This window comes from Daucus carota, chromosome 7 (assembly GCF_001625215.2).
Source record: "Daucus carota subsp. sativus chromosome 7, DH1 v3.0, whole genome shotgun sequence".
In the NCBI taxonomy this organism is placed as follows: Eukaryota; Viridiplantae; Streptophyta; class Magnoliopsida; order Apiales; family Apiaceae; genus Daucus; species Daucus carota.
In genome coordinates this window covers 2,650,006-2,794,184 of record NC_030387.2, presented here as the reverse complement: position 1 = coordinate 2,794,184, position 144,179 = coordinate 2,650,006, and the positions used below count along the sequence as shown (strand labels likewise).

The window sequence follows — 144,179 nt, the reverse complement described above, 5'->3', positions numbered from 1 at the left end:
AGCTCTTATCATACATAACTCCAGTGATTATTCAAAGGCTTCCCTCGAAACAATAGGATCGAGGAATATTAATCAAGACCGAAAATAATCAGAATACAGTTGGATAGTTCAGGTATTATTCGGATTCAGCTCTTGCTCACCTCGACCAAAATTATTATCAGAACATATAATTTGTTAGTTTATAAGCCAATTTGTTCAGAAAAAAGACCGAGACTGATGAAGAACGCTAGCAGAGATCGATCATAAAATAGAGATAAACATGTACTCACCCAACAACTAGGCGGCGGCCCATGCTGTATTTCTGCAAATGCCTTCCCGTGCGAGAAACTAAACACACCATTTTTCGTTAAAATTGAATTAAACTCAACGAGATCCCAGCCGATGGAATGATCCGTGTGTACGTGAACCTTGAACGAAGCTCACAGATTGAATCTGAAAAGATTAAACCGAACTGAAATAACCGAAAATCTAAAAACTCTCAGCTCTGCGAGATAGACTATTTCTCTATATATATGTAGAGTAAGTGTGTTAGATGATCTGTTTGACAAGTCCTGTATTATATAGACATGAAGGAAACAAAAAAGGTGGGCGTTAGAAAAGCGTACCGTTCGTGTGTTCGCGTGATGAACATGATATGTATGAGTACTCCCTCTATTTCAAAATAATAGTCGCTTTGACTTTGTGCACGTATTTTGAGGTGTAAAAAAATCATACTTCTACAAATTATATTTGAAATTTTCTTTTTCTGAATAAAAGTTTAATATCTCTACTTTTATTCAAAAAAAAAAAATTCAAAAATAACATGTGCAAGTATATTTTTTTTGTACTTCAAAATACGTGCACAAAGTCAAAGCGACTATTATTTTGGAATGGAGGGAGCAATATACACGTAGGAAATTAATTAATATTAAAGAGAAAGCTATCCAACAACTAACACGCAGCGTGGATGCTGCTCATATTTACATGGTAAGTTGAACAGACTAAAGAAATACGGACGAGTCCATGATGTGATATTCGTATTAGAATAAGCTGCTGCGATGGACTCTTGTCCGCGTTGGCCTCACGACTTTGGGTCGCTCGCGGGTTCATTAAATGTAATCTGAAGTCACCCTTCTCTTTCGATGTGGCTTCTCAGAAGTTCTTTTTCTTGCGGCATTCCATGTATTTTCACTGCTATTTATTAATTGGCCATATCATGTCCTCATGCATGTCTACGTAAGTTTACGTTGAAAATTTTTACTGGTGCGTTTAGTTATTTCGTCTCTTTTATATTTCGTCTCTACCCTATCTAAGCCCAACAGAGTAAGGTACGTGCACTTTTGGCGGGCTGTGACGAGTCCAAATATAAAATTATTAGTAATTTGTAGAATATAAATTTAACCAATAATTTTATATTCATTCTTATTTTTCTATAACAACAACCTAGTTGTAAAAAACCAACACACCTCTTTCTCTCTAAAAAATTAGGGTTCGGAACTTTCACAGGTTTATTTTTCGGTGAAAACAACTCCTTTATTTTCTTTCATCTTCGCTGCTTTTCTGGTTTTCTTTCAGTAAAACTTTTAATGAACTTTTTGAAAAATAAATTTTAAAACAACGTTGATAGCGTGAGTTTACTGATCGGTCAAAATTTATATATGTTCCACGCGGCAGATCTCTTTCGGCAAAGGCAAACAAACTTAACACTAAATAAGTCGGTTTAGAGCAAGTCCAACACCATGCTAAAAGGTTCCTTAAAAATATTATAAAATAATATGTCTTAGTGATTTAACACAAGATTTAGCACATGAGCTCCAATAGTACTCCATATATCTATTCCCTATTAATATAATAATATTAAATAGTGGAGGAGAGAGGGAAAAAAGGAGAGTGAAATGATGTGGAGGAGAGAGGGAAATGAATATTTTAATGATAAAAATAGTTTAGAAGTGGCTAGCATATTCTAAAAATAGGGAAGGGGAGGCTTGTGCTAGTGATTTAGCACATCACTAGCATAGTGTTGGAGTGCAATTTTATCCCATATTCCCTATTTTTGGATTTAAGACTTGATTTAGCACACCTATTGGGCTTGCTCTAAAGTCGTTAATTACTGCTTTCAGGTCTCGGACAAGTCAAATCATATTCAAAAATCATATATATACATGATGCAGCTTGGAAAAATTTGTTGAAATACACTGGGCTGTTCAAGCTTAAACCTTTTAGCATAAGATTAAGCTTACTAATCACTTCATCTAAAGACAATTAAATTTGTTTGATTTTTTGATATTTGACGCATAATGAGAGGCCTAGCTAGGGTAGGGGGACTGGGGAGGGGGCTACTAACATTGACCACTGCTCTGTTGCTAAATGGTGTACACTGCACATGGTTGGTTCTTTTCAAATTTAAATCGTGGAAGCTTGTCGAAATAAAAAAATAATTAGTAAAACGTGTGTGATTTTCTTAGAAGTAACTAGTAAAACATGTGTGATTTTTTAATAGTGTATTGGATAGATGTTCAAAACTTGCTTCTTTTTTCATGTTTTGACAGTGAAATTTTGGATTGTAGTTCCACTTCACTGGATGTGAAATTAACCTAAAGTTTCATAGAGAAAATGGAAATTTCATAAAATTTTCCGGTATCAACCATATCATATCATGTTATAGGATGTAGATTGTGAGAATACTGGGGGTGCTGGGGCTCGAACCCGAGACCTCTCGCAAACCTGGCTTTGATACCATGTAGCGAACTATTCCACCTAAAACCTTAAGATATCAGAGGAGACCACTTTATAGATTTTATAGTTTATATTTCAACACCGGATTTTCCTTCAATCGAACTTTAATTTTCTCTATGAAAATTCCATGATAAAATGGGAGCGATAACGACGATAGCAGTAGACTAGCAGTGCAGTGCTACGCTACACAGTGGGCGCATCTATCGTCTTGGACGACTGCTTTGTCAAAACAGTGTGCTTCTCTTTTCCTTTCCGCTGGATTTGACTTTTTCATACGCAACAATATAAATAAGTAATTTCGGTTAAATTATATATTCGATTCATTTTTATCCAAATTTTTGGTTTTATTGTATTTGATTGACGTACTCAATGGATTCAACTGATTTTTGTAAAGAATAACTCGCTTTGGAGTTTGGAGAGATGATTATAAACTTTGGATCTGGTAATTGTTTTTGCTGGACCAAATGGATAAATTGTTACACATGATCCACACCAGCAAACTGGGGTTTTGTTCCACTATATAAATAGCCTACGACTAAATATTGTGATCACTATTGGACTTGTCCAGAAACGGGTTGGGCTACTGGTGAACTGAAAGTATAATGCAGGTAATCTAGTAACCTTGTAAGTTTATAAGTAGACGAGAAGTTGGGCCAGTTTCACCTAACTTAAAAATGTTTATTAATTTTTTTTGTAAAAAAAAATGTTATTACTTTTTGGTTTATGTGTTGTATAAATTTATTAATAATTTATAATTTTTTAGATACTATTTCTTGTTATTCATAATGTCCATATTTATATATTTCTATGAATACAAATTCGATATATATAGATATATATATAATCAAAATGGGATTATTGAGAAAATGGGATTTTCCAATGTTAAAATTGTATTTTTTAAATTGAAAATTAAATTATAAATTCATTCCACGAATATTACACATAAGTTTATAATGTAAAAGATGTTTGAGAAACAAGTACCAAGTTTTTCAATATCAATGTTGTAAAAGTAAAAAATAAGTTGAACTCGATTTAAAAATGAAATTAGTGGATATTTCGAAAATTAATCAGATATTAATTTCATAATATTATTAAAAATATTAAATCGTATGTCATATTTTAGCATACAAATATTAAATACAATATATTCTTTACTATTTATCCATACTTTAATTAATTATGAATGTTTGTCTTAATACTTTAATATTAATTATGAATATTTCTTTTTTCTTTTCCTATTTGTAATGTCGGTACTCTTCATAACATGAGATTTACATCTAACATATAAAACTAAATATAGTCATTACTTTAATACAGTGAAGTTTTTGTATTTTATGCTAATACAAAATGAAAAATATTAACGATGTGTGTTGGCAAACGTTGAAAAACACAAACAGCAAAACTATTTAGAGACGGAGGGAATAGTATTTTTAACATTATGAAGAGTGATCCTGTCGGTACAAACAAGCATGGAGATCAGATTTTGAGTCTAATTACTCTGATTTTGACATGATTATGATCAAATTCTAAAGAAATCAAATTTTAACCAGAATTGATTCAATTTGCTGGAAAAAGACTCTTTCAATCATCTCTTATTCGTGTATATGCAAGCCAATTTATCTTGAACCAAAAGCATTCTTATATTAGTTATAAAAGTTGTGATAATTTATTAGTTGAATGCGGAGAATTTAAAAGTTTGTTATCCTGGTAACCTATTTGAGATCATGTTGTTATTTATGAAGATTGCAGACAAGTCTAAACTTGGAATATTTTTTAATATAGATAACTGGAGGAATCAATCAGAGGAATGCTTATTCTGCCTCTTCTCTTAGATCACTCTGAATACGGACTAAGAATTAATCGTAAATTCGTAATTTCTCCAGGAATGACCTGCAGAAAAGCCACTGTTCCGGCCTCTGCAAGGATGCTAATGGCTTAATGAATCAGTTTGGCATCTTAAAAACATTTGCTATGATGTCAAGTTAAAGAAATAAGTTTTGGAACTCGAATAGTCGAATGTTACAAGTTGAACTGGAGCTAGATAGTCGATTCAGTTGAGGATTCCTTGCGATGATGAAGTAAATTAGTAAATTTGATCTTCGGTAAGAGCAAATCAAGCAAATTTTCAGGTCTTCTTATATGTAACTGCGCTTATATTTTTAAGCTTGCTTTGAGTTATAACTGCTAGTAGGTGAACTAAACTGGTCAGCTTTCGTCGCAGATGCTGTGCTTAGGCTCAGGTTTGCCACTGGACTTCTGCCAAACGCGGAAAAATTGTCTTTGGTATTGATCATGCATATTTGATATTACCGTAGTCAAGCATAGCATTTGAATAAGTTTCTTATACTAGTGAAGCAAAATTCAAGTACCAGGAAACCACAAGTCTGTAACACATGGTGTCGGGCGATCAATATAGCGACTTCTATCAACTTTTAAAGGTTTTATGTAAAGGTTGGTCAATTAACCATCACTCAGATCGATTCCACAGTGTTAGAGTACTGGATTTTCAGCTGGTATCACCTAAGTTCCATCACTCAGTAGCTTTAAGTTTGCGGAATGAGCAATTTTCATGTACTGAGGCCACTATTCGTAGTTCTGCTCCTTTAGATTTATCTGATGAAGCGTAAGAGGATGGGCATCAATTTGTGTTTTTCCTGTAAACAGTGGTATGGGTTTTGTTTGAGAATTAGCGGTTAGCGGATTAAATTATATATTTTAACTAGCGGATTGAATTAAATGTTTTGACTAATGAATTGAATAAACAGTTCCTCGTAAAATTGTTTGATAAATATTCAAACATCTATTCCAATCCGCTAACTATCAAACACTAATATTAGCGGATTCTGGTGGTAAAAACTCTGAAACACCTCAAATCTCCAAGTTTGTCCAAAATCTCTAATTTCCGAATAGGGCGATGATGAATGCACAAATATTTATCTCTTTTATTACAAATTACAAATATACGGGAGAAAAAGATCAAACTTCTCTCATACTCTCGTAAACAGAATCTCAATATTGCCGTAAATGGTGATAATTTAAACAGTTATGTTACCGGCTTTTTTTAAGTCCTCAGAAGCCAAGTTACAATACTCTAATCTGCAATCATAGCTACGAAACATATGGTGCGGGGCTTGCTTGAGAATCCAATAAATTTTATACTTTCTTATTTTGAAAAATGCCATTATTGATTAAACTCTCTATAACAATTAGTGAACTTACAAATTTATCAGAACAACTAAAACGGCAAACTATGCCGTTGGAACTTTCCTTTTGGACGCTTCCCTGATACAATTAGGCATTTAAAAATAGTCAAAATGAGAAATTTCACAAAAGAATATTCACAAAATGTGCTCTAACAGTCCCCAATCAGCTTAATTATTTGAAGGTCCCAAGTGGAAGTTGCAACTAACGCAACGAACGTTACTTATGGGTTATTCTCGCTCACCTACCATGAATTTAAATCTAATAAAATTAATTAAATTTATGAAATGTCACCTTCTTTACGATCATTCTTTCTCATTAGGTTTGTCATTATATCAAGACGCTCCTTCGTTTGAATCGTAAAATGCTTAGGCTAAGCTCACCTCTTGTTTATAGAGGAGACTTTAATAAATCTTTTCCCTCGTTTGGACAAATACATGGAGATCGTAGGCAGAATTCTAAGCTCATGCAGATGAGACTGGTGACACTAATTTTTACGCTATCAAAAAAATATATCGACTTATCATATTATAAATAAATGTCACGAGTATTTCATCTCGATTTATCTTATTATAAATATTGAGATACTCTCTCCGTTTCAACGCTTTGACTTTTTACACGTAGTTTAAAATCCTTTGACCATGTACTTATAATTATTATTTTAAAATTTTATTTTTTTAAATAAAAGTATATAGTCAAAATTTTAAAATATAATTTTTTTTTTAAAAGAAATGATGATTTAGATGCTTGGTCAAAACACTTTAAAATGTGTGTAAAAAGTAAAACGTCATACCTTTTGAAACGGAGGGAGTATTAATCATTCTTAGCACTCGAACTTTAGAAATCAATGCAGAAAATAAACCTGAAATTCTGAATTTGTTTTTGGTTTATTTTGGACAGTGTGGACAAGGGAGCCAAGTCAAACTAAAGAATCCTGAAGCCTCGAGGACTGGCCGCCCACCAACGTCCTTTCCGTGGCAAATACTGCCACAACGCTACAATCTACAAGTCAAAGCTTCATGTCGATTCATCAACTAAACGGAATATTATACCTCGTCAATTTTTTAACCGCTTAAACGGACAGTTTTTCGAATTTCACCATGTCGATCGTCCGAAGTTGTCAGAATTAAGATACCTCGAAATTTTTTAAGTTATATCGTCTAATAAAATTTAATTTAATATCTTATTCCGAAATTTTTACATTCTCGTCAGCCAGATTAAAATCATATTTCCCTCCCTCAGCCTCTTGGCCGGTGGAAATTTTGTACATACGATATTGACCATAACGAGACACGGTGACGCGGTTCAAAAGAGTCGTCTCAATAAGCCTACTCAAACTACCTTGTCATCCATGAAAACATCCTGTCATATTCATCCACGTTATTTATCTACATCATCACCCTTTCTCGAGTATATATAAACACTTAAAATTGAACATACAGATACCAAGTAGTTGCGGTAATATTATTACAGTTGTGAGGTTCACAAGGTGTGATCAACAATACTCTCTCAATGAAAGCTAGGCAAAACATCATGGAGCAGAACAAGAGCAGCCAAGAAGAAAAATATTTAGGCGTTGCAGTACACAGCCAAGTTCGAAAAATAAAGCAAGAAATGGAAAAGATTGAGCAGCCATCGCTCGAAGAACCCGAGTTTTTAGTCGGGCCAGTTTTTGACGAGAACAGGAGGCAGCGGTCTAGGTCGCCTCTCGGGATAGCTCATAGACCGATTTCTGTTGGCAACTCTTAGAAGCTTTGGTTTATGTTATGTTGAGAACATGTAGATGTAGAGTTTTTATCTCTCGCTTTGTTCTTGATTCTGTGTGATCATTGATCAGCTTGCTTTTTGTACTAGTAGTTTGTATATATTTCTTGATCGTTGAATTTTGTAGCATCTTTCTCTTATTTATCTGGTTTGGAAAATGGTTTCTCCAGTAGCAAGTATCGTTTTACTTGGATTCAGGCTTTTTATGTTTTTAGCAAAAAGATTGCAGTCGTGAAAATAGTACTGAATAATCAAATTAAACACAAACTAACTTTAGCAATTGATGTTGGAACTCTTGGTGGATAATTTTTGTCATAATCAAGTATCATGATCAAGTGCAAGAGTATGTGAATGCTCTGTATTCATGAGAGTAGCGCCACTGACCTTGAATTGATTTCGGAATCATTCTCATATATTAAGTGACGTGATTTAATTTATGTATATGTAGAATCGATTCTTCTCCACTTTTAAGATACATGTTCAATCATTTTTTACTCAGCCACATATTTTGGAACAAATTTGAAAATTATTGTGAGTCTTCTGCAATAAACCGTTCAAATAAATACGTATGCGTGGGTATGCTCAGAAGTTGTAAGGTGTGAGTGAGCACAGGGGTTGTGTCGCATTTGTTGTGCGGGAGGAGAAAGATTCATTGCTACTGCTAGTTCCTTTTTCAATACATCATAAAATTCTTATTTTAATATGATACAGGCAGATAGCTTAGAGTTTTTGCGCCTCCTCCGGAGTCCTCCCTGGTTGTATTAAAATTTCAGCAACATTTGTGTTACTATCTGCATTAAAAGTAACTCTTCCGATTTATTTCCATTTGGATTGGCTTAAAAGAAGTGATTTCTTCCTTAAACTAAAGAAGTGGAGTGGAAGTGAGAAGTAAATAAGTTAATAAAGTGTTTGGAAAAAAGCATAAGCTGTGAGAGAAAAGTTAGCATTATCAGGTTCTTAAAATATTTATATACACAAACGGGTCAAGAGAAGTAGGAGTCAGTAGCAGGAGCTGCTTCTACGAAACAAACAGGCCCCATGTCAGGTGTTGTCCCGGAAAGGCAAAATATTAGAGAGTCGCTCATTTCGATAAAGAATGCGGAGCACATAATGTGACGGTAGAGACGGACTGTTATTGCACTTATCTGTACTTTGTAGTTAGCTTATATAGAAGTCTGTTATTTTAACTGCTTATAATAATAAACTCTTCATGATGTATATATATACAGAGAGCAAATTCTAAGAAATCTTTTAACTGTTGACTCTTCTTTCATAAGAAACGTATTGTTTAAAGAGTTTTTATCCTTTAGTTATCTGGTCTGAGATTTCTTTCATAACTCTTACTATTTTTTAGTTATTAATTCAGAATTGTCACAAAATTTGAAAAACAAAACCGATCTATTAGTATTCGACAGGCGATAATTCAAACTCCCTCACTTACCCTCCGTATCAAGTATATAGACCAGGAGGAACTACCAGGCTTGGCATATTTGAATTGTGAACTAGTTACATGAATAGAATCGAAAGACACAGCTGACAAATCTTCTCGGTATATCCTCTGATTTTACAGCTACGGAAAATCTCCTCTCTCGTAATCTCAACAAATCACTTTGATTTGCACAGCTACCACCGACCACCACCGTTACAAAGAAAAAAGTAGTGGCCAAAGATCAAGATAGGAAAGGCACAATGACTTTTTAGCTTATAATTTGAAAACACCAACAAAAATCTGACTTATTTCAAAGTGATTAGCGATTTGTGCCAATGAAAATTGTGGAAAAATAGTTCGGCAAAAAAATTATTCACGTATTCGGAAGAACAACGTTATAAAAATATACTTATTTTACCTCGAATTAACTAAGGCATATTCTTTTTTATATTTATAAAAGATTGTCTCAGCTAAATTATCATAACTGAAAACATATTTCAACGAGAATGTAATAACGATAAGTTTGGTGTTTATCCTGCAAATTCCAGATTTTATACCAATTTTTTGAATTCTAAGCGGATGGTTAACATGAGTCAGCCAGGAAAACCACTCAATTTTGGGTACCTATAAGTAATTATATAGATTTTACATTGATTTGAAAAAAATAAAAAATAAGAGCATCTTTGACTATTGAAAACCCTAACTAAAATGTGAGTTGACATATCAAAATTAAAAAATATAACCAACTTCCCGAAAAACCCACACTCCAACCTTATCTATCTGTTGTCTATAATTTTAGCCAACCTCTTATGGATGTCTATATTTGTCGAACATCCAGAGCCAATCTGTATGAAGATTGCCAATAATTAGTACCGTATTAAACTGATATATTCTATTTTAACAATATAAAATATTAATAACATACTATTTTTAATTATAGTCAACCAATATAGCTAATACCATTGAAGCACAATGTCCGTTCAACAAATTTTACATAATGTGTTGCATGTCAAATTTAGCCAAATTTTATGTGCTGCATGTTAAATTTAGCCAACGACAACACCGTGGGCGATGCTCTAATGATCTTTATCATAAAACGAATAATACAATAACCCAATAGTAATACAATTTTACAACGGAGTAAGGTTCTGAGTGCTGTTACAAATTTTTATGGAAAAAGTGCAGGTAAAAAGGTTTTGTTGTTAAAATCATGTAACTATTTGGTAATTTTTTATTTTTTATATGGGTTTATTTCGAGTTATAATATAAAAAAAAATATTTTTTGTGAGTTTTGATAATGAAATCCGTAACAGCTTCCTACAAAAGTTGAAAAAGAGTTTTTTACATAAATATGGGAGGAGCTATTTTTTCTAAATGCAGCTTTTCAACTAAAAACTACCGTTCGAAAAAATTGATTTGAAATTTACCAACCAATTTTTTTATCTGAATTCATCTATTTTTCAATAAAAAAACTACTGTTACCAACGCCAAACAGGCAACAGCTCAAACATTATGAATAAATGTGCGTATTAAGCAAACAAAACAATTTTCTCTGTATCCGATTCCCCTGTACTGCATAACTGCATTGCATATCCTACAGGACCTACACATTCATCAGATCATACCATTCAAAACCTCATAACAGAATAAATCAATATTTCCAAATATATATTTTCCATAAATGAAATTAATAATCAATAATAACATTTAAACCATGAGATAAACATCATGAACACGACACGAACATTCCGAGAACCCTCCTCCCCTCCCTCAATCTTGGATCTCGACTCCGTTCGATTGCGACCCGAGTCCATCGAACCGCGCGCCCCGCATCATCATAACCTTAAACTCATCGAAACTAATCATCCCATCACCATCAGCATCAACCCCATTGATCATCTTCCTACACTCAGCCAATGTACTCTCTTCGCCTAGGCTCGTCAACACGTTCTGCAGCTCCTCAGCCGTGATCGAACCGTTCTTATCGATATCGAACACCGAAAACGCCTCGCGTAAATTCTCCAACCCTTCCTCCGAATCAATGTCGGCCGTGTTCAGCTCGATAAATTCTTTCAAGTCGATAAATCCATCGCCATCCGCATCAACCTCCTTGATCATGCTTTCGAGCTCCTCATCCGAGGCATTATGGCCTAAGCTTCCCATGATCGATCCTAGCTCAGAAGCCGAGATCTTGCCATCACCATTCACATCAAATTTCTTAAACACGTGCTCGAGTTCCTCCTCAATTTGCGCACGTGTGTTCATCGAGGCTGTTCTCGACACCATTGGCGTCGGGCGGCGCGAGCTTCCGCGGGAGCTAGTTGTTTTTTTCTTGAGACTGAAGAGAGATTTGAGACCCATGTTTGTAACAAAACGAGACGATTATGTTTTTCAGATGATTTTCGATGATGTTGGGGATTTAAGGTTTTTTGATTCGGTAATGAAGGAAAATAAGAGAGGAAATGGAAAGTGTAAAAATAAAAAGGATTGAGATCTCAACTGCTTTGTTTCTGTTTATATTCCTGATTATGTGGAGTAAATATATGCAGTATATTTGGCTTCTTGTTATATTTAAAACAAGTGTGTATATTTAGTAGGAGTCCTGAAGGCGTGTTTGCACGATGCAGGGAGCGGTTCGCCCGTGTGGAGATTTCGTGTATATTTACTATTTACAAATCAATAAAGCTAATTATATTTGCGGTTTCAGCTGAATAAATATTTACTAATTAAAACAGGGAGGTATTTTTTAGAGTTATATATAGTGATTCGTTTTTGGGATGAAAAATATTTTAGCGGTGAAAGATTAAAATAGAGAGAGACTTGAGTAGCAAACAATGAAGGGTTAGAACCAAAAGGAAGAAAAGGAATTATCATTTTGAATTCTTCATTGCTCAAATAAGTAGAAATTTGTAATTTGAATAATACGAATTATTATTAAATCTTAGAATAATACATAGCATGTGATTAATTATTTTAATTTTGACCAAAATGCATTTTGCACAATATGGTGTGGTCTTAGAGCATCTCCAACCATGAAGACCCCTTAGCTAAAAGGTGAGTTGTCATGCCAAAAATAAAAAATTTAGCCAACCATTTCAAAAGTTCACACTCCAACCATAGTGACCTGTTGTCTATAAATTTGGCCAACCTCCTATGGATGGCTAAATTTGTCGAACCTCTACACGTCTGTAAGAAATCTGTAGGAATATTGCATATCATTTATTACCATATTGAACTGATATATTCTATTTTAACAATTTAAACTATTAATAACATACTATTTTTAATTTATAGCCAACCAATATAGCCAATACCATTGAAGCGAAATGTCTTACAGGTTCAGCAAATTTTACATAACGTCTTACAGGTCCAATTTAGCCAACGATTATAGCCAACACCGTTGGAGATGCTCTTATAACGGTGTTCTAAATATCCCCATTCAGTGAAAATCTTTGATATTTCTAAAAAGTATTTTATCACTTCACTAATTACACTCTAAATTTTACCTACAAATCCTAAAATAAAAAATTTATCGATAAATCAATTGAATAGTTTTTATTCATAATTTCTACTACCATATTATAGCTATACAGACATAAATCATCAATCATCTGATGAGTATCGTGAAAAAGAAAATCAACTTATTAATCTTATCTTGGCGATTATCACGCACATTGACCATGGGTGACTGGTCACTATGACTCTGCCATCCTAGCAAAAGTCGCGAAACCAGGTTTTACAAAATCTGTTTTTCTACAGTATCACGGTCGTACATGCTAAGCACCAAATTGGATCTATAAAAAGCCTGGGGACCATTATAGAAAGAGCTTTAACCTCAAATGCGCAACAGAATGCTCATGAAAAAGCTGGTCAGACTCCTGCTAGAAGGGGTGTTTGCGTTCGGCATTTCCTGGTTCTATAACACATGAAAAAATGTACTGCGACTCTGTGAGCCAGATGCTTAAACCCTTTATTACTTGGCCAAATATAAGTGAATGGGTCGGACTCAGATTATTCCTTTCTTTTCAACTCTACTTGTTATGGTCTAATGGAATAGTGGAATGAGAAAGAACGAGATGCCTTAGCATGTAATGTTCGTATTATTTTAAAGTGAGTAAGGCTCTGCTCTGCAATGGACATTTTTTATGTTGCAGCCACACACTTAACACCCCAATCAAACACTGAAGTGGACATTCTTTATGTTGCAGCCTGAAATATCTGAGCAAGTCATATTAGCGTAAAACCATGAGCATCATAATTCTCAAATAATATTGTGGGGTTTGTAGTGTGCTTCCAAAATCACCCTACCATCCATTTTTTCATTAAAAAAAAAAAAAATAAGAAGAGCTTTGGTGACTTTCTATTGTGTGCTTTAATAACCTGGCCACAACCTTATAAATATTTTAAAATGTTTGGCCGCTAGAACATCCACAATGGGTGTCCATTTGCTCCCTCACGCCACGCAAAGCGAGTGACTTGGCCATCTACTTTCTGAACCATTTTGCATTGGATGAGTTCTGACATAAGTTGTCAAGGCCACCGTAGTGGGCAGTGCCTAACTCATCTTTGGTTGATTATTTAACTTTTTTTAATCAAAATTCTCTATAATTTGCTTATTTTACAGTGTAGTTTTATTATTTTATAAACCATCAGTTGGCCCGTATTGGATGGTTTTGGTCGTTTCTTTTCAAAACCCATTTTTGTGTGATATGGCATAAAATGGAGCCCATTGAAGATAAAAAGATCGAGGTCGTGAGCATTGCACATGCTCTTATGTTGTGTTTGGTTGGGGTGAATGATTCCGGGAGGAATGGAATGAAAAATGAATTATATTATGGGCAATTGTTAACAAATTTCATTCCTTCTTCCATTCCATTCCTTACATTGTGTGCTAGAGATCATACCATCAATTTGAGATGGAATGCTCCATTCTCTCATACCCCCAATTTCTTCTCAAATCTCATCATAGCAATTTTGCCCTCACTTACATTTATTTCAAAACTTCCCTCCTATCACTATTAGTTCCAAGTAATTTTGCTGATTTCATTCCATTCCATTCCATTCTCCCTAACCAAACACAACATTATAGTTCAAGCGGTCAGAACATTTGTTGGCCATCAACAGAACTTTGCAGCATTAATAACATCCTGCAGTCCCTTCTATATATTTAGACAAATCATCACAAGTGACTCTAACACTGCCACTGAAGGCCGGCAAAGGGTTTTTAAGCAGCTGTATGGTACCATCTTATTAGTTAAAAAGGCTTGCAAGCATTGTTTTGTAGGCTAAAGCTGAGCAGTTGGCATGAAAGGTTATTGCAATATTTTTTGTGCCCATATCTATTGTGGCCTTTACATGTACTGGTGCGCAACATTGTTGATGGCATATACCGCGATTGTAAACTTAAAAATAGTTTTGAAGTCGTCTCTGTTCCTGTTGGCGTTGATCTCAGCTTGAATGGAGAAATGTGACTCTCTATTTCTCTTCTAGGATACTCACTGAAGTCTTCTGAAGATTTTTTATTTTTGCATACCACGGCCCTCAATCCCAATCTGTGATATAACATCCGGGAAGTGTACTCAAAGACGCTTTGGTGTTTCTGAAAACAATTTAACTGCCAGGTTTATTATTGATTCAACTGAAAGGGCTTTGCAAAATGATTGGTAAGTTTTGGATGAAAATAGAGCCTAGGCCTATCCTTTTAGTGACACAAAAGGGATAAAATTCCTGAACACATAAGATGAAGCAGTCGCTAAGCAGGTGTACTTGAATGCTGTCCTGGCATCCCCTCAATGTAATTATCTCATTTCAATTAAAGGACGGGAGGTATGATTTTACATGTGACTGCATAAAATAGTGATTATGATGTTAATCAGACTTCTTGATCTGAATTGGGGCAGATTTGTATGTTTAATTGCATTAAGTATATATATCACTTTTTTATAATCAAATGTTACAAGATTCATACTGAACTTTTCTGTGCTTATCAGCTTCTTAATTTGACATATTAGGTTCGTTTTTCTCAAATTTATGGGAAGCTAGTCGTGCTGATGGTTCTGGTAAAGTTATGTTCCTGCAGTATTTAATGAAAAAGTATCTCCAGAGGAAGGGTACTGATGATGAGTTTGAAGTGATACAAGCCTTGGAGAGGTTACACATTGTATGCATGGCTGAAACATGCGTCATAGTCATCCCTGTCGATTTGTTGGGGGAAAACAGGATATTTGCCAGTAAACACATCGAAGATCTTAGAAAACAAGTTGTTACCTGCTAATTTTGGTTTTATCTTTTCTTTAAAGATGAGGGGGGGTCGTGTCATTCTTTAATTTCTGTCTTTGATCAAGATGAAAAAATGGCCTAAGAAATCATATATCACACATTTGAGAATGCAAGTGACAGTGATTTAGAAGAGGATCGTTGACTCAATTAACTACATATTTTTTCTTGGTATTATTGTGACTACTTTCATGAATCTGCTCATAAAAATGTAAACGGACTCTTGATTTTCGTTAATCACCAAATTAGTCTCTTGGGACAGCAGAGTGCGTCATTCCCTTTGTAAGAGGTCGAAGGTTCTAATCTTGCCAAAGACAAGGTGGGTGTATGACTATGTGCGCAAGTTCAATTATCAGGGGGGCGGAAAAAGCTTTCTCTTGATGACCTTGACGTATAAAATATATGTGTGAAATTATGCATACAGTTTTAAGCTTCTGGAGCTTTGTTAAGAGAAAAAAATTACAAATTTATTCTTCTTCTTACATGAAGCAATCTGATAGAACACAATCTTATTCCATATATACTGCTACAACATGAAAATTGTTGTTGCCTTCGCTGATCGTGCCTCGCATGTTTCTGGTAGATTTCAGGACATAGGGAGCAAGATTAAAAGGAAAATGTGGATCCAAAACCTGGAGATATAAATCTATTCTTCTAAGTTCTAAATATTTTATATTTGTAAAAATTGTTTTATGCTAATGCTACTCAAACTACTTATATTATTTTGAGACATATGCACTATACTTGTGCAACTCCACTTAATTACATTTATTTTGACTGTATTATGCTTTCATATTCACCATTAACATTTTTTTTTTCTCTTATTGCAATGAGAAGTATGTATTTTGATACAAAGAGTATGTGTTTCTTGTCTCTAAGTAGACTGATATAGAATGACAGTAGTTACTATGGTACAAGTACAACTAATGAACATGCTTAGTTTAATGGTTAGTATGCTGTTGATTCCAGTAGTGGTTCTACGTGATCATACAGAAATTCATTGTCCGAGTAGATTTCTACCTATAATTAAAGGTGGAAAGACCATTGTTGCCTTTAAGACACAAGAATTTGTATACAAACTACTGTGCAGATATATGTAGTGTAACAGGAACACTGATCCCACTTATGAAGAAATAGTTACTCCCTCCCTCCCATGTAATTGTTTACGCATATTGTTTGTACGTATTTTGAGACTCTTATAAAATATATAGTTCTGTAACATTCTTTTAATATTTTTAAAAATAAAAGGTTAAATGTCAAACTTTTATTTAGGGTAAAAAAATATTATGGAACTATACGTTATAAGGTCCTCAAAAGATGTGCCAAAAAGTAACATAAACAACCTAATGGGATATATGGAGTATTTTTTACCATCAAAAACTCTTACAATATATGGAGGAGCTGCCATATAAACTAAAAATTATAAAGATTTTTCTCCAAAGATTATCGGTCCCCAGTCCCCATAGACAAATAATTTTGGGGCCATAACCAATGGGCACGCCTAGCAAGTATCCCGGAGGTTCCAAAATAGCATGTTGCATGTGTTATTGCCTTATTGGGATCTGCATGTTCTGAGAGAGCTTTCAAGTCAATTTAGACTTCTATATCTTAATCAAATGCTAATATTGTCTTGTAGGCTACAAATTTTGGACCATCAAAACCACTACCAAGTACCCAAATGCTATAATCAACTACTGTACTGTTTGCTTTCCTATACTGTGCATCAGAACATTCTCTGATATCGAGATTGATCCGAGAGTATGCGAAAGTATGGCTGATGTCTCCGGAAAGAAAAACCGCAGAAACTTTCAGATTAAGTGCTCGTTTGGTTGCCTCTCCAATACCCAGAAATTTCAACTTCCTAGGAAGTAACTATAGATGAAGTTGTTTGGTTGACAAAAGTAGGGCTGTTCACGAACCGAGCCGAGCCGAGTTTTGACCGAGCCGAGCTTTAATTTTTTTCCTGACGAGCCGGGCCGGGCCGAGCTTTTTTATCGAACAAAAATTGTGTTCAAGCTCGGCTCGTTAACTAACGAGCCGAACACGAGCTTGTTCGCGAACAAATACAAGCCGAGCCGAGTCGAATCGAGTCGAGTCGAGCCAGAAAAAAAATAAGGACAAACCGCTAGTTGATTCTTAAAATAGCTAACCAAATAATTTTAATTTTTTTTAAACTTTGTTTATATCACTAAAATGTATATATGTTAACATCCATACGGTTGGATCGGTAAAAAATATTTCTTAAAATATTGAAACACTAAATTAGGATTAAACACTAGTTAGCGGTACTAGTTAACCTTCTACTTGACTGTTAAAATAGCAAACCATATAAAATTATTATTTTCCGAAATTTTGGTTATATCACTAAAATATATATATATATATATATATATATATATATATATAATATATTACTCTATAGAATAGAGTTCTATGGAGACCATTTTTTTTGGAGACCGTGGAGACCGTTTATGTTCTGCAAATAAAATATGCATAAAAATATTGAAAAACTCATAATTTTGCAAATCATGTTGTATAAAGATCATTATATCATTTAAAATCTTGAATATCATGTATGTTTTGCATGTAGAATATAATATAATATTTTATCCTGCGGAATATGTTTAGTTTGCAGAACATTTGTTCAATTTGCAGAACATACACATTCTACTTATTAAACATAGACGTTCATCAATAGTTTTAATGAACTGGTGATATTTCTTCACAAAATAATGTATTCTGCAGTATTTTGATTTGCAAAATTATGAGTTTTGTAATGTTTTTATGCAATATTTTACTTGCAGAACATAAGTGGTCTCCACGGTCTCCAAATAAAGTGGTCTCCATAGAACTTTACTCATATATATATATATATATATATTAATTATATGTTGAATTCTGAGTTCAATAACATATATAAATTATAAAAAAAAACCCGAAAATATTACATTTTTTCGAGCTTTAACGAGCCGAGCTCGAGCCGAGCGAGCTCGAGTCGAGCTCGAGCCGAGCTCGAGTCGAGCTCGAGCCGAGCTCGAGCCGAACATACTAAAAGCTCGGCTCGAGCTCGTTTACTTAACGAACAATTTTTGGTGTTCGAGCTCGTTAACTTAACGAGCCGAGCCGAACGAGCTCTTAACGAGCCGAGCTCGAGCTTGTTCGCGAACAGCTCGGTTCGTTAAACAGCCCTAGACAAAAGTAAGAGAAAAGCAACTTCCATGCAAGTATGAATACCCATGATTTGTATTTTGTAGTAAGTTATTAACCCACCCCACCCTGGTCATTGGAAATTCCCATGATTTTAAATTCCACGTTAACAACCAAACAATTTTTTTCACTTCCTATATATTTTAATTACCAAGAAATTACTACTTCCCATAAGAAGTTAATTCCCGGATGCAACCAAAATAGCACTAACATCTCCTTTAAGTTGCTGTCAATTTTAATGTTGAAAAGAATAGCTGATCAAATTTATTTTTATTATGTATTTATTTAATAACTCATAAATGATTTGTAATAAAAAAATTTAAATAAATAACTTAAACTAAACACCTATCACATTAAGTTAAGTCGGTCCATACGGGGTCTGAACCAGGTGCAATAACAATTAAATTAGAACAGTCTACCTATTTTGCCTCAGAGTGTTAAGATGTCTCTTTAAACAAATAAAAGCGTGGTGTTTTCTACTTATGGATTTCTTAAAACAATAGTGCAGAACTATTAATGCTTGATTCTGTAGTTGGGGTTTGATATCCTACGTTTTATCAATTCGTTTGTTACCATCTCACCCGTCACCTGTCCTGCTATCCAACTCTTCTGTCTGAAATATTATTGTTTTCTTAGTGCTATTATCTAACGTGAACTGGTGATAAAATTTGCTACATTATCTTTTATTAGAGTTAATTACATTTTGTAATCTCTAAGTTTGCTCCAAACGCAGTTTAGTACCTGAATTTTAAAACGTGGCAATATGCACCTTACACTTAACATTCACGTGCAAGTTGTAACCCTGGTCACTATTCCGTTCAAATCTGCCGTTAACTTTAACTGTTTGAGAGGTAACAGTGTGTATATTAGTTTCTAACAGCTATTTACACCCTGTGACCCTTCAAAGTTTATGTATTATATTTTAAAATTATTTATGAACACACACAACGATATAAACAAAATTAAAATAATTTTAAAATAGGTTATATTGTTTATGTAAAAAAAATAAATTTTCGGATTCTAAATCTAAATAAATATTTTTAAAATTATTTTAAACTTTTTTACATCGTGTACAGAAATAATTTTAAATGTCTGCCTCTTTTCCTAATCCTCTGCCATCATTCTTGTACTTATTAATATACAGAAATTTGGCACGAGATTGCAGATTAAAACTGGACTCCATATTTAATATTGTTTGTTGTATGAACAACAGGGGTCATTACTTATAATCCAAGTTTTAAATGATGAACAAGACCGGTGCCTTCAATAAAATTGTAACACGAATTTTGTGGGGGCTGTGGCGGCAGGCAGTGTTGGATATTAAAAGAAAAACTAAATCGGAGTATGTTTTTTAATCTCAAAATGGGTCACTTTTAGAAGTTGAAGTTTCAATCTTTGTCACTGCGAGCTAATTAAAAGTATGAAGTTTGTTGAGGATATTAAAAAGTTGACAAATACTAGTAGGTATTATTAGATGCCGCCAATTAGACAATCAAGCAATTAGTACTTAATACTCCTCATATCTCAAAAAAATTAATAGATTTACTTTTTCTATATAATTTTAGAAAAAAGACATATTTTTATATGCTATTTTTTAACTTTTTTCTGAATAAAAATATAGATATTAGAATTTTATTCAAAAAAATTTAAAAATAATTCATAAAAAATGTTCGTTAACACCTCAAATTACCTACAAAAAATTAAAATGATTATTATTTTGAAACAGAAGGATAGTGAGTAAAACAAATACATAAATATTAACGATATCATTTTAGATGACTTGAATGTAAAAATAACAAATAAACTAAAAGAAAGGATTATTAATCTTATTTATTGAAATGTGATATTTTATCATAACATATCTACAAGCATACAGTCGCATGGTTACAGAGATCGGGGATTAAAACTAATCGATTGATATACAAGTTCAAGATTTATTGAGAATTTATCGAAATTTTTTTCGACAGACTTTAGTTAAATCGAAATATAATCAATAAATTGATAAAAATATTTTCAAAGATTAGTCATGATTTAATCAGAATCTTCTTGAAACACTACTCGTAACTAGGGCTGAGCATTCGGTCGGTTCGGTTCGGTTAACCGAACTGAACCGAAAAAACCGAAAACCGAACTAACTTTTTTTCTGAAACTGAACCGAACCGAATTATGATTCTGAACCGAACCGAACCGAACCAACCGAATTATTTCGGTTCGGTTTCGGTTTCTTTTTAAAAAACCGAAATTTTATCCTTAAAATCTTCGACAATGATAGCATTTCAATTCGATTCCCCATGTTACAAACACAAGACAGTAATGAGTAAAATGATACTAAGGTGCAGTAGTAGCATAGTTCAGGTCATCAGGTGGGGTGGGGATACACACGCTTTTCTTAATGACCTTCTATCTCTTAAACACGAATATCAAATCACATCTCTTAATCACCTCTTCTAAAAGTACCACTTTAGTTGGTCTAATCCTATGTTAACTCCTAACAGCGTTGTAATTACTACTAATTAGTAATTAATAACCCTCTAACTCAAAAATTAAAACCCGCTTGTCCGTAAGCCGGCTCCCTCCTCTCCTCTCATCTATTAGGGTTGTGCATTTTCAAGTAAATAAGGGCTTCCACCGGTTTCTCCAGTGGAAAGTTCCAACCTCTTCATTTATCGTTTACTCTCGTTAATTTCCTTTCAATAAAACCAATCTTTTGGGTGTTTGTGTGTCTCTCACATTGGAGTGTGTGTTTTGTCTCTTCTTTTGGAGTGTTTTGTTATGTTTTTGTCTATTTATGATTGGGTTTATTTGGTGTTGAATCTAGGGGTGGCAATTTCGGGTAACGGGTCGTGTTCGTGTCAGCAATCGGGTCGATTTCGGGTCAAGCTAAAATCACTCAAAATTGAATAAAACTGAAAATTGAATTTATTAGAAATGAAATTCTAATTTCGGGTCATTTCGGGTCCATTTCGGGTCAATCGGGTGATTTTCGGGTCACTTTCGGGTTTCTGTCTCAGTAAATCGGGTTTCGGGTTGGGTCGGGTTCGTGTCGGGTTTCGAGTCGTGTCTGATATTGCCACCCCTAGTTGAATCTGTTAAAAACGAGTTTATTGATATTTTTAGTGATCTGCAAAGACTGTATCGATTCTGGGACCGTGGTGATTATTGCAAGAGCTCACCTTTCACAATCAAAGATTGTTCATCCTTCACGGATTTACATTTTCGGCATATCTATAGCTGGTATCCGGCATCTGGTGTCCAGCATGTAGATAGTTGTGGTGCCGTTTCTCCAATCTCAATTTATGCGTTTGGTGTTTCTGAACATTAGGCTAACAATGGTTTTTACGTGATATAGTCAATTGCGATATTACTGTTTCCAGAGATGTTGGTGCAATTTGGATCGTTTGAGATATCTTTGATTTCTTTTTTAGCTACAAGAATTTTTAAATTCTATGTGTTAAACGATCAGGAAACAAATTATCTAATTGTTATTAGTATGTTATTTGTTTTACTACCTGGTTGTATCGACAGTTGGAGGTTTGTCCCGGCGGTATCATATTCAAGTTAATGAAATCTTCTTGCATTTTTTTTTAAAAAAACCCCGCTTTTCTAACTTTAAATCCGGATTTTAAGAAATTCGATTTTAATATGAAAAATGTAAGTTTGTGTAACAAATCAAAAGTTGGTTTAAATTCAAAAATAGGCGAGAAACTGACGTAAAATTAGACGTTATGAAATATTTTTTTCTACGACTTAATATTCAAAAGTTGATAACAATTACTCGGAGGACATAAGATAATTTTTTTTTAAATATTTTTGTTATTATATTTTTAATAACTCATAAGTCATTGATAAACTGAAATTATTTAAATAAATATTTTAAACTATCAACTTATCACAATAAACAATATTAAATTATAAATTATATTATAATAAACTCTTCAAACGGACTCACGTGTACAGTGAGATGCTACAGGCTCATAAATGAATTCCAGAGCAATATTTGCCTGAAGACCTGGATTAGATATATTTTATCGTTTCTGCCTTTCACTTTCCTTCACATACATTTTTGGAGTTGTCTGGCTTGAGCACATATCCATCCCGACCCAGAAAAGTTATTCTATAATAAATGATTATTCTTAGATACTGGAATTCAAAATTGGAATGCTAAGGTAGGGTGACGATAGGGTCTGGTTACAGGCAGGAAGTCAGGAACAACCGAATCTCATGTTTACAGAGAATTAGGGGGTGTTTGACCACCACTTACCCGATTTCTCAGTTTATAAGTTATAAATACTAGCCTATAACCCGTGCGAAGCACGGGCGGGTATATAATTCATAGTTTATTATTTAAATTTTAACATTATTTTATTAATATATTAATATTAATGAGTTGAATTTTAATTAAATTATATCAACCAACCGATTATACGCTCTCATGAAAATTTAACCTTTACATTTTATTATCTATTTATAAATATATCCTGTTATTAATATGTGATGATTATTTAATTAATCTTAAATCAAATTTTTCATATTTTTTGTATATTTTCATATGTATAGAATATATATATATATATATATATATATATATATATATATATATATATATATATATATATATATTGACTGAATGAGAAAAGATATTTATTATGTAACAGATTAGAGTTAGAAAGGAATTTTATTTTTAACATCATTATAATTTCTTATAAGATATTATATGATAATGTATTGTAATGAGTGTTTTTAGTAATTACTATTATTTAACAATGTAAGAGTAATAGATGTGGTAGAGATTATTTTATTAATATATTAATATTAATGAGTTGAATTTTAATTAAATTATATCAACCAACCGATTATACGCTCTCATGAAAATTTAACCTTTACATTTTATTATCTATTTATAAATATATCCTGTTATTAATATGTGATGATTATTTAATTAATCTTAAATCAAATTTTTCATATTTTTTGTATATTTTCATATGTATAGAATATATATATATATATATATATATATATATATATATATATATATATATTGACTGAATGAGAAAAGATATTTATTATGTAACAGATTAGAGTTAGAAAGGAATTTTATTTTTAACATCATTATAATTTCTTATAAGATATTATATGATAATGTATTGTAATGAGTGTTTTTAGTAATTACTATTATTTAACAATGTAAGAGTAATAGATGTGGTAGAGAGGGAGAGTAACAAACCAAAAAATATAACTAAAAAATTGGAGTACAAATTATATTCATGTGGCTTATTATAGTCTGTATAACGCATTGCTGCAGGAGGATCAGCATCCATTGAAACAAAGTTGTCATGCCCCCGAATGAGTTGGGACCTTAATGAAAAATCCTGGACAGCAAATAAACATATTTAAAAGAAAAAAAGAAATATATACATGAAACAGAACTAATTGCCATCAACAAAGATTATAAAAACATGTAAGATCTCAAAAATAAAACAAAGAAAGACAGAAGAGTCTTATTCAGGAACAATATGTACATGTAAAACCTATGCTTCCTTCACATTGGTAAAAAAACCTAAGAGAAAAAACTTCAAATTTCCTAACAGATATTCTACAATCTGGAGCTGAATCAACAATCTGTAATTACCCAGAACAACATTTATTTGGCATTGGCACACTTGTTTCTTACACAGTTACACATCAACAAAATTAGTTTCAAAATACAAGTCTAAGAATGATATTGGCTTAGTTGGAAGTGAAAAGACTTGATTCTCAATTAGGAAACATTAACAATCTCCTTCACTGAACGCATCACTTTATTTCCTCTCGCAGCACTCTTGCCAAACAAACACAAATTAAGACTTGGCGAAAAATTATAAAGATGAGAAGAACAGATTGAGATAAACACAAATATGACATTCAGAGGTACACAAGAAGTTGCCACCTTTATTATGAAGTTCATACTAATTGTTCTTATGTTGTATTACAGCGTCACAGAAAGATGCTAAGGATTACAAAGCTTAGTTTAAGTAGGACGCTACAGCCATATTGGGTTCTTCAAAGGAGTAACAACAGCCATAACTTGCAGGTAGTTATTTAAATTATATATTCCTTTTTCTCTTCCTTGTCCACTTTGCTTGTATCCACAATGCACGTGTCAAGGTGTTAGCAACGTCTATGTTCTGTGTAAAAACTCCAGCGGCTAGACCAAAAGATGTTCAATTTGCCCTTTTGATGACCTCATTCAGATCCCTGTAGACAGGGGCGGACCCATAGCTTTGGCTATGGGTTCCCGGGCACCCACTCAACTTCCCGCCGAAATGTAATTATAAGGTAAATTTCGGTTAAAAATTAATTTAAAATTAGCGGGAACCCACTAAAATATTTTACCAAATTCATAATTTACTTTAATAATTCAGAAATCTTATTAATTATTAGGCGATTGTTGTTCGAAATTATTTAACATCTCGTATTTATTAAGATATTTGTATAAATATATTCCTTTTAGTTTCCGTTGTTCTTTAAATTAACATTTAATATTAATATCAAAAATTTAAATATTAATATTTAATTAAATATTTATTATTTATATTAATAAAATAAAACAAGGAACCCACTGAGAAAAAATTCTGGGTCCGCCACTGCCTGTAGAGACATGGATGTACAAATATTGTGTATGAATGACTTTTGTACTCACTTGTACTTTAGAATGGATTGCACTGGGCCAGATATCTCATCTTGTGCAATAATCATGTTGTCCTAACAGCGACACAGTCAAGAATCTTACTATGTTCACTTTGTCTTTCATCCTGATTTCTGGTAAAATATGGTTTTAGCAATATAACCTGGACGCCTGAGAAAACAGTTGGTTGTACGTAGAAGCCTTTGGATCCGAATCTCTCTTTATGTTTTGGCTATAGATGACTATACCATCTAAAACCATGAAACAGAGTATACCATGCCATCATCAAATTGAGCCCGATAAAACACGTCCAGTGGATCCTTCACCAATAAGATCCTCAACGTTAAATCTATAATGTCCTATTACCATTACTATAACTTGTTACTGTCAAAGAGAACTGAGCTTGCGAGCACAACTTATATTTTAACAAAAAACTTTCTTACAGAAATCACAGGATTTTGCAATAGCAGTCGCCGATGTAAGAGGACATATTTCTTATATTGTGGTATGTGGTACAGTTCATGACACAGTTGAAAAGAAAAGATTAGGTTCAATTAAGTACATAAGTACCAGTCGAGGAAACTCTGGATACATAATGCAATATAAATTTAACTAAAATGGTATAAAACCTTAACTCTGGACATACATTGCAACAAAACTTTAAATAAAAAGGTATAAAACCTTCAGTGGCACCAAACTACAGCACACTTGTTTTGGCATATGAACTTCTCATTAGCCAATCTGTCATACGTATCAGTAGGCAGAGCATAAGATAGTCATCTATAGCCAAACATAAAGAGTAACTGATAATCTTGGCAAAAGCTTTTAATTTTTTGATAAAAGCTGGCTCTGTACCTAACCTGTACAGGCTTTGGCCGGTTGAACAACAGTCAGTATCTCCTAAACATGTTGAGATCTAAGAATTTGTTATCACTCCCATCTAACTAAGTTATTGTAATTGTAAAATCATTATACTCATAAACTTGTGGCATTTGTATTAACTAACATACATACAATGTAGAGTGAGATAGATTAAATTCAAATATCACATAAAACCCGAGTCCTATTGTCAATTTCGATATCATGGATACAATAAATTTACACTTGTGAATATTAATGTATGTCATCCGCTATGATTTGAGTGTTTCTGCATGATAGTATAAAATGACATTAGATGCAGTCAAGTAAACTTAAGTGAATACATTACCTGAGTAATAATTGCGATGGAAGTATCTTCCTATATTCTGGTAACCTACCAAATCCCTCATGCCTCCCCAATTTAGATGCTTGCAATACTGATTCATCCTCGTGAACCTTGAAAAAAGTAAGAAAACTGTTAGCACGCAATCAATTATTAATCGCAAAATAAAGATTTCATTGAGAGATCAGATATGCACATGAATTTCTTACTTAATGAAAGAATACACTCTATAATTTATTTCTTATCTAAACACATGCTGAAGGGGTTTTTCAAGATTTTCTACCCTGCCTAATTATAAACGGTATAAAATCTATTAATAAAAAAGTACAAAGATTCTAACCAATTAAAATATTACTGGAAAACAGGATATGTTAATACAAAATTATCTTGCTACTTAGCTATCTTTACTAAAACAAATTAGACCCAAGAGCCACATTGACAAAATACATTTACCCATATCATTAAAAACTAAAATTAGTTGCCTGGATATTTACTTACAATTTGAATCTCTATTTGAACACCTGTATCAAATGACATAGTTATGTTAATGCTGCTGGATGATGTATAGTTTTAAAATTTCTATTATATATGTCTGAAAAAATTGAGCCAAAAATTATATTTTGCAGACATAAATTATTACACTCGTCTAGTTAGTATTATATATTCGTTTGAGAATGTACCTTAACCTTAAGTTAATAACTGCAAGAGGCTTCATCATCAGAATTGATGCAAAGAATCGATATAACACAAAACGTCAAAACGACATATACACGTATTAGAATTAAAAAAGGGGAAAAAAGAAAAGAAAAGGAGAGTGTAATAGTACCTTTCTTCAGGCTGAAGCTCGATTAGCCTATATAATAGAAGAGAGCGATTAAATAATCTAGTTACAGAAAAATATATACATATGTGTTTCTGCATTCACGGAGAGAATTGGTACCTTTGCCTAAAGAACTCGAAGTCAGTACCTCTCATTTTCAGCCTTCACAAATATGTAACCGAAGTAGTAATTTCAGTAATGATTAATGAATAATGAGACCTTCGATTTCTGCAGGGCACCCTCTTTGAGTTCTCTTTTCTCTGCCGTCTTCATCCTTTAAAATTTGTTGAGCTTCATCTTGTGTAGTGTCTGATCCTCCAAAGTTTGGCAGGAAAAATGGGAGGTTAGTCCTCCACTCAACTCTTAGTCCCTACCCAATTGAAAAAAAAAGTGTATGTCCAAATTTCAAATTAGAAAGTAGACATTTAACTAAAAAGACGGCGGTGGTTCAAGGTGTCTGTTTTCTGTTTTCTGTAGTATTTGCTTTAGTTTGTAAAACCAATGTCCATTAGGAGAGAGAGTTGTAATAGCAGACGTTTTTTAAGTAATAGTCTAGTAACGAAAAAAAATGACCAAACCAAAAAACGTGAACAAAAAGTAGGACTACAAATTATACCTATGTTGGCTTATTATAGTATAGTATATAGTATAGTATAGTATAGAGAGATGCGTGATTTTATTTCCAGTGACATCAATAAGTTCCCAAAACCAATTTTTAATCAATACTCACGGACTTTGCCAACATAAAGATCAGGAATTATAAGGTAAAACTAATTTGTTAGGTCCAAAGTATCGTAGAAGGGGGGTTGAATACGATACTCACTACAATTTAAAATTCTTTCGAATCTTGCGGATAAATAAATTGCAGTCCTGTAATGGGTTTCGTGTTCCGGATATTTATTGGGTCGGTTTCTGAGGATATGAAAATATTAAACCAACACACAATATTTTCCAAGGTATATCTGTATATTGATAAATACCTCGAAGGTGCTATAAATCCAAACCCGAAGGTTGGCTACAATGGCTACTACTACTTACACTCACAAACCCTAGCTTCTAAATATATATATAATACAAAACTAAGCTAGAGTTTATTTGTGTGTAGTAGTGTGCAAGGCACAAAGCCATTCCACCATAAAGGTGGTGGAGAGTGTATAAATTATGAACCCACATCTCAAGTATTTATAGACTTCTCATTAACTAACCATGGTTAACTGAAGTTGCGCCAGTTGCTTCATGCATGCCAAGGAAGGAGGTTTCTTACTTAGATTATATACATATAAATCAAGTTGGCGCCTCAAGAGAGAGAGGATGGCGCCACTTGATTATACATATATATAATCTAGGGTTTGTATCACTAGTTGGCGCTTGGGAGGGAGTTTGCGCCTCCTGTACACTCATACAAGGGACTTAGAATTTCTAGGTTAAAAGAAACTTGCGCCTCACAGTGAAGTATATCACTGTTGTCTCTCTTTTGACTTCAACCTTGCGCCAAGACTTAAACTTGCGCCTTCTTGCACACTGGAGACAGAGCTATATACTTAGAGAAATTCTAGGTCTATGAACTTGCGCCTGTACAGTAGACAACTCCACTGTTATCTCTCCTCGGACTTCTTCCAGGTCAAACATTGCGCCATGTATGCTTCCAGTGTGTTCACAGTATAAATGACTTAGACAAAATCATTCACGTGAACTTGCGCCAGGTAATATCTTGTGTGAAACCCTACATGCACATGCAAACCCTAGGGTGCCCTAGACACCTGACATCATCATATGCATGCATAATATATATAATATAATATATTATGTTGTTATTATATTAATAAATAAAAGTATATATAAATATATACACATATATATATTTTATTTATATGAACATATAATAATATATGTACATATATTTAAATATATTCTCATATATTCAAATATATATAATATATAATTATATGTAAATACAAATACAAATATATATAAATATATATAGAGATATATATAGTTATTTATAAATATAAATATAAACATAAATATATAAAGAAAAGTATATATAAATATATACATATATATAATATTTATATAAACATATAGTAACATATATATACACATATATTTAAATATATTCTCATATATTTAAATATATATAATATACATATAACTATGTGTAAATATAAATATAAATATATATATAAAGATATATATAACTCTCTCTAAATATAGATATATTTATGCACATAATATAATATATATATACACTTAAATATATAAATGTTTATGTAAAATATAAATACATATATTATATACATATATATTTATTTAAATATACATACATATAAATATACATATACATATGTTTAAAAAACATATATACATATATATTATATATATTATATTTAATTAAATATACATATATACATATATATAAATATATTTGTACATATACAAATATATAAGTGCACACATATAAAAGATAGGTCACCTGATATGGCTTTCTGTGGAAGCTTTGACATATGGCATTTGAGCAGTAAGCTTTGGCATAGCTGGCATTTGGCTTGACTTGGCTTTGGAACAAATGACTTGATATGACTGGATCAATTCTTCGATCGATAAATACTTTGCAAAGCTCCGTACGTGCTGACGCTTAGTGCACTGGTCTGGTTCACAAGCGACTAACACTGAAGTTGAACATTGTACCGTCTTTGTCAGCAACCATTGATCAGTCGGTTCCGGGTTAGTTTATGCTTCAGTTTGTTGATTATAAATAACCAACCAAGATATATAGAAATATCTTGCTTCAGGGGTTGCACTGAAATCTTTCGAGTACTTGGACAACATCTTCATTGCTTCCACAATCTTGAATACTTCAATCTTTATTCTTCACTGAGGCATGAACATATTAATGAACTTCTTCCAGTGAACTTATTCCTTCAAGACTGTAGATGGCTTCTTCAACCTTTGTCTTCGTATCTTCCGATTCCGGTGCAGGCGTAGTGTTATTTACTTGTCCTGTTCTATTGTTGAGTTATCATCCCTATGTGACAGATAGGGTTGTCTTTACATTTAGACTTACAATCTCCCCCTATTTGTTTGTTAATCATAACAAGCAAATCCTCTGGAGGATAACTCAACTAACACTAGAAAAAGTAAAGTCCTGGACTAGTAAATAATGCTACAAAGTTTCTGGATCATATAATACATTTCCAGATTTCATGAATAGAAATAACAAATGTGCATATCACCTTTATTTCTCTTGTTCTTGCTTACCTGCCAGATAATCCTCATAGTCTGTCTTGAAGAGAATTCAAAACATTCCATTATGCAAAGAACAATCAGCAGCTTCATTGAATTCTTCAGTGGTAATGAATGAGTTCATGTCTACCACATACTGAAGAATAAATGTATCACCTTATACTTCTCCTCCCGTTACCTTGATCAGGTTCCCCTTAGTGATAAGTAGTTGTCTCCCCTTAGATGAAAGATCAATCCTCCTCCTTAGTTGAAAGAAGAATCTCCCCCTCAGTAGTACACAGCTAAAGAGTAGTTTAATCCCCCTTAGTTGTAGACAGCTAAAGAAAGCTAACTTACTTTTTCTTCCCCCTTTCATAAATTCTCCCCCTAAATATATTCTCCCCCTTAGTTGTGGAATCCTCCAAGGATATGTGGTATCAAATAGGTCAAGGAATGTGTACAATACTTCCTGTACCAAAAGATAATCTCCCCATAGAGAACTAAACAACGCTAAAGCTTGGGTCGAAGAAAGAGTTCAGAAGAAGGGTTTACTTTGATTGGGTTGGTCCCTATGCTGAAAGAATAGGTTCCAAACGGAAAAGTAATGAATAAGAACTGACATTCCAGTAACAACATCTACTCTGTCTTTAGGTATAAATTTGGTAATTAGTAGGAGTCTCACTAAAATGTTCTGCAGGTGTATCACTCAACACTCAATTTTCTCTCGGTTTTAGGGTAAGGGTGTCACTCACAAGTTCTGTAAGTGTATCCCTCCACACAAATACTGAGCTTCCAAAATGCTGAGTACCTGCAAGAAAATCACCTTAGCCACCCTTAAAGGGGGTCACCGGTGGTGCAATGGGAGTTCGTAATTCCCAGTCCCTGCAGACTCATCAAATAAATCCGAATCATGGTCCACAAGTTGCCAACCACTAAGTGGCTTATCCAATTAAGGATCCAGAGTTGTTTGCTCTGGGAGGTTAGACAAAGGCTTAATTATGGCAAAGGCCTAAGTCCTCCTCAATGTCTGTGAAGACATTTGATTCAAGAGAATCATCAACCATAAATTCACACCGTGAAATGGAATGAACCATAGTTGCTTCCGTCAATTCTTTCAACAACTTGTGAGCTTTCAATACCAATTATTATTATATGTACCTCACAAGTGTTTCACTCTTCTCAATTTCCTATGTGTTTGCACTCACTCATGCTCACATATTTCTCATTCAGATATCTAACTGGTTCTTCTCAGAATCTCACCAAGTGTTTAACTCTCAATGCTTGGCTCACAATGTTTCTCTCAGCACTCAAAGTATGGTCTTCTGTACCTGCATGAGAAAATCACCATAGCCCCTTCAAGAGAGGTCACTGGCGGTGCAATGGGGTTTCGTAAATCCCCGATCCTCAACCGACTCATCAATAAATTGACTCATAGTCAGAGAGTTGCCGATCTCCTATAAATAGGAAATCCATTCCGATTGGATCCAGATTTGTTCTTATCTGGGGAGGGAGACGAGAATCCTGAAGATTTGGCAATTGAGACCCTCGTTTCCTCCTTACACCTATAAAGGCATCAACCATCTTATCTACCGTAAAATGATAAATGAAGAAGTTGCTTCTGGAACAAAACCTTTAACCTTACTGTGCACTCTCTTGTATTGTGTCCATAAGATTTTTGTTTAGGCTCTTCATCAGAGTGATTACTGATGATGTGCTTGACTCAATACAAGATGCTCTGGCTGACGAGCGAATTTCAATGGACTCATCCTGTTGAGAGAATGATTCCAGAGACTGTTTTATTGCCTTTTCAGCTCTATATTCTTTTGAGAGAATACAGATGAGCAACAGTTACCTCAAGTTCAAAAACACCTTTTCTTCTTGAGAGGTAGAGCTGTGGGTACACTATCCCTCACATCCTTATTTGCTGCAACAAGTACAGTTTCTCCCTTATTGACCTCTAGTCTAATAAGTTATTCCTTATCACTCCAGGAGGAAAGTTGGGATGTGTTCTGAATTTGGTTTTATAGTCTGGGATAAAGATTGTTGGTTTTCAACCTTATGACTATTTAGGAAAGCCAAGAAGCTGATTAAGTTCCGAAGAACAGAAAGAGATATAAATGCATTTTAGAAAATCTATGATTTTGAATGAAAGCAATTGCATTTAATCTTTTGAGGAAAAATGAATCAGTTGTGATTGTAAAAATGATTTGCATAAAGAATGACAATCACAACCGATGAAAGAATCAAAGTTTTCCATTAAAAACTGGTTTGAGTACAAGAGTCTGAATCTATGCATAAAAGGTTTAAATGAACTTGTCTTTGAAAAAGACACAGACTGCTGTTTCTCACTACAATTTTAAAAAGGGAAAAAGAAAATTTATGCGCTACAGTGTATAAAGCACTCACCACAATAATTAGTGAAAAGGCCTCATACTAGCACATCGTCAAAACAGACGTTGCAAGTGACAGAGATCACCAAGTACACAAATACAAGATAATCAATGTCTCGTCCTATGACGCTACATGTATAGATGCAAAATATGCTAAGAAATATTTATGAAATAGAGTAGTGGATACCAATTGTTGAAATCAATTGATAAGAAAATTTCTTTGAAGAAACTCACCACTCCAGAACATAAATATGAGACAGAATAAAAATTATGTTGTCTCCCTTGTACTCAGAATATTAAACACCTAAAATATATTAGCACCAGTGGTTTTAAGAAATATGCAACAATATTTTACCAGTGCCAATACATCACAATCAATTCACAAATAAAACATCAATAAAGCATCAGAAATAGATACCAATTAAATATTTCAAAAATGAATTAATCATGCTTCTATTATTCTATCAAAGTCAATCATGAAACAAATAAGCATAAAGTTGTCATGGATCACAATTTAACTAAGATGAAATAAAAATTACTTACGAAATATTATATAATTATCAGATAAGCAAATAACAACTAAAATCATGACAATCATACAAAGATATTCGCAAGCCCGAGGGAAAGTTGAAGAAAAGTTCACGAGTCTTATATAGATAATCATTAAACACAAGTGAACTCACACAACTCCTCGCAGAAAAATATTAACAATTAATATTAGTGATCTACATATAAGCATGCAAAAATATCACTAACACTAAAAGTATCACAACTAATGCAGTTAGACATGAAACAAAATATCAATTAATAAATCATCAAATATCCAACACAAAAAGTTATGCTTCAAGTATATACACTAATATAAATGGATTCAGCCTAGAGAGAATCTAAGTAACTCCACAAATACTAGTATATCATGACTAAATTCTAACTAGATTCTAACCACATACCAATTACTGATACAAGTCACAAGTCTAGAAACAAATAAGTCATGCTTCAGATTTTATACCTATAAAAATGAATTCAACCTAGAAAATAATCCTAAGTATGTTCACAAATACAGATATATCACGACTAGATTATGACAAAGTTCTCTACCAGATACCAATTTTTGAAGAGGTATAGATCAAGAAAAATAACATAATTAAGTCATGCTTCATGTCATCCCTGATCATTTAAATCATGAACAAATAAGTCACTTAATTGTCATGCAACACAATTTAAATAATTGAAATAACAAACACTCATGCTAAAACATATAATCACCATCTAAGTATGCAAAGCAATAAACATGGCAATCACATATAATAGCAAAAAGCACGAGGTACTGGATTTTAAATAAATTCACAAGTCTTATATATAGACAATTTAATACTCATGAATTCATTCAAGGAATACGATAGACATGCTCATGAAAGAAGTAATACCTTATGTCAACGAGCACTAGATCGAGCTAGGTCCTTAGGTTCCAATAGCAAGATCCTTAGGTTCAAGGGAGTAGAGAGTGCTTCACAGAGTTGCTGGAAATGGAGTTATTTCCTTGTTCTTGACATCTTCTTATTATAACAAGAAATCAACCTCCTTCCACGAATGACAGCTTCAAGAGAGAATAAATCCCATGTCTTTCTGACAATCTGTAAAACAATATCTATGTAGTTGTACAGGTTAAGCACAGTATCTTTAGGGTACCATTCCAATAGATTAGGCAATCCCCAAAAATAACTATAAACCTCTTAACAACTAAATGGATAGATTCTCCAAAATCCACTCAAAACCATGAACATTGACATAGAGAAAATATAACATGTGATCATTTTGCAGTTAAGTAAAGTGATGAGTTGAATACCTCTAAGACTTGACATTTCAGTTGATGTACCTTTCTTGTACTGATCAAGTTCAGTGGTTGTTGGCTTAAGTCTTGGCAGGTCTAGAATCTTCCAAAATGCGCATATTCAAAAGATCCTTGACTTCCTTTTATTGCCATCATTCTTTAGGCTAACTAGTAGGCCATACGGAATTGCACTTTCCAACAAACTCATCATATCACTAATCTGCATTCACTTAGCATTTATCTTGCACAAGTGACGTTAGTCCACATATAATATAATCATGGTATCACAGCACATATATTTGTATTGTGTGTGCCTTGTATCATGAGAGGTAATAATTTGGATACCAAATATGACTCTAGCAAACAGATATTAAGATAATATGCTAGTCAGAAGTCATACCATGTTTGTGACGATCATCAGGTGTTGGATAGCAACCCATAGAGAGCTGGTGAAGAAAGAGAATACAAATTCCGTTGGATCTGCAACTGCAAAGTCCTTGAAATGTTGTATGAAGCTTCATCTTCTAGCTCACTGTAATATCTTGAACTCGAGTCTCGTCAATGGTGCTTTAGTTCAATCATGAAGGTCGTTGAGTTCCCTAAGATGTAGAGTCCTGAACTTGAAGATTCTGTTTCCATCATCTTCATAACCTTCTCCTTTGTAGTAACTCTTAGCAACCAAATTGGCTTGTCCCTCGTAACAGAGCCAAAAACATCCAGTTGGAATCTAAATACCCGACAAGTACTAAGTAATGAATTGTCATTAGGTCAGGGTATCAGAATCCGCATAATCTGCTTTACAACTTGATTGAGATCATATTGTTGTTCAATCACTCAATCTGGATCCCTTTAAGAGCTTCTGAATCTTCCTCAAGTTTCACTTCAGATTGAAACCAAAAGAAATAACATCCTTTCACAATAGCTCTCCCAGTCTTCACTTCACCGTTAGGAACATTTAAGAACTAGAACCCGGGAATGATATAGACTCAAACCCTTTGTCTAAGCAGATACGTTCTTGATATGTCATGTTCATCTTCAATGTGGTGTTGAGTTTGACTAGTGGATCCACCAAATGCTCCCCCTAAGCTGTTGCTGGGATCTCCTTAATAATCCTTATCCTTGCAAAGAGATTCTGCTTGGATCTGAATCATTATTATACCAATAATATCACCTTTAACAGCTTGGAGCAAAGTGTCGTTCAACGTCCCATCCAGACTTACAATCACCTTCTGTTGATCAATCATAATCACCCTGTAGACTGTAGACTCCATTGAGTAGCCGAGGAAAATATTCTTTGATTTTCAAATTCAAGACTTTCAAAGAGGCATTTTCCTCCAAACACATACCAAGAGTTAGTGTTTGCTTCTGATTGGCCACTGGAAAGAATGGTGTCTTTCTTTTTATCAATGATCAGGGTTCATCTTGATCAACCTTCATTTGTGACATCTTGTCCTTCGAACATATATGAACAACACAAAAGACTCAAGAGTAGTCAACGATCATCACAAAAAGATATCCGGCTTTGTTGTAGATATAACATTAACTGATCCGTAGAAATCCATATGTATCATCTGAAGCGGCTCAGTAATGTTGATCATATCTTTGCTTCTTTGTGATGCTCCTTCGACTTCCCTATTGACATACCTCATAAGCTTCATCCATATAGAATCCCAGATGAGGTAGTCCTCTCACCAATTCTCTTCTTACGAATAAAAAGAGCTCCTTGTTTTGACATACAAGTGTGAGAGCTTCATGTTCCATAGCTAACACTCATCCGATGAAGCTTTACTATCGAAATAGCTCACTCCATCTTCAGTTGAAGTTCCATATTAGCTACGAGCAGATTCACATCTTTCCTGATTTGAGATAAAGCACTATTCCATGAACTGACATAATGTCCTTTGTTAGAGAACAGTCTGATACTCAGAATTTGTGTGCTTTGACTCTTCCACGAAAGATATACTTCCATGATGACATTTCATAAAAGGAGCATGTTCCATAAGAGAATCTTTGTTGTCATCTTCCAAAGATTATTGACGGAACTGCTCACATGATCACATTTGCTAACAGGGTACTTTTTGTGATTCATATGATTTCAGCTACTCAGCAAACAGAGTGCACCAAAAATCATATGGAATATATGTAACCTGCAATCACAAATGGAAAGAGTTCTATGGTCCCCAATCATAACTGGGTCCGGATGGATTAGAGATTTTTCTTTAACAGTGGTAACAACAGAAGCAACCTTAACATGCTAATTCTTATTTAGACATTGCCCTAATGTGATTCTCAAACATGCTTTTCTAAAATCAATGCAAGTAAAAAGACATGCATTCATGACATGAAAATAAGCAGACATGATGTTGAATACACATGGCAAACAATCAAGGATAAGACAAGAGCAAGATAGGCCGTTATGCAGTTCAGAAGATTCAGTACTCTCTACTTAAACCAATTAACACAAGTGCAACAGGTAGCAAGTAGAATTACATATATATTCAATAATCTTCGAAAAGCATATGGATCTGATTCCAATCTGTTGTTATATGGCATTATACTATCTCTATTACCTAAGTCAGTTTTAAATCTAACATGAAGTTCTAAAAGTTCTACTGACACAAGGTAGACATTCCATCATAGAACAAATAAATTCCTTAACAAACAATTCAGATAAATAAGCAAGTCTAATTGTACTAGGGAATCTGAAACAAAGTGTTTTAACAAAATTATACATGCTAGGATCATAACCCCTAAAACTAAGAGTTGTTTTCCAAAGGAAAGCTTCTAATCTCACCAATGCAAATAATCAGATCCTAAATATTCATACACATGTTAAGAATCTGCTAAAGACACATGCACAAGATTATCATCAATCCTAGTTACCAGAACAGTGATCTAGCATACTAGTTTTACATTATCTAATGTGATGCTATCATGCTTGTGCTTGTGTGTTAAACAATTCTACTCAGAGATTTATAACATGCTTTGAATATAAAGAAATATGTATTGCATAGTTAGAAAGAATTCGTACCTGAGATGTGCGAGTTGAGTCATCTTCAAAGAATGCTAGGATAGTCAGATAACCATAATCATCCTTCTCATCAGCAACTGATCCAGCTCACACCTTTCCTAAAATAGCATAAGAACTTGTTGTGATGTTTCTTTCAAAACATCCACTTGAATTTCAGACAAGCCCTATCATCCTTGTTTGTCGAGGCTTCAATATATATAGCAACCCACCTTTGCTAAAGATACCAATCAATATTGTGTTTACTGACCAACTCAGTTTTCAAACAACCTATCGAACTGAACCCTGAAGAGTCTCCACTTGAAACCAATGGATTCCGTCTGAATCTGACATGACTAAACTTCTCAGACAGTGTTATGCTAATCCTTGAAGTTCTTTCCTCACATTCTTCAAAAGTGTTAACTTTCGTCGACTTGAGCTTCCTCAAATTCAGCAGTTACAAACTCTTCTGTTCAATTCTAAGGTTCTGACATAAATGCACGAAACTGATTTGGTGCGGTAGTAACTCGATAATTATATCCTTAAACCTCCACAGTTCTCTGTCTTTGGTCTCAGATGATTCCAGATAGATTTAGCATTGGTACAATTCACTAAGTAATTGTATATCCCTGAATCACTGAGTTAGATTTGAAATCCCTTGAAGATTCTTTTGCAAAAACTTCTCTTTTCCTACTCCTAGTGGTGCCATTCAAAGTTGACATTCCGAGCCCTGGAAAGATGCTTCATTGTAGATGTAGCAAATTCCCATCCTGATCTGGTGATCTGATAATCAAGTCGGAGTAATTACTCAGATCAAGGCCTGAGGTACATTCTTCAAAATCCACTTTTAGTAGTACCAAATTAGTCTTCAATAGAATCTTCTTCGAATCACAATCAGCTTTGTCGAACATAGAAAACTGCTTCTAATAATCCTTTGAGAAATCAATTGGATTGGGTCATCAATGTACTTCCATTACCGGTTCTGAGAATCTGGTATTTGAAAGCCCGGTGTTTGTCTTGTAATCTGTCAGCCTGATCTGTCTCAACTAAATGTCAATCTGATTTGTCTTGGAGTAGAATAATTAAAAAGGTTACGGGACACTTGATTATTTAAACTAAGTTTAAATTATAAAGAAAATAAATTTAAAAATAAGTTTTAAAATATGAAAGAAAATAAAGTATAAAATAAACTTAGTTAAATCTATAAAGTAAATTTAATTATATTTAAAAAATAAATTCAAATAAATTCATAATAAACTGAATAAGTTTAGAACAAATTTATTTCAAATTCATTTAGTAAATATATTAAAATTTATTAGATAAATTTAATTTTTGAAAATATTCAAGTGTCTCGTCTCCAATTAAATCATAGCTTCCAGAACAAACTAAATTGAACCCTTGAACTTGAACTTATATCCATAATCAGTTAAAATCCTCTAAAATTTATATTCTAGATTTTAACTTAAATTTAAATCATAAACTATACAAATTTAAATAATAAATTTATAAAAATTTATGATAAGCTTGGTAAGTCTAAGAGTAAACTTTACAAGTCTAAAATAAATTTAAACAAATTTAATAATTGAATTTAGTAAAGTTTATAAAGTAAATTTAATTAAGTTTATAAGATAAATTTAATTAATTCATAATAAACTCAATTAATAAGTTTAAAATAAATTAAGTCAAATTTATAAAATAAACTTATTAAAATTTAAAGTATAAATTTATAAGTCCCGGTCCAAAGTTCAGTATCCGACAGATTTTCCTTGCTTAGGCCTACGGACAAATTCAGCAACACAAACCGGAAGAACATTTCCCCTAATCAAATATCAAAAGCTAGGTTCTTGATTTTCCGTACGATTAGGATCCTGATTTGTATATCAATCAACCTCGCTCTGATACCAATTGTTAGGTCCAAAGTATCGTAGAAGGGGGGTTGAATACGATACTCACTACAATTTAAAATTCTTTCGAATCTTGCGGATAAATAAATTGCAGTCCTGTAATGGGTTTCGTGTTCCGGATATTTATTGGGTCGGTTTCTGAGGATATGAAAATATTAAACCAACACACAATATTTTCCAAGGTATATCTGTATATTGATAAATACCTCGAAGGTGCTATAAATCCAAACCCGAAGGTTGGCTACAATGGCTACTACTACTTACACTCACAAACCCTAGCTTCTAAATATATATATAATACAAAACTAAGCTAGAGTTTATTTGTGTGTAGTAGTGTGCAAGGCACAAAGCCATTCCACCATAAAGGTGGTGGAGAGTGTATAAATTATGAACCCACATCTCAAGTATTTATAGACTTCTCATTAACTAACCATGGTTAACTGAAGTTGCGCCAGTTGCTTCATGCATGCCAAGGAAGGAGGTTTCTTACTTAGATTATATACATATAAATCAAGTTGGCGCCTCAAGAGAGAGAGGATGGCGCCACTTGATTATACATATATATAATCTAGGGTTTGTATCACTAGTTGGCGCTTGGGAGGGAGTTTGCGCCTCCTGTACACTCATACAAGGGACTTAGAATTTCTAGGTTAAAAGAAACTTGCGCCTCACAGTGAAGTATATCACTGTTGTCTCTCTTTTGACTTCAACCTTGCGCCAAGACTTAAACTTGCGCCTTCTTGCACACTGGAGACAGAGCTATATACTTAGAGAAATTCTAGGTCTATGAACTTGCGCCTGTACAGTAGACAACTCCACTGTTATCTCTCCTCGGACTTCTTCCAGGTCAAACATTGCGCCATGTATGCTTCCAGTGTGTTCACAGTATAAATGACTTAGACAAAATCATTCACGTGAACTTGCGCCAGGTAATATCTTGTGTGAAACCCTACATGCACATGCAAACCCTAGGGTGCCCTAGACACCTGACATCATCATATGCATGCATAATATATATAATATAATATATTATGTTGTTATTATATTAATAAATAAAAGTATATATAAATATATACACATATATATATTTTATTTATATGAACATATAATAATATATGTACATATATTTAAATATATTCTCATATATTCAAATATATATAATATATAATTATATGTAAATACAAATACAAATATATATAAATATATATAGAGATATATATAGTTATTTATAAATATAAATATAAACATAAATATATAAAGAAAAGTATATATAAATATATACATATATATAATATTTATATAAACATATAGTAACATATATATACACATATATTTAAATATATTCTCATATATTTAAATATATATAATATACATATAACTATGTGTAAATATAAATATAAATATATATATAAAGATATATATAACTCTCTCTAAATATAGATATATTTATGCACATAATATAATATATATATACACTTAAATATATAAATGTTTATGTAAAATATAAATACATATATTATATACATATATATTTATTTAAATATACATACATATAAATATACATATACATATGTTTAAAAAACATATATACATATATATTATATATATTATATTTAATTAAATATACATATATACATATATATAAATATATTTGTACATATACAAATATATAAGTGCACACATATAAAAGATAGGTCACCTGATATGGCTTTCTGTGGAAGCTTTGACATATGGCATTTGAGCAGTAAGCTTTGGCATAGCTGGCATTTGGCTTGACTTGGCTTTGGAACAAATGACTTGATATGACTGGATCAATTCTTCGATCGATAAATACTTTGCAAAGCTCCGTACGTGCTGACGCTTAGTGCACTGGTCTGGTTCACAAGCGACTAACACTGAAGTTGAACATTGTACCGTCTTTGTCAGCAACCATTGATCAGTCGGTTCCGGGTTAGTTTATGCTTCAGTTTGTTGATTATAAATAACCAACCAAGATATATAGAAATATCTTGCTTCAGGGGTTGCACTGAAATCTTTCGAGTACTTGGACAACATCTTCATTGCTTCCACAATCTTGAATACTTCAATCTTTATTCTTCACTGAGGCATGAACATATTAATGAACTTCTTCCAGTGAACTTATTCCTTCAAGACTGTAGATGGCTTCTTCAACCTTTGTCTTCGTATCTTCCGATTCCGGTGCAGGCGTAGTGTTATTTACTTGTCCTGTTCTATTGTTGAGTTATCATCCCTATGTGACAGATAGGGTTGTCTTTACATTTAGACTTACATAATTCATCAAGCAAAGTAACAAAAAAGAAGAGGAACAATGTATGCTAAGAGGAGTAGAGTACCATGAAAAACATACCAACTGCCTTCTTTCTTTCACCAGTAATGTAGAAGATATCCTTTTGACCCTCTTTCATTCTTGTAACATAGTCCTTCAAGGTAGCAAGTTCATCGCCACTCTTAGTCGAGTGATATCTGAGCAGATCAGCCAATTTTGTCCTGTTTTGGCTACCCTCATGTATTCCCAACTTCAAGTTTCTTCAGTTTTGGATTGCGATTCCTTGCCTCGATTTCTTTCTCTATCTGTCCAATCTTAGCTGAGAATTTGTAAAATGCCTCGAACATTTCTGCATCTCCGGTCCGGATAGAGGAGTGGCTTCTCTCCCCAATGTACTCCTCATCTGCTGAGTGAGTTGACAGAGTGTCCACCACAGCCATGTACTTTGTTGTTTGTAACATGCTAGGTATTGAGGCCAGGAAATATTTCTCTGGATCAGAGACAAAGTTGACGTATTCAGGATCATTTTCATCAGGCACCAATCGCCGCATCAGTGGGGGGCGGTTGGGGACATAACCACCATAAGGATACTGACCAAAGTTTAATGCAGCATGTTGAGCAGATGCAAGCCAGATTAGGGTGGTGAGTATGGAAATGAGATCTTCGCTGGTAGCTAATCTGGGCCACCAGCTTTCAGTGCGGTTATCAGCATGAACAACTCCCTTTACAAAACAAAGATACTCTGGAATTAGCTCTTCGCAGTGTTCATAATAAACACTATGAGGACACAGCGCTTTATATTGTTCATCTTCTTCCGAGTATCAAACAAATCAAACGGAGCCCTCTTTGGAATAAATAGAATGGCCTTGAATTCAAGTTGGCCCTCCACAGAAATACAGCCGCAAGATGTTCTTCCCAATCATTTGTCAAGCTCTTGTAGAACTAAGCATACTCATGCTTAGAGATCTCCTCAGGCTTGCGCAATTAAATTGGCTTCTTCTTGTTAATGAGCTGGCATTCATAAGAAACCTTTTTGATTTTATTTTTCTTGGACTCTTTCTTCTCTTTGTCCTCGTCAATTTCCTCCACATCACCTTCCTCCTCTTTCATGACTTCCTCATCTTCATCATCGCTTATCTCTTTCTCAGTAGTTTTCGCTGTCCAGAGATAAATAAGATAACTAATAAATTCAGAATGCTTCTTTATAAGATCCTTAATCCCCCTCTCTTCCAAATACTCCAGCTGCACAGATGAAAAAGTGGTCATTAATATCACTAACAAAACTTTATAAAATTCACTAAGTATAAGAATGGACAGGTTGTTATACCTGATCCTCCTCAAGGAAGAGAGTGATCTTAGTCCCTCTCCCAAGCTGCTCTCCTTCCATGTCTCTAGTAACCGTGAACTATTTACCAGCTTGTGACTCCCAAACATACTGCTCATCATCATGTTTAGTAGTCACAATAACCTTCTCCGCAACAAGATAAGTAGAGTAAAATCCCACACCAAACTGACCAAATATACTCACATCAGCCCCTGCCTTCAACGCTTCCATAAATTCCTTTGTTCCAGATCTCGCAATGGTCACCAGATTATCCACCAAGTCTAACACCAAACCACAAACAAATCAATAAAAACAACATGGACCATAACAAAAATAATATATATACACCAAACATAAAAAAAAACAAAAAACAAATCACGCCTCTAGTTCACAAATCAGCCTAGTGTAACATATAAACTTCCCAAATCCCCTTACCGTACACATAAAATCACATACAAAGCTTACAAATCAACCACGACCACATCTTTTGTACCCTTTCTGAATTTTTTTGAGTCAATATACCTTAAATATCCCGATACCGATTTTGCCAATTCAAACATCAATGAAAATAGAAAGATGGAAATCAGTATGATACCTTCTCTTGTGACGCCAAAGATTCAAATAATAGCAGCAGGACCAGAAGAATTAGGCAACAACTCTTTGTGACTCTCTCCGATCACATAATCAATTTCCAACTGCTGGAATACTAACAATACAGTTCATAAATTAACAGTAGCTGAACAAATCATTCACTCGCAGATGTTAGCAAAAGTGTGAGATATATCTAATATTAATTATAAATATATATATATGAAATGCCTTGAAAATCAAAATGATATAAACAACAAAGATGAAATTATCAATCCTTATGGGCAACAAAATTACTAAACTTAAGATAAATAAACAATGGATAACAAAGAAAGCTAGTTATTTAGAACATAGAGAACTCATATTCATATATATATATGTATGCTGAACATACCTTCTGGGGAGATGAATTATGTAGTGTTCTTGAGAGATGGAATGAAAAGGAGCACAGGAGCTCGCCGAGATGAAGAGAGAGCTAATTCTACTCTGTCCCTCAATCATTTTTAAAAAATCACATAAATGGTGAGGTTTGTTTCGGGAAGGAGCCGATGAAAATCGATGGTAACAGTACTTACTTTATGAATACCTGCAGAGAAACAAAAAGCAAATGCGATTAGGTAAGAGTTTAAGTGAGTAAAGGTAAGAATGAGGAGAGACGGAGATAGAATTACCAAAGTGAGAATAGGAATCGAAGTAATAGTCGGCGCTTGTCTGGTCGGCGCCGATGACAGAGCCGTCGAGGTCACACATGGCAGAATCCTCTTCGAGAATGGAGCTACCTGTTGCTGTTCCTTCTGAATTGTCTTTCTCGTACTCGAATTTTATTTTTGAGGGCTTCTATGAAGTATTCATATCTTTGGGTTTATCTGTGTTTAGGGTTTTCGATTTCAATTGGGAGCCGCTCTTGTTTGTCAAATGTTTTACGTAGTATTTGGTTTTGTCAGCGAAGTCGATCTCAGTGGGGAGATAGAGTCCTAACACGAGACGGTTTTTAAACATAGTATAGCATTGACGAAACCAAACCAAAAAATGTGAAGAAAAAGGAGGACTACAAATTATACCTAGGTTGGCTTATTATAGTATAGTATAGATTTACTCATACTGTGTGTGTAAAAAGTCAAGAAATACTTAAAAAATTGATACTAGTTTTTATATCATGACTTCTACTCCTTTCCCAAACACTTTAATCACAAGTCTTAACTTGTTTCTAACTTCTACTTCACTTCTTTATTTTAAGTAAGAAATACTTATTTTAAGTTCGCCAAACGACGCTTTAATGTTATCTAATTTATTTAAGGAGTTATATGGTTGGAGATGAGACTAGAAATTAAGTTAAAATAATATATGAGGATGTTATTTTTTAGTTATAATATCATGTGTTCGGTAGATGAAATGATTATGGTGGGTTTAAAATAACTTTTAGATAATTAATTATAAATAGTTTAAAATATTCTTTGATTTACATATTTAATTATTTTTGAGTTATTAATTTTAATTTGTTTTAATATTTTACATGTAATGATATAAATATTGATGAGGAAATAAAATTAAGAAATTCGATCACACCCATAATTTTATCTAGTTCTTATGAATATATCTTGTAAGTTTGAGGCATGAGTTTAATGAAATAAAATTCAACTAAACATTAGTTATAGATTTGAAAGCAAAACTCACACCTGACCATAAAAGTGAAAGTGAAATCATACTTAATATCAGAAAAATGCGAAACCGATAATCTCTTAGAAGTTCTTCTGTTAAGAAAAAACAAAAAAAAAGATTCTTATCTTTATAGATTAAGACCAACCAAAATTTTATTAGAAAATTAGTGCTAACAGTTATGTTTATAGAAAAATATCAAATTAATCACTTGTTTCACTTATATATACACACACATACAAACACACACACACACGTGTGTGTGTATCAAATGAATCATTATTTTTCAATTTGACTCAAGTTAATCGTTATTTATATAATTATGTGCAAGCGGTTAAAATAATCAAACTTGATATAAGAATTATTTTTTGTTAATGTGTAACAATGACGTCCCGTTAATAGATTAATTATGGCAACATGTAATTGACAAATAAGAATATATGAAATAGGAATTCTATGTTAAAAAAACATACATATACATGTATCATATATATATTTCCTCTTGTCCTGAAAGAATCACACGCAACCATTAGCTTTCCAAAAGGAAGGGGAGATCCACTGCTTATGGCTCACGAAAACATTAGATTTATTCATCTTCTTCGATGCTCTTTGGGTAAAGAGTAACATCCTTAGCCTTGCTCATAAATGAGAGGTATGAGCACGATTGGATAGCCTCGGTTGTCCCGGGACACCTGAGTTTGACTCTGGCTCACCCCGAGAATTATTAGAACAGATACTAATTTGTAAGGCATACAAGCCTGAATTGTCAAAAAAAAATAAATGAGAGGTATACTCTCCACCATAATAAAACACATCAACTAAGGTCGACCTTGTAATATGTATAACATTCATAAGAACAACATCATACTCTCCACCATAATGATACACATCAACTAAGGTCGACCTTGTAATATGTATAACACTCATGAGAACAACATCATATCAAATAGAATCACCTGTCAATATATATAATATATATCTTCATTTTTCACTCATCCATTCTCACACATGTTATACACATATAAAATCATTTATATTAAAATTAACACAACTAGATTTTTTGATCAATCTCAAATCATATCTTGTAAGACTTTTTACCTGATAAATACATCTAAGATGTCAACTTATTGCTTAACTTATTCACTAAGTCAAATATAAACTATTTTAACGGTCCTTATTTATGAAGGTAAAGGGATTGATCGATAATAGAGTCCTGATTTTTATGCATCAATTGGTTTTTGAGCTGAGTTTGTAATTTTTTGTTACAAGTTTGGGGATGTTTTAAAAATTAAAGAGTTAAAAGATGATTAGGGATGCCACAAAATATTTTCACATTGAATATTAAAATTGTTATACCAAAATAATCATAAGCAAAGAATAGTAAAATTGAGAAGAACAAGTTTAAGGAAAGAATTTCATTATATGAGATATGACAAAAACACTTTTTATATCATTAGTGTTGTTAGTTGAATTGATATTATTAACGGATATGAAACTTTTATTTCTGTCGGTATTAATAGAATCACATAATATGCCGATCACTTATTATGTAACTATATTATTAAACCATCTATGGGAAAAATGAATTTGATTTTAACAAGTTGTTCATTATGAATTCGGCTACTAATAAAAGTTAAATTGAAAATTGGATCTCTTAGATATATTTGAATGAAATAATGAAACTGGATGATTTATATATTTTTCCATATATATGCATATAGGGGAGGGTTCTGGTACAAACTTACAAACTTTTTTTGTTCAACACATATATAACTTGAGTTCAACATTTTTTTAACATATTTTGTTGAACATCGATTAAAATAGTGGTGGAGAAGTACGTAAACCAATTTTTAAATGTAAGAACTAAGGGAAACATGTTATATAACTAATATTTATGTTTCTAGACCCTACCCAAACCCCAGAGGTATAGTTTAAACATCTTTTTAGATATATTCAACACAATGATAATTAGTGTTCAACACCCGATGTTGAACCCCAGTTATAAATATGTTGAAAACGCGATTTATTTATGCGTTATTTTTAAAAATTGTGATTTTTTTTTGAAGAATTTTCAACATGGATACTTTATATAACTAAGGATTAACACGATGGGAGAATAAAAAAAAGTTTGTAAGTTTGTAACTTAAAAAAAATTTTATTTGATCCTATCCCTATGCATATATTATTATATTTTTATAAATAAATTTTAATTGAAGTGTGCGTACTACGCACCCCGTATTCCTGTCTTTGAAGCGTGGTATGCGTAGTGCGCCCACGGCTCACAACAACCTTCGCTTTCTCAGCTTAACGAAAAAGGCGTGAACATTAGGAGCAGTTTAGTACTACTTGCGACTGACTTAAATTTACATTACACTCTCGTCTCTCTCTCACACACTCACACTCTCAACTGTGTGTTTAACAGCAAAGCCCCCCTAACTCACAAACAAAATTTATATCCTCTCTCTAATCACTGTCTTAAATCTCTCCCACTCTCTCTCCCTCAAAAAGCCACATTCTAGAGAGAGAAACTCAAATATCTCGGCAACAATACGCAGATTTGAACATTTTAGAGAGAGAGAGAGTGAAGTTTATTCGATTGAATTGAGTTAAAACGCTAGGTATAGATATATATTTGTTTGTTTGTGTACTTTTGATGAGAGTTTGAGAGTCAGATCCGAAATGGAGGATCTGTACGGCGATGAAGGCGGATTGACGGTGGCGCGTGAGATGTCGGCTGGAGAGAGTGGCGGAAATGCACGGTTTCCGGCGAGTGAGGTGACGCCGGCGCCGTTGACGGTGTCGGCGTCGTTTAGAGAAGGACGAAGTAGTTCTAGGAGGAGAGCGCCGGCGAGACCGCCGAGTTTGGATGCGGATGATTTTATGAGTTTGATGCACGGCTCGGATCCGGTGAAAGTGGAGCTCAATAGGCTTGAGAATGAAGTTAGAGGTGAGGAATGCGTGTTGATCTGGTGAAATATGGAGTGTGATTTTTTGTAATTTGATTAGAGCTGTTGAAATATGTAGTCTGATTTTTGGTAATTTGATCAGAGTTGTTGGATGTTCGAATATGTATTTTGATTGTTCTAACTAATTGAATTGTTTTTGTGTAGATAAGGATCGAGAATTAAGCGAAGCACAAGCGGAGATCAAGGCGCTTAAGCTCTCCGAAAGGCTCCGTGAAAAAGCTGTGGAAGAGGTTTTCTCATATTTCTGAATTTATATTGCATTTATATATATAGTTTTTGCTAGATTATGTTATTTTTTTTTATGTTGAGCTTAAGAAAGGGCACAAAATAGATTATTACGTTGAAGCTGAATTATTCTGAATCAATTCCTATGGTGTCAATCTATTGTATTATTAACGAGACATTTGACCAGTGAATTGGACCTCTTCTATGTTATAACACCTGAATTGACTTCTATACGCTCTCCTAATGAGCTCTGAACTTTAAAACATGACGTGCACAAAATCAGTGATTTGGACCTCTTGTGCATGATGTTACAGTCCTATCTTCAGTCACTGAATAGCTCTGCGTCATTTTTCCGTCACTTCCAAGTTCCAATTGAACATTGATCGTCATCTTTCTATTTTCCGCTTTTCGGAATTTCCTTTAGTGTCATAAATGTTCCCATATCCAAATTCCTATCATGACTACAAAGATGCTCTGTGTAGAGTGTGCATTCTTGCTACTTGGAAAAGGTCTAATAGGCCTATTTTTTAATGGCGAGCTGTGTATAGTCACTTCTTGCTTTAAAAGTCACAATTGAATCTTTAATCAGTTTTTGTTCCGAAGACCTTGATTATATAATCAGAAAATTTTGGCCGATTTCATGCTGGCAAATAGGTTAATTTTTGTTCTTGGATATCTGTTATTTCTATCTATGTAAGCTTATATAAGGTGTGATCTTGAAGGCCCATAGGAATTTATTGTGATAAATTGTGCACGGAGCAGTAATGATACTAATAAAAAAGGAAGCAAAATCAGATAGTAATGTATTTATGATAGAATTTTTATGTATACTTTTCCAAGTATTTCCATCAGGTTATAATTAAAACAGGCTATCTATTGGTAGCTATAAAACTATTCACAAGTACGTCTATCACCATGGAGTGCAAGGTGTTTGAACACTATCTAATGGTAAATCTGTATATATACAGTAAATCTTAATAAGAATGTTATTTTGCATCATTAATCTAGTCCTTGTTAGCTGTATGCAACATATATGATCCGGTTGTCAACATCTTTTCCTACTAAATAACGCAGGCAAAATTGTGTAAAGATCCTCTGGACTGATTTGCATTACATGGCTGTCACTATCTATCTTAGGCTAGATTATAGTGGCAAAGAAAACTTTATTTGTTACATGTTCTTTGACATTAAGGAAGACTTAGAATTGTATTTGCATTTGCACCATTTCAAAAGTGGTATTTTCTAAGCTCATTAAACTTGAAGAGATATGTTAGCTGTGTTTATTAATTCATATATGTGGAGATGTGCCAAAGCAATTCCTTCAAACTTCATGCTTTCCTTTGTAAGGTCATCTAGTTGCAAAGATATAATGAGGTGCTGAACTTTTTACTTAGCTTCTTGCCTTTCTCCAATAACTTGAGTCATGATATTGGAATCAAAGCTTAATGTGTATTTCATCCATGCGTAACATAGCTAACTGAAGAACTGGAGAAGGTGGATGAGAAGCTCAAGCTTACTGAATCTCTTCTCGAAAGCAAAGTATCGACTCAAGCTCTACCACAAGTTATATATTTCCTTCTTCATTCACAATATCTTAATATAGCGGCTTAACTCTTTTTTGGCAGAATCTTGAGATCAAGAAAATTAATGATGAGAAGAAGGCCTCTATGGCTGCTCAGTTTGCTGCGGAAGCCACTCTTCGAAGAGTTCATGCTGCTCAAAAAGATGACGATATGCCTCCAATAGAAGCTATTCTTGCACCCTTGGAAGCAGAGCTCAAGCTGGCCCGTCAGGAGGTATATGATTGGGCTTGTCGTTGAACTCTTGATGTCTAACATGTTTCAACCACAGAAGATAGTGTTATATTGTGAATATGACATAGTAGGCTTTACATATTGGTTATATTGGCTTTCCAGATTGCAAAGCTCCAAGATGACAATAAAGCTCTAGATCGCCTTACTAAATCAAAAGAGGCTGCTTTACTTGAAGCTGAGAGGACTGTGCAGGTTGCCTTGGCAAAAGCTTCTATGGTAGATGATCTTCAAAATAAGAACCAAGAATTGATGAAGCAGATAGAGATATGCCAGGTAATGTAGCTGGGCATATATTTTTCTTTTACTATTACAGTTGGTTGTGTGATCTAAAAACCTCCAGTACATCTACTTGTATACCAGGAAGAGAATAAAATTTTGGATAAAATGCACCGCCAGAAAGTTGCTGAAGTTGAAAAGCTCACGCAGACAGTACATGAGCTTGAAGAAGCTGTTCTTGCTGGTGGTGCTACTGCAAACGTTGTGAGGGATTACCAAAGAAAAGTTCAAGAGATGAATGTAAATTAATTTCCTCATAGCCTTCCTTCCTATGCATGGTCCTAAGATTGAAACTGATACAGTGATAGTGTGATACTTAATGAAGAAGTTGGTTCTTGATTTCTCAGGAAGAAAGAAAAACTCTCGACAGAGAGCTGGCACGTGCAAAAGTAACCGCAAACAGGGTCGCAGTGGTTGTAGCTAATGAATGGAAAGATGCCAATGACAAAGTAATGCCTGTAAAACAATGGCTTGAAGAAAGAAGATTCCTGCAGGCATGATAAGTTTGCTCACATGCTTATAATATGCTTGCTCACTGTTGGTTTATATCACCAAAGAAAAAGAGAACTATGTTTTTCTGTTGATCTGATATGTTAGATGTTGTAGTTTCTTTTGTTTAATTTTTTATAATCCTCTTCCCATAGGGGGAGATGCAGCAATTAAGAGACAAGCTTGTTATAACTGAGCGAGCTGCAAGATCTGAAGCCCAGTTAAAGGTAGCACTTCTATTATATCTGTTATCTTTAGCAGCTGTGGTTTATCTCTACAATTTTTGGAATATAATATTACAACACCACTTCAGGAAAAATTTCAACTGCGTTTGAAAGTACTAGAGGAGACTTTAAGATCACCAAATGCAATCAGCCGCAACACATCAGATGGAAGAAGTGCGAGTAATGGTCGTCGACAATCACTTGGAGGAGTTGATAACATCTCTAAATTAACCTCAAATGGATTTTTACCTAGAAGATCACCTTCATTTCAGCTACGATCATCCGGAACAAGCACAGTGTTAAAGCATGCTAAAGGAACATCTAAGTCATTTGACGGGGGTACACGCTCATTGGACAGGGGCAAAATTCTTTTAAATGGATCTGGTCCAAGTTTTAATTATCGCGATTCTTGTGAAGAAGCCAAGGCGAGTGAGACATGCAATAGTAATTGGAAAGCAGAGCCAGATGAAAAACCGATCGACTTCACAGCACCGGAGAAAGAGGATACCGTGCCAGGATTGTTGCATGACTTACTACAGAAAGAGGTTATTGCTCTGAGGAAAGCTGGACATGAAAAGGATCAAAGCCTTAAAGATAAAGATGATGCTATTGAGGTTATGATTTTTTTTTATAGTGGCGCGTAGATGCCTCTCTCACTCAAACACACGCATACATATTGACAACTTATTGTTGTTATTGTTCTTCAGATGCTAGCAAAAAAAGTTGATACCTTAACCAAGGCAATGGAGGTCGAGGCCAAGAAGATGAGAAGGGAGGTAGCTGCCATGGAGAAGGAGGTAGCTTCTATGCGTGTTGACAAAGAACATGAAAATAGGGCCAAACGCTTTGGAGGAGGTTCAAGGGGTCCTGCAAATAGTTCTCAGATGCTTCCTGCTAGGTACCTATTTTTTGTTTTTCTTTTCTTGTTCTACATATGTGCACATGAGTAAGTTCCATATAGTTTATGCAAGGATATTATTCAAGGATTATGATTATAGGATCTGAATCAATTTCTTTGTACTAGTCTCCTTAAATAGAGCTGCACATGCAATAAGACCATACTTTAGATATAGTTCTCCCTTTTCAGCATGCAATTATATGCTAGCTGCTTGTCAGGTTTACAAGGTGCCTTCCTGATAAAGTTAACTAGCTGACGAGCGAACATGCTTTAATTTGTATGATAGATCTTTGATTTCACAGTGACATTTATACTGCTGTAGGTCGAAGTGCTCTTTATCGCTGTCTTGATCTTTACAAAAAATGCCTAACATCCTCTAACATGGAGGTCCTGTTTTGCCAGTGAGGTTTACATTCACTTGTAATTTTTTTTCCCCATAGAGATTGTCTCAGTGTGTTTAATGGGGGATCTGATGTTTTATTGTGGGTTTCAAAAGGACTATGTTTTGGTAATTTTGATTATTAATACCATGGTGGCATCTTGTTGGTTCACTACTTGTTCTTATTCACCATAGTTCTCTATTTTTTTGTGAAATAATAAATTAAATTTTTTCACAGGCTTCCCACATCTTTAAAGATAATCCGTATTCATATCAGTGTATTTGTCTACAGTCATGCACTGGAGAGGGTATTCTTTTTGTTTGTCACCATGATATCTTGCCAATGTTCTGTTGCAACTTTTTACTTTCTTCTTCTTCTTAAACACCCTTGCAAAGTCCTACCACCTGAGGTGTTAGTTGAATTGCTATGATTACAAGTAGGTTTGTTAAATAAAGTGAAGCAGAATCAAATATATGATTATATGAAAGGATGGTTAATGAATTGCTTATTCTTGTTAAGCTTATGCATCTTACTGTATGGAAATCAACAATGTTCTGATGAGCTTTGGCAAATTGTTGGATCTTAACTTGGCAGTTGGCATTATGATTTGCAGGACTGGAGCACGAGGGGTAACACGCAGCACCCAATAACAAGAAATCCCAAGTGCAGCAAGGAGTAATTATTCATAGCTTTCTCTTGGGTCATCAGTCCACTTCATGATTTCCTATTTTTACCTTGCGGCTGATTATAGTTGTGACTTGGCATATTATTGTCCTGTTTAGCTCCAGCATGGAGGAATCGAGTATCAGGTGAACTGGAGATGAAGGCAGAGAATGAGTTTGGTATATGCTTCTGACGTAGACATCACCATCTACATAATCAGTAAAGAGAAAATAGTAGGATATGGAATTCAACTAACCCTTTGTCAGAATTTATATGAGTGGAAATATTTGTGTTTGTATAGGTAACTTATTAGTCTTCCAGTTATTTTGCCTCCTGTATGTGTGCTTGCAGTCTATATTTGTAATCTGCAGCTAGTGATTTTAATTTGGTTCGTGTTTGTCAATATTCTTGTGATAAGATTAGTATTTTCAATGATCGTGTTCTGGGTTGAGGGTTCATCTGCTAGTTATACAGTGGCTTCAGTTATTTGGCTTGCCTCCAGTCCACTTGTCCAAGGAGCTTAAAAGAAAAGTTTATACAAAATACTCGCTCCCCTTTATTACACAATATAGGAAGTAGGAACCAGGCAGGTGCTTGAAGAGAATACGACAGCAAAATTAAATCTTTCTGCTATGAAGACTGATAATTAAGGTAATCATTAAAGTTGAATTTTTTTAATCATAAGAGTTCAATTAGAGTTGAGTTCCATTTTGGCTATAATTTTTTTAAATTTAGTTTCTTATTCTAAAACTGTATCATATTGAGCTAAGCCTGTGTGTCTTATTTTGCTCAGGTAAATTTAAATAGTTTTAATTGCGTCGATACTTGAACTCAGATTTTTTAATAGCCTGATTTTGATTTCAATTTCGGGATCGATCTTGTATAACTAAAAAAAGAAAAAAATAAGACTACCTCAAAGTTTGAAAATGTTCAGCTTGGTTCCTCCGGACCATTATATCTGTCATATTTTGGTATGGTATCTATCTCGATCAGTTCACAGTTCATGTAGACACAGTCGTACACGGTACACTGGTTACTGGTACCTAACTGATGATTCTGGTCATACTGTTACCACAAAAAAGGAAAAAAAAAGAAAAGAAAAAGAAGCTGTCATATTTCAATAATACATATTTTGGTAGAATTTTCTCCAAATTTAACTTCTTGGTCATCAATCATTTCTGCAATGCAGCTTGTTGGTTGGTTGTTGACTTTCACTGCATTAAGTGGGTGTTTGGCGGGGCTTTTAAGCCCCGCTTCTGGACTTTTAAGTTGGAAGCACTTATTCGTACCGTTTGTGTAAAAAGTTGAGAAGCACTTATAAAAAGCTACGATTCCTAGCTTTTGTTTCACGACTTCTACTTTTTTACCAAACACTTTTATCACTTATAAGCCTTTACTAACTTCTAACTTCTACTCCCCTTTTTTATTTTAAGCAATAAGCACTTATTTTAAGTTTACCCAAACGGCCCCTTAAATTCTACACTTATATCATAAACAATTGCATCTCAGAGTCTCAAACTAAACCAAAAATCAAATACTTCTTTAGTCCCAAAAGCCCATATGGATGATAAACATGAACTAGCACTACAACAGTTCAGAGACTCAGTTGAAAAGCTTGGCTCTTCCACAGAGGTAAGTTTCAGTTCCAGTATTTGCATAATACTCCTATACATGGTATGTTTGTTTTATCAGCTCTGTTTTCTGATGAAACTTTGCTTGTAGAACTGTGAAGAGCCAACACTGATGAGATTCCTGATAGCAAGATCAATGGACCCCAACAAAGCTGCAAAGATGTTTGTTCAGTGGCAGAAATGGAGGAGTTCGTTTGTGCCTTCGGGTTCGATCCCAGCTTCTGAAGTGCCTGATGAATTAGAAGCTCAGAAAGTTTATTTACAGGGCTTGTCTAGGAATGGAAGCCCAGTTGTGGTAATAAAAGGCAACAAGCATTTTCCCCCCAAGGATGTTCCACAGTTCAAGAGTAATCTCTTTATACTAACAAAACAAAAGTCTTGTTTATTCTTAATTGTCTGGTATGTTATGTCAAAAGTTCAATAATATTGTTTTAGTTAGTATTAAACAATCATTAGTAAGTTAGGATACTTAGTCCTCAGACTTATAAGTAACAAACAATGTATTTTATGTACCGAGAGGAGTACTTGAGTATAGAAGTCTGCTTGGTGCGTACCCTGTTTATTTTGTGCCTTAATTCCCTCTTTACTTAATTGATTAAATGCTCCTACTTGTTAGTTGTTAGATATCATCATCTTCTGTACTCCCCAAAACTAAACCCTTTATAAATATTTGAAAGATGAATAGATGATGGAGCTTTATTACAGAGTATCCACAACTCATTTATGTCTTTATTTGTATGATAATAAATGTGGGCACATGACATTTATGCCAGCAAGGCAGTAGTATTAGACCAGCTATTTCCAAACTAATACAATGTTCCTTCTTACTGCAGAATTTGTGGTTCATATGCTTGATAAATCAATTGCAAGGTATTCCCAACTTTCTGCATAATGCTTCATAGAACATTTCCTGCACTTCGACAGACTACATAAGTATGAATTCTGCAGGAAAATCGATGAACTATGAATTTTTAGATTATGAGGACTATGTATTGTGTGCAATTTTAGAAACTTTAGGTCTATACATCTTTCTTTTGTGATATAGATGGTTACCTGCTCATTGTGCACAATCATCAAAGTGATTATTTCCCAGCACCACAGATCACGTGATGTGTTTCTAGCTTTTTTAATATTTTACAGATCCTCTATAAACATATGGGATTTCACCATAATTCCATGTCATTTCAGTGCTTTCAGAGAAAAAGAAACAGGAAAAGAGAAGTTGATGGGTATTATCGATCTACAAAAAATGAGTTATAAGAACATAGATGCCCGTGGGTTGATCACCGGTTTTCAGATGTTACAGGTAAGCATCCTTTTGCTAATAGGCTAACTTGAGGCATTCTGATGGTGTTTCATTATATCAGGGATTTTGTTTTATCGTAATGCATAACATTCTCTATATCTGAAAATTTGTTCTACTTTTAACGAGTGATCCCTGGTGCCTGAATAAGTGTAAATTTATGATGTTATTTACATAAATTGGTGTTCTAGTTCATTTACACACTACATTTTTTTTCTATAGTCTTACTATCCAGAGCGATTGGGAAAGTGTTTCATAATAAATATGCCTTGGTTCTTTGTGAGCGTCTGGAGATTGGTGTCCCGCTTCCTTGACAAAGCAACATTAGAGAAGGTGCTCTTTCTTTCTTCCCACCTATTTGTTTCTAAGAAATTTATAATAGCATAACAATAAAAGTTTCCGTACTATATTAACTAATTTCTTATTATTACAAATAGTGTAAGTCTAAATGTAAAGACAACCCTATCTGTTACATAGGGATGATAACTCAACAATAGAACAGGACAAGTAAATAACACTACGCCTGCACCGGAATCGGAAGATACGAAGACAAAGGTTGAAGAAGCCATCTACAGTCTTGAAGGAATAAGTTCACTGGAAGAAGTTCATTAATATGTTCATGCCTCAGTGAAGAATAAAGATTGAAGTATTCAAGATTGTGGAAGCAATGAAGATGTTGTCCAAGTACTCGAAAGATTTCAGTGCAACCCCTGAAGCAAGATATTTCTATATATCTTGGTTGGTTATTTATAATCAACAAACTGAAGCATAAACCAACCCGGAATGACTGATCAAGTATATTATCAAGCAAAGGATTCAAAGGATTATTTCAGTTCGAGTCGTTCGTGAACCAGACCAGTGCACAGGACGTCAGGACGTACGAAAGTATTCAGTGGATTCAATCAACGGATTAATTGATCAAGTCAATCGAGCTGCTCCAGAATTTATTGCCAAAGGAACTTATTAATTAGATATATATATATATATATATTAATTGTGAATTATTTGAATTTAAATAATTCAAGTAATTAATTAAAGACAATTAATTATATATATATATGTATATTTAATTAGTATGCAAAATGAAAAGACATGAGAAATTGTCTAAGTACCAAGTTCATTACAGGAGGATATAAGTGCACTTGGAGCGCAAACTTTGACCAGTCAAAGTTTGCGACTCCAAGTTCTACTCACAGCATTTCTACTTAGTTTCTCCAAGTCATGGCTGTGTACAAGTAAGTGGCGCAAGGTTTGACCTCAAGTCAAAGCGCCAACTTTGACTTGAGTTCACTTCTAGATTTGTCTAAGGCAACAACTGTGGTACAGTGTGCTCAGTTGAGGCGCAACCTTTGACTCTGGTCAAAGTTTGCGCCACAACTCTCCAACCATGTCCAAAGGCGCAAGTTCAGTAAAAATCTTCTAGGGCATCACAGTGGAGTACCATTGGGCGCAAGTTTTGACTGGCGCCATGTTTGACCTTCTCATTCAAACATATATATACATATGTGTATCCAAGCGCAAGTTTGTGATATATATATATGTATATATATAACTGGCGCCACTTCAATCATTTACTGGGGAGTTAGTTTTATTTTTATAAAACGAAGTCGTCCTGGACGAACTCGTTAACCATGGTTAGTTTATGAAAGCCTATAAATATGTGATTGTGGTTCTCACAATTCATATACATCCTTCGGGATGAAATGGCCAAGTGCTCTGCACGGCTACTCCCACTATACACACACCCTAGCCTAGCTTTGTAATAGAAATATCAGTAGTGGTTAGAGTTTGTAATATTGAGAGTAGTGGCCATTGTAGCCGAACCTTCGGGTTTGGATTTATAGCACCTTCGAGGTATTTATCAATATACAGATATACCTTGGAAAATATTGTGTGTTGGTTTAATATTTTCATATCCTCAGAAACCGACCCAATAAATATCCGGAACACGAAACCCATTACAGGACTGCAATTTATTTATCCGCAAGATTCGAAAGAATTTTAAATTGTAGTGAGTATCGTATTCAACCCCCCCTTCTACGATACTTTGGACCTAACAATTGGTATCAGAGCGCAGGCTGATTGATATACAAATCAGGATCCTTATCGTACGGAAAATCAAGAACCTAGCTTTTGATATTTGATTAGGGGAAATGTTCTTCCGGTTTGTGTTGCTGAATTTGTCCGTAGGCCTAAGCAAGGATTATCTGTTGGATACTGAACTTTGGACCAGGACTTATAAATTTATATTTTAAATTTTAATAAGTTTATTTTATAAATTTGATTTAATTTATTTTAAACTTATTAATTGAGTTTATTATGAATTAATTAAATTTATTTTATGAACTTAATTAAATTTATTTTATAAACCTTATGAAATTCATTTAATAAATTTGTTCAGATTTATTTTAGACTTGTAAAGTTTACTCTTAGACTTTATTAAGTTTATCATAAATTTTATAAATTTATTATCTAAATTTTTATAGTTTATGATTTAAATTTAAGTTAAAATATAAAATATAAATTTAAGAGGATTTAACTGATTATGGATATAAGTTCAAATTCAAGAGTTCAATTTAATTTGTTCTGGTAGCTATGATTTAATTGGAGACGAGACACTTGAATATTTTCAAAAATTAAATTTATTTAATAAATTTTAATATATTTACTAAATAAATTTGAAATAAATTTATTCTAAACTTATTCAGTTTATTATGAATTTATTTGAATTTATTTTTTAAATATAATTAAATTTACTTTATAGATTTAACTAAGTTTATTTTTATACTTTATTTTCTTTCATCTTTTAAAACTTATTTTTAAATTTATTTTCTTTATAATTTAAACTTAGTTTAAATAATCAAGTGTCCCGTAACCTTTTTAATTATTCTACTCCAAGACAAATCATATTGACATTTAGTTGAGACAGATCAGGCTGACAGATTACAAGACAAACACCGGGCTTTCAAATACCAGATTCTCAGAACCGGTAATGGAAGTACATTGATGACCCAATCCAATTGATTACTCAAAGGATTATTAGAAGCAGTTTTCTATGTTCGACAAAGATGATTGTGATTCGAAGAAGATTCTATTGAAGACTGATTGGACACTACTGATAGTGAATTTTTGAAGAAGATACTTCAGGCCTTGATCTGAGTAATTACTCCTACTTGATTATCAGATCACCAGATCAGGATGGGAATTTGCTACATATGCAGTGAAGCATCTTTCCAGGGCTCGGAATGTCAACTTTGAATGGCACCACTGGTAGTAGGAAAAGAGAAGTTTTTGCAGACGAATCTTCAAGGGATTTCAATCTAACTCAGTGATTCAGGGATATACAATTACACAGTGAATTGTATCAATGCTAAATCCATCCAGAATCAACTGAACCAAAGACAGAGAACTGTGGAGGTTTAAGGATATAATTATCGAGTTACTACCGTACCAAATCAGTTTCGTGCATTAATGTCAGAACCTTGGGATTGAACAGGAGAGTTTGTAACTACTGAATTTGAGGAAGCTCAAGTCGACGAAAGTTAACACTTTTGAAGAATGTGAGGACAGAACTTTAAGGATTGGCATAACACTGTCTGAGAGGTTTAGTCATGTCAGATTCAGATGGAATCCATTGGTTTCAAGTGGTGACTCTTCAAGGTTCAGTTCAAGGAGGTTGTTTCAAAACTGAGTTGGTCAGTACACACAATATTGATTGGTATCTTTAGCAAAGGAGGGTTGCTATATATATTTGAAGCCTCGACAAACAAGGATGATAGGGCTTGTCTGAAATTCTAGTGGATGTTTTGAAAGAAGCATCACAACAAGTTCTTATGCTATTTTAGGAAAGGTGTGAGCTGGATCAATTGCTGATGAGAAGGATGATTATGGTTATCTGGCTATCCAAGCGTTCTCTGAAGATAATTCACTTTGCACATCTCAGGTACGAATTCTTTCTAACTATGCAATACATATTTCTTTATATTCAAAGCATGTTATAAATTTCTGAGTAGAATTGTTCAACACACAAGCACAAGCATGATGGCATCACAATAGATAATGTTAAACTAGTATGCTAGATGACTGTTCTGGTAACTAGGATTGATGATAATCTTGTGCATGTGTCTTTAGCAGATTCTTAACATGTGTATGAATATTTAGGATTTGATTATTTGCAATGGTGAGATTAGAAGCTTTCCTTTGGAACACGACTCTTAGTTTTAGGGGTTATGATCCTAGCATGTATAACTTGGTTAAAACACTTACTTTCAGATTCCCTAGTACAACTAGATTTTCTTATTTATCTGAATTGTTTGTTAAGGAATTTATTTGTTCTATGATGGAATGTCTACCTTGTGTCAGTAGAACTTTTAGAACTTCATGTTAGATCTAAAACTGACTTAGGTAATAGAGATAGTATAATGACATATAACAATAGAGTGGGATTAGTATGAATTGATAATGTGATTATTAATTTGTCTATGATCATTATGATTTTAGGAGATTATTGAATATCTGTAATTCTGCTTTCTACCTATTACACTTGTGTTAATTGGTTTAAGTAGAGAGTACTGAATCTTCTGAATTGCATAACTGCCTATCTTGCTCTTGTCTTATCTTTGTTTGTTTGCCATGTGTACTCAACATCATGTCTGTTTATTTTCATGTCATGAATGCATGTCTTTGTACTTGCATTGATTTTAGAAAAGCATGTTTGAGAATCACATTAGGGCAATGTCTAGATAAGAATTAGCATGTTAAGGCTGCTTCTGTTGTTACCATTGTTAAAGAAAAATCTCTAATCCATCCGGACCCAGTTATGATTGGGGACCATAGAACTCTTTCCATTTGTGATTGCAGGTTACATATGTTCCATATGATTTTTGGTGCACTCTGTTTGCTGAGTAGCTGAAATCATATATTTACCAAAAGTACCCTGTCAGCAAATGTGATCGTGTGAACAGTTCCGTCAATAATCTTTGAAAGATGACATCAAAGATTCTCTTGCGGGACATGCCTGTTTTCCTGGAATGTCATCATGGAAACATATCTTTCTTGAAAGAGTCAACGCACACAAATTCCTAGTATCAGACTGTTCTCTGACAAAGGACATTATGTCAGTTCATGGAATAGTGTTTTATCTCAAATCAGGAAGGATTTGAATTTGCTCGTAGCTAATATGTAACTTCAATTGAAGATGGAGTGAGCTGTTTTGATAGTAAAGCTTCATGAGATAAGTGTTAGCTATAGCATCTGAAGCTCTCGCACTTGTATGTCAAAACAAGGAGATCTTTCTATTCGTAAGAAGAGAATTGGTGAGAGGACTACCTCATCTGAAATTCATTATGGATGAAGATTATAAGGTATGTCAATAGGGAAGTTGAAGGAGCATCGCACAGAAGCAAAGATATGATCAACATTACTGAGCCGCTTCAGATGATACATATGGATTTCTACGGATCAGTTAATGTTATATCTACAACAAATCCAGATATCTTTTTGCGATGATCGTTGACTACTCTAGATTCTTTCGTGTTGTTCATATGTGTTCGAAGGACAAGACGTCACAGATGGAGGTTGATCAAGATGAACCCTGATCATTGATAAATCCAGAAAGACACCATTCTTTCCAGTGGCCAATCAGAAGCAAACACTAACTCTTGGTATGTGTTTGGAGGAAAATGCCTCTTTGCAAGTCTTGCATTTGAAGAACAAAGAATATTTTCCTCGGCTACTCTATGGAGTCTACAATCTACAGGGTGATTGTGATTGATCAATAGAAGGTGATTGTAAGTCTGGACAGGACATTGAACGACACTTTGCTCCAAGCTGTTAAAGATGATATTATTGGTATAATAATGATTCAGATCCAAGCAGAATCTCTTTGCAAGGATAAGGATTATTAAGGAGATCCCAGCAACAGCTTAGGGGGAGCATTTGGTGGATCCACTAGTCAAACTCAACACCAAATTGAAGATGAACAGGACATATCAAGAACGTATCTGCTTAGACAAAGGGTTTGAAATCAATATCATTCTCGGGTTCTAGTTCTTAAATGTTCCTAATGGTGAAGTGAAGACTAGGAGAGCTATGGTGAAAGGATGTTATTTCTTTGGGTTTCAATCTGAAGTGAAACTTGGGGAAGATTCAAAAGCTCTTAATGGGATCCAGATTGAGTGATTGCACAGCAAGATGATCTCAGTCAGTTTGAAAGCAGATTATGCGGAGTCTGATACCCTGACCTAATGACAATTCAGTACTTAGTATTTGTCGGGTATTTAGATTCCAACTGGATGTTTTTGGCTCTGTTACGAGGGACAAGCCAATTTGGTTGCTTAGAGTTATTACAAAGGAGAAGGTTATGAAGATGATGGAAATAGAATCTTCAAGTTCAGGACTCTACAACTTAGGGGACTCAACGACCTTCATGATTTAACTAAAGCACCATTGACGAGACTCGGGTTCAGGATATTACAGTGAGCTAGAAGATGAAGATTCATACAATATTTCAAGGACTTTGCAGTTGCAGATCCAACGGAATGTGTATACCTATTTCTTCACCAGCTCTCTATGAGTTGCTATCCAATACCTGATGATCGTCACAGACATGGTATGACTTCTGACTAGCATATTATCTTAATATCTGTTTGCTAGAGTCATATTTGGTATCCAAATTATTACCTCTCATGATACAAGGCACACACAATACAACTATCTGTGCTGTAATACCATGATTATATTATATGTGGACTAACGTCACTTGTGCAAGATAATTGCTAAGTGAATGCAGATTAGTGATATGATGAGTTTGTTGGAAAGTTGCAATTTTTTATGGTCTACTAGTTAGCCTAAAGAATGATGGCAATAAAAGGAAGTCAAGGATCTTTTGAATATGCGCATTTTGGAAGATTCTAGACCTGCCAAGACTTAAGCCAACAACCACTGAACTTGATCAGTACAAGAAAGGTACATCAACTGAAATGTCAAGTCTTAGAGGTATTCAACTCATCACTTTACTTAACTGCAAAATGGTCACATGTTATATTTTCTCTATGTCAATGTTCATGGTTCTGAGTGGATTTTGGAGAATCTATCCATTTAGTTGTTAAGAGGTTTATAGTTATTTTTGGGGATTGCCTAATCTATTGGAATGGTACCCTAAAGATACTGTGCTTAACCTGTACAACTACATAGATATTGTTTTACAGATTGTCAGAAAGACAGGGGATTTATTATCTCGTGAAGCTGTCATTCGTGGAATGAGGTTGATTTCTTGTTAGAATGAGAAGATGTCAAGAACAAGGAAATAACTCCATTTCCAGCAACTCTGTGAAGCATTCTCTACTCCTTGGAATCTAAGGATCTTGCTATTGGAACCTCAGGACCTACTGCCCGATCTAGTGCTCGTTGACATAAGGTATTACTTCTTTCATGAGCATGTCTATCGTATTTCTTGAATGAATTCATGAGTATTAAAATTGTCTATACATAGGACTTGTGAATTTATTTAAAATCCAGTACCTCGTGCTTTTTGCTATTTTATATGATTGCCATGTTTATTGCTTTGCATGATTAGATGGTGATTATATGTTTTAGCATGAGTATTTGTTATTTCAAATTATTTAAATTATGGAGCATGACAATTAAGTGACTTATTTGTTCATGATTTAAATGATTAGATATGACATGAAGCATGACTTAGTTATGTTATTTTCTTGATCTATACCTCTTTAACAATTGGTATCTAGTAGAGAACTTTGTCATAATCAAGTTGTGATATATCTGTATTTGTGAACATACTTAGGATTATTTTCTAGGTTGAATTCTTTTTTATAGGTATAAAATCTGAAGCATGACTTATTCGTTTCTAGACTTGTGACTTGTATCAGTAATTGGTATGTGGTTAGAATCTAGTTAGAATTTAGTCATGATATACTAGTATTTGTGGAGTTACTTAGATTCTCTCTAGGCTGAATCCATTTATATTAGTGCATATACTTGAAGCATAACTATTTGTGTTGGATATTTGATGATTTATTAATTGATATTTTATTTCATGTCTAACTGCATATAGTTGTGATACTTTTAGTGTTAGTGATATTATTGCATGCTTATATGTAGATCACTAATATTAATTGTTAATATTTTTCTGCGAGGAGTTGTGTGCGTTCACGTGTGTTTAGTGATTATTTGTATAGGACTCGTGAACTTTACCTCAACTTTCCCTCGGGCTTGCGAATATCTTTGTATGATTGTCATGATTTTAGTTGTTATATGCTGATCTGATAATTATATGATATTGCGTAAGTAATTTTTATTTTATCTTAGTTAAATTGTGATCCATGACAATTATATGCTTATTTGTTTCATGATTGACTTTGATAGAATAAAAGAAGCATGATTAGTTCATTTTTGAAATAGTTAATTGGTATCTTTCTTTGATGCTTTATTGATGTTTTATTTGTGAATTGATTGTGATGTGTTGGCACTGGTGAAATATTGTTGCATATTTCTTAAAACCACTAGTGCTAATATATTTTAGGTGTTTAATATTCTGAGTTCAAGGGAGACAACATAATCTTTATTCTGTCTCATATTTATGTTCTGGAGTGGTGAGTTTCTTCAAAGAAATTTTCTTATCAATTGATTTTAACAATTGGTATCCACTACTCTATTTCATAAATATTCCTTAGAATATTTTGCATCTATACATGTAGCGTCATAGGACGAGACATTGATTATCTTGTATTTGTGTACTTGGTGATCTTTGTCACTTGCAGCGTCTGTTTTGACGATGTGCTAGTATGAGGCCTTTTCACTAATTAGTGTGGCGAGTGCTTTATACACTGTAGCGCATAAATTATCTTGTTTCCTTTTTAAAATTGTAGTGAGAAACAGGAGTCTGTGTCTTTTTCAAAGACAAGTTCATTTAAACCTTTTATGCATAGATTCAGACTCTCGTACTCAAACTAGTTTTTAAAAGAAAACTTTATTTCTTTCATCGGTTGTGATTATCATTCTTTATGTAAATCATTTTACAGTCACAACTGATTCATTTTTCTCAAAAGATTAAATGTAATTGCTTTCATTCAAAATCATAGATTTTCTAAAATGCATTTATATCTCTTTCTGTTCTTCGGAACTTAATCAGCTTCTTGGCTTTTCTAAATAGTCATAAGGTTGAAAACCAACAATCTTTATCCCAGACTATAAAACCAAATTCAGAACACATCCTAACTTTCCTCCTGGAGTGATAAGGAATAACTTATTAGACTAGAGGTCAATAAGGGAGAAACTGTACTTGTTGCAGCAAATAAGGATGTGAGGGATAGTGTACCCACAGCTCTACCTCTCAAGAAGAAAAGGTGTTTTGAACTTGAGGTAACTGTTGCTCATCTGTATTCTCTCAAAAGAATATAGAGCTGAAAAGGCAATTAAACAGTCTCTGGAATCATTCTCTCAACAGGATGAGTCCATTGAAATTCGCTCGTCAGCCAGAGCATCTTGTATTGAGTCAAGCACATCATCAGTAATCACTATGATGAAGAGCCTAAACAGAAAAATCTTATGGACACAATACAAGAGAGTGCACAGTAAAGTTAAAGGTTTTGTTCCAGAAGCAACTTCTTCATTTACCATTTTACGGTAGATAAGATGGTTGATGCCTTTACAGGTGTAAGGAGGAAACGAGGATCTCAATTGCCAAATCTTCAGGATTCTCGTCTCCCTCCCCAGATAAGAACAGATCTGGATCCAATCGGAATGGATTTCCTATTTATAGGAGATCGGCAACTCTCTGACTATGAGTCAATTTATTGATGAGTCAGTTGAGGATCGGGGATTTACGAAACCCCATTGCACCGCCAGTGACCTCTCTTGAAGGGGCTATGGTGATTTTCTCATGCAGGTACAGAAGACCATACTTTGAGTGCTGAGAGAAACACTGTGAGCCAAACACTGAGAGTTAAACACTTGGTGAGATTCTGAGAAGAACCAGTGAGATATCAGAATGAGAAATATGTGAGCATGAGTGAGTGCAAACACATAGGAAATTGAGAAGAGTGAAACACTTGTGAGGTACATATAATAATAATTGGTATTGAAAGCTCACAAGTTGTTGAAAGAATTGACGGAAGCAACTACGGTTCATTCCATTTTACGGTGTGAACTTATGGTTGATGATTCTCTTGAATCAAGTGTCTTCACAGACATTGAGGAGGACTTAGGCCTTTGCCATAATTAAGCCTTTGTCTAACCTCCCAGAGCAAACAACTCTGGATCCTTAATTGGATAAGCCACTTAGTGGTTGGCAACTTGTGGACCATGATTCAGATTTATCTGATGAGTCTGTAGGGACTGGGAATTACGAACTCCCATTGCACCACCGGTGACCCCCTTTAAGGGTGGCTAAGGTGATTTTCTTGCAGGTACTCAGCATTTTTGAAGCTCAGTATTTGTGTGGAGGGATACACTTACAGAACTCGTGAGTGACACCCTTACCCAAAAACCGAGAGAAATTTGAGTGTTGAGTGATACACCTGCAGAACATTTTTGTGAGACACCCACTGAATACCAAATTCATACCTAAACGCAAAGTGGATACTTTCACTGGAATGTTCGACTGACTGCCGTTGGAGCCATGTTAAAGATGTTATCGAAACCTTATCAGGGATCTAACAATTGGTATTGCAACCTAAAAATATCGGGAAGCTTTATCATTTGGTAACAACAAAGGGACACGGTTGTCAGATTTTACTCATTACTTTTCCGTTTGGAACCTATTCTTTCAGCATAGGGACCAACCCAAACAAAGTAAACCCTTCTTCTGAACTCTTTCTTCGACCCCAGCTTTAGCGTTGTTTAGTTCTCTATGGGGAGATTATCTTTTGGTACAGGAAGTATTGTACACGTTCCTTGACCTATTTGATACCACATATCCTCGGAGGATTCCACAACTAAGGGGGAGAATATATTTAGGGGGAGAATATATGAAAGGGGGAAGAAAAAGTAAGTTAGCTTTCTTCTGCTGTCTACAACTAAGGGGGATTAAACTACTCTTTAGCTGTGTACTACTGAAGGGGAGATTCATCTTTCAACTAAGGAGGAGGATTGATCTTTCATCTAAGGGGAGATAGCTACTTATCACCAAGGGGTACTTGATCAAGGTAATGGGAGGAGAAGTAATAACAACTCATGTACACCTCACCACTGTGTTGTATTCTTATTCAGGTGGTACGTGGTATGATTCCTAGGAAGTAGTGGTATTGGTTCACCACTATCTTTGTCAGAAGGAGAAGCATAAGCAAAGACTTGTTTCTTTACTTGTGAGGAATCATGGTGATACATCTATTCTTCAGTAAGTGGTAGACAGGAACTTATTCATTACCACTGAAGAATTCAATGAAGCTGCTGATTGTTCTTTGCATAATGGAATGTTTTGAATTCTCTTCAAGACAGACTATGAGGATTATCTGGCAGGTAAGCAAGAACCAGAGAAATAAAGGTGATATGCACATTTGTTGTTTCTATTAATGAAATCTGGAAATGTATTATATGATCCAGAAACTTTGTAGCATTATTTACTAGTCCAGGACTTTACTTTTTCTAGTGTTAGTTGAGTTATCCTCCAGAGGATTTGCTTGTTATGATTAACAAACAAATAGGGGGAGATTGTAAGTCTAAATGTAAAGACAACCCTATCTGTTACATAGGGATGATAACTCAACAATAGAACAGGACAAGTAAATAACACTACGCCTGCACCGGAATCGGAAGATACGAAGACAAAGGTTGAAGAAGCCATCTACAGTCTTGAAGGAATAAGTTCACTGGAAGAAGTTCATTAATATGTTCATGCCTCAGTGAAGAATAAAGATTGAAGTATTCAAGATTGTGGAAGCAATGAAGATGTTGTCCAAGTACTCGAAAGATTTCAGTGCAACCCCTGAAGCAAGATATTTCTATATATCTTGGTTGGTTATTTATAATCAACAAACTGAAGCATAAACCAACCCGGAATGACTGATCAAGTATATTATCAAGCAAAGGATTCAAAGGATTATTTCAGTTCGAGTCGTTCGTGAACCAGACCAGTGCACAGGACGTCAGGACGTACGAAAGTATTCAGTGGATTCAATCAACGGATTAATTGATCAAGTCAATCGAGCTGCTCCAGAATTTATTGCCAAAGGAACTTATTAATTAGATATATATATATATATATTAATTGTGAATTATTTGAATTTAAATAATTCAAGTAATTAATTAAAGACAATTAATTATATATATATATGTATATTTAATTAGTATGCAAAATGAAAAGACATGAGAAATTGTCTAAGTACCAAGTTCATTACAGGAGGATATAAGTGCACTTGGAGCGCAAACTTTGACCAGTCAAAGTTTGCGACTCCAAGTTCTACTCACAGCATTTCTACTTAGTTTCTCCAAGTCATGGCTGTGTACAAGTAAGTGGCGCAAGGTTTGACCTCAAGTCAAAGCGCCAACTTTGACTTGAGTTCACTTCTAGATTTGTCTAAGGCAACAACTGTGGTACAGTGTGCTCAGTTGAGGCGCAACCTTTGACTCTGGTCAAAGTTTGCGCCACAACTCTCCAACCATGTCCAAAGGCGCAAGTTCAGTAAAAATCTTCTAGGGCATCACAGTGGAGTACCATTGGGCGCAAGTTTTGACTGGCGCCATGTTTGACCTTCTCATTCAAACATATATATACATATGTGTATCCAAGCGCAAGTTTGTGATATATATATATGTATATATATAACTGGCGCCACTTCAATCATTTACTGGGGAGTTAGTTTTATTTTTATAAAACGAAGTCGTCCTGGACGAACTCGTTAACCATGGTTAGTTTATGAAAGCCTATAAATATGTGATTGTGGTTCTCACAATTCATATACATCCTTCGGGATGAAATGGCCAAGTGCTCTGCACGGCTACTCCCACTATACACACACCCTAGCCTAGCTTTGTAATAGAAATATCAGTAGTGGTTAGAGTTTGTAATATTGAGAGTAGTGGCCATTGTAGCCGAACCTTCGGGTTTGGATTTATAGCACCTTCGAGGTATTTATCAATATACAGATATACCTTGGAAAATATTGTGTGTTGGTTTAATATTTTCATATCCTCAGAAACCGACCCAATAAATATCCGGAACACGAAACCCATTACAGGACTGCAATTTATTTATCCGCAAGATTCGAAAGAATTTTAAATTGTAGTGAGTATCGTATTCAACCCCCCCTTCTACGATACTTTGGACCTAACAAATAGTACATATAAATAATACAAAATAAAAAAAGTTAACAATTTTACGAATCAAGTGTAGCTCTACAAAGTCAAGAATCTGCAAGGCACTACTCATTGCTCATTAGTTCAGTTACCCTGTTCTGCTACAAAAAAGGATGTTCAGTAGTCAGTAAAGCAATAGGATCATTGCTGCAAATTTTCAAATTTGTCTTGGAATGAAGTTAATATGGCCCAAATCGAAAACATTGATAGGAAAACATTTTCTATTAAGTTGAATAGATGATAAATTAAAGATTTGCATGTACAGATTAATTTATATAATTTATATCCCGACTTTGGATTGGTCTGTAAACTCTGGTAAGTAATGCAGGTAGTTGTTGTATCAAATGAAGATGAGAGAAAGGAGATCATCAAAGATATCGGTGAAGAGGTCTTGCCAGAAGAGTATGGAGGGCGTGCACAACTAGTTCCTCTCCAAGATGTTGTACTCCCAGCATTCGAAGGGGAACATAAGTTGACGACTCCGGCAGAGAAGTCCAATGGGGCTGTTTCCACATCTCCACAATTACCATAATGTTGCCTCATTTGTTATGCACAAGTGGTAGTTTATTATGATCTTAGCAAGATAAAGTATCTGTTGCAAATCATTTTGGAGCAGTGAGGATCTATTTTCTGACCTTTAATGCTAGTTTCTGAGTTTACAAAAAACAGCCACAGAATTGTGGATTCAGTTTTAAAATGCATCATTTTTCATTATTCTGTGTTCAATCCTTAAAAAGTTTAGCTTGTAAGTTGCTAAGCAGGTTGTTTATATTTGGGATATGCGCTTGTATGGAGGACAGTTTCATAAATCATTTTAATTTTTTCTGTGCTGAGTAATAATTTAATAGTTGAATTATTATTAAGAAGATAATAATTTAAAAATAAATTATGAAACTATACTTTATATAATGTGTAAAAAAAAACTGTAAATGAGTAGAATTGAGAGAATAACATTTTTATAATATCAATGACTACCTCCATATCCACTAACCCCCATTTTCACCAACAAAATGCAAAAATTTATGTGTTGTTTGAATAAGATTTTTCTAGCATGTCAAGTTTTTAGTAGAAATGACAATTTTAATTTTCGATAAGGTTTATGTTGAGCTAACAAAGATGACTATATTATTTTTCAAAAAAATCTAGAACCTACATAAATTTGGCCATTTGATTTAAACTGAGTGGTATCCTTTCATTTTTTGAAACACAAATCGTATAGTTTCTAGTTTAATCACTTGCGTCAGTTTAAGTTCAATCTATTCTTATCTGCGTCAGTTTTAAGTTCAATCTATTCAAGTTTTGTATTTGTTTTTGACCTCAATGAATGCTAGTTTTGGGATGTTTTACGTATCATCCCTTTCTCCTGGGAAATATGTTTCTTCTTGTTAAGTTCATTTACTTTCTGTGAACATACACTGAATCTTCCTGGTTACAACAAAGGAAATTCTAGAAAAGGCCTTTGGAGTGGTGTTTATTAATGACACAGCATCGAATAGCTTTCCAACGCAGCTAGAAGTTCCAAACAAAGATGATGGTGCTTTCGGCAGAATACTTATAGGATGTTTCTCTGGATGCCCTCATTGGTAAGAATTATTTATGGTCTTACTAGTTATCTTCTAATTATTCATTCTATGGAAGTGGAAGGCAAAGAAATTAACCATAACAGGCTGAACGTCTATGTTTGTGGTGGTCAAATATGCAAGGGTGAATGGGTGATGCCCTTGATGCGGTCCAAATAGCAGAGACATTGCTATAATGTAGTTCACTTTCTTTTAGAAAAGCTTTTTTTCTTCTGGATGATCACATTGTACATGAAGGCAGGAATCTATCAGCCGAAGCAGGAGTGCACATCTTTGTAGCATTAGTTGTTTAGATAATTTACAATCTTTTAAACTCTTAACTCTATTAGAAGTAGTGTTGATGGATTACTAAACCAGTAATGTTATGAATTTGTTGCAGTTCAGCGAGAGAAGTGTACTGCGTAGAAATGCATGTGACTGCAAATGATATTACTAGATGATGGACTATTTGGGGGGTGTTTGGTATTTTCTTGTAGAGTGATTGACACTTTGCACCCCTTATGTTTAGGCGCTTTTTCGATTTGGTCTCAAACAATTTTTTTTGACAGTATGCACCCCAAAGTTTGAAAAGCGCTTCGCTTTGCACCCCTTTGACTAATCTCCGTTAATTGACTGTTAAAGTTGACAGATTTCAAGTTTTCATTTTGCACCCCACAATTTTAATTTTTTTTCACGAGTGTTTTGAAATATTTTTTTCCAAAAAAAAAATATTTCAAAACACTCGTGAACGGATGCATTAGATAAATGACCAACAAAGATGCTTTTACCATCTTTTCTGGCTGGTACTCAAAACATAGCAATATATAATTTTATCACTACTCCAAGCTGTGTATTGGTATTAGAGATTATGCATGGAACAGAAGGTGGTAGGTAATTCTGTCCCGTTACATAGGTTAATTTATGATTGCATTAACTAATATCTATATTCAACTCATTTTTTATTAATAGTTTTGATGGGAAATCTTCTCAATAATCAAAAGGGTAACACATAGATAGATTTACACACACACACGAGGTTAAATAGTCATATGAAAGATAAAATGACCAGGAAAAAAAAAATCTAACATATGTATGATGTCTGGTATAAGATTTACTGAACATGTGTCATGGAAATATGGTTAAGTACTGAAGTTACTTGAGGGAAGTGATTACCATGGAAAAGTTCCACAGGAGACGAATGTGTATAGGAGGTTTGCTCCGCAAAAAATCACAACCGCAAGGGAACTCATCATTTTGATGAGCAACATCCCTTCTGATTTCTAGTAACTTCTAGTACTTCCGATTGGCAATTTTACTCAACTATGTACCATCCAACTACTACCAGATATCTTGGCCATGCCCTTTTACATAGTCGTGTCATGGATAGCGGTTTGCAATCTCTTGGCATCATCCCACCTCCCAGCCGAGAAGTAAATATTGGCCAGAAGTGAACAATAACTAGTAGCATCAGGCTCCAACTCAAAGCAATGCTTAGCAGCAATTTCCCCAAGTTCAACATTGTTATGTAAATTAAAAGCAGAAAGTAATGATCCCCAAACCCCAGCATGAGGCTGCATAGGCATGCTCTTTATTAAATCTCGGGCTTCTACTAACTTCCCTGCTTGACCAAGCAGATCAACCATGAGGCTGTAATGGTCTGCAGATGGAACAAGTCCATAGTTTTTCATAGAATTGAAGCAATGATAACCTTCGTCCACCAGACCAGCATGACTGAAGGCAGTTAATAGTCCTGTGAAAGTTACTAAATTTGGAGAAAGTTTAGAATGTATCATCTCCTCAAACAACTCGATAGCGTCACTGTCCCGGCCATTTATGCCGCATCCCATTATCATAGCTGTATAAGCAACCACATCTTTCTTTCGCAAGCCACAGAATAACTCAAAAGCTTTATCCAAAACACTCATGAGAAAAAATTAAATTGGGGTGCAAAGTGAAAACCTGAAATCTGTTAACTTTAACGGTCAATTAACGGAGATTGGTCAAAGGGGTGCAAAGTGAAGCGCTTTTCAAACTTCAGGGTGCATACTGCCAAAAAAAATTGTTTGAGACCAAATCGAAAAAACGCCTAAACATAAGGGGTGCAAAGTGTCAATCACTCTTTCTTGTATGGGATGGAATCTCATTCTCACTTGATGGATAAATCATTCTCTTCACACCCCTTAATATACCCATTCACAGACCTCTCATTCTCATTCTCAACCGCCGTCCAAACGCCTCCCTGCTAAACTCAAAAGTTTTTTTTTCCAGATTTTGTTGTCAAAATCGATCATTGATGCAGGGTTCATCACGACATTGTTTTACTTATTCTGAACTTACTGTTTTTTTCACCTGTTCTACTTGAAATCTTTCTAAGCAACCTATGCCGCTATAAACATGAACGAAACATCAAAAAGAGGAACAAATTAAAGAGACGGATTTGCAAGAATCCTGCAGGATTTATGGATCGGAATAAAACATTTCTTATTCTATTTTTAATTTTCTAGTAGTAGTGAAGAAACAAATCAAGAACTTGATAGTGGTTAATAGACTACAAGCTGATTTTGTGCAGCAAATTAAAGATAAATCAAATACATTTTAACATTCGAGCAGGAATACAAATTACTCCCAAGTAAGATTCAATAATACATATATTTCATTATTAAGGAAGAATATCTAAGAAAAGTTTCAGAATATATCCTTATGTTCCTAAATTTATGAGAAAAATTTATTGACGAAAAACGTTAAATTTTTTATGGGACGTGTCGCGGCTCCCCTTCATCGACCCTCACCTGATTGTCACAATAACAATATCTAGGGTTTAAACAAAAAAGAACAGTGACAGTACGAAATTACATGTATAAAGCTTCTTTAATCATTAAGAGGAAGCTTGTAAACAAATACAATGGATGTTCCCTTGAATAATGTCAGAGGCTCAGCACAAGGCTTGTATATACTCCTAATTAAAGCTTCCATGCTTTAATCCTGCATGCTTCAATGCCGACATATACTGATTATATATTATCATTCATCGATTCGTCTCAGGCATGCATTATAGTGACTTGGCTCCAATGCTTAAAGCTTATGCCCTATTCTTTTTTTCACCGTACACTATGCATTTTCTTTACTTTTTTAGCTAAATTTGCAAACATATGATTGCTTTTTTTTTTTGGATACCGAATCCTGAAGTTGGCGCATATATGTGTCGGTATCTGAGTGTGAAAATATAACTTGGGCAGGACACTGCTGTAGAGAGAGCCGGAGATGGATCATAGACGTATAACAAGTGAGAAGGCGGGTGATGGTCGTAGACAAGATGAAGAAGTAGAAGTAACCAGAGACGAAGAAATGGAGACCTTGAAGAATAGAATCAGAGGCCATGAGTTGTTTAGGCTGTTGATTGAGAAGCATATGGACTGTCTCAAGGTACTTACATTTTTCAGTCATTTTGAAAATTAGTTGCACACGGCGGAAGTAGGATTGATTTCTTCGGAGACACCAAACAAATTTTCATTAAACACCTACAATATATATTTTCAATTTTTTTGGGACACTTTTATAATTTTGTAAAATTTAGAATGGTAAAAAATAAGCAAAAAAATAAAATTAGGGGACACATGTCCCCGTGCCTCTTACTAGCTCCGGCATGAAGCTTCTGTTGTTCTTAATTTTACATATACATGCATAACGCTTAGGACAATTTTTAGAGTGTTTAAGCAAAGTTATATAGGTGATAATTTGATCATGAGCCAAAAAGAATTAACTTGTGCTCCATGATTATGATGATAAGGTGAGCTTAGGAGATGATGAAGATGTGGAGACAACATTTGAAGCAGCTGAGAACACAGAATGCAGCGCCAACTCACAGCCATCTCCAGATCTTGATAAATTAATGGTATATATTACAGATACAGTATCTGCTGAGGCATTGCAAACATATCTTAAGAAATACTTGGTGTATAAATTGGTTATACTAATATAACCAACCAATTAAGAAATTTTATGCAGGAACTTCACTGCATGGCACTAGGCAAGTTGAAGGAAGACATGGAGACCGAGTTGCAAGAGACCCTGTCTTTCATTAGCGATATGTATCTGGAAATTAATTAGCCCTAACTTCTTAATATTCGCTAGACATGCATGATCTCCTCATCTGATCAGCTTCGTACTGAGATGAGACGTTTGCTGATAAGTGTATTATTTTTGCAGAATTAACTTCGTAATTGCATATCGCACCCCCTAAGTATCGTTCAAAAACGATAGAGTACCGATACTTTAAGAAACTCAACTCGCACCCCTTATCTTTACTTCTCAAAACCGATATGCACCCCCTGCCGTTAACTTCCGTTAACTCAGTGCACTCCGTTAAGTCAGTATATATATATGAGGTAATTGCATATCGCACCCCCTAAGTATCGTTCAAAAACGATATTGTACCCATACTTTGAGAAACTCAACTCGCACCCCCTATCTTTACATTTCACGAACGATATGCACCCCCTCCGTTAAATTCCATTAAATTCCGTTAACTTCCGTTAAAATACTCCTTTCGTCTCAATTTACATGTCCTTTTTGCTTTTCGCGGGGTCAAATTGACTAATTTTTGACCGACTATTAGAAAATATTTATTTATTATTTTAGGAAATAGAAAGTTACATATTAAAATAGACTAGATTTACTTTTTTTGATTATTTTTTTTAAAAAAATTTGTTTAATTAAGCTATCCCCAAGTCAAAATGATTTTACATATCAAATTTTTGTTGGATAAAAGTGTATATTTTATAAAAATATCACATAATATTTATTTTTTATATTTAAAATAGTTTATATTTTAAGTACTTAATACACATACCACTAAAAATTTAAAATAATTTGATATGTAAAATCATTTTGACTTAGGGATATCTTAATTAAATAAAAAATAAAAAAAATATCACCAAGAAGTGAATGTAGTCTATATTAATATGTAACTTTCTATTTCCTAAAATAATAAATAAATATTTTCTAATAGTTGGTTAAAAATTAGCCAATTTGACTTCTCGAAAAGCAAAAAGGACATGTAAATTGATACGGATGAAGTATTTTAACGGAAGTTAGCAGAGGGGGGTGCGTATCGTTCTTTAAATGTAAAAATAGGTGGTGCGATTTGAGTTTCCAAAAGTATGGGCACAATATCGTTTTTGAACGTAAGTTAGGGGGTCCGATTTGCAATTACTTGTATAGTGACTTAACGGAGTTAACGGCGTTAACGGCAGAGGGGTGCATCTCGGGTTTGAACTGTAAAGATAAGGGGTGCGAGTTGAGTTTCTCAAAGTATGGGTACAATATCGTTTTTGAACGATAGTTAGGGGGTGCGATATGCAATTACCTCTATATATAATTACAATTCGGACCCCCTAACTTACGTTCAAAAACGATATTGTATCTATATTTTTTAAAACTCGAATCGCACCACCTATTTTTACATCTCAGGAACGATACGCACCCCCTCCGTTAAATTCCGCTACCTTCCGTTAAAATTCTCCCCCGTCTCAATTTACATGTCCCTTTTGCTTTTTGAGAAGTTAAATTGACTAATTTTTTACCAACTATTTGAAAATATGTATTTATTATTTTAGAAAATAGAAATTTACATATTAAAATAGACTAGATACCTCTATTAAAACAGGCTAGCTAGAAAGTATATTTTAATATGTAACCTTCTATTTCCTAAAATAATAAATAAATATTTTTTTAATAGTTGGTCAAAAATTAGTCAATTTGACAAGGGACATGTAAATTGAGATGGAGGAGTATTTTAACGGAAGGTAACGGAATTCAACGGAGGAGGTGCGTATCGTTGTAAAGATAGGTGGTGAGATTTGGGTTTCCAAAAGTACATGTATAATATTGTTTTTGAACGTAAGTTAGGTATAATGTGCTTTTTATATAAGCCTCTTGTCGTTTAATCAAAAAGTAAATCTAGCCTATTTTAATAGAGGTAAATAGTAGGGGGTCCGAATTGCAATTACCTTTATTATTTGTGAAATTCGGACCCTCTATTATTTGCGAAAACAAATAGACTAGATTACTTTTTGATGATATTTTTTTTAAAATTTTTGTTTAATTAAGTTATCCCGAAGTCAAAATGATTTTACATATTGAATGATTTTAAATTTTTAGTGACATGTGTATTAGGTACTTAAAATATACACTATTTTAAATAAATAAATATCATGTGATATTTATTATAAATAATACATAAATTTATCTATTGATTAAAATATATAAATTTTAATTATTTTGTTTGGAAAAATTGATCAAAAAAATTTAAAAAAATATCATCAAAAATTAAATCTAGTCTATTTTAATATGTAACTTTCTATTTTCTAAAATAATAAATACATATTTTCAAATAGTTGGTAAAAAATTAGTCAATTTAACTCCTCAAAAAGCAAAAGGGACATGTAAATTGAGACGGGGGAGAATTTTAACGAAGGTAGCAGAATTTAACGGAGGGGGTGCGTATCGTTCCTGAGATGTAAAAATAGGTGGTGCGATTCGAGTTTTCAAAAATATGGATACCATATCGTTTTTGAACGTAAGTTAGGGGGTCCGAATTGCAATTATATATATACTGACTTAACGGAGTGCACTGAGTTAACGGAAGTTAACGGCAGGGGGTGCATCTCGGTTTTGAGAAGTAAAGATAAGGGGTGCGAGTTGAGTTTCTTAAAGTATCGGTACTCTATCGTTTTTGAACGATACTTAGGGGGTGGGATATGCAATTACCTTTTTTTTTTTTTAACTTTGTAATAGAAAGTTTTTGAACTTTGTTGAAATTAAGTTGCCACACAAAATTTAAAGATATATTTAACCTAATAGTCCACAAAAATAATCTTTTTATAACATATTTCCGGTTATAATATAACAAATATAAAAAAATTATTTATGAATTTGAACGTAATAACCGATAATAATTGATAAAATAATAATTTCATTATCAATTTTTTCTCCGGATAAATAAAGATAATATATTATTGTTTTGAATAGTGTAATTAATTTTCCAACTAAAAGTATATATCATCAGTTATATTTGATATAAAAGATAACTATGAAAATAATAATATCATCCCAGTTACCAATTGTCCATAGATGATTGATGATCTCAAAATTACTGGCGGGTATTTGAAGGTTAAAAAATATGTTATATTTAATTCGGATGAATAAATTTAGTGTGATGTTACTAGTAAAAATTGACTGGCATGAGTGGAAGAGTAGACATAAACATGAGAAAAATGAGTAGCTTCAATTTTTCTATCACAAAATTTGGGTTGATAATGAAAAGATAAATAAATGGAGCATTCTTCCTCATACAGAAGAGTAGACATAGACACGAGAAAAAAATGAGTAGATACAATTTCTCTATCACGAGATTTGGGTGGATAATGGAGCATTGAGCATTCTTTCCATAGAGATTTTTTGAACTCTAGTTAAGAGATATATGAATGGAATGCTAAAAAAAATGAAAATTGTGAATATTTAATATTATACTCTCTCTCCCCCATTTTAGTTGTCACGTTTCTATCTTTGTTGGTCAAATTGACTAATTTTTGATAAAAGATTATAAGTCACTCTTTCATAATTTTTAAAAATTAAAAATTACATTTTAAAGTAGATTAAAAGTTATTTCCGGTGACATGATTTTTTTTTCAATTGATAAAATATTAATAAATTTCAGTCAAACTTTGATCAATTTGACCGGCACAAAACCAAAGGTGACAACTAAAATGAGACGGAGGGAGTATTAGTTAAATTTTATTATATTCTCATATAAGTACTAATCTAACTAATCAATCAAAACAAACTCATTATTTATATGATATAATTTACAGTTTTTCTGGTGCGTGCACGTGGGCACACACTACACACCACATTCTATAAGTATGGTGGATTTTGATCCGCGTCTATTCCTTTATAATGATGGACCCCCTTACAAATTCACCAACCACACCAATAAAAATCCACCAAACTTATAGAATTTGGTACTTAGCATGTGCTCATGGGTACACACTAGACAAATCCTATAATTTAACATTTCAACTATCAACTATTAAAGTATTTATTAGAAATACAAGATAGTTAATCAGAAAAGGTACAAAATCTCCTGAACTTCGACGATACTCTCAACGTCGAGAAACATGTACTAAATATGTGCAACACAGCGAAACATGTACAATGGTATACGTGCGACTCAGCGTCGACAAATATGTATTAGGGTATACGTACGACTCAGATTCAAGAAACATATGTACCAGATCGTGCTACTCGGTCAGATGATGTACCAGTTCGTGCTACTCGTTCAGATAATGAGCTGGAATAATAATAAAGGAAATAAAATATTTTCTAATATTAATGATGAATACCGGAAAATAAAATAGAATATATATAAAATTTTTCATTAATCCAAACTTAACACAACATTAGTATCTTGAGTGCATGATGTTTGATTCTAGGATTGTATGATTGATTAATAGATTTTGTCTAGGGTTCTAATTTTAGCAGCAGAATATTATTAAAAATAATTTAAGACATGATTAACTAATCAATAAGTTAACATTTTTTTTTTCTAAATAAGTTAACCTTTTTGTTTGAATTAAAGTAATTTTTTTAACTATAGTTGGAAAAGATAAATAGGATTTCGACTACCAATGGATTAAATTCGTATTGTTATTTCAATAAATTCTGTCGCATCAGATTATATTATGTTAATTAATTTAGAGATCGTTTTGTATCCGTTTTTTGTTAGATTATAATCAATGGATCGAATTTGGATGATTATGGATCGATTTTAAATCATTGGAGTTTCCATTATACAAGTGGAGCTTATCGAATACGAGAGTTAATCGTATATCTTGTGATTTCGGCTGTCAGATCTAAATTTTTTATTTTCCTTTGTTTTCAATTTGCTTTTATTTCAATTTTGACTTGTATTTTTAGGTTGTTTTCTCTTCTTGGTTAGAGTTTTGTTTTTCACTTTTTAATTGTACGCATGGTTTTGATTTGGTGATGAAATTTTGTATGGAATCTCAGTTCTGTTCGATAGCTTAAACAATAGCTCTACGAGGACATGATGAAGAGAGTACCAACGAGAATGCATGAAGCGAATACTTTACCTCTGTATACATTTTCTTCAAAATATTGTTTAACTGTCTCTCTATGAGAAGAGGCGTTTGCAATTTACTATTTGTTCTACTCGATAATCGGTGTAGACACCGTACGATTATGATTAGATTAACACCTTTGTTTCAAAAAAATATTTAAAAAATTCACAATTCATTTACACTATACTATTATATCAAATTTGAAATATTAAAATAATTTTTAAGCGATAGCCGGTCTGTATGTAGTTCCGGCATGCAGATTAAAGGGGGTGTATTCGATTGGGATTTTAATGAATTCTTTTTAGTCTACGGATTTTAATGGATCGTACGTGATTTTGATTTTGTGCGGATTCTTGATAAAATGTCGCAGAGTTGATAGAATTTAAGCACAATGCCTCAAAATCCCATTGATTTTGGTGGGATTTCAAAAAACTTAAAATACACCGAAGAATGCCACAAAATCTATCATTTTATGAAATCCAAAAAAATCCATCAACATTTGAATACCATCAGATTTTAATGGATTTTAAACAATCCCAATTGAATACTATCGGATTTTAAAGCATAATTTAAAATCCCAATTGATTAATTGAATACCAACAAATTTTGTATCATAATTTAAAATCCCAATTGAATAACTCAAGATTTTAATAGATTTCAAACAATCCCAATCGAATATCCTCGGATTTCATGAATACAAAAAAATGCTTTAAAATCTCAATTCAATACAACCCTACGATATTTTAAACTTCGAAAGCAGGCCCAACAAAAACAAATTCGGACCATGCCTTAACATGGAGCAACGAGCAAGGTCCATTGTGAACCCACAAATAGCCCAAATAAAGTCGGGTCCTTCTTTGTGGGACACTTCTTACTATATACATACGACGTAGACTCATTCGTACTTTTAAGACCTGGCGAGTAAGTCTTCGTTACATGTACACACTCTCCCATTCTATTGCCGTTCCTTGTACTTGCTGTGTTCGAACCCACACAAATCACACACCAAACCCCAATTCGTGAAAAGCGAGAATTTCGAGGCGTTGGATTCAATCTATCTCGGCGAGATTTGGGAGAGATGGGGAAGAAAACAGCGGGAGATGTAGCGCCGTTTTTGACGAAGTTATATGAGATGGTAGATGATGAGACGACTGATGGGTTGATCTCATGGGGCTCGAGAAATGATAGCTTTGTGATTTGGGATGATGTTGAATTCTCGACCGTGTTGCTTCCTAAGTATTATAAGCATAATACTCTCTCCAGTTTTGTGAGACAGCTAAATATCTATGTAATCTCTCTCTCTCTCTCTCTCTCTCTCTCTCTCTCTCTCTCTCTCTCTCTCTCTCTCCCCCCCCCTCTCTCCCCCCCCCCCTTACTTGTACGTTTCTTGGATTTTAGTAATGAATAGGTCTCCAAGAAAATGTGATGTAGTCTTGTTTTGGTTTGAAATGTGAATTGAGTTGTGTAATTGTTTTGATGTTTGTGCTTATATGTGTGTTAATTATATGATTTATTGTTTTTTGTGTGCTGAAAAATGGTAAGATGTAATCTATTTGTGGGCATGTACATAAATGGGATGGAAGAGTCTGTGGCTTGTATGTGTATTTGTATATAGACTGTAAATGTGTCATCCTTTATCGGCATTGTCTAGGACTTGTAACTTTTTGGGCATTGCTTAAGGGGGGTGTTGTAGGTGGCAACGGATGTACGATTAGGTTTAACTGCTCATGTGTGTATATAAGTTGTATAAATCTAGTACACTTGTATATGATTGGTGATAAACTGATAATTGATAAATAATAAATATGTTTTGAATTTTGATTGATACGATTTGATTGGATTTTTTTAGAAGATTTGATTTGGTTGGTTATATGGAAAATTGGACCTGTTATAAATTTAATTTGAGTTATATATATGTGTGTGTGTGTGTGTCTGTATATATATATATATTTGCCGTATCCCCCGCACATGTATCTCCGTATTTTTGAATTTGACGAATTTCTCGTAGCCCCGTACCGCGAACCTGCACCCGGCACCCGCCCTCATGCTTCCTAGGTCATTCTTAATTCTTGTGTTCCTTTTTATCATTGTGATGAAATTCTCTCGGTTACCTGTCTCTAATAGTTATTCTATATTCTGATTATACTGGTTGAAGATTGAACTATTCTTTATGGTCATAGTCATTAATAAATATGGATTTTACCGCCCAACAAGACTGTTAAACTGATGTCTCTACTGAGCTTTTTAGTACAATAAAAAGATTATAATTTACTCTAATGCATGCAGTTAGTGGGCTTAGTTTTTGTGCATTCTAATTGTCAACGTGCGCTTTGTACGTGTTCAAGTTTTCCTGAAAGAATGGGGTAATATTTACCAATGATGATTGAGCTAAATTTGTCCTGGAACAGATTGTTGAATTCCATATACCATTACTATCTAGTGTATAAGGGCAAAAGGGATTAAGATCTAGAGCTCCATACCCTAATTTAGCTATGATAATTACATTGATAATCTCTATAGCATTGGCAATGATAAACTAGGGGCTGTGTGATTCTTGAATCATAGCAAATGTGATTAAATGAATTGGAATGTCATTTGCATATGTTAGTTGTCGGTTCTGGTGTTCACTTGGAATGGGAGAATTATTCCTATTTAAGGGGTAAATCATCTCAACACGCCTTAAGGGTTTTGATATCATTCTCATTCCTGTTTTCCCCTACACGCATTCTAATAACTGTCTAAACGCCCCTTAAGACCTGAACTAATCTTTTGGATGTGAAAATGATGGTTAAGGTCTGCTTAATAATAATGTAGAGTTTGCATAAGATGTACTCACGTTCTAATAACTGTCTAAACGCCCCTCAAGACCTGAACTAATCTTTTGGATGTGAAAATGATGGTTAAGGCCTGCTTAATGATAATGTAGAGTTTGCATAAGATGCGAAGTAGAGGATATTTTGTCTCAAACTTTTGGTAGGATATTTTTTTATTTTACTTTAATCATATGCTTATTTATATTGTCAGGAATAGTTCACTCTGATGGATCTGTATCTGTCATCCGTAACTGTGTATTTAAATCTGTTATTTAATCTGGAAGGTGATTAGTCTTATTCCTTTTTGTCCCAAAGAGTGTATCAGTAATCAGCTTAGAGCAGCCATTACTCTAGATGCTGACATAGCTCATAGGCGAAAGGAAAGGCCTTAAATATAACTACGATGTTTGTGTGGTTGTTTGTGTATAGCTGTGAAGCAGGGATACGGCAAACTACTGAAGAATCGCAGGGGGGTGCGCGCACCGTGCGGGGGTGCGCAGCGGTGCGGCGCGGTGCGGCAGGGGGTGCGCCAGGTGGCGTGGCGACGAATATCCTTGACCTATACGCGGCGGTACAGGAAATGCGGTGCGGGAGGGGCAACATCGGTAATTTCACAGCATATTAAACAGCCGTAATTGAAGCCCCCGATCTAGTCTACTTCTTTCCGGCGAGCGGCGGATGTTTCTTCTTCGCATAAGGCTCGATCTGCTCCGACTGCTATGCCTGTATATATCTGTGTGTATTGTATATCTCTGTTGGGGCAGTGGTTGTTTGTTGTATTGGGCTTGGGCTTGGCTATCCACGTGGATTATGAACAAATACTGCTAATCTGGTTGTTGTCTCCTTTTAATATCTTTATTTTTTATTTGCTGACTTTTTTATAATTTTGTTAATTTAGTTTTACTAATTATTATATATATATATTATATTTTTTTAATATTATATATATAAAAAATATATTTTAAATATTTTATTTTTGCCGTATCCCGCCGCACCCGTATCCTCATTTTTTGAAATTTGCCGAATTCGCGTATCCCCGCACCGCGCATCCCCGCACCCGCACCCATGCTTCCCAGGTGTATAGATATATGTATGTATGTATGTATGTATGTGTATATGTGTATGATATGCGTGTGTGTATGTTGAACTTTAACGTATGGTTAAGATCTTATAAGATCTAAATAAGTACTGGGCCAGCTAGTTTGTGGCGAAAATTAGTTTTTATATGAGCACTGCTCTTTATAGATGCATATATAGTGACAAACAAACAAAATTAGAAAGTCTGCACTGCATTTATCATAGAGAATTACAGAAACTAAAGTTGAGAAGGTTTATTGTAACGATCAAGATCTGTTTATGTCGAACAGGCTGTTGATGAGGGATGAAATCAAAATGGAACTTCTACATTTATCATGACATAGTTTAATTATATAAGAATTTGATGTTTTTATTTACTGAATTTTTATGTGGGATCTAGCTGCTACTTCATTTTTAGCTGGATGTTTTTTTAGTAAGCCCAAATGCTCACGGGTCTCAGTCCCTTCAGCTTTTATATGGTTAGCCTATGTAGGTGAAGTGGTTCCTGCCATGGTCCGCTTAGGCTTGATTGATTATGAGTACAATCTTTTCTTGTTATGATTTGTTTTTCTAAACACTTCTCACTTCCCTCCTTCACATGATTGATCATTGGGGTAGTGGGTTTTCTGTGGTTGAAAAACCAGAGCCTATATTGTTTCCTTTTACACCTTATATCTTTGTTTTCAGTTTCCAACCTGCATCAGCTGGTCGTCTATTGTGGTGGAGTGTTTTAATAATTTTGTGAATTTATAAAAAGAAAAGTGCTGTTAGTATGAGAAAGAGAAATAGGGAGCTCTGTTTACTAAATACTTGATATCCAAATCTGATAATATATTATTTAGAACTTGTCATTGTATTGGTTGATATCTGTACTAGACAAGGATACATCTCTTCTCAGTATACTTGCTAGGAGAAGTAAAAATTAGCTATTTTAGATGTGTTGAGTGATTTACTGATGACAATTATATATTGCAATGTTCCAGGGCTTCAGGAAAATTGAAACAGATCGCTATGAATTTGCTAATGATTGTTTCATTAAGGGTGAAAAGCATTTGCTGAAGAATATTCCTAGAAAGAAACATATACAAAGTGTAGACCAGAGCAAGCCTTCTCAGAAACAAGTGAAGGATGTTTCTGTACAGAATGAAGAGAAAACTGCTAGGCTGTGGAAGAAAGTTGAGAGTCTTAAGACTGACAAGGAAATGCTAATGCAGGAACTTGTTAAGCTAAGACAGCACCAACAAACTTCTCAAGCGACGATGTTAAGGGTGCGAGAACAGTTAATAAGCATGGAGAAAAATCAGCAACAACTGCTCTCATTCATTGTGATGGCCATGCAAAGTCCTGCATTTTTGATGAAGTTGCTTCAGCCAAAGGACAAAAATTGGCATGTGCCGGAATCTGGTAAAACTGTACTGGAAGAAGTGACTGAGGATCAGGAAATAGTAGCTTCAGATGGGATGATAGTAAGATATCAGCCACCAATGGTTGGATCTGGTGAGCCACTTCGCATACCATCTCCAAATTCGAAGAACATGCTGGAGCTAGATTTATCTCCTGAAGAAGTGAACGATCTGTCTATGAATATAGATTCCATGTTTCCTATGGTAGGAACATTTGATGAAGAATTTATTGGTTGGGAAAATCAAGGGTCACTGAATCTTGATCTTCCTTTAGAGGATGACATGGACAGGTTGCTTTTATCTGATCCATTCTTACAGGATGTGAATGGTGTTGGATTCGATATTGGGGAAGGTTTAAATACAGGAACTGATGAGGAATCAGGAAATTCTATTCCCCCGCTAAAAGAATCTGAACATTTGAAACTCACAATTGAGGGAGAGGAATATCAGAATAAATCGATGGAAATCTCCTGAAGTTGAATCCCAGGTAAACAAGTTTTGGCTTGGGCAGAGCTGTACTGCAGCAGGTAGCTGTACTTTGGAAAAAATGTAAAGCTTTTGTAATGGCTTTGAATTTTTAAAGTTGTATTGAAGCTCTCTTGGTCCTGGTTACTCGAGGTTCAATCATGCAAAACTCCCCTAGTATGAAATATATACTTGAATCAACATACCGTACATTTAGAGATTTTTATACTAAATTTTTGATTGGAACAATGAAACTTGTTATTGGGATTACATATTGTGTCTTTCCTTGATCAGTGGGCTATGCCACAGCTTTTTTGTTAATTGTTTCAGGGGATGTCTGGTTTATGGTTAATGAGTCCGGTTAACGTGAATGGGAACGTTAATCCCATGACAAGTGTTTGGATTAGTTATTTGGTGCTATGAAATGGGAACCCTAATCCTTTTAAGTGGTTAAATCATATCTTTCCTACTTCTTGGGTTACCGTACCATTCCCGACTCCCATTCCCAACCTTAATTCAAGCGCCCCCATAACTATTATTGCTGAAGGGGAACTGCATTATTATTAAAATACATTCCCCATCTTACAAAATCAAGAGGGGCATTTGCGGGCAAGGCGGATGAGTTCTTCATGATCTTTTGTCTTTCAACTTTCAAGTGGAAAGAAAAAGACAGAGAAATGAAAGCTCTAATGTAGAGAGCGGATATAGCTTTTGAGAAATTTGTGTTTTTCCCAAATTGCTCTGATCATAATTCATAACAGGATTGTACTCCTATTCATTTTTAATTTGTTTCAACACGTGACCAATCTGACAATTTGGTAAAAATTTGTGTTTCGCAAATCGCAAATTGCTCTTATCATAACAACTTTTTACTAATTCATTTTTAATTTTTTATTCAAGACATGTGAATATGTGATCAAACCAATTTCTCCTGAACAAAAGGACCAGCCTGCTAGGCCCAGCACCGCTCCCCGGGCTTTTTCTAATTTAACTGGACCAGATTTTTCTGATTATCGGGCTGGGTCAGGCCTAATAAATGCTGAAAAATGAAGGACTGGAGCTAGCTTGGTGGACCAGCCCGGTCTAACCGGGCTTTGACTCGGGCTTTAGTTTTATAAAATTATATGTACGTTATCTCTACAAAAAGTTAAACACAGATATAAAGCCCAAGCCCCCGAGCCTTCTTGCAACAACTTGAAATGTCAAGCCATATCACGCCCAGGATTTCCAACAACTTGAGACAAATCTCGAGTCCAAACCTGCCTCTCCTCCATCAAGCCTCCACACATTTGATTGCGGGCAAGTCTCCGATCTAGTCTTTATGGGCAGATATCCTCCATCTTGTGCTGAGAATAATAGAGCTAAAGGTCACTACACTGAAAGCACTGAGTTGATGATTTAAATATTTCATTTGTTTTTTTAACCTCATCCATCATACATATTTAAATGTTTCATTTGTTTTTGTTTTTTTTTGTTTTTAAGCCCATGTTCCTTCCCTCGTTAAACGGTAATACTGTGATAAAAAGAATGACGTGACACCTCCCAAAATCTTCAGATTAGAAAAATTCACTTCAGTAGAGCCCCTACTCATTCCCTAAATGTTAGGCCTCATAAGAGCATTCGCATCCGCTTACCTATACTGACCCCATCTCTAATATTTGGGGAATATTATAACTTTTGATTAAAAAACCTTCTCCATCCGGGACCCCAAAATGGGGAAAAAATATAAGGGCCAAGAATACACCCCCAAATTTGAGGTCTCACTGTACACCCCGCATCTCACCTACCCGCCATTTTTTCCTACCTTTTTCTTCTCTCTTCTCTGTAGATACAACCTCCAGTTCACTTCAAGTCTAGCTTCCATGGAATAGCTTGTTATAATCGATTCGCCGTCTCCGAAGGTTCATCTCCTTACTTTAAATCTCTAGATTTTTTTCCAGTTCTCTTTCTTTTTGTCTTTGATATGCAGCTATTGATATTGGATAAATGTTATTAGCTATTGATATTGGATAAATGATCGAAACATTTGAAAGCAGGATGAAGGAAGTTCTGTATGTTGAGGAAAGAACAGAGTGTATATGAAGAAATGACCGTTAAGAACCAGCAACTTTGAAATGTACTGATAATAACGTTACAAATGTGGTTGTTGAAAGGAAGTTAAAAAACAATAAAAAAACAAGATAAGGATGGGGATGGGGAACGGGATGCACGCATTGTTTTTAAGATAAATAAAATTTAAGGATAATTTTAGGGTATTAAAAATTATAGTAATAATATGAGGATGGGGATTGGGTTTCAGTTGTGAATGCTCTAAGTAGGGAATCCCTAACTCAATCCTCATTTATTTTTAATGATTAAATATTCAACTTTCACCTTTTACACACTCTTTTCCACATATTTTTTGTTATCTTTTTGTTAAAAGTATTTGAATTTAATATTATAATAATAATAGGAAAGACAAATAGGGATTATTGTTGTAGTTGTCAATCAATATAGGATCCCTATTATTTAGAATTTGAATTGTTTATTATATATTTAGGGAAACTGTTTAGTACATATTTAGGGAAACTCTTTAGGACACCGCTGGAGATGCTCTAATATTTCTATTTTTCTGGTAATTCTCTATTTTACTGTTTTTTATGTTTATAATAATATTAAACAAACAAAATGAAAGAATTGATAAAAGTAAAAGAAAGAGAAGACTTAATGCTATACTTTTATTATCATATCAAACTTTGACTGTGTTAACAATTTTTTATAATAAATATTTTAGTAAGGTTGATTACATCAATTTAGACTCATTATAATGAATTTCATTTATTCTATTGCTTATCACATTGGAGGATCATTAACTATGGGAAAAAATAAATTCTTAGCATAACAAAATTTTGATTTCTTCCTCAAATTAATTTATCAATATCACTAATAGACATGTGAAATTTTTAAAAAAAATTAGCCAAAATGAAACAAGTTAGTTAAATATTAAAATATGGTGTTATATATTCATATAAAAAGTATGTGTGTGTGTTATCAAACTGAAAAAATAGAAAACAAATTTGTTTTGTTATATCTTTGGAACATGTTTTCTCAATTTTAAATATTTTTTCAAGAAAATAAATTTTTTAAAAAATTTAGAAAGTTCTTGCGTTTTGCTATGTTTGGGTTTTAATTTCCGATACATGAACACGAAAATATACTGTAAATTTAATATCGGATAGTGATTTTTATTTTATATACATGAATGTACTCAACTTAAATATATATTTAAATATTAAAAACATATTTTCATATAAAATATACATACATCTAATTTGTACATACAATTGCATGTCTCCATAGAACTTATCCCTAATAATTATGTTTAGTAGAAAGTATTTTAAAAATATAGTTTGATTAAATTTTATTAATATATTTATATTGAACATACACGATAACAACACGGAAAATAATGTGAATTTGAGATATTATACAGAAAATATGAGTTTGATTTTCAAATGCAATTAAACGAGGACACCGTACTGGACCATTGATAGGCATAATCAGACCGATACCGGTAAAAAAAAATGATATATTATATTATTTCGATACGAAGAGTAAGAGCATCTCCAAGAGACTCTTCATTTAGGCTTAGATTTGAGGAGGGAGAAAAAAAATGTTGCTCCAAAAGACTTCTAAGAGCATCTCCAATGGTGCTCTTAAGTCACTCTTCAAAATATAATATAATATTTGGCTCCTAGTGAGTTAAGACGTTGAAAAAGATTTCAACTCCAATGCTCCTCTTTATACTTGCTCCTTATTCATATTTTATTCATATAAGAGATAGTGAAAAGTAAAAAGAGAGAATTGTTGGGAGTAAAGTTGGAGGGAAACCAATATTATATTCATGAAAAAGAAGTTAAGAGCTCTTACATGCTCTTTAAAAAAGAGGAGAGATGTTAAGCTCTTAACTTTTTAAAGAGCTTCTAGGAGCCCATTGGAGCTCTAATTCTTGCATTGCTCTTTAAATTTGAAGTTAAGAGCTCATTTAGAGAGCCCCTTGGAGATGCTCTAAGCTCTTTTTTCTCTCTCCTCTCTCCTCAAAGTTAAGAGCCACCACATTGCTCCTAACTTATTTTTTCACAATAAAAAAATCTTTCCCTCCAATTCACCTCCATCTTTCCATCTCTTTTGTTATAATGGAGCCCAATATATGAATAAAATATGAAATAATTGAAATAAAGAAGAGATGTAGAGAGTATTGTTGGAGTTTACATTCTTAACTTTGTCCTAAATTATTAAGAGCCACATTTTTTATATTATATGTAGGAGCCAACAAGGAGGCTTTTGGAGATGCTCTACCAAACTAGTGATTGCAATAGCAAGATGAGATGTACATTACCTGAGTAATATTATACTCTGACACCTGCAAGGAGGACAAACAATAAAAACAAAAAGTTTAAGATAAAGTGTGCATGTCCTTGGCAAAGGTTCCCCGTGCAGATGTTACCTCACACCAAATTCATTTTTAGACATTCTTAAACTAGCAAAGGGACCAAGCAATTTGTAAAAAGATAACCTTGTTCAAGGCAAAGATATCCTGAATTGTTTAACATACAATTTAACCATAGAGAGAAAAGTTGCACAACACAAAGATAACTTCAGTAAATGTCTGGGTCCAAACATGTTCCTTGATACCCCAATTACCCCGGGAGACTAGCCTTGCACCGCCTTGGCCATGCCAAAGGCAGCAGCTGAGGCAATGGCTCCAATCAGGGCAGTTTGCAACGCGCTCTTAACAGGTTTGTTCCCTGTGTAGTGACCCTTCGCATAGCCAAAGATTAGCAATGCCAGCAGAGTTACAATGATAGATGTGATAAGAGCGTTTTCTGCGGTCTTAATGAACATGTAGGGAGAAAGAGGTACTAGTCCACCAATTATATAAGAAATTGCGATTGTGAATGCGCTTTGAAGAGCTCTTCTTGGATCTGGCTTCTCTAGGCCAAGCTCAAACCTGCAACGAAGTTCCGGGCACAGAATGATTGTGTTTATAATCATTTTAACATAAGTGGATCTCGCTGATTAAATTATCAGATAAAATAGATTCTGTCTTAAAATGCATCAATCTAGATGAAGTAAACAGCCGAGTAAAGCATAATAACAAACAAGACAAGAAAACACATAGTCATATATACAGTGGACAATACTGATTTATTTTAGTTAGTCCCTCGGTTTGTGATTATTTGACGTTTAAGATTAATGCACAGCTATTAAGAAATCAAGTTATTGCTCCCCAAATGCATTAATGATTATACAAAATTTCATTTCTCTCCTGGGTAAGCTGGTGTAAAAAGAAGAAAGAGAAAATAAAAGAGGGTCTTTTGAGTAATAGGAGTAATAATCATTTATTACACCTGGTACGTCAATTACTAACGACAATCAAACTCTAAAACGTCAATTAATAGAAAACAGAGGGAGTTGTTTTTAAGGAACACATTTGACTGTCCAACCTGCAGGCAGCGTCATCTTCTGTGATACTATCATAATTTCAGTAAGGTAATTGAACATGTCAACATTAAGCATGGGGAATCAAAATTCCTAGTGCTGCAAATAATGCTATAAAAAGATGTATGCTTTTTCTTGAGTGGCGGTGAAAGTTCTACAAAAGAAGACAAGAAGAGGGACCAAAATTTACACCATATCTATAGCACTACAATAAATTCACCCTAATAGCGGAGATGCAGATATCTATCTATCCTTCCACATCTTAAAACTACCAGATACCTACTCGAATTATTAGATTCAACATTCGTTTGTGCCAACTTTATTTATTGTGCTAACAAGTGCCAACTATCATATAACTTTGTCTTCCCCGAACAGCATCTCAGCATAAATATATAAAACTTGTAGCTCTTCAAACATTTGACCACAAAATAGCAAAGGTAGATTCAGATACTAATAATAAATGGTAAAAGGCACAAAGACAGGAATGACATGAATAAGTGACATTTTTATGACAGCGTAAACTGAGAGAGATGAACCGCTTACTTCATCATGAAATCAAGCCATGCTTGTGGGTTCTTCCTGAGTGCATTAACAACAGGTCTGTACTCATCCGGCTGAACCCCGTAATCAGCCAGTATTTCAGCGACCTCAGCAGCTTCTGTAGTAAACAATTCCAGATCAACATAATTTTAAGTTTATACTATTCTTCCCATTAGAAACATCATACTCCATATCACCATATCTATGTTAAAGGCTATCATTTGTTACCCACATGGACCATTATTACTCTATAGCTTATTGAATTTATCACAGTGCCACTAAGTATAACATCATTTGAGAGTTGAGACTGCACCACTGAATTAATTTACATGAGTGATCTCGATGTTACCAATAATTAACATAATGACAATTTTTTTTCTTTAACAAAATCGTTCGAGGTGATTTGATTCCTTTAACGAGGATATCTAAGTTTCAAATTTGATATGATAATGTGTCAAAATGTGATTTAATACTTAAAAAAAATTATATTCTTAGGTACATATTTGGAACATAATTTATAAGCAAAGAACAATGTATATGCTACAAAAATTATGATACTATTAAACATAAACTATGCACCAGGCTGACCTGTGTCCGGGACTGTGATAATCTCCTCCTCTTCTCTTTTCAGCTCTTTAAAGTAGTGATCAGCTTCACTTTTGGCTGCCAGATAACTGAATGCATTCCCATGAAATTAGCATATAACAATTATACATATATAAAGTTATAAGCCCTGTCACTCTAAAACTGAATATAAAAGCTGAAGTATTATTATACAATTAATCAATTATACAAGCATCTTGCAAAAGTTTCTGTAACATACCACCTGTCCTCTTGCCAAATTTTATATTCTTCTAACCTTTATCCCTATGACACCATCCAGTTCGCATACAAATTTGTCTCCACACCCAAGATATACACCCCATGCCAATTTTTTATTGAAGTCACAAAAGTAAATACGACTACTTTTTGTTATATTAAGACTGGAACAAACTTATAGGCAATGCTTTTAGTAATCCATATACATGGTACATATTAATTGAACATTTCTCTTAACATCTCAAGGTGTTGGTGTTACGAGAGCTTATCGTATATCGTATTTCTAAAACTAAAACTCCCGACACTAAGTACTTCAATATCTTATTAAGTGATCAATTCTCCAGAAATCTGAAGGTGTCGGGGAAAGGACTTCACATGATCTTATATTATTATATATCCAAACACATACATATCTCAAATTACTAACCACTTTTGTCTTAGTTATAGTCCTATCCATTTAAACAAGAAGAATAACAAGAGGTGAAAAGATCAAGAACATATACACAGGCCAAAAAATATAACAGTTTTAGCGTGAAAACACGTGAGAAATTACCCGCCGAGTCCCATCGAGATGGCACCGGCCGCCACCTCAGCAATACCAGCCGTGAGAATAATGGACGACGTTGCATTCGCGCCGGAGAGGCCCGCCGCCAGCGCAAACGGCACAGTGAGACCATCAGAAACTCCGATGATGATGTCACGCACGACCTCACCGGCGGTGAAGTGCTTCTCCTTGTGATGATGCAGCAATGATTTCTCAGACTCTGTTGTTGCCATGATCACAAACAACACAAAAACAAATTAAAAATGAAATTATTACAATAATTGTGTGCGACTCTTGTTTGGACAAGGATTCTAAGAAACACAGAATAAATGTTTTTGGTACAGTATATATAAGGGGAACTAGAGAGGTAGGCTAGGGTGGGTTTTTGTTGGCATGTGAACAGGAGTGAGGAGGATACGAGATATGTACGACCTCAAATCTCTTGTTTTTCGATATTTGATTCCATTTTCGATTGCTTTTATGTATATTCTTTTATCATTTTGGTAAAACTTTTATGTGGATTAAATGGATATGGTAACAACGAGGAATGAAATAATTTTGCCGAATTCGATTTGTGTTATTTGTTATTAGTTTGAGAATTTCATCGATTTGTAAGATAATTTAAAATTTTATATTTTGATGAAATTCTTTTTCTGTATTTATTGTATTATGGGATTGAATATATTCATCAAATTTCGAATATTATCTGAATCTTTTATTTTAATTTTTTTATTGTATATCACTAGATTTAAGTCTATTTAAAATTATAATGGAATATTCCACAATCCACATCTCTTCTTTATGAATATATTCAGTATTATATTCAGTATATTAAAGTATGGGCTGCGGTGTCCGATATATACAATACGGAGTAATATTTGGGAATATTATTCATCTTATTGGGTCACCCATGTGAGTCTCGACTTGGGCCTCATTTTAACTCTAAGCCCACACATACTAGCAAATTTGCCATGCGCAATGTCCAATAGACTCAGGCCTTTTCTCTCGGATTCTGCCGGTCCATTCATGTTTGAGTATCATTTGGCTTTTGTTTTGTGTAAAGCACTGTTTGATTTACTACTGTAAATTATACCACCCCGCAGCAATATGCTTCAGCAAACAGAGGAAAATATGTATGTCTTGGCTCTCTGAAATCTTGCTCATACCTCTGATGTTTATTATGTTGACTCAGCAAGTTCTTCAAAATGTCAGTTTCTTAATTTCTTTGTTTTCTTCTTGACTACAGAGTTTAAAAGTAGATACGTTAAATGGTTTACTGCAGAGGAGAGCTTCAAGTTCCATTATAACACTGAAGAAATTGGCTTGTCACGTTACATTTTTGTCGATGATATTCTTTTGTTCAGCAAGAAAGAGGCTCATTATTTTTACTCTCTTAAGAGGGGGTTTTTCGAGCTCTGCAGAGCTTCTCAGATCTTATCGTCAACGCCTCTAAGTGTTCAGTCTATTTTTACAATGTTCCAATTGGTCAAGCAGCTGCTCTTATTCGAGCTACAGGGTTTTCTTGGGATGATTTGCCTTAACATATCTAAGATGACCTCTCATCTTTAGTAAGCTCTTTCATGACTACTTAACCATAACGGTTACTTAAGGCCATCTTTTGTATCTTGAACAGTGTTTAAGGCGAATTGTTGAAGAAAAAGATGGTATGCAAGGACTAAATGGACCAAAATAGTTTGCAACAACTGTGGCTGTAACAACCAGGACAGCCTACAGCCGCAGCCATACTGATGAGTGGTATATTATAGCGTGGGTTGCTTCAGGGGTGGCCGTAGCTTCTGGGACTTACTGGGACCTTGTTCTGGATTCGGGGTTTCTGCAAAGAAATTCTATGAACCGTTGGTTGAGAGATAAACTCCTTATACCTCATCACAGTGTATATTTTGGAGCCATGGCTAGATCTCTGTAGATTAAGATTATGCAGAATATTTCTACTGAATTTTATTATGCATAATACAATAGAATAAATATGCAGAATAATTCTACTGAATTTTGGAAAAGGAGAATTTTGTAACTAATATCCTCCACACCATTAATATACCAAGTGCTATTAGAATATTCTACTCTAACTTCAATTATAAATTCTTTCAAGGTACATGCAGGGGTTATGGAACTAGCATTGGACCTGTTTTGTTCATTTATGCGTTCTTGCAATTCAAGTTCTGAGTCTAGAATATACAATAAAAAAGGATTGGATAATAAACGATGACTGGAAAGCAGTTTCATATTCATTTACATATTTGAAAAGCAGTCCATGTACATAGTTACATTCTTGAAAATCAGGAGATGAGGAGATGCCTCTTTTGTTAGTCCTGGAAAATTGCAGGTCTTAGACAGCAGGCTCCTTGGCCCTTGCTTAGTTAAAATGATTCTGACCTAGGCAAACCTTCATACTTGAACATCTTGCCTCTTCATTCTTTTTGAGGACTCTCGTATTTCAATGTTTGCTTCTCTTTTCCTGCCTTTACTGTCCACCGGCTCTGCATTGGATTTGTCTGGTGCAATTGGAGCGTCTTGGTCATCTAGCTTGTTGATAAGGAAAGGATGAGATAACAACTGGACTGCCTTCCATCTTTTGCTTGGATTCTTCTCCAAGCAACATCTGATGAAGTCTTGAAAATCAGAAGAGGCCTCTTCAGGCAAAGCAGGGGAATCATTGTAACATACATCAAACATCAGATCAAACTCAGTCTTGTTAGGCTTTCTGTGTGGGGCGAAGTAGGGTTGATGGCCGATATATATCTCCATGAGCGTCAATCCCAAGCTCCAGATATCTCCAGCAAATACATCCAAATCATCACCATAAGCACATGAATCAAATCTTTCAGGAGCCATGTACGCAGTTGTTCCTGAAAATACGTGGCTCTCATCACTTGCTAAATCAATTAGTTTGCTAACTCCAAAATCCGCGATCTTAACTTCCATGTTGTGATTCACAAGCAGATTGGCAGGCTTTATATCACAGTGAACTATGTGTTTAGTATTGTGTAGATAATCAAGCCCCATCAGTATTCTTCTTGCTACTTCTGCTATCATCTTCTCAGACAATGTACCATTGCTCTTCACCAGATTTTGAAGACTTCCAGCCTCCATGTACTCCATGAGAATAGGCATCCATCCGGCCCCCGAGTCGGAGAAAACAGTACCATGAAACTGAGTGATATAAGGACAATCAATAGACTCCAGTATGGTGATCTCTCTCAGAACTTCATCATAAGTAGCCGAATTGTTATACGTCTTCAATGCACGAACATCACGGGTAACATTGTGTACTACTTTGTACACAATACCTTTACTTCCTCGGCCAAGAGTTTCGAGTATTTCAAACTGAGACAGGGAGGCTACTGCAGGTTTATGGGTGCTGCAACTTGCGGCCAGTGGCGGTGCCACACTAGGGCCTGGGGGGACACGTGCCCCCACAGGTTTCCCTTTGTGGGCCCCACATATTAGTAATACTCGTATGTTTTCGTATGTTTTGTCATTTGTGTCCCGGATAAATTACTAAATCTCTTCATGAAATCATCTCAACTTCAGTCTATTTCAGTTCTAGCAGTAGTTTCAGCATGGTCATGCTTCTCTAGAATTTGTATGTTTAAATCAGTTGTGATAGTAGGTTGGTTTTTAAATAAGATTTGAAGGCTAGGATGTTTAGCCAGGTCTGTTTATTCCAGTTTGTAGTAGTTGCTGTTCGGATTTGTAAAACTAATTAAGTAACATATTTTGAGAATAATCGAAAAATTAAAAGTGCCCCCTTGAATATTTTGTCTGGCTCCGCCACTGCTTGCGGCAGGGAAGATTTGTAGTGGCAACTGGATTGGTTTAATTGTGAGAACCATGGCTTGGCTAAAACGTTTGTGTGATGAATTAGGGGATTATGATAATGTGGTATATAGATCAGACTACATTGCATAATGATCATGTATATATACCAAGTTCTCAAGCCGGTCGTAAATCCTATGTCCTGCATGAAATCCTATCTGTTTTATGTTTTTGTAATATCGTTTCCTGGATAGAGCTTATTAACTACGGAGAGTATGTGGTTTCCATATAGGAAAATTGTTGTTCAGCAGGCAAAAACTTGAGGCACAAGAATATATGTGACGCTGAGGTGTATCATTTTTATTTTTATTGAATTAATAATTATATATGAATGAAGTTTAATGTAAAATCTATCGGGAGTGGAAAAATGACGAGGTTGAGATTTTTTAATTTTGAGTACATTATAAATTTAATACGTATTTTTGGTATTTCTATATAAATCATGGGATGCATAATAATGATAAGTCATATCATGAAAATTTTTAAGTTTATCTTAACATAATTATTGATAAAATTGTAAAGATCGGAGATCATATTAATATTAACAAACAAAAAATCTTACAATTTACAAATTATATGCGTAATAAAGCTTTAAATGCATGTGCTAGAGAAGTTCCGGATATGCATATATGTTTTCAAATACTAAGCTCCATTGTCAATTTTATCGGATCTTCACCAAAACGAACCAATGTATTAGAAGATATTTGGGATCTTAGAAATTGAGCTAATGGAGATCTTGAAATAAAAAAAGGACTTAATTATATTCATAATTTGAAATGGGAAGGTATGTTTTACTGGGTTCTCACTTTGCTTAAGTAAACACTTTAATTCATGTGTTTAAAGTGAGATTACCTAGCTTCTTCAAAGCATGATGATCGACAAAGAAGTCACCGGAAGTGTGAGAGGTGATTAAGACATTAAGGGCATTTAAATTTGTGTTATATTTGTTACTCACTTAAAAAAATTATGGGTATAACTGATTTAGTTTCTCAAGTCTTGCTAAGACAATCACGGGACATTGTTATGTTATGAATTTAGTTTCGAGTACAACAAAACTTCTTCTCGAACTGAGAGAACACGGTTGTGATAGATTTTTCATCAATTTCATGAAGATCAGTGAAATGCCAAAATGGATGTAGGCTACTCAATGATACAAGTCGTGGTTGTCAACAACATGATTTTCTTAAAAATGAAAGCTACTGTCATTTTAGCATCTTCAAGATGATTCTTGATGATCAACTGATGGAGCTGAATGACAAGTTCACGGATTAAAATATAAAACTACTCGTTTTACTTCTCCACAAAATCCTAAGAAACTAACATTTTCTATGCGTAAGATTTTGATGAATCAGAAGTATGATATTTAAGATTGTTATTAGAGCATTAGAGCAATTTCAAGTGCCACTCTATCCTCCCTCTTAAGTCATATTTTTAACAAAATTATCATAAAAATCTGCTCCAACACTCTCCTTATACCTCCCTACAAATTTAAGAGCTTCAAAGCCTTCCGCTCTATTGAGAAGCATGAAATGCCTCCTAAACCAATTTTATAATAGTATATATCAATTTTATAATAGTATATATCACTTCCTTCTAATGTGGCCATCCTCCATTAACATATATTGTCTCTAATTATAATTTTAAAATTAAATAGAGATAAGTTCAGCAGGATTGTTGGAGCTGGGCGGTTAAATGACTAAAGAGTCTGTATAATAATAATTTAGTTAGGAGTTTGTCAAGCAACTCTTGGAGTTGCTCTTATAGGTGTTAAGTATTTTTTCAGAAAAATTTTCAAGAATTATCTTCACTTAAACATTTATTGAGTTTGAGCATTCTCAACGATGAAAATTATAAATACTAAGCTTATAAATAGATGGAAGACAAATTTCTTTCAGTTGTATGATGCTTCAAATTAAAAAAAAAATATGTTGACGATGTTGATTTAGAGACCGTAATTAATTACTCGGAGTCTCCTGGTGATCGTCAAGCTCAATTTGATTAAAGTAGATGTACTTATAATTTATGAGTCTGTTTACAAAATTTTTTTTTGTTAAATCTGCCACTGCTAGTCTTTGTCCTTGAAATTCTTCCACTAATGTGAGACAGTCACATCTCACTTGTAATTTTCTTTGCATTGTCTTTTGGTTTAAATTAAAAAGGATTATACAACGAAGATGATTATGTAAATTAATTATTTTTAACAGAACAACAGACATGAAAAGCCACCATTCTCCGATGCAATCAAACGTATACAGTCAAACTCTATTTTTTTCAGATTCTAAAAAATAATTTTATTATTTTTAAAAAAATATTATTATACTTAGAAAGGCCTGGAAATAAAAATTATGATTTACAGATAAATTAATTAAATTTTTCTACACAATTAAAATATTTAAGAACATATCACAAATTAAGATCAAAATGTCAAATGAAATAATAAAGAGAATATTTATTGGAATTGAAATATCATCACCATGTGTTAAATATTAGATTACAATATTAGTCATTGTTGTAAAACCTGCAATTGTGAGGATGATACTGTGAACCTTGCCATACTATGCTTATCTCATATTGTGAACCTCTATACTTATGCCTAATTCTGTAATTCATGCTTCAGCTAGCATTGAGGACTTCTTCTCTGTGAAAGCATAGGTTTTGTACATGTGAAAGAGTAATTTATATGTCTGTATTTTTGTGCAATGCGAGTAGACTGTGGGAAGAGATTGATTTGGAGAAGGGCAGAGCCAAACGGGACAACCCAGACCTTGAGAAAGAAGTAGAAATAGAAATATGCATTCGAGCACCAAATATGCTTGGGTGATTGCTCGGGGGTAACAAGGGGCAAGGAACTCTATATGGTTCTTGAAAAAGCCAAAAAAACACTTGTCTACGCTTCTGATGCTGTTGAGAAGTTTAGTAACAAGTAAGAATATCTCCACTTATGTTGTTTGTCAGTAAAGAAGAGCAAGTATATTCTAGCACCAGTACATATTCTACTTGAGAAATTCTATTATAAATTCTTTAGAAGTGAATACAGGGTAGTGTTGGATCCGTTTTGTTCATTCGGAGAATGTTCCTAGGTTATTCATTTTATGTAGTCTTGCAATTCAAGTTCAGAGTCTAGACTCTAGAGTATACAATAAAAAAGGATTGGATAACAAATGACGACTGAAAAGCAGTTTCATATTCATTTACAAATTTGAAAAGCAGTGCATGTACATAGTTACATTCTTGAAAATCAGGAGATGCCTCTTTTTGTAGTCCTGGAAATTGCAGGTCTTAGACAGCAGGCTCCTTGGCCCTTGCTTAGTTAACAGAATTCAGACCTAGGCAAACCTTCATACTTGAACATCTTGCCTCTTCACCCTTTTTGAGGACTCTCGTATTTCCATGCTTGCTTCTCTTTTCCTGCCTTTACTGGCCACCGGCTCTGCATTGGAGTCGTCTTGTGCAATTGGAGCGTCTTGGTCATCTAGCTTCTTGATAAGGAAAGGGTGAGATAACAACTGGAGTGCCTTCCATCTTTTGCCTGGATTCTTCTCCAAGCAACATCTGATGAAGTCTTGAAAATCAGGAGAGGCCTCTTCAGGCAAAGTAGGGGGATCATTGTAACATACATCAAACATCAGATCAAACTCAGTCTTGTTAGGCTTTCTGTCTGGGGCGAAGTAGGGTTGATGGCCGCTATATATCTCCATGAGCGTCAATCCCAAGCTCCAGATATCTCCAGCAAAAACATCCAAATCATCACCATAAGCACATGAATCAAATCTTTCAGGAGCCATGTACGCAGTAGTTCCTGAAAATACGTGTCTCTCATCACTTGCTAAATCAATCAGTTTGCTAACTCCAAAATCCGCGATCTTAACTTCCATGTTGTGATTCACAAGCAGATTGGCAGGCTTTATATCACAGTGAACTATGTGTTTAGTATTGTGCAGATAATCTAGCCCCATCAGTATTCTTCTTGCTACTTCGGCGATCATCTTCTCGGACAATGTACCATTGATTTTCACCAGATTTTGAAGACTTCCGGCCTCCATGTACTCCATGAGAATAGGCATCCATCCGGCCCCCGAGTCGGAGAAAACAGTACCATGAAACTGAGTGATATATGGACAATCAATAGACTCCAGTATGGCGATCTCTCTGAGAACTTCATCATAAGTAGCCGAATTGTTATACGTCTTCAATGCACGAACATCACGGGTAACATTGTGCACTACTTTGTACACAATACCTTTACTTCCCCGGCCAAGAGTTTCGAGTATTTCAAACTGAGACAGGGAGGCAACTGCAGGTTTATGGGTGCTGCAACTTGCGGCAGGGAGGATTTGAAGTGGCAACTGGATTGGTTTGATTGTGAGAACCATGGCTTGGCTAAAAAGTTTGTGTGATGAATTACAGGACTATGATAATGTGGTATATAGATCAGATAACATTGCTTAATGATCATGTATATATGCCAAGTTCTCAAGCCGGTAGTAAGCCCTAGGTCCTGCATGAAATCCTATATGTTTTATGTTTTTGTAATATTGTTTCCTGGATAGAGCTTATTAACTATGGAGTATGTGGTTTCCATATAAGAAAATCGTTGTTTCGCAGCCAAACTTGTGGCACAAGAATATATGTGATGCTTAGGTGTATCATTATTATTTTATTTAATTATTAATTATATTATTCTCAGTACATTAATTCATGTTATCAAGATAAAAATTTAAATTGTCTAATTTATATTACTAATGATTAAAACATTCTCACTATGTATTAAATATAAGAATTTGGCTCTTTGGAATCTAAATATTTTAAAATTTTTGAAGAACATCGTAATTGTAACCGAACTAATTAACAACCAAACTAAATGAAAACATGACCAATAATATGGTTGCGATTTGGTTTCATGTTTTTTAAAATTGAATTCGAACCGAATAAAATTACTTATATATATTTTTTAAGTTATATATATACTTCTCTCTCGCTATATATATGTGTGTGTATGTGTGTAATTATTCATCTATACTAAAGTCTAAACATTACTCATCTACAAATAATATTTTCAGATATGCATAGTGCAAAGATGTCAAAGAATCTTGTACGAATACAAAATTTCGTTTCAACCGAATATATAATATTATATGAATATAAATATTACATTACACAACCAGTCAACCCTCATCAACATGATAGTTTTTTATAGTAATATTATAATTAACTTTAGATAAAAAATGTTTTTAATTTATAATAAAATTTAAAATTTTGATTTATTATTCAATAAGTCTAATAAATTTATATTATGTGTAACGCTAGTTGGAGTTTTACTGATAGTTTTTTTTAAGGAGTTCTACTGATAGTTGTTTCAATAATTATTTGATAAACTAATATAAAAGTCTTGCAGAATTTAAGTTAAATAATTTTAATTCTTCTTCAAGAAAAATTTTTAATTTAAAACTAATTTGTTATCAATGTTTTTCTGACAATTTATTGAGTTTCGGTAATTTTACTATATGTCCTAGGTAACATCAACAACTATTCTAATGATAGGGAATAGTGGTGACATCATTATCCAGAGACTTTACATTCGTTATGAAAGTGTTAATACTAATTTTTTTTGTCTTCATCGTAATTGTAATCTTGTGAAGAGTAAGATTTTAATAATTTTATATTAATATAGATTTGACTAATAATATAAAAATGGATTCTTCATTTATTTGAATTGTAAAATGTAATAGGATTTTTATAGAGTTGTTTTGTGGCGAAATAATTATGTTAGTGTAAACACAAAAAAGTCAAATAAGACAACATTTGGGACGGAGGGAGTACTTCTGATTTTCGAGTAAAAACGAGTTTTGCTTATTAATAAAGAATAATGCTAATTTAAAGTTATTTTAACTTTTTAAAAACAAAAAAAAAACTTATCCATCTATATGTGAAATCCGTCGTCTCATTTTATTTTGATCTAATGGTACTGGATGTGCTCTTTAAAAACTCCATACATATTTTATATCAAACTTCCTTCACATATATATTTTGAAAAAAGATTATTCTCTAAACTTATGATTATGAAATTTCAATAAAATTAAATAAATATTTAATCATAAATAGTACTCCTTTAGTCTCCTAATACTTTCCTTTATCACATTTGTCAACACACAATTTTGGTCGTTAATATCTTTAATTTTGTACTAGTATTAAATATAAACAATTCATCACATTAAAGTAACTCACTACTATATTTAGCGTTATAAATTAATTTGTTTCATGTTATGAACAGTCCCGACATATATCAAATAGAAAAAGGAAATAAAAATGGAGGGAGTATAAATTAGTCCATATAAATTTTTACTAGGATATCATGAATTGTATCGAGAATAATATAATTACTAATTAAGTAAAAACAATAATGATACACGTCAAATATCCTTGCTCCTCAAGTTTGGCAGTAGAAGAACAATTTTCTTATATGGAAACTGGATACTCAGTGAATGTATTCAGAAGCGCACATAGCTCAAATCCAAATTCTAGCGGGAACCTGAATTGCAAATAAATAAAACATTAAACACATAGGATTTACAAGTAACTTGAGAACTTCTTGTATATACATCAATAACCAAAGTTGTCTAATCTATGTATCATATTCCCGTAATTCATCACAAAAACTCTGTAGTTAAGCCATGGTTCTCACAATTAAACCAATCCAGTTGCCACTTCAAGTCTCCCCTGCCGCAAGTTGCAGCACCCATAAACCTACAGTTGCGTCCCAGTCTCAGTTTGAAATACTCGAAACTCTTGGCCGAGGAAGTAAAGGTATTGTGTACAAAGTAGTCCACAATGTTACCCGTGATGTTCGTGCATTGAAGACGTATAACAATTCGGCTACTTATGATGAAGTTCTCAGAGAGATCGCCATACTGGAGTCTATTGATTGTCCTTATATCACTCAGTTTCATGGTACTGTTTTCTCCGACTCGGGGGCCGGATGGATGCCTATTCTCATGGAGTACATGGAGGCCGGAAGTCTTCAAAATCTAGTGAAAATTAATGGTACATTGTCCGAGAAGATGATAGCCGAAGTAGCAAGAAGAATACTGATGGGGCTCGATTATCTGCACAATACTAAACACATAGTTCACTGTGATATAAAGCCTGCCAATCTGCTTGTCAATCACAACATGGAAGTTAAGATCGCGGATTTTGGAGTTAGCAAGCTAATTGATTTAGCAAGTAATGAGAGACACATATTTTCAGGAACTACTGCGTACATGGCTCCTGAAAGATTTGATTCATGTGCTTATGGTGATGATTTGGATGTTTTTGCTGGAGATATCTGGAGCTTGGGATTGACGCTCATGGAGATATATACCGGCCATCAACCCTACTTCGCCCCAGACAGAAAGCCTAACAAGACTGAGTTTGATCTAATGTTTGATGTATGTTACAATGATCCCCCTACTTTGCCTGAAGAGGCCTCTCCTGATTTTCAAGACTTCATCAGATGTTGCTTGGAGAAAAATCCAAGCAAGAGATGGAAGGCACTCCCGTTGTTATCTCATCCTTTCCTTATCAACAAGCTAGATAGCCAAGACGCTCCAATTGCACAAGACAACTCCAATGCAGAGCCGGTGGACACTAAAGGCAGGAAAAGAGAAGCAAATATCGAAATACGAGAGTCCTCAAAAAGGGTGAAAAGGCAGGATGTTCAAGTATAAGGGTTGCCTAGGTCGGAATCCTGTTAACTAAGCATGGGCCAAGGAGCCTGCTGTCTAAGACCTGCAATTTCCAGGACTACAAAAAGAGGCATCCATAAATGCCTCCCACTTCTTCCTAGATTAATGCATGCATCAACCTCGATATGCAAATATGTACATGGACGGCTTTTCAAATGTGTAAATGAATATGAAACTGTTTTCCAGTCATAGTTTATTATCCAATTCTTTTTTATTGTATATTCTAGACTCAGAACTTGAATTGCAAGACCACATAAAATGAATAGCCTAGGAACACTCTACAAATGAACAAAACAGGTCTGATGCTAGTTTCATAACCCCTGCATGTACTTTAAAAGAATTTATAATAAAAGTTTTCGGTAGAATATTCTAATAGCACTTGGTATAATAATGGTGTGGAGGATATTAGTTACAAAATTCTTATAATTGCAGAAGACTAAAAAGCAATACAACAGACAAACCTTATTGAATCCTATTGTAAAGATGTACAGCCTGGATACATGATACAGGTGCTAGAATATACTTGCTCCTATTCCAAAGAAAAAGCACCATTGCAGTACCTGCATAATCAAAGATGGTAGAACAGATTAATTGTATACAATGAAAAGCTCGATTATATGAGTGATGACAATACTAAAACCAGTCCATGAGTCAGTAAATAATTACTGACAAACAACATAAGAGGAGAACTTCTTACTTGTTACTGAATTTCTCAACAGCATCAGAAGCGTAGAGAAGTGTTTCGTTGGCTTTTTCAAGAACCATATAAAGTTCCTTGCCCCTTGTTACCCGAGCAATCACCCAAGCATTATTTTTTGCTCTAATGCATATTTCTAATTCTTTCTCAAGGTCTGGGTTGTCCCATTTGGTTCTGCCTTTCTCTAAATCAACCTCTTCCCGAAGTCTACTCGCAGCAACTAAAGATTCCTGTAATAATGGAGCCATTGCCCAATCAAACTCCACAAAAAATGATTCGATTCCAAGTTTTTATAATAAAAAATTGTCTTTGGTCATCTAACTAAGAGAAAATAACATCTACCAAATTACTCAATGTGAGCACTAAGCGCATTGCACAAAAAGTACAAACATATAAATTACTCTTTCACGTGTACAAAACCTATGATTTCACAGAGAAGTCCTCATGCTAACTGAAGCCTGAATTACAGACATTAGACTAGTCCAAAAATCTATTCTCACATAAATGAAGGAAAAAATGCTGACCTTTGTTAGGGTTGTCACTTTTCCAGGTGGAGAAGCCCTAGATGTGCTTCTATCACCATCAACCAGCAAGTAACGATAACCACTTACATGATATGCGTTCTCACCCGCCCATCCTTTTGATAGTTTCTCCTCAACTTTAAATATCTTTGCTGATGCCTGGCATATTTAATGGACAAGAATCAATATGAAGATATGCATCAATCACTCAAATATTTCAATATACAAGTCGGTGGATTTCGAGAGCAAATTATGGCATCAGCGTACAGCTACCGGAAGTTAGGACTTTAAACCATATATTTTCACAATAAATGTAACAAAAACCAAGTCAATCATGTCAAGGAGAGATATTGTAGATGCACACTTTAGTTATCACTTATCAGCATACATTAACTAAACAAGAAACTGACATTTTCAAGAACTTGCTGCTTCACCATGGAGATACCTTGCTCTCCATCCATAATAAACATCAGAGGTATGAGTAAGATTACAGTAAGGCTTTTATGCTGGTAAGCCAAGATATACATCTTCTCCTCTGTTTGCTGAAGCCATATTGCTGGGGTGGTGTGAACCATATTATTAACATACGAACCCCGTATATCAGTTACAAGAAAACCGTCCTTTCCCCTTGCCCACTTGTTAGGCTGTAGGGGTCTTGTTATATCATGATTACTATCTCCAGTAGGGTGCGAATCACGAGAACCATGAGATTGATCTAACCCAGAACCAGCATTAGCCAGCATAGATACTGCACCAGTAGTATGAGAAGTAGCTTTTCCTTTACGCAGATAGGACCAGGTACTTGATCCAGATGAGAAGGCAGGAGATAACCGTAGTAACGCATAAGTATAGAGGTTGACAGTATCATCCTGACAATTTATAGGGACGATTAGTTAAGTGGTCAATTAGTGTTATATGAAAATGTAATTAGTCAAATCTACTATGACTACAAATTATCATCTGGTTACCATATATCTCCAGAATTCAGAACTATAACAAATAATAAACAAACAAGCAAAACTTTGTTGAACTATCACTCAACTGATTAGAATTTAAAAAAAAAAAAAAAAAGGAAATGTAAGGTATCACATAACGTTAACAAAATAAGAATAGAAACAGGCAAGTGAATTTAATCATACAGGAGAAAGGGTCGTAGACACCAGCAAGTCCTGAAATAAGATGAGTGAGTGGCAAGATGCGCTCCCCAAACACGACTCTAAGAGTCTGACAAGCGACTGCACAAACAAGTAGAATCAGCTTAGAAACAAGAACAAGACTACAAGACAGCACCGAGAATTTATGCAGGCACATATAATTTTTCTATAAAATTTCTAGCATATATCAAGAAACTTATTTCGATTATACAGTAGTAAATCAAACAGTGCTTTACACAAAACAAAAGCCAACGATTCTCGAGCCTTTGAGGGTCTTGCAAGTAGAGAGGTGTCCACCAAGTCAACACAGCATTAACACATGAAACGTGCTCAGAAATTTAGGCAGGGGTGTTTAATGAATCATTATATCTAAAGTTAAAATGGGGGTATGCTTAATAAAATGCAGACAAACCCAACATGAAGGAAAAAAAACATATAGAAGACAACCTGAACCTCCATTGCAGCCTCGCGGCTAACGGTCAGCATTTGTACAGTTCCCCGCTCCTTCAATGTATTACGGAAGTTGGGTAACTGGATTTTTTTCCCAATAAGAAAATCTGCCTCAAATAGAAGAAATATACATAAGGTGTGAGATGGAGCAACTCTTATATTTCACTCGTAGCAAAAATCCAAATTAAAAATAATTTAATACAGCGACTGCAAAATTACCCCAGCAGCAAAAATCCATTGATGATCGCGTGTGAAATGCTGGCAATTAGGGACTTCAAATAAAATATTTTTAACACTATAGGATTCTGAAAACTTGGACTTCTAAATAATCTACACATCTTAGAATATAGTGCCTTACCATCCAAGTAATCCATGACGAAAGAGTACAAATGCTTCCGTACAATTCCACCACTTGGTTCTTTATCAAGTAATGCTCTTATAGATCCATGAAACATCATAAACAGAGAATGCACTTCTTTAAGAATCCCACGTAGTGCATCAATTCGCCAGATCGCGTCTGTCTCTTTACTTTTCTCAACAATCTACAGCAACATAGAGGACTAATAATCATCACCACGGATGCCAATAATCCAGTAAATTTCAGTAATTTCTTATGATTCACTGATTCATATAACATAAACAAATAATGATCAGGTAAACATCTAAAAGTCAGAAACTAGTAGCAGGAACATACAAATTTCTGTTAAGCATCTTTTAGAGATAATATTGACAAAATCTAATGGTGAGATGAACAAGAACTTTAAAATTTTTTGTTACATTTGATATCTTCTATGCTTAAAACAAATATGCTGAGCTTGATCTTTCATTGAACTACTTTTTCTTTATCTTGAAAAATTATCATTTAACTACTTACCATATTCAGCTTCTAAACTTTCATAAATTTAGATGTTTTATGAGCATACTTGCAATTATATAGTTTAAAGGGAAACATCATACCAGTACCATCCAAATATCTGGTTCTGCCTCGTAAAAAACGTGAGAATGCATTTCAGCTTCTATAACCTCACAAGCTGCTTCTGGAGAGAATATTCTGCATAAAACTAACTCAAGTCAACAAACACGAAAGAGAAAGACTGCCAATGCCGAAGGAGAAAGGTAGCATACATGCAGAAGGGATCGAAAAATAATCTACTTTCTTTCTTCTAATTTCTAAGTCATGTGTTCTATGGCATAATTGTTTAGCAAAAACAGAAACACAACACAATAAAATGATATCTACATTTATTGGGTCGTAGGGTGGTTGCAGCAAGAGTATGAGGTAACAAGATTAAAGATAAAATGGGGGAAAAAAACAGAGGAAAACAAGGGAATATGCCAAACTAGTTTTAGATACTGAAAGGAAGGAGGATATAACATCGCCATCACTAAACCTAAAGGGTGGATACTGACCTTGTGAATGTAATAAGCCCCTCACTGAGCCCTATAACAGAAAGCTGTGCTGAAAACGGCATATCAGCTGGATAGAAAAATAATATTTTGTCCAGCTCCTCTCCTTCATGTTGTCCGCGCCTTAAATCAAATATGCAAAACTTTAAAGTCTCAGTAGCAGTGTTGGCTGGCGACAAACCCATTACCGTTTCGAACATATATACCTTCAATTACAAAAAAAAATTAAAATCAATTACAATAAGCATAACATAGACAAAAGTCACAAAATATGATGCAAAAGCAGGTAAAACTAGAAGTATAATCCAAAACAATGTGCACTACGCTATACCAACATAGACACCAAGCACATATTTCACAGTGTGAAATTCTTTTAAAAGACGATGTACAAGGGTCCTTCCCACAGTATAACTTTCTACCCTGTGACTGTGAGTTAGATAATTAATGAATCATTTTTAATGTGACAGATCAGGAAAGTAAAATGTGCTTATAGCAAGGCCTCAATAAGCAATAATTAGATACTTGTCACTGTGGCAACACATTTATTTTAAAAGAAAAAAACTCCTAATCTTATGACCTACTAGAAAGTAAACCTATTCTGTACTCGCCTCAAAAGGCAAATGTTACATGCTTACAACTGGACATAAATAAAACATTCAACCAAGGCCAAGATGCCTAGTAGCACATAACTTGCGAATTTGGAGAATCGCAGAGCAAACACACAACGAAATATGGAGGGCCCAAAATACCACATTCATGGGAGAATACGAGACATGTAGAATAGAGAGACCAAGACATTTTTTCTATAATATGCTTTGCTCTCCATAAATTTAAATAATGTGGGACAAACTTGCAAGTCACTGATTCATGATTCACAAGTCCTTTGATCATTTAATCTTCTAAAATTGTGATATTCTAACATAGTATGCATTGATATGCGGAGACCACAAGTAGCTTAGTCGTTTCAGGAAACATATCTGGAATGCAACAATATATTTGTGATTATTTCCTAGTAAGCAATAACGCAACTCTCCACTATAGTCTATAGTAACACAATACTAAAACCAATACTTATCACTCGACAGACACTAAACTAATTCCGAATCTCGCATCGAGAATGTAAACATTATCAGCTTCACAACTGCTGTTATTAAACTTATATCAAGTTCTAGAGTACATAAGCTCCCCATTTTTTAGGTAAAAATTGTTAAATTAAACTCAATAAATAGAATTATGGCCCAAATACATGTCTCTGAAACTGTAATTGTACATAATTGAAAAACAAAACAGTGAAGCCATGACACAAACTATAAAGTGATGAATCTAATTAGAATTAGGCAAACGATAATTAATAATAGACAGATTGCGAATAGGTGATGGAAGTATACTAGAGAGATGAGAGTTACCGGGAAGCTCTAATTGATGTTTCAGTTGAGCGAGCGGCAGACTGGATCGCCGGAGCTCCGGCTGGACCGAAATGATGTATTTATTATTGTTTTATTGGTTGACCATTTGCGTTGGTTTTAATATTTCAACTTTGGGATTTTTGGCACCTCGGTTTCTTGTTTAAGTTTGGAGTAACTTATTCAAATTCCGTTTCTTTTTTAAAAAAAATTCTGTTTCAAAATTTTTTTAGTTAATTTTAATTGTGTGATTCATGTACATGTAGGAGATCTGGTTAGATTAATAAGAATAAAATCGATCATATATTATTAATTAAGATTTAAACAAATTTGGAAACAATTTTTAGGTATCGCACATTTTTCTTAATTATGTGTCTGATTCTCTGTTTTTTATTTTTATAATTATATGCCCCATTCTGAAATTATTACTAAGGGGTATATTGGATTGGTATAGAATATTTTTTCAGCATTCAGTTGGGGTTGTTTAATATCCATTAAAATATTGGGATATTCGATTGAGATTTGAAATTATACTGCAAAATCTGGTGGTATTCAATCAGGATTTTAAATTATGCTTAAAAGTTTGATGGTATTCAATTGAGATTGTTTAAAATCCATTAAAATCTCATGGCATTCAAATGCTAATAGATTTTTTTTAGATTTCATAAAATGATGGATTTTGTGTGATTTCTCAGTGTATTTTAAAATTTTTGAAATCCCATCAAAATTCATGAGATTTTGAAATATTGTGCTTAAATCTTAAAAAATCTATATCAACTCAGCGACATTTTATCAAAAATCTGTGCAAAATCAAAATCATATATAATCCATTAAAATCCATAGAGAATTAACAGTTCATTAAAATCTCAATCGAATACATCGCATTATAAAAGTTTTCATGAATAGTTAATCTGTAACTTGTCATTCTCTTAGCTAGTGGTCCTCATTAAATCTCGATCATCCGATTAATTTTCAATTTCTAACCAATAAAATATTAACATGTACAAAAATAATAAAAAATTCATCAATGAAACTAGAAATGATATATTTATTTAATGAACTTTAAAAAATTTTAATTCTCACTGAAAGTATATAATTTAAGATTTCGATCAAATATATTAAAATTTTACAAGATTTATATTATGAAATTTTAATAAATAATTGAAAATCTAATATTTATAATAGAGATATGATTGCATCTTATAAAAACACAAGAATCACATCTTATAAAAACATGTATTTGTCTTATAAAATTTATGTTATGTTATTACATAGAAAATATAGTTTAGAAACTCTCTTAGTATGGATATTTAAAGATATGATCACATCTAATACCTGAAGAGATATGATCCGAATTTTTTTTTAATATGATCATCGAAGATTATTCGATTATTGACGGACACCATAAGTTGAGGATGATTTATAACTTCCACAACCTATTGATGATATGAAAACTGACCGGTGATTATTGGAGGGAAACATACTCGTTAGACGTTAGTTGTTCACAAGAAGTGAAAATTAATAAGAGATTATCCAAGTATGATCTAGAATTCTTCATCCGATAATCTAACGAGTTATCCGTTTCCGTGATTATTGGTTATCATGTATGCTATTAGGAAGTTTGTTTGACAATTATCTACGATCATTTGTCCATAATTCTGACAGGTTGTCTCGTCAAGGATCAGATATGATGATAATCTTAGATATTCATATTCAAGAGAGTTTTAAACCTGTATTAAGATGGATTGTCTTCACTTGTAGAAAATCATAGTACAACACCATGTAGCTTTTCTAAGTCTTGGGTCTCCATTTCGGATTTTGACCATCTCGAAGATAGCTGTAACATTAAAAATTATTTGGACCCTCACGCCAATAACTAATATATCTCAATTTGTTAGCATTTTTGGGTGACCTAAAGTGGGTTGTTTGATCTACAATGCATTTAGTTGTCAATTTGAAATATCATAAATGGTATTAAAGCTCTGCTCGCTCGGAAGTGCAAAGACATAGTCCGTTTCATATGTTTGATTGTGTGTTCGACGAGGACATAAAACATATAAGAGGGGGTATTTGTGAAATTCCAAAATTCTTTTAATCTGATCGCTCAACTAATAGTGAATTACTGGATCGTTATCATATTTAAAATTTGTTTATATCAAATTCTTCCGCCAACAAATACTTTGACTTCATGAATTATTTTAAAGATGAATTATTATAAAACAGAACTAATGTTAAGTAATTTATTCCACTATAAACAAAAAATTATGTATATTACATTTAGAAGTTGATATCCAAAAAAAAAATCGTTCATAATTGAGAAATATAAATTTGAAAATAACTATTTAACTCAGAGAAAAATGATTCTTAAAATAATTACAATAAAATTGATTAAAATTGATTGACTAAATTGAATTTGTAAATCACTCAATCAAATTTGTTAAAGTTGTAAGAACATTTCCAATATACTCGTATCATCATTTCATAAATAAACTTAAGCGTAAATGAAAAGCCATCAAGCTATATTTTCATTCAAAAAGTATTTTACCCTAAAAAGGTAATATTAAAAGGTAAAATAAACATCTCAAAATTAACAGAACTCACACGCTTCACGACTCTCACAAGGAAAATGACTTTTTAACATAACGCCGTGAAAATGTTCAAAAACGACGCCGCGCGGAGACCCTTTGTACTTTACAAACTCTGACTCCACGATGACGGAAGTGCTGAAACGTGTCTTATACCGTTAAAGTATATAAACCGCTACTCCCACTTGCACTAGCCCCACTCATTTTCAACCGCTTTAAAACACAAACCTATACACACGCCTATACATACATGCACTCACTAGCTTCAACTGAAACACACGCATTTCTCAAAGCAACTTGAATTTTTGAAATTCACAACTGATTTTCATCGTGATCATGAAGCTCCGATCGAAGATTCCTCGCCGGAGACGGACGAAATTCTCGCCGATCAACGTCGATTTTGCTGCTGCTAAGCAAGTGAGTGAGTTCAGCGGAGGAAACGAAGAGGTTTCGTGCGTTTCAAGCAAAGCGTCGGTGAATCGGGCGGTGGTGAAGAAGCGAAGCTTCGAGGATGCTGTGGGTGAGATTGCGAAAGTAGGCTGCGCTGATGAGTTGCGGAGGATCACGAGGTCGTATTATAAGAAGTTAGGCAAGGAGAATGTGAATACGGAAGTGTCGGAGAGTTCGTGCGTTGAATCGTGTCCTGGTGTTGTTGACTCGAACCAGAAAATCGCGAAGTTAAAGCTCAGAGTTGGCAGAACAGTTCAGAACATAGAAAATTCGAACGAAATTGCTCGAAATTTGAAGAGTTATGGAGAAGTTGAGAAAGCAGCGGTGATTAATCAGAGCGAAGTTGTGTCGTTCACTTCGGGCTTAGAATCGGTTTCGGAGGCGAAATTTGAAGGCAAAACGCTTAAAATTGGCGAAAACAGAGATGAATTCTCTGAAGTTTCGAGAAATGTTGATACGTTTTCGAATTGCGAATCGAATTCGGAGTTGTTTCCGAAGGTGACTGGAAAGGAATTTGATCTGATATGTTCGGAGCATTTAGAAGAAGGCGGTGATAATGAGTATGAGTACTCTTCTGCAACTTATAGTGATGTTTATGAAGATGTTACTTCGGAATTCGATTTTGATGATTATATCTCGTCTGATTGGTTTGAGTCTGGAAGTCAGTTTTCGGAGAAGTCTGAGACTAGTTCGTCACCTACGTATCAGTTGTTACTTCAATTTAGGCAGCAGTTCTGTAGATCATCTGCTTCAGTTCCAAAATCATATTCTCCAGATGAATTTATAGTAAGCTCTGTTACGAGTTTGCTTTTCACTGATTTTAATTTGTCGTTTATTTAGCATTAAATGTGTGTGCGCATAAATGTAGTAAGATTTTCGATTTGAAGAGTTTCCGTAAGAGCTCAATCATCAGGTGGATGTACTTCAACTGCTTTGAGTTATAATTTACGGATTTAATTAGCATTATCTGTATTTATAATTGAATGTCGTATTGATTCGTTAAGTTTTGATAACAGCCTCATTATCATGTGTATGCATTACTTTAAGTGCTCTGAGTCATAAATTACCGATCAAATTCGCATTATCTTTTGTAGCAATTCTGTAGGTTCTGAAAACAGCTTAATTATAATATGATATTACCATAACTGCATTCAGTTACAATTTACTGATGGTACCAACTTTTATGGCATGAAACTGAAGCTGATGAGATTCGAAGATGAGGAGCATGAAAAGAGCTATGAATTGATCAGAAGCAGAGAGAGAAAGCAAGAGTATATTCGCGACTACACAGAGGAATACTGTTCCATTACTGACTATGGTAACCTCGTCATTCAGCAGCGTCTTCATATGGTGCACTGGATAATGGAGGTCTGTAGTTTCTGACTAGCATTAGCAATTATTCATCACACCCTTTCATGCGTCTTTCTTCTGATATTGTTTCGCCACATTTCTCTGTGCTTAGAGCTTTAGATTCTGTCGATATATCTCCCATTGCACAGCAAGTACACTGAGTCAGTTCTTTTTTTGAGTTGGTATCGGATTGCTCTGTACTAGTTTAGATACTTGAAACTGCTATATTAATCCAAAAATGTTATCATAAGCCTCCAAAAATTCGTTTCTTAGACTTACAGGTTTTGTTGTTTTGGTTGTTTTCAGATTTGATATATAGCAGTGGTAGACAGTGGTAGACGTGTGTGGAGAAACAATGTTTTTGTACTAATTGTTTACTTGGTAGCTTTGTAGGCAAAAATCGTTTATGAATATTTTGCATCTGAATATATGTGTTCGCTTTGATGCATCTTCTTCAGCCACGGTGTTCCACAAGTTACTTGATTTTTAATGAACAAAAGTCATGTGGTATTAAGATTCATACCTTTGTTTCCTGTAAAGTTTGCGAAACAAGTGCAATAACATGATATGCATAATGTATGAAAATATTTACTTAGGAACTATGTCTATATTCATAATAATCGTATTTCTGAAGTTGAACTACAGCATGCTTTGTTCTTGTGATATAGGTTATAAAATGTGTAGGAATTTTATCAATGTTTGCAAGTGGGGATTTTGATGGATTATTGGTGATCTTCACTTCTAAGAAGAATGAAATTGTTGCCTAATCATCTACTTCATTTTCCTCTCTTACCTTTGCGTTTATTTATCCAACAGTTGTGTTGAACTATTTGTGAAATATGCAGATGGTATTGTTGATGCATTAGTAGGCCTTTTCACAGGAAAAGAAAAGAGTTATTAGGTGGATTCATTGGTTATAAATTAAATACTACACTGTTTCAGATATGTGTTGTTCTGTTGCTTCCTAATCAGTGTTTTCATGGCTAAATGAGATATTAGGGCTTTAGGATATGGTGTTCTATATCCTTAAATTGACCATTATGCTTTAATGAAACAGCAATCATCTAGCAAGGAGCTGCACAAGGAAACTATGTTCCTGGGGGTGAGCCTCTATGATCAATTTTTAAGCAAAGGTTACTTCAAAAACCAGAGGAGTCTTCAAATCGCTGGAATAGCCTCTCTCACTCTTGCAACCAGAATCGAAGAGAATCAGCCCTTTAACAGGTCATATTTACAGACTTTTTATTCACTTTATAGTATGGAAGGAAAAGTGATATTCCAGAATCTCAGAATTGAGAGTTATTTGCTGGTTGCAGAGAAAACAGAGCACGAGCATTAATTTATTTGTTTGTCCTCTAAAGGAGGACATGTAAATATGGAATATAACTCTTACCTTCAATCTGCAGTTTAGTGTGTAGTTCTGCTTTAATTACTTGAGTGAACCTATTAGTTAATGTTTTGCTGGTGGTTTCTTGCTGTGGGAATTTTAATTATGTACTTTTACAGTGTTCGTCAAAGAATGTTCTATGTAGGAGGCAATGCATATAGCAGAAGTGAAGTTGTAGCAATGGAATGGCTGGTGCAAGAAGTCCTTAATTTCCAGTGTTATCTGCCCACCATGTACAACTTCTTGTGGTAAGAAAAGTTTCCATCCAATTATGCTCTTGTAACGTGTAAATTAGAAGTTTAGATCTGCTCAGTATTCACTTTAAACATGCAAATCAAATGAACCTTTATTTTACTGTCTATACCCACATAACCTTTGGAAGGAACAGGTTCTACCTCAAAGCTGCTGGAGCTAATGAAGAGGTGGAGGATACAGCAAAGAATATAGCAATGCTGGCTTTGCTGGGCTTTGAGCAGCTGTGCTATTGGCCTTCAACTGTAGCAGCTGGCCTTGTCAGTCTTGCTTCTAGGGTGGTCAATCAAGATGCTGATTGTCACAGAGTCAAAGAGGTGCACATCAACACATACATCAGTTTAACTTCCTCTTAAGTTTTATCCTGATGTCAATGCAAAATGTATGAAATGTATGCATTGCCTACCAATTTGTGAAAATGTATAGGTTGCCTAGCAATTTGTTCTTTGACAATTAGGCATTTTGATTTGCATCCTATCATATGATATTCATGTGATTTATTCCTCTGAAATAAGCAATATGATCTATCTCACTGTTAATGTGACAAACTGCTTAGTTTTGATATTAATCTGTATATTTCCTCTTGTATTTACAGATTCACAGAAGAACAAAAAATGATGATCTAGCTGGATGCATAAAGGTATGAATTGACTAAATGCCTACTGTACAATTATTTGTTTATTTGCACAATTTTCTTCATATAGTAAAGCATTCAATTCAACTCAATGTTCCAGCGATTCCAACTATGTTCCTTAATTGCTAGATATAAGGTCACTAACGATGTGCTCATATTCGACAGAGCTTGGAGGGATTGATCAAGTACATATCATAGGTAGCAGCAGTTAGATCCAAGATGTTATCTTTTTCCAGTTTATATAAAACTGTTGATTCAAGCAATACTTTAGAGACACAGACTACATATTATACAGCAAGGCAATGAGCTCAAAATGAGCCTTTGTGTTGTATATATACTTGCATTTTTGTAAGTTGTTCATGAATGAAGACTGGTCAGCTTTCAGGCAGATGTATTAACTGCTACTTTCTGCATTTGCATTTTTTGTAAGAATGAAGATTGATGAAACTTCCCTTGGTAGTTGCAGTTTCACTACTGATTATGAAATGTTATAGTCTCATCTGTTTAGAGTAAATTATATATTTGTGCGTGGGTGCGCATATATAACATGGGTTTGTCTAACCTGCCCTGGGGCACTTTTAGTGCAACTGAGAGGTTTATTGTAAGTTGCCAGTTTTTTGCATTTATAAGATAAAGTCGTGAACTTGCAAGTAATCTCAGCCAAAAACATGTAGTAATTTCTTTTTCTGTTCTTTCTATATACTTGAAGATTCAGCACATTCTCTACATGATTGGCTATATATCAATACATGAATATATGGTATATATAAGGGAAAATTATAGTGGCTGCAGACTGCAGTCTTCTCAGCAAATGGAGACCATGCTTTTAGTAATATAAATTCTTAAGCATTCCACCCGCACCTAAGATTTTAGATGGACTAATTACTTAACATGATACTTAACAAAGGGAGGGGTTACTTAACTGTTTAAATTTGTATTTACACAACTGAGCTAATATGCAAATTTTGGGATTAGCATTTAATGACTCCACTACAAGACAGTTAATTGAATTGGCAAGGGATTAACATTTAATGATTTCATACTACAAGACAGTTAAACTGAATTGGCAAGGAAATAAAAAACAGTTTAGTTAAAGTAGTATAATCGGCCAGCATATTCCAGCATTAATCATTCAATACTGAAGATTATGCCTTAAGCTTAATGGTTACACACTGAATTAATACTATAAATATCACTCGTAAACCTCATTTAAAGGAACAACAGAAAGAAGTGTACCAAGTTCGTACATCTTTATCACAATGCAACTGATGTCTCTGAAACAAGTTACAATATTCGTATTACATACAACAGCATCAGGTTCAAGTAAATTTTTAGTGGAAAACGTAAAACATAGTGGGAAAAAATCAAAAAATTCATTACGTGAATAACAGAACTGAAATATTTCCTATTTTCCTAGCTTAGTCTATCAGATAGTGGTATGAACAGACACCACAGTAAGCTCCGCAGTGGAAGACTTGTCAAGATGGAACCGTGCATAGTCATTCACCACAGTTGGCTCTCTGTAAAGCGTCTCTTTCTTTTCCTCATCAGCCTTTTCAACCTTGTCTTTAGTCATCAAGCTTACATCCTCAGCTGCCTTTGCAAACATACTTAAAGCGCTTGAAACCCATGAAGCCCCTGTAGAAACATAGCGATTTCTCATGATGGCAGAACCAGCACTGCTAGCTGTGTGTTCAGCAGCCAAAAGTGCTTGTTTTGTCATATCAGACAGTTGGAACCACTCATCTATTTCTCTCACTTTTCCATTCAAAGCAGCTGTCCCAGTGCTTAACATCTTGATCAGGCCGATCTTGCGATCAATGGAAGCTATAGTGGCTGAGGCATGTGATGTCAACTTGTGCTTTTCATCAAATGTTTTTGCTCTGCTCAGGGTGTCTTTTCCCAAGATGAATCCCAAGGCAAGCATGGTGCTCACCACATCTTCAGTCTTATGAAAAGCTGAATCACTATCAGTAGTCTTCTTCTCCTATATGAAAGGGGGAGGGAATTCTCAAATCCAGGTATAAATGACATGTAATCTTGAGCTTCAGTTGAGATTCATTTGTTTATTTATTATCATTGCAAGTGTAATGATGTGTAGAGAGAGTTTCACAGCCTATTAAGAATAAGCTTTAAAATTTGTTAGTATGCCAAGCATATGCTCTTGGCGCTGTAACAGAACTCCTCTCTTGGTCAACGCACAAGTGATAGAAGTTGCACTTCTCCAAAATAACATAAAATCAATGGAAAAAGTTATTATTTTATAGAGATGGATAACAAACATACCATAGTCAGCAAAGGAACATATGGAGGCAGTTGGTAGTTCTCGGCAGGGGTTATGGAGACTGGACGATCAACAATGGTAGCTCCCTAATGAGTTATGTCGTGGAGCACAACACTTTTAGATACCAATGGCTTGAAATATAATACAGATAAAAAAAACCTTGCGGAAATCTGTAAGAGTTATAAATACAAGATCTATATATAGCTGATTGATGCCAGTTTTACGTAGCTCAAACCAAAGCTGTTTGACATTTGTTCAAATTTTACATCTTATTCTTTTGTTATCCAATATAGAGTGAAGCTGTACATTATAAATTACTTCAAACAAGAATTCTACTTGATGAGAAGTGTATAAGAGGTAAATATAGCATACCGACATAAGAATTGCAGTATCTGCACCCTGTGCTTCCTTGAATGTGACATAAACAAGTGTAGTTATTTCAGTTTCCCTACAGAAATAACACCAATGTCTTAAAAAGACATTCAGGATATAAAGTACAAGGTAAGCAAAAAAAACAAACCTTCGAAATTCAATAAACTGAATATCACCAGAAAACGAGAAGAAATCACTGATATGCTTCTTCGTAGCAGATAACGAAACATTACTGACTTTAACTGTCCTTATCTGTTTCAAGTCGGAGTAAGAAAGAGGTGAGACATGTATCAAAACTTAATCAATAGAAAGTTTAACATAATTTTCGTTTTATTAATGCAAAACCTATTCAGCTCAACCTAAAAGCAAAGATTTTGCTGACGAATAATTCATAAGTCAAAGCTCAATGTTATTCTCATTACTTAAAACTATTAAACTAAAGTTGTTTACTCACGTCTGAAACATTGATTGTCCAGTTTGGGGTGCTCACGGGCAGTACACCCACTCCGTTTATCATATCCTGGTGGCTCATTGGGACCTGAAGATACTGACTTCAAAGTATTAGATTATACATGATCAAAAAATAAAGTAAACCACACTTACTAGTAAGTAATATAGAAGCTGAAACACATAAGAATATATGATAAACATATCGACTGGCAAGTCATGCCAATGATTCAATTGTGCAGTTTAGCTCATCAGCTCATGCCGCACAATTGGAAATTTGAAATAGAGACATCAAGGTCCGTAACTTATATTGAAAAATGAAAACAGAAATATAACCAACATCAACGTAATTCTGGTCATGATCCTGAATCCAGAATAGCATTATCCAATAAATCAAGGATACCTGTGGCCTGCCTAATGTTTAAAGTCATTTTTTGCACTTCTACTCCTCAATTTAAATCATACACACACATGAAACAAAAAATAACCTAGGTTTTATTAACAAGTTAGTTGACCGAATCATGACAAACCTCTCGAGATGACAGTCTTCATAATACCTATGTTAAATTTCACAATAAACAACCTGCAATCTTTTCAGCAAGTTACTTCAATGAATCATGACAAGTCTTATCAGCGAGTTACTTCAATGAATTATGACAAGTCACTCGAGTTGACAGTCTCTACAATATGCAATCTAAAATTTCCTAACTGACTAGATATCGCACTTATTTCATCAAGTTAATTACTCGGCTGAATGGTGACGAATCTAGTTGACAGCCTTAACATTACCTAATTAAAGATTACCTAAGTAACTACACACGCAGATGATAAATAAACAACCTGCATTATAATGAGTTACTCGAATCATGAATCTTGATGGATCTACCACGGATTTTAAGATCTTTCTCTCTCTCTCTCTCTCTCTCTCTCCATTCATATAGACACTCATTTCAGCTATCCACGCAAACTAAATCACGACAACTCTCTCGATTCAACATCCGTAATAATAGCAAACGATCTGAGACTCCTAGTAATCTACTTCGACTGTATTCCGATAAATTCATCGAAATGATCTCACAAAAGCAACAAGAATATCAAACAAAGTAAAAACCCTAGAAAAATGCCGAATAATCAGACAACGCTCATCTCTCGAAATTGCAAATCAATCAGTAACATAATTGAACTAATAACTACTAAAACATCAAAACAGCTAAAAAGTAACACCTATTAATGATACAACACACACATACATAATCTTATTCTTCGCAATAAGCAAATTACGAATCACAGTGAGAGAAGTGTACAGTTATATACATGCATGGAGATCGTGAATGAGTGAGAGAGACCTTTTTTTTTAGCGAGAGCTTTAGTAATGAGAGAGATGGAGAGAGACGTACCGACATCGAGAGAGAGTTGGCGAGAGAGACAGAGAGATTCAGAGAGAGAGAGAGAGAGAGAGATAAGTGAGGGAGAGAGAGAGATGTGGAGTTGAAAGTGAAAAAAATGAGAATGAGCAAGTGATGACACGTTGAAGGATGTTAGCGGGAAATTAGCGCGCCCACACGATTCTTCTTTTTCCGCGTCTCATCTTACATACTTTGAATTTGTTCAAATACAAATTATTTAATTGTTTTAAAGAAAATTTCTGAATATTTAATATTCAATCGATTAAGTAAACCAAAATATGGTGATTATTTTCTCGAGAGAAAGAATGAAATGGATTCAAAGCTATCATATAGAGTAACAATTTATATATCATAAAAATATTACCAATTATATGCATAGCATAAGCCAGTATTGTAAGCAAAATTATATATGTATTTTTAAGTTATCACAAAAAGTATTATATCTTTTTAATTTTTAGTTAAATTAAATATTAAAATTCAAATTTTAAAAAATTTTTAAAAAATTAGTTTTTAAAATTGACCGACATTTTACCGATTTTTGACTGATTTTTTCAAAAAATGATTTTGATCCGATTAACACTTAATCAAGATGGAACCCGTCCAAATAACGATTAATCGGCGATTAATCGCCGACTTTTAGAGTTCTGGTTTGGCTTTGCTTCGTGGGTTGTTTTGTTTAAGTAGATATGGTGGGCTATCACTTAATAATTACGAAAATCGATTTTAGCGCAAAAAAAGTTCTAAAACTTCTCTCGAATATACTCTCTTAATCCTCACAATTGTTTAAGAGAGTTCGACACGTATTTTAATACTCTCTTAAAATATAATTTGATAAATTTGTTTAACATTTTTTTGAATAAATGTTTAATATTTTGATTTTTTATATAATTTTTAAAAATAAATTATGACAATATATTTATAGGCATCTTCAAGTTGCCAACTGCCAACTAATACAAAAATATTGTAGAAAAATAAAAGGAGAGAGACGTTAATAAGTATTTTTTTTTTTTTTTTTGACGGATGACGTTAATAAGTAAAAAGAAATGAATTTGGCACTCTGGCCAGATGTTACTGTTTAAGCTCCTTTGGGTTTGGTAAGTGAAGAGAGCGCAGTTGACTTGACTTCATGTTTCTTCGCTTCTCATCTTTCACTTTACGAACACTTCCCACATAGCAATTCATTTCACTCTCAATTCTTCAGCTCTTTGCTCATACAATCCATTTCTGCATTGTTTCTGGTATGTTTCTCTATTTGCTTGCTTTACAACCATCATATATTTTGCTAGCTTATGTACTTCAGCAACATAATTCTTTACTATGTTCATCTGTTTGTGATGTTGTAATCTTGTTATGATGGATTTAATCGCTTAAGCTCATTAAGTGTTTATTAGCTAAAGGACTTGATCATTTTGCACAATTCTGTTGATTATTGTTTGGTGAAGCGAGAAAGGAATACAGACTTTGATCTTGATAGTGTATTTCATTTTAGCTAGTCCTCGGAATCGCTTTGTATAGATTAAGAGCCCCTTTGGGCAACACTTAAAATTATGACTTAAATTTAATTGCTCAGCTGAAATTGTCTCCTTGGGTAAATTTACGTTATAGATTGCTTATGAATTATTAAAAAGTTAAAAAAATAAATTAAATTGATAGTTTATTTATTTTAGTGTTGAAAGTGATTTTTATTAAAAAAATCATAAAAATAAAATAAGTTGATTTATAAAGCACATTCTACAACTTCTGGCTTCAAGTTAGTTTCTGGCTTATATCTAACTTTAAGCCGATTCTGACTTATTAAACTAATAGACAATTTTCAGATTAAGTCAAAATGGCTCAAACCCCGGGCATAAAAGGCCAGACAAACAGACTCTAAAACTAAATGATATGGAATAAGAATTGGAGTAAAATTAGTTGAATTCTTGGTGCTCAGATATCGTACTTAAGTTCACTTGGGTTCGAACACACTTAAACCTAACCACAATCTGCTATACTCTGGTATCTGGTCTGTATAATTTTTTAGTTAAGCCCCAGCATATATTACAATGTTTTAACTAATATGCTTCTTTTTCGAAAGACAGCCAGAAGCAGTAGTGGGACTAGGGAGTAGAGACACTTTGTTGTTATGGAAATGGAATATGTTTTAATTATTTTGTTGTATGTTGTTTGATTTGGAATAGCAATGATATTATAATGCATAACAAGATACATAGATGGCTTGCTCTGAGTGAGAATTCTCTAGCTAGACTAGCTATGTTTCCAAAAGTATTTGATATGCTTTAAAATTAATTATTCAAATTTCAAAGGAGACTTTTACCGACTTGTTAAAGGGATTTGCAGGTGCACATAGGAAAATAATGAGCAATACCATCCCGCTGTCATCTTTGTCAGTCACACAAGCTTATAGTATTGAAAACCATAGCACAGATTAACAATAACAATATATAAGGAGAGATGGCTGATGCTGTAGTAGAATTTCTCTTGGAGAATCTTAAGCAGCTGTTACTTTATCATGTTGAATTGATTTCTGGAGTAAAGGAACAGGTGGAATCTCTTCACAGGGAGCTTAGTCTGATGAATGCATTCTTAAGAGATTCCAAGGAGAAGCGAAGTCAGTATGAAGTTGTAAGAGAAATTGTCAGACAAATCAGGGACGTAGCGTATGAAACTGAAGACATCATTGATACATTTGTGGCTACTGCAGCTTTGCAAAGGTCAAGAAACAGGTTAAGCAGGTTCGTTCATGCCTTTGATTATAAAAGTGTTGCAAGACAGATTGAATCCATAAAAGTAAGAATTAAGGATATATATGATGCAAAGAAGTTTGGTATTGAAATTCTGAAAGGTGGAGGGTCATCCACTAAGCGCTTGCCACATAAAAGGGTTCCTGTGGTGGAGGAAGATAATGTAGTAGGTTTTGATGAGGAGGCAAAAACAGTAGTTAATCGACTTACTACTGGATCGGAACAGCTTGAAGTGATTTCTGTTGTTGGCATGGGTGGCCTTGGGAAGACAACTCTTGCCAAAAAGATATATACAGATCGCTCTATTGAGTATCACTTCTTTATTCGTGCATGGGTTTATGTGTCTCAAGATTACAGTAGAAAGGAAGTGTTTCTTGCATTATTAGGTTCTCTTAAACAACTCAAAGATGAAATGCATAAAATGAGTGATGAACATTTGGCTGATATGTTACACGAGTATCTGTCTACTGGTAAATATCTCATAGTGATTGATGATGTCTGGAAGATAGAAACATGGGATGATCTTAAAGTGGCTTTTCCAAACAGGAATTGTGGAAGTAGGATATTGCTAACTAGTAGAAACACAGATGTAGCTATTCATGCTAACCCTGTAAATCTACCTCATCCTTTGCGTTTTCTGACTACTGACGAGAGCTGGGAACTCCTACAAAAGAAGGTTTTCGGTAAAGGAAGCTGTCCTTCAGAGCTGGGGGACCTGGGAAATCAAATTTCATTAAAATGTGGTGGTCTACCTCTTGCAATTGTGGTAGTTGCTGGTCTTCTGTCAAAGAAAGACAAGACACGTGATTGGTGGAAGAAAGTAGCTGATAAAGTCAGTACTTATGTTGCCAGAGACCCCAAGCAATGCTTGGATGTTCTGGCACTAAGTTACCACCACTTGCCCGATCACTTAAAGATTTGTTTCATATATTTTGGGGTATTTCCTGAAGACTCTGCAATACCTGTATGGAAATTGCTCAGATTATGGGTTGCTGAAGGATTCATACAGCAAACAGGGCAGGAATGTTTGGAAGATGTAGCAGAAGAATACTTGGAGGATCTTGTTGAGAGAAATCTGATATTAGTAGCAGAAAAGAGAACAAATGGTCGGTTGAAATCATGTAGAATTCATGATATGTTGCGTGACTTGTGCTTGAGGGAAGCTAAAGAAGAAAAGTTTCTGAAGGTAATTGAACGCAATTTTCAGGATGCACCTATGGGTCCGATTAACGATCGACGCCTTTGTATTCACTCGCATGTTCTGGACTATATTCGTTCAAAGCCTTCTAATGCACATGTTCGTTCTTTCTTGTGTTTTGCGATAGAAGAAGTCGAATTACCCAGAGCAAATACGTCATTCATCCATGAAGCCTTTAAGTTGGTTCGTGTGTTAGATGTGAGGTCCATTTATCTTTATCGTTTTCCGAGTGATATTGTCCAGCTATTTCATCTGAGGTATGTAGCCATCTATGGCAATTTTAAAGTTCTTCCAGAATCCATCTCCAAGCTTTGGAATCTACAAACTCTCATTGTTGAAACCACGGAGCGAGAATTGGACATTGAAGTGGATATATGGAAAATGTCACAGTTCAGGCATCTCCATACAAGTGGGTCCAGTCGTTTACATGGCCCTCCTGCGAAAACCCGTAAACAATATGCAGATCCATTCGTAAGGAGAAATATGCAAACGATTTCTACTATTTCTCCCGACAGTTGTACGGAAAACATATTAGCAAGAACCCCCAATCTTAAGAAATTAGGAATTCGTGGGAAGCTACTCACACTTATGGAAGAAAAAGGAGGGTCTAGTATGTTCGACAATTTTGCCCAATTAGGTAGCCTTGAAACTTTGAAGTTACTGAATGATGCATTCCCTCTTTCACCTTTTCAGGCTAACCTCAAACGACTTCCTCAAAGCTACAAATTTCCACCAAATTTGAAGAAATTAACTTTCTCTGACACCTTGTTGGATTGGAAAAACATGTCAATTATAGGTATGCTGCCATACCTTGAGATACTGAAACTGAAAGAAAAGGCTTTCATGGGACCACATTGGGAACCTCTTGATGGAGGTTTTGGTCTCTTGAGAGTCTTACAAATTGGTAGAACAGATTTGGTGCAGTGGGATGCTTCCTCTCATCACTTTCCTAGGCTTGAACGTGTTGTTCTCAAACATTGTGAAAATTTACGATCAGTCCCTTATGGTCTAGGTGGGGTATCTGCACTAAAAATGCTGGAATTGTATTGGCCCACACTTTCTGCTGCAGACTCTGCCAGGTTAATTCAGCAACAGCAACATAGTATGATGAATGATGGGTTTAAGTTGCTTGTATATCCACCTGGTCGCTAAGCGGAGCACAACTTCTCACCAATAAAATCTGTCTGCACTTGTATGACTGACTGGTGAGTAAACATGTTTCTGCTTACATGTTGCCACAGGCGTTTTTTATTATGTGCACTTGCTCAAGACACATTTTGTTATACACTGCTTCGTTTGGCTTGATGGCGGAGAGACCACCATAAATAAGGAAAATCAGCATTCCAGTTCCTTAAGAGCATATGAGTCACTTTTTCACTTTCATCTGTCTACTTGTGTGATGACTCCTTTATTATCTACACTTCTTGTTGGTGTGTTTCAGCTCTGCTATATCCTTGACTTGGTAGCATTTCTGATGCTATGTATTCGTATCTTCTTACTTGTGCGAAGACTCCTTTATTCTTTTTGATACAGCTATTTGTGTCATCTATTCTGTTATATAGGAGTATATGTTTTCTGCCTTTATCTGTTTTGTTCTTTGTTACCACAAGTCAAGTGTACCTTCAAGAAGATGACTGTATTATCAGATATTTACAAAATTTTCGTGAAAAATGAAATGACCTTCCTATTTATCACGTCGCAGCCGAATGCAAAGGTGAAAATACCGTTGAGTATAATTATTTTCTATTAACATCCATCTTGCAGAGTGTTATAATAATCCTGATAAAATACTTTTCCCTAATACCTTGTGATTTTAGAACTGGTCACTTAACATGATATCATCAGAACTTTAGCGAAAGACACGAGTTCGACTTCCTGCGTAAAATGGAGTTTCGAGTGATGCACAGTATTACAATATAATGATTCTCATAAAAAGACTTTCCTAAGTACCTTGAGGTTAAGGTTTCAGAAGAACCGGTCGTTTAACACGGAGCATACGTAATAAGAGTACTAAATCAGGTTAGCTACCATAAGCATGAGTTATGGGCAACTTGTATAAAGCAAACTTTTGCTGCAAATGATTTTACTTAGATAAAAGTTGATATGAAATTGAATTCATATAGTCTCATCTTAAATGAAAATCGGAGCATCTTAAATGAAAATCGGAGCGCATTTTAAAAAAAACTTATTAACTTGAACAGCTGAATGCGCATATGAACTCTGATTGTTGTGATAGATTTACTTTCACCAACTCTTACTATGAATCCACATGCTGCTCATTTTATAATCACCGATTCAAATTTCTGATCTCTATTTTTTTGTCTCCATTCAGAGTTCACTCCATTTTTAAATACTTTATAGTTCTGTCACTTTGATTTTTTTAATGGTTAAAGTATAATATATAATAATACTCCCTCCATCCCATTTTAAGTGTCTACTTTGCCAAAAAAAAAATTCCCAAAATATGTGTCATACTCTTTAACCCATGCATTTTTTACTAGTTCCAATATGGTATTAAATACAACCAACTTGTTCCAATATGAAGAAATGTCAAATACATAGTAGAAGTGATGCTATAGGTAATTAATATTTATAAAAACCAAGGTGAATAGGTGTGTGAAGATAATGATAAAAATATTACATTAATTGTTTCTTAAGATGTGTGAAATTTGCAAAGTGGACACTTAAAATGGGATGGAGGGAGTATTTTTTTTGGAAGTTGAACGTATATGCACCTTTTAGAGAGAGACGAAGAACAATCAAGTCAAGCAAGTCAATCAGAAAATTTTCAGATCTCAAGTACCAAGGCTAAATTATCAAATAATTTTTCAGATCTCAAGTACCAAGGATAATTTTCATCTGAAATTAGCCTACAAATGGAACCCTCTAGTAGCAGTTTTCAGAAAGTGAGGAGCCAACATGACTCAGGGTCAGGGATACAAGCTGTGGTTGGTTTTGAGGATGATGCAAGAAGACTGGTTGAGCAACTCTTGGGAGGGAAAAAGCAGCTCCAGTTTATCTCAGTTGTTGGCATGGCTGGACTTGGTAAGACTACTTTGGTTAAAAAAGTCTTTGATGAACCTTCGGTAGTCTATCATTTCTATGTCCGTGCCTGGACAACTGTTACACAGCAGCCTAAAAAGAGAGATCTCGTACTTGGCATATTGAAATCAGGTTTTAATGCTGGTACTGAAGATAGCGATGATATGGAGTTGAGTTTAATGCTGAAACGGAGGCTAAGTGGTCAGAGATATCTTGTTGTATTGGATGACATCTGGGATAGTAAAGATTGGAACGATTTGATGTTGTGTTTTCCTGATGACAACGTGGGAAGTAGAATAGTATTCACAACTCGACTTGCAGATGTGCCTCTACAGGTTCAATCTGGGTGCTACCAGCATCCTTTGCGTTTCTTGAATGAAAAAGAAAGTTGGGATTTACTTCGATACAAGGTGTTTCTTGATGAAGCTTGTCCATCATCGTTGGTTGAGATCGGAAAACAGATAGCTAGCAAGTGTCACGGACTCCCACTTTCGATTGTAGTGATAGCTGGAGTTCTTGCAAATGACAGAACAGCGCAATGGTGGAGTCAGGTGGCCCAAGATATGAACTCTATCGCCAGTACTGCCCCTGAGCAGTACATGGACACACTAGTATTGAGTTACAATCATTTGCCAGATCACTTGAAGCCCTGTTTTCTCTACTTTACAGCATTCCCGGAGGACTATGAAATACCAGCTTGGAAGTTAATTCTGTTATGGGTGGCGGAGGGATTCGTCAAAATTCAAACAACTGAATACAACTCGGAGGATGAGAGGAACATGTTGGAGGAAGTAGCAGCACACTACTTGAAGGATCTAATTAGCAGAAGTCTAATAATAATTTCCAAAAGGAGGTCAAATGGTGGAATCAAATCGTGTATTGTTCATGATGCCTTGCGTGATTTGTGTATTAGAAAAGCAGACGAGGAGAATTTTATGCACCATATTCCAAATATCTCTGAATATTTTCATTCTATAGTGGAAACTCCGAAAGCATTTCTGGTACAGAGACTTTACTCACGAGAAAATTATACGGAGGGATTCTTCTCGCCACCACAGGGGAACTTCTGCTTCCCTAAAGATACCCCAAATGTCCAAACAATATTGGCCTACAATGGATCGGGTAAGTCTTATGTAAAAGTAATGTATATAAATAGCTATAATTTAAACATTCTCCTAGTATTCAAGTGTCTCAGAGTTATGGACATTTCTAGTATCGGTATAGATAGAATTCCCATGGCCATCGAATCTCTACAACAGTTAAGGTATCTTGCACTTTGCATTGAGGCCTGTTTTGGTGGCACATCATTACGCAAACTCAAACATCTAGAAACTTTCATTGTGCGTAGTCAATATAAATCTGTTCTACCTGATGGACTATTAGAGTGTTACAAGCTGAGACACCTTATCTTAAAAGGAAACTTTCGTTGCATAACTCAACTAGATGACTTAGAAACTCTTTCAAGTCTCCAAACTCTTTCGCTCCCAATTTCGCTTGCTGATGTTGAGAAAATCTTGGGAGTTACTCCGAATGTACGAAAGCTGACTTTGAGTAAAGATCTATATCTATCCTGGAGATCATTGACGATTCCTAATCTTGCCAAGTTACAATATCTCGAAAGTTTGAGTTTGCGAAACAATTTAGGTCGGAGTTCCTCTGACGAGCTAGTATTTAGGGAGTTATCCAGTCCAAGTATGTTTCCAATAACACTAAAGAAACTTACACTGGTATGCACCTTTCTGAAATGGGATGAAATGAAAAAAATCGGGATGCTTCCCAATCTCGAAGTTCTCAAATTACAGTACCAGGCATTCCGTGGAGAACACTGGGAAACACATGATGGCGGGTTCTGCAGGCTCAAACATTTGTCATTCAAGTTCATGAGAATCGTGAAATGGAGTGCCTACAGTGATCAATTTCCAAACCTTCAGCATTTGAAGTTGGATGAATGTGTGAAACTCGAGGAAATCCCAATCGCTATTGGAGATATATACACCTTGGATATGATTGAGATCAGAAATTGCAACCCGGCTGTTGTGAAATCTGCACATAGAATCAAAAAAGACCAAATGAACAAAGGGAACGATCTGCTAAAGGTATCAATTTTCCAAGAGTAAAGGTTTGTGAATATAGGTTAGTACTCTTTTTTTAACAGATGTGTGTTTCAAATAAGGTAAGCACAATGCTTTATCATGGTTGATGTTCTTTAAACTGCTTTCATTTTTACCATTTAATAGTTGTGAAGTTCTTTGACACTGATCTATCTTATGTAGACTTGAAAGTGAAATTAGTGTGTGTTTTCTTGGAAGTTTGTATCTTATTAGCTGCTTCATCAAGTATGGTAGCAGGTAGCCTTGAGGAAGGCTAAAAGAAAGAACAGAACAGTCATTACGGTCTGCACTTGTTACCTGTGTAAAAAACAATAAAACATATTTCACCATTGCACCTCCTGTGTGATCCTAGATCCATTAGGATTTCTTTAGTAATATCCATTGAAGTATGTCATATTAACTAGATCCGCTGCCTCATTGCTGAAAGCATATCTGCAATATTATGTCTGCACTAAACTTGTCCCAGCTAGGATCCTGTCTCATAGCAACCTAGATTATGTTAACATGAATGAATGAGCATGATACTGGGATTATTTTGATGCATGTGTACTTTAAAAGATTGCTCCACTGGTTAAATCTATTAAGATTATGAATTATTTTCTGTTTTTAAATTTTCAGGAAACAACATAATGCATGTTGTTGTATTTTAAAACCTTTTTCTTCTTTCTTTGAAAAGAAAAAATAATTCAATAGAAAAAATTACATGGCATCTACACATATAATCGATAACATAATACTCCAATTATCACTGTTAAATTCTTCCTTCTTCGAATCGGTTTTTTAAGAAATATGTACGTGCAATACTCCAACTATTATTTTGAATGTGATGCATCATAAAAATCAATATCATAAATCTCAAACACGATGAAAAACAAAAAATCCAAATTATGACAAGAAGACTAAATAAAACTCAAATAAATTGAGAACTTATTAAAGAAAGAGCAAAAGATGTTAAGAATAATAAAGAGAAGAAAGGATTGGGATTTTTGATGGATGAAAGCCGATGAAGGCCCCCAAATAATATGGGAGTGTTTTTAGAGAGATACTAGTATATATCTGTTAGAACTTTTTTATTAGTTATCTATATTCTGGAAAGACAAAACTCACTTTTTTTTTTCTTCTGAAAACTGCTTTTACGACAGAAAATAATATTATAGTGATGAAATCAAACTGTTACGCAGGAGCCTATAAATAGAGATCTCATACTTGGCATCTTAAAAATCAGGTTTTGATGCTGGTAACGAAGATAGCGATGATATGGAGTTGAGTTTAACGCTGAAAAGGAGGCTAAGCGGTCAGAGATATCTCGTTGTATTGGATGACATATGGGATAGTAAAGATTGGAACGATTTGATGTTGTGTTTTCCAGATGATCATGTTTTAAGTAGATAAGTGTGCCTCTACCGGCTAAACCTGGCTGCTACCAGTATCCATTGTGTTTCTTAAGTGAAAAAGAAAGTTGGGATTTACTATACAAGGTGTTTCTTAATGAAAGTTTTCCATCATCATTGGTTGAGATCGGAAAAAAGATAGCTAAAAAGTGTCAGGGATACCACTTTCAGTTGTAATGATTGCTGGAATTCTGGCAAATGCCAAGACAACACACTGGTGGAGTCAGGTGGCCCAAGATATGAATTCTATCGCTAGTAATGCTCCAAAGCGGTACATGGACACCCTACTCTTGAGTTACAATCATTTGCCAGATTACCTGAAACCATGCTTCTCTACTTTGCAGCATTCCTGGAGGATCATGAAATACCAGCGTGGAAGTTAATTTTGTTATGGGTGGCTGAGGGTTTCATTAAAATCCAAACAGTAGAAAACAACTTGGCGGACGAGGGAAACAATGTGGAGGAGTAGCAGCACAGTACTAGAAGGATCTAATCACAGAAGTCTGGTAAAAGTTTCCAAGAGAGGATCAATTGGTGGAATTAAATCGTGTATTGTTTCATGATGCTCTGCGTGATTTGTGTATTAAAAAATGCAGATGAAGTAAAATTTCTGCAGCAGATTCCAATATTTTACAAATATAATTCTTTTTACCAGCATTCTGTTTCTGAAGCAGAAGCTCCTCCCATATGTCTAGTACAGAGGCTCTATTCTCCAGACGTTGATGGGGATATTTTCATTAGGCAACTGACAAGGTACTTTCATCTCAAAAGTCCACAGACACCTAAGGGAAAGACTCTCCTTTATCCTTCCTAGAGCACTTATCAGGATCAAATACATATATAGAAAGAGTTTGTACCCAAATGTTAAAACAATATTAGTCTACAATAGACCGAAGAATTTTTCTGCCGAAGTAAGGTACAAGAACTGCTATCCTTTCGATGTTCTCAGAGTATTCAAATTTCTCAGGATGATGGACTTATCTAGTATTGAACTATTCAACGTTCCTGCTGTTATTGAATTTCTATTAGAATTAAGGTATGTTGCACTTTGCATTGAGGGCCATAATCATGATTCAGCTGGCGATTCGAGTTCACCTATTATGACCATATCATTACGTAGACATGAACCTCTAGAAACCCTTATCATACAGTGCGAGAACATGGATAGTACTTACCTACCGCATGGAATATTAGAGCTGTATAGGTTGAGACATCTTCACCTAAAAGGACATTATTATAATAGACCTCAGCTAGATAACTTGCAAACTCTTTCACATTTACAAACTCTTTCTCTACCATTTTCATTTGTGGATTGCGAGGAAATCTTGAAAGTTGCTCCAAATCTAAGAAAGCTATATATCCATCATACTACGTTTCTATACTGCACAACGTTGACGATTTCTATTTTGCCAAGTTCCATATTTAGAAAGTTTGAGTTTGCAAATCTTTCATGGTAACACGTTACCATATTACTCCTTCCATCCCATTTTAAGTGTCCACTTTGCCAAAAAAAAAAATCCCAAAATATGTGTCATATTCTTTGACCCATGCAATTTGTTACTAGTTCCAATATAGTATTGAGCATCTCCAAGAGCCTCTTTGTTGGCTCCTAAATATAATATAAAAAATGTGGCTCTTAGTAGTATAGGACAAAGTTAAGAGTGTAAACTCCAACAATACTCTCTACATCTCTTCTCTATTTCATATTTTATTCATATATTGGGCTCCACTATAACAAAAAGAGAGGGAAAGATGGAGGTGAATTGGAGGGAAGGATTTTTTTATTATGAAAAAATAAGTTAGGAGCCATGTGGTGGCTCTTAACTTTGAGAAGAGAGAAGAGAGAAACAAGAGGCTCTTAGTGATTTAAGAGCCACTTAAGAGTCTCTTGGAGCAACAATTTTCCTCTCCCTCCTCAAATCTCAAGTTAGGAGCCTAAATGAAGAGTCTCTTGGAGATGCTCTTAAATACAACCAACAAGCCCCTCCTAAATTCATTAATGCATTAATGTAGGAAATATGAATGTATAGTATAATTTGAAGTGGAGAAAGGTCAAATGCACAATAATTTAAGTAGGAGTGATGCTATACATAATTAATATTTATAAAAACCAAGGTGAATTGGTGTGTGAAGATAATGATAAAAACATTACATTAATTGTTTTTTAAGATGTGTGAAATTTGCAAAGTGGACACTTAAAATGGGATGGAGGGAGTATTAGTTATCCAATCCAATAATGTTTCCATTAACACTAAAGAAGCTGACACTAGTAGGTACTAAATTGAAATGGGACGGAATGCAGAGCATTGGAATGCTTACCAATCTTGAAGTTCTCAGATTGAAGTATAAGGCCTTCGATGGAGAAAAATGGGAAACAAGTGATGGCGGGTTCCCCCGACTCAAACATTTGTCATTAAAGTTCATAAAAATTGTACAATGGACTGCCTACAACGAACAATTTCCAAATCTTCAACACTTAAAGCTGGGTGAATGTGAGCAACTCGAGTAGATTCCAATTAGTATAGGAGATATATACAGTTTGGAAATGATTGAGATAAAAAATTGCAACCTGGCTGTTGTGGAATCTGCACATAAGATTAAAAAAGATCAGATGAACAAAGGAAAGGATATGTTGAAGGTATCAATTTTCCAGGAATAGTGTTTTACTGTTCTCCAATGTACGCAAATTTCAGTGTGCTTAATGAAAATATTTGTGGAACCAATGTCCTTAAGCATAATACTCACTCACTCTTTACATTCCTTGAACTGATTTGGTTTTTACCGTTCAATCGTTGTGAAGCTCTCTGTTGCTGATCTCTCTCATGTAGAGTTGAAAGAGATATCAATGTGTGTTCTGTCAGTTGTTTTTACCTCTCTGGTTGCTTCGTCAAGCTATATGCTGGACTTAGAAGTTGAAAAAAGGAAGACCTTCCATGATTCATTTGCCATATTGGAGCCGGTGCACAGGTCTTATAACACAGTCTTGCTGTGATGATGTTATTATTTCTTGCCAAGTCTAGCCCGCAGAAAACTTGAGATGATTTTGCATTCTAGCAAGTTACTCAAACATAAAAAGTCAAAATGACTCTTATTTTGGGACAGAGAGAAGATTATATATGATTTCTTAAATTAATATGAAGTTCCGCAAAATTCGCTTGTTCAGTCACGTATGTGGATGAAAAATAGTAATGGAAACAGAACATGTGAGGAATTTCTTCAATGCATAATTATAATTATATGGGTGATCTATAATCATACAATGTTTACAGTGCAGAAATAGGAAATTAATTTTCATTGCTAGCTAGTGTTAACGGAGAAAACTGGTAGGTTAACAAAGATGAGGTTCGCGGCGTGAATCAAGATTTGTCGCGGCGGTTGTTCGTCGGAATAGGGGGTGGTGATTGGTTATGTTTGGATGTGGCTGAGATCGTAGGCATAGGGTTCAAGATCGCGAAGAAAACTAGGGGTCCATTCACTGGCCTCTCGTTCCCAAGAGTTACCTATGCCCACGATGTGCCTACGTACCCCTATTTATAGGGGATCAAGCCGGTACGTAGTTCTTTCTCCTAAGAGACCCAAGCGAGCTGGGCCTCCCCCTCTAGAATCTTCCTCCCGAAAGGGGTCCAATACGATGAGGCCTAGCCTTGGGCCTTGTAGACTCTCGAGCACCCAAGGCTTACCCCAAATGCAAGGACGCTTCTCTACTCCCCGACAGGGACAACCCGCCAGACTACAGAGATAGAGCCTTCCAGGGCGCGCCTTCGAGAAGGTTCCACATGCTCCCCGACAAGGATAACTCGCCAGACTACAGAGCAAGGCCTCCTCTAATCTTCATTCTCTATCTCCCAAGGAGGGCAACTCCTCAGACTACAAGGTAGAGTCTTCGACAAATTAACAGTAGGATCTATACACACCCAAGGGCGTCCCCCTAGGTAAAATATGTCCCCTTCTGCCCTTCAAATGACAATCTTCCTCTGTAAGCTTCAACTTGGCGCGCCCTGAAGATAGGGCGCGCCCAATCTTCTTGGAGTGGGTTCTTCTGACTGACATGGCTGGTTTGGGCTTGGTCCAATCTTGAGCCGATCATAGTCTTCTTTTATGGGTCGGGTCTTCATGGTGATTTTTGCGTATAACAACTACCCCCCCAGATCTTGGTGGCATTGAAAATGTCGACGAGATCTTGATGTCCTTCAGCCCCTAAGATGTCCTATCTTGGCTGTTCTTCGTTGATGCAGAAGATGTTGACGGTCTTTAACTAGGCGCGCCATATGTTGAAGGAGATTCCTTTGAAGCCGATGTTGAAGAAGTTGTTTGAAGATGATGATTCTGCTTGACGGAGGTGAAGGCAGTGCTTGCTTGATGGATATGAAAATAGTGCTTGCCTGATGGAGATGATGACGAGGTTGCTGAGGATGAGGCTGCGGAAGCCGAGACTGAGTCGATGAAGATGAGGCCGCGGAAGCCGAGGCTGAAGGAGAGGCCGCGGAAGCCGAGGCTGGAGGAGAGGCCACGGAAGCCGATGCTGGAGGTGAGGCCGCAGAAGCCGAGGCTGGAGGAGAGGCCGTGGAAGCCGAGGCGGAAGGAGAGATGAGGCCGCGGAAGCCGAGGCTGGAGGAGAGGCTGCGGAAGCCGAGTCTGAAGGAGAGGCCGCGGAAGCCGAGGCTGGAGGAGAGGCCGCGGAAGCCGAGTTTGAAGGAGAGGCCATGGAAGCCGAGTTGATGAATAAGAGGTCGCGGAAGCCGAGGTGGAAGGAGACGAGCGTGCCTTCTACCATGTCTTAGATGAGGATGAGGCGCGCCCTGATGGTGAAGCAAATTCTTCCAATTGTTGTTGACTAGGCTCTCAGTTCTGGAGACGTTTGAGTTATAGTCGAACTGGGCGCGCCTTATGTTTAGGCGCGCCTAATGTTGGATTTTGGGTGTAACAGCTACTACCCCCCGGTTCCGACTTGTCTTGAAGATGTAGGTTGAAGAAGACGGTGTTGTGAAGATGGAGTCCCCAAGATGTGTTGAATCTTGAAGACTAAAACATTGGGCGCGCCCCTGTACAGAATTGCATATATATACAAAATTATATTTAGCAAAATAGTAAGGTTAGTATTTACCTTATGGCGCGCCCTGTTAGGGGAAGGCGCGTCCCGTTCTCTTTCCTTTGCATTATTCCTAACTCCTTCCTTTGCTTTCGGCCAAGGATTTTTGTTCCACCTCTTTATATGCTTCATCTTTGAGACTTCTGATCTGATGTTGCGTCCTTAGCGAATGAGGAGTCTTGATTTACTGATCCTTGTTGGGTTGAAAGATCATTGTAGACGGAGTGTTCCTCGGAGCAAGAGGATTTCCTGATGAAGATGCGAGAAGAGTTGTCGGAGCAAGATGATTTGCTGATGGAGATGCGAGAAGAGTTGTCAGAGCAAGATGATTTGCTGATGGAGAGGCAAGAGGAGTTGACGATGTTGGAGCAGGAGGATTTGCTGATGTTTGTTGTCGAGTTACGTGGTTGATCTGAGCATCCATAAAATTGAAGTGAAGCAAGCCTGTTCCTTAGGGCGCGCCCTGTCAGGGGGAGGCGCGCTTCGATTATTCTTCTTTCCTTAAGGCGCGCCCTGTTAGGGGCAGGCGCGCTTCTCGATATATTATTCCTTCCTGCAAGGGATGGAACCAACACAATATACGGTATGCAAGTATCTGGAAGGATATTTACCTGGAGGCGCGCCCAGTCAGGGGGAGGCGCGCTACTCGATATATTCTTCCTCCCTGCAAAGAATACGACTAACACAACATATCGTATACGAGTAATAAGGCGAATGTTTTCCTCAGGGCGCGCCCAGTTAGGGGGAGGCGCGCTTTCTAACATTCTTCCTCGCTTCAAAGAGTACAAAACAATCCAAATAATACAACATATCGTATATGAGTATCAGGAGAATGTTTACCTTAAGGCGCGCCCAGTCAGGGGGAGGCGCGCTTCCTAACATCCTTCCTCCTGCAAAGGACACAACCAATACAATATATTGCATACAGGTATTAGGAAGAATATTTAGCTTAGGCGCGCCTAGCCAGGGGGAGGCGCGCTTTGACATATTCTTCCTTCCTACAAGAAATACAACTAACACAATATACTATATACAGTATCAGGAAGAGTATTTACCTCAGGGCGCGCCCAGTCAGGGGAAGGCGCGCTCCTCGATACATTGTGCCAGCCGTGGGACTTGCTTCCTTCCGAAACCCTAAGAAAGTCTCCAGATTCCAGATCCGAAAATCTCGCTTCCCTTGTGCCAAAAATCTCGTGTCCCTTGTGTGTTGGCCTTTGGAACCTCCGTCCCGATCTTGCCATTATCTTTCGCCCTCACAACCTTGCCTCGTTCAATATTGAGAACAAACAACCAGGCTTACCGTCGTCTTTCCTCTCCGATCATACTCCTCCGTCGAACCCGTCTCTTTTCCTTCATAACGGTCTTCACCTTCGATCGCGTCTTCTTCTCCTTCATACCGGACTTCTCCTCCGATCCTGTCTTCTCTGAACGAACTTCTCCATCGAACCCGTCTTCAATCCCTTCTGATCGGACTTTTCAGATAACTCGTCGTTACTCACTATGATTGGCGGCGACTGGGCGATCGGCCGTTGTAGATTGACGTTGTCTTCATCCGTTGTCACAATTGCCTGGTCCCGAGGGGTGTTCCCGACCGTGCTGTTGTCCGTCCGTCCGGTGTTACTTGTCTTTCCGGTGTTGTCTCTTCTGGATCTTGGATCGGATTGTTGACCACCGCTAGGGGTCGTATCGCCGCGGTTCGACATCTTTCTCCTCGATGGAAAATCTTGAAAGCCCCTCCTTCTAGCGCCAATTTGTTAACGGAGAAAACTGGTAGGTTAACAAAGATGAGGTTCGCGGCGTGAATCAAGATTTGTCGCGGCGGTTGTTCGTCGGAATAGGGGGTGGTGATTGGTTATGTTTGGATGTGGCTGAGATCGTAGGCATAGGGTTCAAGATCGCGAAGAAAACTAGGGGTCCATTCACTGGCCTCTCGTTCCCAAGAGTTACCTATGCCCACGATGTGCCTACGTACCCCTATTTATAGGGGATCAAGCCGGTACGTAGTTCTTTCTCCTAAGAGACCCAAGCGAGCTGGGCCTCCCCCTCTAGAATCTTCCTCCCGAAAGGGGTCCAATACGATGAGGCCTAGCCTTGGGCCTTGTAGACTCTCGAGCACCCAAGGCTTACCCCAAATGCAAGGACGCTTCTCTACTCCCCGACAGGGACAACCCGCCAGACTACAGAGATAGAGCCTTCCAGGGCGCGCCTTCGAGAAGGTTCCACATGCTCCCCGACAAGGATAACTCGCCAGACTACAGAGCAAGGCCTCCTCTAATCTTCATTCTCTATCTCCCAAGGAGGGCAACTCCTCAGACTACAAGGTAGAGTCTTCGACAAATTAACAGTAGGATCTATACACACCCAAGGGCGTCCCCCTAGGTAAAATATGTCCCCTTCTGCCCTTCAAATGACAATCTTCCTCTGTAAGCTTCAACTTGGCGCGCCCTGAAGATAGGGCGCGCCCAATCTTCTTGGAGTGGGTTCTTCTGACTGACATGGCTGGTTTGGGCTTGGTCCAATCTTGAGCCGATCATAGTCTTCTTTTATGGGTCGGGTCTTCATGGTGATTTTTGCGTATAACAGCTAGGTCATAAGGTGCAATACCCAGGCATTCCCTTCTCGGCAATAAATAATGTAATTCCTTTCGACTTGGTAGCAATATCCGTTTTTTAATATATACAACCTGATAACATACAAAACACAGATTCTGGCTAATTATAATGCTGCGGAGTGAGAAACTTAGTGATGGCCTGAATTCAAACGTATTAGCAACTTGCATGTATTTCAAACAATATGCGTTTCTACGAATTTAGTTAAATGGGGTAAAAATCATAAAAAATGGTCTTCTTTAGAGATCAAATTTTTACTTAACCAAGAGTGGTTTTGGATGAATTGATTAGATAAATATATAAGTTTATGATAAGAAACACACAGTATATTAAATCAGAACTACCAGCATAGTTTTAAATAAGATATATCAAAGTTTTAAATATAGATTACTACTATATTTTAATAATACTAAAAAAGATAATATAGTATTAATAATCAAATCTGAACTAACTGTCAGAGGAAAATAAAATCCGAGCCTAACATTAGTGAAGAAAATTATAGTTCAGTGGTAGGTTTCTAAATAAATAATAAGTTGAATGGTAAAATATCTATTTTCCCTTCTTTTTAGCATTATTAATATATAGTGGTAGTCTTCAATATAATGGTGATCTGATATGTGTTTATATCTTTATATGTAGTACTCCATATGTGTCTTAAGTAGTTTATCTTAGACGACGGGAGTTTGAATTTTTTTACTCAAAAAGGAAATCTCAAAATTAAGTTATGGAACTATCTATACTATACTATAATAAGTCAACATAGGTATAATTTGTAGTCCAAGGTTCTAGTTATATTTTTTGGTTTGGTACTCTTTTTTTGGTACTACAAGTCTACAAATGTGGAGTCTATTATTTTTTTGTTTGGTACTCTCTTTTTGGTACTACAAGTCTACAAATGTGGAGTCTATTAGTATTATATTGTTAAACAGTTTCAAATACTAAAAACACTCATAACAATTCATTATCATATAATATTTCATAAAAAAAATTATAATGATGTTATAAATAAATTTATAAATATACAATTTTGAATATCTTTTTTTAACAAGAACCTTCATATAACTTTAACGTGTTCTATTTCAATATAAACACGAACCATCACATAACTCTTTCTAACTCTAATCTTAAAAGTTATAGTTGTAAAAAAAAAACCAAGATTACAAAATTACGTTGAAATTCGATTGATTAGATTACTGGATCTTTCAAAGGTATTACACGATCGGCTATGTTTGGAAAAGATTTGAATTTTCTGATTTTTTTATTTTTAAATCTACGTGTACAAAATTCGGATTAAATTTACTAAAATCCACACACGCGCGCGCGCGCACACACACACACACATATTAGGGTTTGTCTATTTTCAAGTAATCGGGAGAAAATATAGTTAGTTGAATAATATAATTTAATTAAAATTCAATCCATTAATACTAAAATAATAATAAAATGATGTTAAAATTTAAATTATAAATAATAAATTACGAACTACATACCCCGCCCGTGCTTCGCACGGGTTAAAGGCTAGTATTTTATAAAAAAATGTGAACCTTAAAATATGTGCCAAATACTGGTAAAGAACTATAAATAAATGAGATGAACGAAGGAAATAATAATGACATAAATGAGTGGTAAAATTAGAAAGAAAATATAATTAGAATTCTAAAAATTCATTAAATTATCAATATTAAATCACTGACTTCAAACAATTTATCATCTACAATTAATTCTCAAGTATAATTAAGTCAAGTGATACTATATGTTTGTGGAGTCATAAAAATAATTCACCAAACTAAATTTTTTAGGTTCTTAAAATGCGTGGTAGACTCTCGTAATTTAAGGTAAACTACCCAGGGGACATATAGATGACTATATATAATGTTATAAACAAATATCATATCACCATAATATTGCAGACTACCACTATGTTTTTATAATGCTAAAAAAATAACATATTATTAATAATCAAATCAAAACATACGTTAGTGACCAAAAAAATCCAACGTTTTTATTTGAAAGAAAAAAAATCAACGTTAAATTCAAACATTAAATTTTATTCTGAAAAAATAAAATAAAATAATATTTGAAACTAAATTTTTTAGGATCCTCAAAATGCGTGTCCAACTCTCGTCCTCCGAGGTAAACTACCTAGTACACATATGTAATAATACATATAAAGATATAAACACATATCAGACCACCGTAATATTGTAGACTAACACTATATTTTATTAATGCTAAAAAGAATAACATAGTGTTAATAATCAAAACCGAACCTAACTTTAGTGATAAAAAAATCCGAACCTAACATTAGTGACAGAAAAGGAAGAAATTATAGTTCAGTGGTAGGTTTTCAAATAAATAATAAGTTGGGTGACAGAAAAATCTATTTTCCCTTGATTAAATTATATAAATTCACTTTCGATACAATGAATATATTTCCAACCTCAGTATCATCAGAAAAAAATTTCGAAACACTTATCCATCTCTGTCTTATCTCAAAATAATTCAGTTGAAAAATTTTACTATGAGAGAAGAGAGTTATGAGAGATTTGTGAGATAATCTGGACCAGGAAGCATGGAAAGCTGTATACAACTGGAATACTGATGATTTACTGACAAGAAGATCGGTTACTGTAGCAATACTGATGAAAGATATCAGATACTGATGAATATCCTAACGGAAATCCTGATGAATCAACTAATACTGATAATTTTTCCAATTCTGAATTTACTAAATCAGTCGATGTCAGTGGAGCTTTAAAGGACAAATTATGATCAACTTTTGAAGAAGTTGAAGCATTGAAGCTAAATTACAAAGTGATGTGAACATCGTGAAGATAATTCATACATATTGCAGCTGAGGAAATCCCACAAGAATCTTTACTTCAAAGTAATAATCTTTTCTTCTTCTTTTTTTTTTTTCCTGATTGGTTAATTGTGGTTGAAGGAAAGTTGAAAAATGAATGATTGGTCTAAAATTTAGAAATGACTTGTGATTGGTCCTAAAATAATTCCTATTTTCTAGACTGGTTAACTACATACAGTTGTAGAAGAAAAATTTGAGAAGAAATATTATTAGTTTAAAATTTAGAAATGGCTTCTGATTGGTCCTAAAATAATTCCTCTTTTGTGATCGGTTAACTGGAGACCCTGGTAGACTCAGGTATTGTAACATAGGATTAATATTTAATGTATTAATTTAATTTATTATATAACATGTTCTTTTTAAAACAATTATAATAATTAATTGCAATTTAAAAAGGGTGCTGCTAAATGCAAATCAGTTTTGCTTTGTACACACTAGTATATTACTTTTATATCCTCCTAATGAACCCTCATTAATGTGTCACAGACTCTATGCGCACTATTCGCACAGACTCTACGCGCACAGCAGACTCTAGGCTCAAGATACACATTAAGGTCAAATATATTATTGATTTATTTGTGACTATTAAGTTATAAATTTAATATAATATTATTTAATTGCACAAAAACGGAATAATATTTATTAATTTTTTATAAAACAATATAAAAGGTGTTTTATTTTCATTTATATTTATTATTATAGTTTTATTTTATAAAATATATGATTTTTTTTAAAAACAAAGTATTCAACGGATGTTTTTTCAACGGATGTTTTTTCTAATAGATGAGTAAAAGTATAATTTTCTCTAAGATAAGAATTGATTAATTAATACTAATAACTTATATTAAATTAAAAGTACTAAATTACATAAGTTAAAAATAAATGATAAAAATACTTTATATTAAACATACAATATAAAATTTAATAAATATCAAATGCATATTATAATATTACATATGTTTGAAATACTTACATATTATAATTCAATCGCATGTCAATACGTCATATTTTATTTTTCACATGAGTTGCATATATATATAAATATAAATATGAATTATTAAATATGGAAAATCTAACTACTAATCTATACTTATTATATTATAATAAGCTAACATGGGTATAATTTGTAATCCACAATTTTAATTTTAATTTTTGGTTTGGCAATCTCTCCCTATAGGTCTATTACTCTTATATTATTAAAAAAATTTAAATACTAAAAATACTCACGACAATATATTATCATATTATATTTTTGTAAAGAATTG

The 144,179-nt window shown here is 34.6% G+C and overlaps 15 protein-coding genes and 1 pseudogene across 17 annotated transcripts in view; 9 read left to right on the top strand and 7 right to left on the bottom strand.

The window, feature by feature from the left end:
• The window catches only part of LOC108195298 (nudix hydrolase 18, mitochondrial), a 1,823-nt gene extending 1,293 nt beyond the window's left edge, over nt 1-530 (bottom strand). Inside the window, exon 1 of the mRNA XM_017362253.2 lies at nt 270-530. Within this exon, the coding sequence (XP_017217742.1) occupies nt 270-340 (71 nt within the window). The 5' untranslated portion in view covers nt 341-530. The remainder of the gene's footprint in view (nt 1-269) is intronic.
• Nucleotides 531-7,346: 6,816 nt separating this feature from the next.
• Nucleotides 7,347-7,852, top strand: LOC108195548 (uncharacterized). The gene has a single exon (XM_017362522.2). It carries the CDS (start codon nt 7,429-7,431, stop codon nt 7,663-7,665), a length of 237 nt encoding a protein of 78 aa, XP_017218011.1. The 5' UTR covers nt 7,347-7,428; the 3' UTR covers nt 7,666-7,852.
• A 2,896-nt stretch (nt 7,853-10,748) lies between these two features.
• On the bottom strand, nt 10,749-11,666 carry LOC108195381 (probable calcium-binding protein CML25). Its single transcript, XM_017362341.2, has one exon. It carries the CDS (start codon nt 11,468-11,470, stop codon nt 10,880-10,882), a length of 591 nt encoding a protein of 196 aa, XP_017217830.1. The 5' UTR covers nt 11,471-11,666; the 3' UTR covers nt 10,749-10,879.
• A 12,537-nt stretch (nt 11,667-24,203) lies between these two features.
• On the bottom strand, nt 24,204-44,797 carry LOC108194430 (heat shock protein 83-like; annotated as a pseudogene).
• A 3,033-nt stretch (nt 44,798-47,830) lies between these two features.
• On the top strand, nt 47,831-53,853 carry LOC108196225 (microtubule-associated protein 70-2). The gene is made up of 11 exons (XM_017363416.2): nt 47,831-48,433; nt 48,597-48,682; nt 50,151-50,216; nt 50,303-50,473; nt 50,594-50,764; nt 50,852-51,007; nt 51,115-51,261; nt 51,412-51,483; nt 51,570-52,094; nt 52,188-52,378; nt 53,372-53,853. The coding sequence occupies exons 1-11, from the start codon at nt 48,166-48,168 to the stop codon at nt 53,406-53,408; spliced, it is 1,890 nt and encodes a 629-aa protein (XP_017218905.1). The 5' UTR covers nt 47,831-48,165; the 3' UTR covers nt 53,409-53,853.
• A 1,044-nt stretch (nt 53,854-54,897) lies between these two features.
• LOC108194118 (sec14 cytosolic factor) lies at nt 54,898-70,494 on the top strand. Its single transcript, XM_017361018.2, has 6 exons — nt 54,898-55,053; nt 55,144-55,399; nt 55,886-55,922; nt 56,241-56,358; nt 56,578-56,688; nt 69,998-70,494. Exons 1-6 carry the CDS (start codon nt 54,982-54,984, stop codon nt 70,199-70,201), a joined length of 798 nt encoding a protein of 265 aa, XP_017216507.1. The 5' UTR covers nt 54,898-54,981; the 3' UTR covers nt 70,202-70,494.
• A 3,814-nt stretch (nt 70,495-74,308) lies between these two features.
• Nucleotides 74,309-76,599, top strand: LOC108195739 (uncharacterized). Its single transcript, XM_017362699.2, has 3 exons — nt 74,309-74,651; nt 75,016-75,120; nt 75,234-76,599. Exons 1-3 carry the CDS (start codon nt 74,490-74,492, stop codon nt 75,333-75,335), a joined length of 369 nt encoding a protein of 122 aa, XP_017218188.1. The 5' UTR covers nt 74,309-74,489; the 3' UTR covers nt 75,336-76,599.
• Nucleotides 76,600-81,277: 4,678 nt separating this feature from the next.
• Nucleotides 81,278-86,407, top strand: LOC108193549 (heat stress transcription factor A-8). The gene is made up of 2 exons (XM_017360256.2): nt 81,278-81,656; nt 85,242-86,407. Exons 1-2 carry the CDS (start codon nt 81,447-81,449, stop codon nt 86,133-86,135), a joined length of 1,104 nt encoding a protein of 367 aa, XP_017215745.1. The 5' UTR covers nt 81,278-81,446; the 3' UTR covers nt 86,136-86,407.
• A 4,258-nt stretch (nt 86,408-90,665) lies between these two features.
• Nucleotides 90,666-93,931, bottom strand: LOC108194216 (vacuolar iron transporter 1). The gene is made up of 4 exons (XM_017361150.2): nt 93,520-93,931; nt 92,736-92,821; nt 92,151-92,265; nt 90,666-91,116 (listed from the first exon to the last, which is right to left on the bottom strand). The coding sequence occupies exons 1-4, from the start codon at nt 93,741-93,743 to the stop codon at nt 90,819-90,821; spliced, it is 723 nt and encodes a 240-aa protein (XP_017216639.1). The 5' UTR covers nt 93,744-93,931; the 3' UTR covers nt 90,666-90,818.
• Nucleotides 93,932-95,916: 1,985 nt separating this feature from the next.
• On the bottom strand, nt 95,917-101,720 carry LOC108194429 (serine/threonine-protein kinase STE7). Its single transcript, XM_017361375.1, has 2 exons — nt 100,692-101,720; nt 95,917-96,855 (listed from the first exon to the last, which is right to left on the bottom strand). The coding sequence occupies exons 1-2, from the start codon at nt 101,718-101,720 to the stop codon at nt 95,917-95,919; spliced, it is 1,968 nt and encodes a 655-aa protein (XP_017216864.1).
• Nucleotides 101,721-104,018: 2,298 nt separating this feature from the next.
• On the top strand, nt 104,019-105,053 carry LOC108194428 (mitogen-activated protein kinase kinase 7). The gene has a single exon (XM_017361374.2). The coding sequence runs from the start codon at nt 104,019-104,021 to the stop codon at nt 105,051-105,053; it is 1,035 nt and encodes a 344-aa protein (XP_017216863.2).
• Nucleotides 105,054-105,398: 345 nt separating this feature from the next.
• On the bottom strand, nt 105,399-110,855 carry LOC108196734 (vacuolar fusion protein CCZ1 homolog B). 2 transcript variants are annotated; one of them, XM_017364155.2, is made up of 11 exons: nt 110,707-110,855; nt 109,304-109,506; nt 108,851-108,944; nt 108,252-108,435; nt 108,113-108,151; nt 107,891-108,000; nt 107,429-107,524; nt 106,700-107,158; nt 106,293-106,448; nt 105,769-105,998; nt 105,399-105,631 (listed from the first exon to the last, which is right to left on the bottom strand). In XM_017364155.2, the coding sequence occupies exons 2-11, from the start codon at nt 109,498-109,500 to the stop codon at nt 105,601-105,603; spliced, it is 1,596 nt and encodes a 531-aa protein (XP_017219644.2). In that variant the 5' UTR covers nt 109,501-109,506; nt 110,707-110,855; the 3' UTR covers nt 105,399-105,600. The 2 variants fall into 2 exon arrangements, with proteins under 2 accessions (XP_017219644.2, XP_017219645.2); XM_017364156.2 differs by lacking the exon at nt 108,113-108,151 and having other exon boundaries at nt 110,707-110,846.
• Nucleotides 110,856-113,517: 2,662 nt separating this feature from the next.
• Nucleotides 113,518-117,909, top strand: LOC108195518 (cyclin-SDS). Its single transcript, XM_017362482.2, has 7 exons — nt 113,518-114,524; nt 114,939-115,106; nt 116,146-116,312; nt 116,595-116,723; nt 116,864-117,044; nt 117,323-117,367; nt 117,527-117,909. Exons 1-7 carry the CDS (start codon nt 113,625-113,627, stop codon nt 117,557-117,559), a joined length of 1,623 nt encoding a protein of 540 aa, XP_017217971.1. The 5' UTR covers nt 113,518-113,624; the 3' UTR covers nt 117,560-117,909.
• A 627-nt stretch (nt 117,910-118,536) lies between these two features.
• On the bottom strand, nt 118,537-121,992 carry LOC108195497 (binding partner of ACD11 1). Of its 2 annotated transcripts, none has more exons than XM_064080882.1 (6): nt 121,862-121,992; nt 120,472-120,555; nt 120,166-120,269; nt 120,018-120,093; nt 119,648-119,731; nt 118,537-119,348 (listed from the first exon to the last, which is right to left on the bottom strand). In XM_064080882.1, the coding sequence occupies exons 1-6, from the start codon at nt 121,865-121,867 to the stop codon at nt 118,788-118,790; spliced, it is 915 nt and encodes a 304-aa protein (XP_063936952.1). In that variant the 5' UTR covers nt 121,868-121,992; the 3' UTR covers nt 118,537-118,787. The 2 variants fall into 2 exon arrangements, with proteins under 2 accessions (XP_063936952.1, XP_063936953.1); XM_064080883.1 differs by having other exon boundaries at nt 120,472-120,564; nt 121,862-121,986.
• A 901-nt stretch (nt 121,993-122,893) lies between these two features.
• On the top strand, nt 122,894-127,393 carry LOC108196695 (putative late blight resistance protein homolog R1B-14). Its single transcript, XM_017364098.2, has 2 exons — nt 122,894-123,108; nt 124,208-127,393. Exon 2 carries the CDS (start codon nt 124,322-124,324, stop codon nt 126,959-126,961), a length of 2,640 nt encoding a protein of 879 aa, XP_017219587.1. The 5' UTR covers nt 122,894-123,108; nt 124,208-124,321; the 3' UTR covers nt 126,962-127,393.
• An 867-nt stretch (nt 127,394-128,260) lies between these two features.
• Nucleotides 128,261-133,348, top strand: LOC108193734 (putative late blight resistance protein homolog R1A-10). The gene is made up of 2 exons (XM_017360537.2): nt 128,261-130,947; nt 132,188-133,348. The coding sequence occupies exons 1-2, from the start codon at nt 128,686-128,688 to the stop codon at nt 132,227-132,229; spliced, it is 2,304 nt and encodes a 767-aa protein (XP_017216026.1). The 5' UTR covers nt 128,261-128,685; the 3' UTR covers nt 132,230-133,348.
• Nucleotides 133,349-144,179: the final 10,831 nt, after the last annotated feature.

Coding starts and splice junctions, on each gene's coding strand:
- LOC108195381 (XM_017362341.2), bottom strand. CDS start 11,470: ATGGGTCTCAAATCTCTCTTCAGTCTCAAGAAAAAAACAACTAGCTCC.
- LOC108194118 (XM_017361018.2), top strand. CDS start 54,982: ATGGATGATAAACATGAACTAGCACTACAACAGTTCAGAGACTCAGTT. Junction 55,400..55,885: donor GGATGTTCCACAGTTCAAGA/GTAATCTCTTTA, acceptor TTCTTACTGCAG/AATTTGTGGTTCATATGCTT. Junction 56,689..69,997: donor ACAAAGCAACATTAGAGAAG/GTGCTCTTTCTT, acceptor TAAGTAATGCAG/GTAGTTGTTGTATCAAATGA.
- LOC108196695 (XM_017364098.2), top strand. CDS start 124,322: ATGGCTGATGCTGTAGTAGAATTTCTCTTGGAGAATCTTAAGCAGCTG.
- LOC108195739 (XM_017362699.2), top strand. CDS start 74,490: ATGGATCATAGACGTATAACAAGTGAGAAGGCGGGTGATGGTCGTAGA. Junction 74,652..75,015: donor AGCATATGGACTGTCTCAAG/GTACTTACATTT, acceptor TATGATGATAAG/GTGAGCTTAGGAGATGATGA. Junction 75,121..75,233: donor CAGATCTTGATAAATTAATG/GTATATATTACA, acceptor AATTTTATGCAG/GAACTTCACTGCATGGCACT.
- LOC108194429 (XM_017361375.1), bottom strand. CDS start 101,720: ATGGTTCTCACAATCAAACCAATCCAGTTGCCACTTCAAATCCTCCCT. Junction 96,856..100,691: donor TGAAGAGGCAAGATGTTCAA/GTATGAAGGTTT, acceptor TCCCTGTCTCAG/TTTGAAATACTCGAAACTCT.
- LOC108196225 (XM_017363416.2), top strand. CDS start 48,166: ATGGAGGATCTGTACGGCGATGAAGGCGGATTGACGGTGGCGCGTGAG. Junction 50,765..50,851: donor AGCAGATAGAGATATGCCAG/GTAATGTAGCTG, acceptor CTTGTATACCAG/GAAGAGAATAAAATTTTGGA. Junction 51,008..51,114: donor GAAAAGTTCAAGAGATGAAT/GTAAATTAATTT, acceptor TTGATTTCTCAG/GAAGAAAGAAAAACTCTCGA.
- LOC108194428 (XM_017361374.2), top strand. CDS start 104,019: ATGGTTCTCACAATTAAACCAATCCAGTTGCCACTTCAAGTCTCCCCT.
- LOC108195497 (XM_064080883.1), bottom strand. Junction 120,270..120,471: donor GGACAATCAATGTTTCAGAC/GTGAGTAAACAA, acceptor GACTTGAAACAG/ATAAGGACAGTTAAAGTCAG. Junction 120,094..120,165: donor CAGTTTATTGAATTTCGAAG/GTTTGTTTTTTT, acceptor TTATTTCTGTAG/GGAAACTGAAATAACTACAC.
- LOC108193549 (XM_017360256.2), top strand. CDS start 81,447: ATGGGGAAGAAAACAGCGGGAGATGTAGCGCCGTTTTTGACGAAGTTA. Junction 81,657..85,241: donor TGAGACAGCTAAATATCTAT/GTAATCTCTCTC, acceptor GCAATGTTCCAG/GGCTTCAGGAAAATTGAAAC.
- LOC108194216 (XM_017361150.2), bottom strand. CDS start 93,743: ATGGCAACAACAGAGTCTGAGAAATCATTGCTGCATCATCACAAGGAG. Junction 92,266..92,735: donor TATCACAGTCCCGGACACAG/GTCAGCCTGGTG, acceptor TGTTTACTACAG/AAGCTGCTGAGGTCGCTGAA. Junction 91,117..92,150: donor TGGCTTGATTTCATGATGAA/GTAAGCGGTTCA, acceptor ACTTCGTTGCAG/GTTTGAGCTTGGCCTAGAGA.
- LOC108196734 (XM_017364155.2), bottom strand. CDS start 109,500: ATGTTCGAAACGGTAATGGGTTTGTCGCCAGCCAACACTGCTACTGAG. Junction 107,525..107,890: donor AGGCTGCAATGGAGGTTCAG/GTTGTCTTCTAT, acceptor TTGTTTGTGCAG/TCGCTTGTCAGACTCTTAGA. Junction 105,999..106,292: donor AAGTGACAACCCTAACAAAG/GTCAGCATTTTT, acceptor CCATTATTACAG/GAATCTTTAGTTGCTGCGAG.
- LOC108195548 (XM_017362522.2), top strand. CDS start 7,429: ATGAAAGCTAGGCAAAACATCATGGAGCAGAACAAGAGCAGCCAAGAA.
- LOC108193734 (XM_017360537.2), top strand. CDS start 128,686: ATGGAACCCTCTAGTAGCAGTTTTCAGAAAGTGAGGAGCCAACATGAC. Junction 130,948..132,187: donor AAGGGAACGATCTGCTAAAG/GTATCAATTTTC, acceptor CTTAAAAATCAG/GTTTTGATGCTGGTAACGAA.
- LOC108195518 (XM_017362482.2), top strand. CDS start 113,625: ATGAAGCTCCGATCGAAGATTCCTCGCCGGAGACGGACGAAATTCTCG. Junction 116,724..116,863: donor ACCATGTACAACTTCTTGTG/GTAAGAAAAGTT, acceptor TGGAAGGAACAG/GTTCTACCTCAAAGCTGCTG. Junction 117,368..117,526: donor ATCTAGCTGGATGCATAAAG/GTATGAATTGAC, acceptor CATATTCGACAG/AGCTTGGAGGGATTGATCAA.